This window comes from Lytechinus variegatus, chromosome 13 (genome assembly GCF_018143015.1).
Source record: "Lytechinus variegatus isolate NC3 chromosome 13, Lvar_3.0, whole genome shotgun sequence".
Lineage (NCBI taxonomy): Eukaryota > Metazoa > Echinodermata > Echinoidea > Temnopleuroida > Toxopneustidae > Lytechinus > Lytechinus variegatus.
The window spans coordinates 10,160,804-10,304,982 of record NC_054752.1 but is presented as its reverse complement, the minus strand read 5'-3'; the positions used below and the strand labels follow the sequence as shown (position 1 = coordinate 10,304,982).

The following is a 144,179-nucleotide window of genomic DNA, read 5'->3' as shown; positions in this document are numbered from 1 at the left end:
TTCGTGCAGAAAGTAATTCCAATATTAATCATGATGTTAAATATGAAGAGTTTAAGAAATTACTGAAAATATTTATTTGTAAAAAGTAATAATGAAAATTATAATGTCGATTACAGAGATGGTGATTGAAAATAATGAGGAAAATTATGGTTATGAAGATAGTAATGGCAATAGTAAAAATAATAATACTGATAAACAGCAATCATTGTTATTTCTATTTTTTATTATTATGATAACTATAATGATAATGTTAAAGCCATTAATGTACTGTCTTTTAATGTCTTTAATGAAGAGAAAAAATATATTATTAAAATTGATATTATTATCATCATCATTATTATTATCCAATCAAACAATCAGCATTTTAAATGAAGTAAAAGGTGATAACATTCGGAACACTTTCTATACCATGTATACAGGAATGTATATCAGATTACGGGAATGAAATGAATGATGCAAAGATGTGTGTGGAAGGTCTTTCTTTTTTTTCGTTTTTTCAGTATTCTTTCTCCCATTTTCAATCACACCATAAAACAAAAATAATCAATATAAGTACATTTACAAATTAAAGCAAAAAGAAAAAAATCAGTAAAAAAATAGCAGGTGCATATACCTGCTTTAAAAACCATTCAAACCCTAACATAAGTGGCTCCAACCTGAGATCACTTCAGTTAACGCAAACAACCTTATCTATTTTCAACCATGTTCAACCAAGGCCCCCGTCTTACAAAGAGTAATGATTGATCCAATCAATCTCAACTATGGAAGGCCAGCAATGTCAACATCTATTATGCCTGTTTCTTCAAAATATTTTCTAACATATCGTGTACATCCATACGTTAGTTGTTTTCTTGAAAATTCAATGTGCTTCGATTTCTTTTACAAAGGACATTGTACAAATTTCTTATCGAAAATATTATGGCAATGATGGATTTCCATAGATTTGAGGTTGAACGGATCAGTCGTAACTCTTTGTAAGAAGGGACCTTGATGAATAAACGTACAGCGTGAGGACTTGCTCAAAGGCCACTGCACATTGGACTTAAACTTCACCCTTCATGTTTGCTCGACTTGATAAAACAGGAAACACCCTCCATGTTTTTATTCACTGTCTGGAAATCTGACTAGTTTTCTTCTGCACGTACATCGTGTTAATATTCAAACAGGCTAAGTGTAAGTCTGCCGCTGTGTAACTTCTTCTCTTTCCATCGCCATGGATCAGGATAACTATGTTGGTTTGAACGTTGGAGGAAAGATCTACCAGGCATCTCGCTCAACTCTCTTGCATTTTCCTAACAGTTTCTTTGCTTCATTATTGACCGTCAAAGTACCCTCTGCTACAGATGATCATGGGAATTACCGCATCGACCAAGACGGCGAGGTATTCCGTCACGTTCTCAATTACCTAAGGTATGGAAAACTAACTTTGCCAGATGATTTCAAAGATTTTGATCTACTGAAATGCCAAGCAGATTTCTTCGGGCTTGAATCACTGAAGTCGTCTATTGTTAGACCAGTTCCAGTCGTTGCAGCAGTGGGACTGAGGTTTGATGATGGAAAGGTGTTCCACACGACAAGAGAAACCCTGCTGAAAGTCAAAAACTCGTTCTTTACCAAAATGCTAAATGGAGAAATTACCGTCGCAAGAGATTTTGAGGGAAACTACGTCATGGATAGAGATGGTGGACAGTTCCACTACATCCTTAAATTTCTTCGACAAGATCCCATCGATTACAATAATGTCAAAGACATGAGGTCTCTCTTCGAAGATGCTAAATATTTCGAACTTAAACAAATGGAAAACACTGTTTATTCATATATTCGCTAATCGGGCTGTATGGTATTGACGGGGATGATTAATTTTCTTCTAATTCTGTTATTCTATGATTCATATAAGCTTTCGGTTAAATGCCTCAATGCAATGTCCACATTAGCTACTATCTAATGAGACATCGCAATCATCAAGTCTATTTCTGTTGTGTCTGGAATGGTGAATGTGGATGTGATAAACTTGCAAGAGAAATACACTGAAAAACCTACCTTCAAATTGCTGGTAATACTCTTGAGATTGCAATGGATCATCGAGTCAAAACGTCGAAAGACTATAAACCCGTTTTTTCTTTCACCTAAACATTTTCAGATTAAGCTGAAACAGCCTTCCACCGACTCATAAACCCGGCGACCCAGGTCGAACCAGGTCAAAGCGCCATTGCATTTGTGAGGCATTCCTCTTCATTTCCAAGCCCCACATACAGGACTGTAAAACAGTCGGCCCTCATTTCGTAGGCCTGCTAACAAACCTTCATGCCATATCTAACATCTGATTCTTAACCTCATTGAATGACTCGTATATGAGTGTACTTCAACGAACGGATTGATTATTGTACTATATTATTCAAGGGACTCGATGTGCACTTCAAAAAACTTTTATGCTTTTTGTTCCTACTTTGTTCCCTTTTTATGCAAATTTATAACTCTGTTTCTTATCAATCATGTCAATTTTAATTTTACTTAGTAATATCTTATATCTTGTACATTGAATTAAAAAAATCAAACTCGATAGTCATTCGTCAACAAACAACGCTCATATTATCTGATGAAAGACTGTGTCACGTGTTTGTAGGAATCTGTATCTTGACCCTCTGCCGCGGCTCGCTGTTGAAGCAAGACTGATCAAGGACACATTCGTACAACCCTGCAGGGGGCAAGCATGTTTGGCATAATATCATACTATCTCTATTCGTGTATGGTATACAATAATGTCTGTCTGTGTGAAATGGATGAATCTGATGTAATAACAATAACCCTATTTTTTCGGGATAAAATTAAAATACAAGTTTAAAAAAATCATGATATCTACCATTGAATCTCTATGTAAACAAATTTTTTTCTGTTATGCTTGCTTGTTACATAACCGGTTCTAAAATATCAGTAAATATTCATTTCATTTTGTTACATTGTATCATAACTGCCTGCTGTACTGTTTTATCATGTTTAATATACATCTTGTATCATGTGAAGTAATTCATGCATGTTCTTCTACTCGCTCGCCTCTCTATAGCTCTTTTCTTCTCTCTTCCATTCCTTTCCTTTCTCTCGGCCTTTTATTTTGTTAATTGTTTTTAGTCATACAGTTTTTACAGGCGTATTCCGACACAAGCACCTGCTTTCTGTGTTATCACGCCTTATTCCATATATATAAAATTTACATATTGTATATACATTCATTGTTTTATTACCATATTATTGTTTTTAATATTTCATGTAAAATTGCCAATCGGAAGAAAATTGATGTTTAATTGAATGATATGGATTTGTACAGCACATCTACACGCCACACATACTGTCCAAATCTGCGCGTGATGGTAGTTCCGCATCAATTTCATTGTAAAAAAATATGTATATATACATGTATGTATATATAAGCATACTAACATAGATTTCTAGAAATTAACAGAACTATTATAGTAAGCATTAAGCAAATTCAGTTTATATGAATTGTTATTTTCTTAGCAGTCCTTCACCTGCGTAAAGATATGGTTTGCTTGGTGGCCATGGACCTTCCCCTTCCCCACCACCAAAAAAAAATTCACAACAAAAAAAAAGTGAGAAAAGAAATGAAAGGAAATTAGAAAGGGTAAAATGTGTTATTTTCTAAATATTTTTTTCAAATTCTGTCACAATATTCGATTTTTTTTTATTTCAAAGGTAAACGTTTTAGTTCTTTCAAAAGAAATGTTGCCCCATATGACATTTCTGCCCCCCCCCCCCCCTTGAAAAAAAATGTTGAATCATAACGTTACTAGTTCATATTATACAGTTTTATTTGGTTTTATTTGACATTTACCTTATAAAATCAAAACAATTTACGAGTATTTTAATTACAGATGGATTGCTATATTTTGATGAATATGGTGGCAATTTCTTTTTTTTTCAATTAAATTCAATTGTTTTCATTTTCACACTTTTAATATGTCATATTTACATTTATTATACAGTTATAAGTAGCATATCATCTCAGTTAAAGTATACATACAAGATAAACATAATATTACAATAGACAGTTTTTAAAACAAAATATGGATTGAAAGGACGGGTCAACTCAAAAGCAGAGCTTGTATAATGTCACCTCTGAAATTGTATTTATACAGTATCTGAATTGTTGTTTTATATATAAAAAAAAAGTTTACAGTTATGGAATGACGTAGGCCTACATCGTAGTACAAATCATTGGCATGAAAAATACTATGCAAAAGTCATAGTGTGTACAAATAAGTAAGCTTTCCCAATTAGCACAGCAATTTATAATTGACCAATTAAAAGATCTAGTAATCATTCAGAAGAAATGCTTTAAGTCTTCTTATTATGAAGATGTGTATAAGAATTCCTTTGTTCTTAAATGACGTCTGGAGGGAGAGCGAGAGAAGCAGAGAGAAACGTGCGGAGAACCGGAGATACATTTGAAAAAGAAACGAAGTTGGTTCAACAGAGAGACAGACAGACAGGCCCGTATTCTGAACTCGGGTTTAATCAAACCCTGGTTTAAAGTTGTGGTTTAACTATGGAGAGCCAATTGGGGTACAAATCTCTAACAGTACACATCCAATATATTAACCCATATGACGCCAAAATTGTCTGGGAATGATAACTGAAGTATTTTGAAGTAATTTTCTTTATTGTGAAAGCAAAAAGAAACAGAATAAAGAAATATATTTAAAAAATATACAATATAAGCAGAAATTTCGTGTTTTTGGCCCCCCATAATTTTAGACCAGACTTAGACCCTGGTTTAAATTTAACCCGACTTCAGAAGACGGGCTACAGAGTTCATTTTATTGGGCGAATACTTCTTTCATATCTACCCAAGATGTGGATTACACAATTTAGTGACGTATCCGCTCGAGGGGGTGTTTCAGGAAGGATCCCTTCATTGATTTTCACAGATTATTGTTATAACCTACTGAAATCCCTGATTGGCTAAGAGGTCACATGAGTGGTCCATGGGGGTCCATGTAACCCTGCAATGGCTGGAGAGCTCGTCCTAGCATCAAACTTATTAGTAAAACAATTAGAAATTCTACTCTTTAAATTCAAAGTAGCTAATCTGGTGCCCGTATCGTAGAACATTTTCTACGATTGATTCCATTGACTACAATGTACAATCAATCGTGAAAATCGAGTGTACGATCAATCGCCAACCTTTGTGGTACGGGACCCTGGTCTCTAATTACACTCCTCCCATAGTTAAATGAGGGACCAGTCCTGATAGAATGAGATTTCTATCTTTCAAGAGTGAATTTTTACCCTTTTTGGAGTGAAAGTGGTTTTTTTACACTTTCACTCCAAAAAGCTTTACAAATCACTCTTGAAATATTAAAATCTCGTTCCATCAGGACTGGTCCCTCATATCACTCTGAGAGGAGTGTGATTAGGAATCAAATTAGCTAATTTGCATTTAGAGAGTGGTGTGAGGTTGTCAATGCAACCTAATTTATTACAAACAGTAATATTTGAAAACTTTTTTTTCTTGAAATATAATAATAATGATGATAATAGTAAGTTCTTGCATAGCGCATAACACATTATAAATAACGTCTCTATGCGCTTCCAAAGGACTTGGATATTATTACCCTGGCTGTAGCTCGAGCAGCTTTTACGCGCTCGGCATTTGAAGGTATAAATTCCTGATATCCATATTCCCTTCACCTGGGTTGAGTGCAGCACAACGTGGATTAATTTCTTGCTGAAGGAAACTACACCATGGCTGGGATTTGAACCCACGACCGGTCGCGACCCTCTCTTTCAAAATCCGGAGAGTAATCCACTGGGCCACAACGCTCCACCTGCATACGATCTAAATGCTGATGTTTGAAGTTTTGCATGGCGGTGTGGATAATAAAGCAAGTGGTTTATATTACGCTACACTATGTGGTAAGTCCGGAAAGGACTAAAAACAGTGGACAGAGGAAGGAGTAAAGTGGAGAGGTGAGAAAGTGGAAGGTTGGAAGGAGGATTATTCTTTCTGAAATGAGTGTATATAGTACTTAAAAGGACTGCGAACCAGAAAATTCGAGAGGCTTGAGTAGTGAGTGGATGAGAGAAAGCTAAAGCTTAATTGAGTCGGCGTGTGGAGTTGCAGAACAGGGGAGCGTGTCATGAAAGGACTTGTCAGACGCTGTATCCGACAGTTGCCATAGTAACAGTGCTTCTCAGCCAATCAAAAGCAAGGAAAGTTGTCAGATCTGGTAACTGTTGGACACAAATTTTGATGAAACACTTCCCAGGAGAGAAGACTCGGCGTTTGACTGTCCGTCTTTAGGATATCTGAATATTGTAATCTGCATTATGGTTGTGTTGTGTATCATCAGCATACAATTTGGAAGATAATTATTAGACCACTGCGCTACTACAAGCCCCAATATAGTATGGTCTTACAATTATTGCCCAAATTGTACGTCATTGTTGCATTCTGGGCAAGGAATGTGAGACAGTTTGTGCAGATCAGCACAGAAGGTGGCGCTGTTCACGCAGACTGTTTTATACTGCCCCTAATGCATTAAATAAATAATCGCATCAAGGGGGCCGGGACAGGAGTCAATTTAAAAAAAAATTCTCATCAGCAATATAGGTTCACCATACATGGATATAGAATTGGATCGCATTTTTCTCATCGAGAATTTGACTAGTATGAAAACCTGTTCAAAGAGTAATGACATTTTGCTTTTGCCCGGATGGGGCGGGGGGGGGGGTCGCCTAAGCCCTGTGATAGCTCTTCACAAGAATCATGTGGAGGTTCCGTGGTCTAAGGCGCCTTACTATACATGGAACGTCCAGGGTTCGATCCCTAGCCACAGTACCTATGCCCGTGAGCAAGGCATTCAATCGCGCTCTTTTATCCTGCATTCAAATAAATGAAAATGCTATAGGCATTCTTGGTAACTAGGTGTGCACTCTTTTTTTTAAAAAAAAAGAAATTAATGTTATAAAGGATATATTGTTTCATATAATTATGTGGCACAGGCAGTCGTCATATATAAAGGCCTTATGGACTAGTAATATCATTATCCTGGAAGGTGAATAATTGCATGGAAGCAAAATGGAACTCGTCAATGAAACCATTGAATTAATTATTATTTTTTATCCGTTATTCATTATTATTTTATACTGCGGGATTGACCTGTTCATGCATGAAGCCGTCTTCATCTCATATCTAGAGAAATGATGCCTTTGAGGCGTTTAGCCAATCAGCGTGTGGGATTATTGGCGTGGTTTTTTTTTCATTACTGTTTGTATTGATCAGACAAAGGGGCCGCGGAAGCGGGGAGGCTGGGGGGCTTCAGCTCCCCCTTTTCCAAAACCGTGTACAAAAACGTAAAAATGACCATATGATTGTGTTTTTTGCACGGTCAGCCCCCTCCTCCCCCTTTGAAAACTGTTCCGCGGCCCCTGACATACATTCAACAATTGACTTTTCAATCTCATCAACTGATATTGGTAAGGACAGTTTAACCCTAAAAGGACTGGGGGCCATGATCCCCCCCTTCGACGCTTCGCCCAATATTTCCGAAATGCAAAAAGATAGCGCCACAAAATTTCATGACTTTTTTTTTTAAGTCTCGCGCAACTTTTGAGACCAAATTCGCGACATACGGGGATTCCATCGCGATGTCACATGACTTTTTTGGAGGCAATGTCATGCCGAAAATGGCCCATTTTTATACTTTGTGTACAAAGTCTATGGGAGATGAAATTTATAAAAGGGTGATTATTTTTCGTTCTAATTGGTCTACTAAATTAACTTAGTGTTTAATTTAGTTGTTAAATGGTCTGTAATAATTTCCATTAAAAAAAAACAATGAAAAACAAAAGATGAAAAAACAGAGAAATATACACAACAAAAAAAGTAAGTGCCCCCCCTTAACAAACATCAATAATTTCCGAACCAATGCGAGTTTTTTATATATTTTTACATGAGCGTGTAGGGAATTTTATAAGCTACCCTCTGAGTAAATGTTGTGGACGTATCTTACGTCATGCTTCAGTAAGCACCAAAAAAGGCGAAAATGTCACTTTTCAAAAGTCACAAGCAAAATATCATGACTTTGATTCCATTTTATTGGAACTAATTCCACATTCTCATCATGAAAAATAGTCAGAAGGCTTGTAAAAGGTACTTTCTAAAAGACGATACAATTGTTTTAGCTAAATTTCACGGTTGAATAAACTCAAGTCCAAATTTGCTATAATTGGATTTTTACACATTTCTATCAATAAAAATGCTAGAATATGATTACAGTTATTTTGGGGAAGACTATCTTTAACAATATTCATTGTTTCACGGTTCAATGAACATTTATTGGAAACAAAAAATGCGATTTTCAAATATCGTAGGCAAGTATTGCTTCATTTTGGTTACTGAAAATGATCTTTTCTCAACTTTTTCGTTATGTTCATGACCAATTAACATGCTCCAATCATTCAAAGGCGTTTAATTAAACATTCACGCTTGAATGAACATGTGGAATGTGATTAGCTCTTTTTTACGTTATCGGAAAAGATGCAATTTGTAACTATGGATATCTTTCACAAAACTCCTTGCACAGTTCATTTGATTTGATTTTTATGAAAATCCCGATGTTTAATGCATCAGTGAGCACACAATATTCGAAAATTATGCAAATGAGAAGAAAAGTTCAAGGCCTTGGCTCCACTCTGTACCGTATCGAATGGTTATTTTGGTGTGCGCGCCTTTTGGATAGTGTTACTCTGAAGCCATGTGCAAAGTTTAATAAAATAACTGTTGGCAGAAGTAACAAAAACCGTCCATGAAACAAACGCTCATTTCATATTTGTTAAAATTTTGACTTCCTCTCTCATAGACTTGTGTACATTATGGGTGCATATGTTTAAGCATACGTAACCCCTTATTCAATATGGTGGAACTTTTTTTCAAGGCTGTCTTTAGCAATGTCGTTTGGCAGTAATGTTTATCAACCTATGGGCAGAATTCTGTGCAAAAGTGAAATCGATTTGTTTATTTATGGATGATTGAGCACGCATCAAAGTGGGAAAATTGGTATTTTCAATGTCACAGACTCATTTTAAAGGGTAATAAAGTGAATATTGGGGGCAAATTTGGTTTCCAAATGTGTCTTTAATTGCTGTTGTTTTATCATCCATCATTTCTCTCACCAAACACTTTCCAAACTTTAACCATTTTCATGGTTGAGCGAGCACATTCGAAAACTTAGGAATGAATACTCTTTATACTGCATAAATGTATTCTTTTCCTAACAGATCAGTGGTGGATCCAGCATTTTAACTTGGGGAGGGGCCTATAATTGGGGGAGCCATCAACATTTTCAAATTTTAACATGATCTAACAAGTTGTAGAAGATACTACCAAAAAACCCTATGATGATACGTCACAATACAGGGGCCGCAGAGCAGTTTTCAAAGTGGGGGGGGCTGACCATGCCAAAAATCACAATCGTATTACATTTTTGTACTTGCTTATGGAAAAAGTGGGGGCTGAAGCCCCCAGCCCCCCCCCCCCCCCCCCCGCTTCCGCGGCCCCTGCAATCCATCGTGCTCACTCAACCATGAACATACGATATCAAAATTTGGTCTGAAGTGGTTAAATGATTGATAGTAAAACCGCACAACACCATAAAATTCACCTAAAACAATTTTTGCCCAACTTTGTATTTGCACAGTCTGTAAAACAACTCTTGTGACTTTCAAGAATGGTCATTTTTAATTCAGTCTTTAATTACTCATGCATGACCCAACCGATCAATCTCATTTTTCCCCAGGAGTTGCTTAATGAGTATAGAAAACCACCCATGAAATATCATATCTCAAAATAATTCGGTTCAAAAGTTACAGCAATTTGATTTAGGGGGGACTTACTTTTTTGTTGTGTATACATAAGACATTCTAAAAACAAAGAAATACATGAGGAAGAAATTGGCTTTTGAAATTTCTCTTTGTGGAAACCTTTAAATTATTTAAGTAATTCCAATATTAATCATGATGTTAAATATGAAGAGTTTAAGAATTTACTGAAAATATTTATTTGTAAAAAGTAATAATGAAAATTATAATGTCGATTACAGAGATGGTGATTGAAAATAATGAGGAAAATTATGGTTATGAAGATAGTAATGGCAATGGTAAAAATAATAATACTGATAAACAGCAATCATTGTTATTTCTATTTTTTATTATTATGATAACTATAATGATAATGTTAAAGCCATTAATGTACTGTCTTTAATGAAGAGAAAAAATATATTATTAAAATTTATATTATTATCATCATCATTATTATTATCCAATCAAACAATCAGCATTTTAAATGAAGTAAAAGGTGATAACATTCGGAACACTTTCTATACCATGTATACAGGAATGTATATCTGGTTACGGGAATGAAATGAATGATGCAAAGATGTGTGTGGAAGGTCTTTCTTTTTTTTCGTTTTTTCAGTATTCTTTCTCCCATTTTCAATCACACCATAAAACAAAAATAATCATTATAAGTACATTCACAAATTAAAGCAAAAAGAAAAAAAAATCAGTAAAAAAATAGCAGGTGCATATACCTGCTTTAAAAACCATTCAAACCCTAACATAAGTGGCTCCAACCTGAGATCACTTCAGTTAACGCAAACTACCTTATCTATTTTCAACCATGTTCAACCAAGGCCCCCGTCTTACAAAGAGTTATGATTGATCCAATCAATCTCAACTATGGAAAGCCAGCAATGTCAACATCTATTATGCCTGTTTCTTCAAAATATTTTCTAACATATCGTGTACATCCATACGTTAGTTGTTTTCTTAAAAATTCAACGTGCTTCGATTTCTTTTACAAAGGACACTGTTCAAATTTCTTAGCGAAAATGTTATGGCAATAATGGATTTCCATAGATTTGAGGTTGAACGGATCAGTCGTTACTCTTTGTAAGAAGGGACCTTGATGAATAAACGTACAGCGTGAGGACTTGCTCAAAGGCCACTGCACATTGGACTTAAACTTCACCCTTCATGTTTGCTCGACTTGATAAAACAGGAAACACCCTCCATGTTTTTATTCACTGTCTGGAAATCTGACTAGTTTTCTTCTGCACTTAGACCTAAAAGCAGGACACGCTATTCATATCTTTTTTCTTAATCATTAATAGGATATAGTTAATTGGGTACCATTATTAATGCGATCGTGAAGCATGAGCAGACAATTATTGATATTCTGATGTGAAACTTGATAATTTAAGTACATTTTGAATAAACAACATGCAGGCTATCGCGCATGTTTTAGATTTAGACCTAGAATCTGGGCATTCTGAATACAATGGAACATTATGGAATACACGTAGACAATATGAACTTGGCAAATCAAACAATGTGACAACGCAGCGTGAGCTTAAAATGCTGATATATAGACCATAAAACGGACATTTTACAGAGCACTTAAATTTGTAAATGAAAAAAATAATGAAAGCTCGATATCCGAGCTAAAATATGGTTTGTATATTGACTTCAAAACTTGCTCCATATCAGCTTATTGAGCAAGATATGAATCTCATCGAACAGGCAATTCTGGAGCGAAGCGCAAGCAAAAATTTTATATAGTAACATGAAAGATTTTTTTTTGCAAGTCTTCCCCTCACATTATTTCATTCACTCGTCTTCCTCCTCTTATTTTTCTCTTCATTTTTTTCTTTCTTGTTCTTTTCCTTTTTTTCTTCTTTCTCCCTTTTTTTTTTGGGGGGGCACACCAAATCTCGGCCCCCCCCCCCGTAGCTACGCCACTGGGTGTGACTGTGAGTTGGACTTGGATATAAATGAATTCAATATCTAATTTCTACTCCATCTATTCCAGTACAATACCCTGTACTCAGCCATGTACATGTAATAAAGGCCCACATACCCTAACTTTTCTTGAAGTTCTTTGAAAACGCAGATCTCCATGAAAATTTCATTTTTCTATGGGGGAGTCTAAATTCGGTGAGAATGCATTCATTAAGAACTTAAATATACATGACAATGAAGAAATCATCAAATTTTAGTTGCAGTTTTGAATAACATTCCTGAAATGTAAACTCTGTCTGAAACAGAAAATCACCATCATTGAGGCCTTTACTGAGTGAATTGTCCCCCAGAGCTCTGGCAGAGAGACAGAGCTCCAACTGGCTAGCTAGAAAAAGCGCCAATGCGTGAGCCTGCCGCCGGCCTTGTAAAATAGATGGAGCTTTATTTAATGATTTATTGTCTGATATAATACCTCATCCCCTAGAAAAAGAAAACAAATGATTTCTTAGTTGTAATTGATATAAAAGACAACTTATTTGGAATTTAATAAGCCGTTTTGAAAAAGCAAAGCCGAATGACAACTCACCAATGCTAGGTTACTAGACTCTGGGATTTATTTCCTGTGTAATTAAAATTATTTTATCACAGAATTGTGATATCTGTAGGGGAAACATGTGCATTCGAAATTGCACATGGTGGTAGTCATAATGGACCCCTATACATGCAACTGTTTCCCGGCCTTTGCGTTGATTTTTTTTTTCATACCTGGTACCATTGTGTATGGACATACGTGGTACAGAAAAAATAACGCAACTTCGGAATTTGAAACTCGCTATTTTTACGGCTTATTCATGATTTTGAGTGCTTATTTTGGATGATTTTTAAATGGTAAGCGGAGCTCGAGCATATGGCGCTAGTGGGCCGTTGAGTTGTTATCACTCGGCAATAATTTCAGGGACGACATTTAGATTTTATGTCGCTCCCGAATTAAAGCATGATTCTGGGTGATTTCGAGGGCGACTTTAGGCATTTCCACGCAGGTCAGCGATCGCGAGGCGCGCTATTAATCGTGCTACCTAAAATGGATTAAGGCGCGCATGTAGCGAACGATCGCTCTCGCGCGCCTTAAAATCGAGTCCCTGCTTAAACCTCACCCTTCATGTTTGCTCGACTTGATAAAACAGGAAACACCCTCCATGTTTTTATTCACTGTCTGGAAATCTGACTAGTTTTCTTCTGCACGTACATCGTGTTAATATTCAAACAGGCAAAGTGTAAGTCTGCCGCTGTGTAACTTCTTCTCTTTCCATCGTCATGGATCAGGATTATTTTGTTGGTTTGAACGTTGGAGGAAAGATCTACCAGACATTTTCCGCAACTCTCACAAAGTATCCTGAAAGTTTCTTGGCTCGTTTACTAGACAGCCCCATGCCATTTGCTGAAAGTGATGGAAATTTCCTCATCGACCAAGACGGTGAGGTATTCCGTCACGTTCTCAATTTCCTGAGGTATGGAAAACTTATGCTACCAGATGATTTCAAAGATTTTGATCTGCTGAAATGCCAAGCAGATTTCTTCGGGCTTGAATCACTGAAGTCGTCTATTGTTAGACCAGTTCCAGTCCTTGCAGCAGTGGGACTGAGGTTTGATGATGGAAAGGTGTTCTACACGACAAGGGAAACCTTGATGAAACGGAAGAATCCGTTTTTTACCAAAATGCTAAATGGAGAAATTACCGTCGCAAGAGATTTTGAGGGAAACTACGTCATGGATAGAGATGGTGGACAGTTCCACTACATCCTTAAATTTCTTCGAAAAGATGCCATCGATTACAATAATGTAAAAGACATGAGGTCTCTCCTCGAAGATGCTAAATATTTCGAACTTGAACAATTGGTACAAAAGCTTCAGCCGCGACTCGGGCTGTAGGGTATTGACGGGGATGATCAATTTTCTTCTAATTCTATTATTCTATCGATTCCAAGGCATGCGTCGGCTTCTTAGCAGCATTCGGTCAAATGCCTCAATGTCCACATTAGCTACTATCCAATGAGGCATCAAGAATTTCTTTTTCTGTTGTTTCTGGAATGGTGAATGTGGATTTGATAAACTTGCAAGAGAAATAAACTGGAAGACCTATCTTCAGATTGCTGATTGTTATGGATCATCGAGCCAAAATGTCAAAAGATTATAAACCCGTTTTTCTTCCTCCTAAACATTTTCAGATTAAGCTGAAACTGCCTTCCACCGACTCATAATCCCGGCCACCCAGGTAGAACCAAATCAATTCGCCATTTCATTTGTGAGGCAATCCTCTTCATTTCAAAGTCCCTCATACAGGACTGTAAAACAGTCGGCCCTGTGGTTTCGTAGGCCTGCTAACAAACCTTCATGCCATCTCTAACATCTGATTCTTAACCTCATCGAATGACTCGTATATGAGTGTACTTGAACGAACGGATTGATTATTGTACTATATCATTCAAGGGACTCGATCTGCACTTCAAATAAACTTTTATGCTTTTTATTCCTACTTTAACGGTTCCCTTTTTATGCAAATTTATAACTCTGTTTCTTATCAAACATGTCAATTTTAATTTTACTTAGTAATATCTTATATCCTGTACATTGAATTAAAAATAAAACAATCAAACTCGATAGTCATTCGTCAACAAACAACGCTCATATTATCTGATGAAAGACTGTGTTACGTGTATGTAAGAATCTGTATCTTGACCCTCTGCCGCGGCTCGCTGTTGAAGCAAGACTGATCAAGGACACATTCGTACAACCCTGCAGGGGGCAAGCATATTTGGCATAATATCATACTATCTCTATTCGTGTATGGTATACAATAATGTCTGTCTGTGTGAAATGGATAAATCTGATATAAACGTAAAAACAATAACCTTATTTTTCGGGAGATATTATATGATTAAGATACAAGCTTTAAAAAAATCATGATATCTACCTACAATTGAATCTCTATGTAAACAAATGTTTTTATTTTATTCTTGCAAGATACATAACCAGTTCTATTATATAATAAGTAACTCTGCATTTGATGTTAATTGCTATTTTATATCATAAATGTCTGCTGTAGTATTTTATCATATGTATTATACATCTTGTATCATGTGAATTTCTTTCCCTTGTCTCTGCCCTTTCTTTGTTAATTGGTGTTTAGTCATAATGCAGGCGTATTCCGACACTAGCCCCTGCTTTCTGTGTTTTTACGCCTTATTCCATATACATATATATAAAATTTACATATTGTATATACATTCATTGTTTATTACCATATTATTGTTTTTAATATTTTAGGTAAAATTGCCAATAGGAAGAAAATTGATGTTCAATTGAATGATATGGATTTGCACAGCACATCTACACGCCACACATACTGTCCAAATCTGCGCATGGTGGTAGTTCCGCATCAATTTCATTGTAAATATATATGTAAGAATACACAAATAGATTTCTAGAAATTAAGAGAAATATCATAGTAAGCATAAAATTCAGTTTGTATGAAAAGTGTTATTTCCTTGGCAGTCCTTGTTGCACCCACAAATGTAATAACGCCCACAAATGTAATAACGCCCACAAATGTAATAACACTTTACCCACAAATGTAATAACGCCCACAAATGTAATAACACTTTACCCACAAATGTAATAATTTCACCCACAAATGTAATAATGCACTTTACCCACAAATGTAATGATTTTTGATCGCCCACAAATGTAATAATGACTTTACCCACAAATGTAATAAATTTGAAGGGATTTTTGGCAAATCCGTTCTCAACTAAAATCGTATAGTAATGCGTTCATATAGCACAAAAGTGCAAAGTCTCTTTTCCTGACCCGGTAATTAACAAATTATAATATAAATCCAAAGTCTTTATTCCAGACCCGGTTGTTTCAAAAATAATAATATGAGCCCAAAGTCTTTATTCCAGACCCGGTTGTTTCAAAAATTATAATATAAGTCCAAAGTCTTTATTCCAGACCCGGTTGTTTCAAAAATTATAATATAAATCCAAAGTCTTTATTCCAGACCCGGTTGTTTCAAAAAAAATAATATGAGCCCAAAGTCTTTATTCCAGACCCGGTTGTTTCAAAAATTATAATATAAGTACAAAGTCTTTATTCCAGACCCGGTTGTTTAAAAAATAATCATATGAGCCTAAAGTCTTTATTCCAGACCCGATTGTTTCAAAAATTATAATATAAATCCAAAGTTTTTATTCCAGACCCGGTTGTTTCAAAAATAATAATATGAGCCCAAAGTCTTTATTCCAGACCCGATTGTTTCAAAAATGATAATATAAGTCCAAAGTCTTTTCTCCAGACCCGGTTGTTTCAAAAATTATAATATAAATCCAAAGTCTTTTTCCAGACCCGGTTGTTTCAAAAATTATAATATAAATCCAAAGTTTTTATTCCAGACCCGGTTGTTTCAAAAATAATAATATGAGCTCAAAGTCTTTATTCCAGACCCGGTTGTTTCAAAAATTATAATATAAGTACAAAGTCTTTATTCCAGACCCAGTTGTTTAAAAAATAATCATATGAGCCTAAAGTCTTTATTCCAGACCCGATTGTTTCAAAAATGATAATATAAGTCCAAAGTCTTTTCACCAGACCCGGTTGTTTCAAAAATTATAATATAAATCCAAAGTCTTTTTCCAGACTCTGTTGTTTCAAAAATTATAATATAAATCCAAAGTCTTTATTCCAGACCCGGTTGTTTAAAAAAATAATATAAGTACAAAGTCTTTATTCCAGACCCGGTTGTTTAAAAAATAATCATATGAGCCTAAAGTCTTTATTCCAGACCCGATTGTTTCAAAAATGATAATATAAGTCCAAAGTCTTTTCACCAGACCCGGTTGTTTCAAAAATTATAATATAAATCCAAAGTCTTTATTCCAGACCCGGTTGTTTAAAAAATAATCATATGAGCCTAAAGTCTTTATTCCAGACCCGATTGTTTCAAAAATGATAATATAAGTCCAAAGTCTTTTCTCCAGACCCGGTTGTTTCAAAAATTATAATTTAAATCCAAAGTCTTTTTCCAGACCCGGTTGTTTCAAAAATTATAATATAAATCCAAAGTCTTTATTCCAGACCCGATTGTTTCAAAAATTATGATATAAGTCCAAAGTCTTTATTCCAGACCCGATTGTTTCAAAAATGATAATATAAGTCCAAAGTCTTTTCTCCAGACCCGGTTGTTTCAAAAATTATAATTTAAATCCAAAGTCTTTTTCCAGACCCGGTTGTTTCAAAAATTATAATATAAATCCAAAGTCTTTATTCCAAACCCGGTTGTTTCAAAAATAATATGAGCCCAAAGTCTTTATTCCAGACCCGATTGTTTCAAATATTATGATATAAGTCCAAACTAAGATACGATAATGATGTTCCGGTGGAATAAAAATGATAATTGAGCCTAGTCTTCTCTCCAGACCCAGTTAATTAAAACTGGTGGAATCAAAGTCTTTGTTGTTGTTTTAAATTATACTGAACGTATTGTGAATATACGCGCTATGAGTAAATTGAGAATCAAGCATAGTCTTTTCTCCAGACCCGGTTATTTAAAACTAAAAACTAAAACCCTATAGTAATGCCTTCATATAGCACAAAAGTCCAGTCTTTTTCCAGACGCAGTAGTTTCAAAAATTATAATGTAAGTCCAAAGTCTTTTTTCCAGACCAAGTTATTTCAAAAATTATAATATAAGTCCAAACTAAGATACCATAATGATATTCCAGTGGAAAAAAAGAAAATCGAGCTTAGCCTTTTCTCCAAACCCTGTTATTCAAAAATTGTAAATAACAATACAACAACAACAAAAACCGTATAAAGACCCCATAATCTTATTAATGCTGGATAACGTTGTTGTTGTTGTTTTAGCTTATACGGCGCGTGTCATTCAGTAGTGAATATTTGCGCCGTGGACATGGACATATAGCGTAGTCTTTCAGCCAGACCCAGTCATTTATTTTTTTCAAAATAAGGCTAAGAGTAAAAATATAAATAACTCCAAATCTAATACCAAGCAATCCTTGAACCTAAGAACATGTTTTTAAAAAGAGGTTTAGAATGTTTTCTTTATTCCAGACCTAATTATTACAAAAATTACGAAAAAAAAATCTTCTAACATAAGACCCTATCATATTCTCTTGGAATAACATGAGTTGTAAATGTACTCTTTCCTCCAGACCAGGTTATCTAAGAAATGAATTAAAAAAGAAAAACAAATCTAAAGCCAGTTTTCAAAAGTTACACCCAGTAAAAAATATGTCTGTACCCCACACCCAGATTCTTTTGTATAATAATACTAAGACCCCTACAAAACATTGTAATTATGCATTTGCAAAGAAAACGTCCATTTTCCAGACTTGGTTATTATTTAAAAATAAAATTGTCTAAAACAAATACCCAATAATCTAACTACTGTGGAATAACATGGAGATCGATTGTAGACTTTCCTCCAGACACAATTATTTCAAGAATAACAAAACAATAAAACGCAACCCCCAACAACGAATCTAAGAACCAACAATCCTCCAAATTAAGACCAAGTACAAAAGCACATGTTTAGAGCGTTGTCTCTATTCCAGACCCAGTCATTTAGAAATTAATTCAAACAATCTTAAAAACATAAGAATTTGTCATATTCTTATTCCTGTTGAATAACATTATTATTATGCTTAGACATTCGTCTAGACCCAGCTATTTATAAGATAAACAAATATTGAAAAAAATCAAAGCTAAGACCAATCTTTAAAATCAAACCCAGTTAAAATGCTTGGGTTTAGAGAGTTGTCTTTACCCCACATCCAGTTCTCTTAAAATACAAATTAAGCAAAAGATTAATCTAAAAACTTAGACACCAGCATCTCCCAAAATATAAAACCCTGTGATAAGGCATACCACAAAAACGTCAAATTAATAAAAGGCGTAAATATTCAGATCTGAATGGTACGCGCCTTAAAAACCCAAAATAACAACAACAACAACAACGTTATTCTACATCAATGATATTGTGGCGTCTTTGTTAATATTGTTTGTCTGTTTTTATCGTTTCTAATAATTTCCTATTTTGAAATAACTGCATGGGTCTTGAGCAAAGACTACACCATATTTAAAGACTGGGCGTTGTGGCGTGCGCCTGTAATCCAAGCTATGTGGGGGAAGTTACAAATTGATGCAGAGGTTCGAGGTTCGAGCCCTGGTCACGTCTTTCGGATGGTGACGTTAAAGGTCGGTCCCAGACGTAAATAATCATATCTGATTGAGACACGTCTGACAAAACTCAAACACACACACACATACACGTTTGCCCCCTGGAAAGATTAAACCTCAAGATGTTGATGGACCTGAATCCACCGACGGGACAGCCTAACTCCGTAACTCTGGTACGGGTGTGGGAGGCTCTTCTTTCTTTGCCTGTCTCTCTTTCAGTCATTTCAAAAGATCACTTCTTGATCACATAAATCCTTTCTCTCTCTCTCTCTCTTTACTTAACGGGTCAATATAACCCTAGAGAATATATCTTAGGCCACTGAGATTATTGGAATTGTAACTAATAAAAAAAATGCTGAATATATTACAAATGGTGCTTGGTACACAGAAAATTTAAAGTACCGAAGAACTTGTTAAAACGTTCTCCCCTCTTGTTAGAATGATTGATTTTCTTTTATATAATATCTCATAGATCGTCGATCAACAACCTTATCGTTTTTGGGAAGTAATCCCCCTATTGTTTGCTGATATCTTATTTCTCAGAGTTTTTTTAATATGTATTTTAATGTTTTGTTATTTAGGTTTTTTCATAGAAAAAAGGAAGGAATGTACAAGAAATTATTTTTTTTAAAGGACAAGTCCACCGCAACAAAAACTTGATTTGAATAAAAAGAGAAAAATTTAACAAGCATAACACTGAAAATTTCATCAAAATCGGATGTAAAATAAGAAATCTGATTGAGACACGTCTGACAAAACTCAAACACACACACACATACACGTTTGCCCCCTGGAAAGATTAAACCTCAAGATGTTGATGGACCTGAATCCACCGACGGGACAGCCTAACTCCGTAACTCTGGTACGGGTGTGGGAGGCTCTTCTTTCTTTGCCTCTCTTTCAGTCATTTCAAATCAGTTTTTTTCCCTATCTTATCACTTCTTGATCACATAAATCCTCTCTCTCTCTCTCTCTTTACTTAACGGGTCAATATAACCCTAGAGAATATATCTTAGGCCACTGAGATTATTGGAATTGTAACTAATAAAAAAAATGCTGACTATATTACAAATGGTGCTTGGTACACAGAAAATTTAAAGCTTGTGTATAGTTTTGGTAAATCCACCAAAATGCACCTATCACTATTCCAATTCATTGCTAGCTAATATGAATGGTTATGCCCTATAACAGTTATGATGTGGAGGATATGAAATGAAAATGTGTTTTACAGGATAAATTTTGCGATTTTACATGGAAATTTAACTTGATCGGGTCACCCGATCAAATTAAACTATCTGTGTGTTTTTGTCTTTCGATTGAATCCTATTCCAAATCATGGAATGGGCTGAAACTTTCAAGATATGTTCTTTGTCTGTAACTTTTGGATATCTAATCACTAAATTTATAAGATAATTGCTTGAATGCCCATTTTTTAAATTTAAAACAAGCATCGCCGAGAGAGGGCGCTATATATCCAAGATTTGAATATTTGAAATTTTCTCAGAGAAGTGCAGTTGGAAAAATATCTAACGGTCTCTACGCTTCAGTATAAGACTGTCATATTAGATGATATTCGATTATCAATCACATTATTGACCCTTTACCAAAGCTATACACAGGCTTTAAAGTACCGAAGAACTTGTTAAAACGTTCTCCCCTCTTGTTAGAATGATTTTCTTTTATATAATATCTCATAGATCGTCGATCAACAACCTTATCGTTTACGGGAAGTAATCCCCATATTGTGTGCTGATATCTTACTCCTCAGTTTTTTGTTTTATATGTATTAAAAGGTTTTGTGTTTTTTTTCATAAAAAAAGAATGAATATACAAGAAATAATAATAATAAACAAGTGGAATGCCTCTGACCGTCTCACCTGCATCACGCGATTCAACATAGCAGCAGTGCTGACTTTGAAAACTACTATAACTCGCACAAGATGTTCAGTGATACTTGGTTACTCTTATTTCCACGTTTTATGAACTAGACCAATACACTTACAGAGATAGGATGGTAATTCAACAAATACCCCCAATGTGGCCAAAGTTCATTGACCTAAATGACCTTTGACCTTGATCATGTGACCTGAAACTTGCACAGGATGTTCAGTGATACTTGATTACTATTATGTCCAAGTTTCATAAATCAGATCCAAAAACTTTTAAAGTTTTGATTGTAATTCAACAGATACCCCCAAATCGGCCAAAGTTCATTGACCCTAAGTGACCTTTGACCTTGGTCATGTGACGTGAAACTCATGCAGGATGTTTGGTGATACTTGATTAACCTTATGTCCAAGTTTGATGAACTAGGTCCATATATTTTCTAAGTTATGATGACATTTCAAAAACTTAACCTCAGGTTAAGATTTTGATGTTGATTCCCCCAACATGGTCTAAGTTCATTGACCCTAAATGACCTTTGACCTTGGTCATGTGACATGAAACTCTAATAGGATGTTGAGTGATACTTGATTAACCTAATGGCCAAGTTTCATGAACTAGGTTCCTATACTTTCTAAGTTATGATGTCATTTCAAAAACTTAACCTTAGGTTAAGATTTGATGTTGACGCCGCCGCCGCCGTCGGAAAAGCGGCGCCTATAGTCTCACTCTGCAATGCAGGTGAGACAAAAAGAAGTAATAAAAATAATACTAAATAAAATTGTTACCCTACTTCTCATACAGTGGGTGGCAAAAATAGTCAATCATGACTTATTGCCAAATAAAAACATGGAATGGAATGGTTATCCCCTCTTGTTAGAATGTTTTTCTTTTATATAATATATCATAGATCGTCAATCAACAACTTTATCGTTTTCGGGAAGTAATCCCCCTATTGTTTACTGATATCTTATTTCTCAGGGTTTTTTTCATATGTATTTTAATGTTTTGTTATTTAGGTTTTTTCATAGAAAAAAGGAAGGAATGTACAAGAAATTATTTTTTTTAAAGGACAAGTCCACCGCAACAAAAACTTGATTTGAATAAAAAGAGAAAAATTCAACAAGCATAACACTGAAAATTTCATCAAAATCGGATGTAAAATAAGAAATGTTTCGCTTCATTCCACAAAACAGTTATATGCACATCTCGGTCGGTATGCAAATGAGGAACTGATGACATCACTCACTCACTATTTTTTTTTTGTATTTTCTTAAATGAAATATGAAATATTTTTATTTTCTCGTCATTGTCATGTGAAATGAAGTTTCATTCCTGCCTGCAACACGTGGAAATTTATTATTTTAACATTTTGTGCTTTAGGCAAGGAGGTCCTAATCGTCAAATTCGTAAAAATTGAAATAATGTATAATTCAAACAATGAAAACCAAAAGAAATAGTGAGTGAGTGACATCATCGACTCTCTCATTTGGATGTAGCTGGCTCGTTCATATAACTATTTTGTTAAAAATAAGCAAAACTTTGAAATGTCATAACTTTCTTATTTTACATCCGATTTTGATGAAAATTTTCAGCATTGTGCTTGTCTGATTTTTCTTTATTGATTCAAATCAAAAATTTTCTGAAGAGGACTTGACATTTAATGGTTGCAGGGTCCTTGTTTTGTTGTTGTTGTTGTGTTTTTAATGACTTTTATAACTGGGTCTGACAGAAAGACTACGCTACATTTCCATGTTATTCAACATAAATAGGATCGTGGGTCTTGAAAAAAGACTTTGGACTTATATTATCATCTTTGAAACAATCGGGTCTGGAATAAAGACTTTTGGCTCATATGATTATTTTTTCAAACAACGGGTCTGGAATAAAGACTTTTGATTTATATTATAATTTTTGAAACAACCGGGTCTGGAAAAAGACTTTGGATTTATATTATAATTTTTGAAACAACCGGGTCTGGAGAAAAGACTCTGGACTTATATTATCATTTTTGAAAAATCGGGTCTGGAATAAAGACTTTTGGATCATATGAATATTTTTTAAACAACCGGGTCTGGATTAAAGACTTTGGACTTATATTATTATTTTCTAAACAACCGGGTCTGGAATAAAGACTTTTGATTTATATTATAATTTTTTAAACAACCGGGTCTGGAATAAAGACTTTGGGCTCATATTATTATTTTCGAAACAACCGGGTCTGGAATAAAGACTTTGGGCTCATATTATTATTTTCGAAACAACCGGGTCTGGAATAAAGACTTTGGATTTATGTTATAATTTTTTAAACAACCGGGTTTGGAATAAAGACTTTGGACTTATATTATAATTTGTTAATTAACCGGGTCAGGAAATGAGACTTTGCACTTTTGTGCTAAATGAACGCATTACTATACGATTTCAGCTTAGGACGGATTTGCCAAAAATCCCTTCAAATTTATTACATTTGTGGGTAAAGTCATTATTACATTTGTGGGCGATCAAAAATTATTACATTTGTGGGTAAAGTGCATTATTACATTTGTGGGTGAAATTATTACATTTGTGGGTAAAGTGTTATTACATTTGTGGGCGTTATTACATTTGTGGGTAAAGTGTTATTACATTTGTGGGCGTTATTACATTTGTGGGCGATTATTACATTTGTGGGTGTAACAGTCCTTCACCTGCGTAAAGATTCGTGACCAGGGACACCACCTCCCCCCCCGGAAAAAAATTAATCGCGACAAAATAATGTGAGCAAAAGACATCAAAGGAAATGAGAATGCGTAAAATATAATGTTATTTTCTGAATATTTTGTCACATTCTGTCACAATATTCGATACTTTTATTTAAAAGGTGAACGTTTTTAGTTGTTTTAAAAGAAATGTTTACCAATACGAGACTTCTTCCTCCCCCCCCCAAAAAAAAATTGTTGAATCATAACTATACTAGTTCATAGTACATACTTTTATTTGACATTTACCTTATAAAACTGAAGCAATGTAAGAATATTGGAATTACAGATGGATTGCTATATTTTGATGAATATGGTGGCAATTTATTTGTTTCAAATCAACTGTTTTCATTTTCCCACTTCTATTTTGTCATATTTACATTTATTATACAGTTGACATAAGTAGCATATCATTTCATTTGAAGTATACATAAAAGATAAACATAATATTATAATAGACAGTTTTTTAACAAAATATTGATTGAAAGGGAGGGGGACCAACTTAAAAGCAGAGCTTGTATAATATCGGCCCCTGAAATTGTAATTGCAGTATCGGAATTGTTTTATACACAAAAAAAAGTTTACAGTCATGGAATGATGTAGGTACATCTTAATGAAAACTCATTGGCATGAAAAGTATTATGAAAAAAATCATAGTGTATACAAATAAGTAAGCTTTCCCAATTAGCACAGAAATTTATAATTGACCAATTAAATGATATAGTAATCATTCAGAAGAAATGCTTTAAGTCTTATTATGAAGATGTGTATAAGAATTCCTTAGTTCTTAAATGACGTCTGGAGGGAGAACGAGAGAAGCAGAGAGAAACGGGCGGAGAATCGATGATACATTTGAAAAAGAAACGAAGTTGGTTCAACAGAGAGACAGACAGACAGGCCCGTATTCTGAACTCGGGTTTAATCAAACCCCGGTTTAAAGTTGTGGTTTAACTATGGAGAGCCAATTGGGGTACGAATCTCTAACAGTATACATCCAATCTATTAACCCATATGACGCCAAAATTGTCTGGGAATGATAACTAAAGTATTTTGAAGTATTTTTTTTTTCATTGTGAAAGCAAAAGGAAACAGAATAAAAAAGATATTTAAAAAATATACAATATAAGCAGAATTTTCGAGTTTTTGGCCCCCCATAATTTTAGACCAGACTTAGACCATGGTATAAGTTAAACCCGACTTCAGAATACTGGCTACAGAGTTCATTTTATTCGGCGAATACCTTTTTCATATCTTCCCAAGATGTGGATTACACAATTTAGTGACGTATCCCCTCGAGGGGGTGTTTCAGGAAGGATCCCTTCATTGATTTTCACAGAATATTGTTATAACCTACTGAAATCCCTGATTGGCTAAGAGGTCACATGAGTGGTCCATGGGGGTCCATGTAACCCTGCACTGGCTGGAGAGCTCGTCCTAGCATCAAACTTATTGGTAAAACAATTAGAAATTCTACTCTTTAAATTCAAAGTAGCTAATCTGGGGCCCGTAACACGAAACTTAGCAATGATCGTAGAACATTTTCTACGATTGATTCCATTGACTACAATGTACAATCAATCGTGAAAATCGAGCGTACGATCAATCGCCAACCTTTGTGGTACGGGACCCTGGTCTCTAATTACACTCCTCCCATAGTTAAATGAGGGACCAGTCCTGATAGAATGAGATTTCTATCTTTCAAGAGTGAATTTTTACCCTTTTTGGAGTGAAAGTGGTTTTTTTACACTTTCACTTCAAAAAGCTTTACAAATCACTCTTGAAATATTAAAATCTCGTTCCATCAGGACTGGTCCCTCATATCACTCTGAGAGGAGTGTGATTAGGAATCAAATTAGCTAATTTGCATTTAGATAGTGGTGTGAGGTTGTCAATGCAACCTAATTTATTACAAACAGTAATATTTGAAAACTTTTTTTTCTTGAAATATAATAATAATGATGATAATAGTAAGTTCTTGCATAGCGCATAACACATTATAAATAACGTCTCTATGCACTTCCAAAGGACTTGGATATTATTACCCTGGCTGTAGCTCGAGCAGCTTTTACGCGCTCGGCATTTGAAGGTATAAATTCCTGATATCCATATTCCCTTCACCTGGGTTGAGTGCAGCACAACGTGGATTAATTTCTTGCTGAAGGAAACTACACCATGGCTGGGATTTGAACCCGCGACCCTCTCTTTCAAAATCCGGAGAGTAATCCACTGGGCCACAACGCTCCACCTGCATTCGATCTAAATGCTGATGTTTAAAGTTTTGCATGGCGGTGTGGATAATAAAGCAAGTGGTTTACGGTACACTATGTGGTAAGTCCCGGAAAGGACTAAGAACAGTGGATAGAGGAAGGAGTAAAGTGGCGAGGTGAGAAAGTGGAAGGTTGGAAGGAGGATTATTCTTTCTGAAATGAGTGTATATAGTACTTAAAAGGAGTGTGAACCAGAAAATTCGAGAGGCTTGAGTAGTGAGTGGATGAGAGAAAGCTAAAGCTTAATTGAGTCGGCGTGTGGAGTTGCAGAACAGGGGAGCGTGTCATGAAAGGACTTGTCAGACGCTGTATCCGACAGTTGCCATAGTAACAGTGCTTCTCAGCCAATCAAAAGCAAGGAAAGTTGTCAGATCTGGTAACTGTTGGACACAAATTTTGATGAAACACTTCCCAGGAGAGAAGACTCGGCGTTTGACTGTCCGTCTTTAGGATATCTGAATATTGTAATCTGCATTATGGTTGTGTTGTGTATCATCAGCATACAATTTGGAAGATAATTATTAGACCACTGCGCTACTACAAGCCCCAATATAGTATGGTCTTACAATTATTGCCCAAATTGTACGTCATTGTTGCATTCTGGGCAAGGAATGTGAGACAGTTTGTGCAGATCAGCACAGAAGGTGGCGCTGTTCACGCAGACTGTTTTATACTGCCCCTAATGCATTAAATAAATAATCGCATCAAGGGGGCCGGGACAGGAGTCAATTATTTTTAAAAAAATCTCATCAGCAATATAGGTTCACCATACATGGATATAGAATTGGGTCGCATTTTTCTCATCGAGAATTTGACTAGTATGAAAACCTGTTCAAAAAGTAATGACATTTTGCTTTTGCCCGGATGGGGCGGGGGGGGGGTCGCCTAAGCCCTGTGATAGCTCTTCACAAGAATCATGTGGAGGTTCCGTGGTCTAAGGCGCCTTACTATACATGGAACGTCCAGGGTTCGATCCCTAGCCACAGTACCTATGCCCGTGAGCAAGGCATTCAATCGCGCTCTTTTATCCTGCATTCAAATAAATGAAAATGCTATAGGCATTCTTGGTAACTAGGTGTGCACTCTTTTTTTAAAAAAAAAGAAATTAATGTTATAAAGGATATATTGTTTCATATAATTATGTGGCACAGGCAGTCGTCATATATAAAGGCCTTATGGACTAGTAATATCATTATCCTGGAAGGTGAATAATTGCATGGAAGCAAAATGGAACTCGTCAATGAAACCACTGAATTAATTATTATTTTTTTATCCGTTATTCATTATTATTTTATACTGCGGGATTGACCTGTTCAGTTTTGAAGAAAAAACTGCTATACAAAGGCGCCCTGCAGTTAAAAAACAGCATTCAACATGAGAAAAAAATCATAAAGTACAAACAAATATAACATCATAAACTTTTTCTTTTAAAAGGCATAAATTACTAACAACGTGAAAGAACAAAACATCGAGAGTAAGTAGATCTAGAAAGAATATAAACGTGGATAGCAAATACTGAGTCAATATGAATCATTGTGAAAGGCTTATATAGTTTTTAATCAAAAATCATAAAAATCGAATCAATATGCATGGTATTTTACAAATTGCGTTAGTGATTCTGAATTGATTCCTGTTGAAGAATGTTACTCTATCTTAATTATTCATCATCAATCTATTATAATGTTATTGAAGCAAGACGTTATTTTCTTAGATCAGATATATTAGTCCATGCATGCATGAAGCCGTCTTCATCTCATATCGAGAGAAATGATGCCTTTGAGGCGTTTAGCCAATCAGCGTGTGGGATTATTGGCGTGGTTTTTTTTTCATTACTGTTTGTATTGATCAGACAAAGGGGCCGCGGAAGCGGGGAGGCTGGGGGGCTTCAGCTCCCCCTTTTCCAAAACCGTGTACAAAAACGTAAAAATGACCATATGATTGTGTTTTTTGCATGGTCAGCCCCCTCCTCCCCCTTTGAAAACTGTTCCGCGGCCCCTGACATACATTCAACAATTGACTTTTCAATCTCATCAACTGATATTGGTAAGGACAGTTTAACCCTAAAAGGACTGGGGGCCATGATCCCCCCCTTCGACGCTTCGCCCAATATTTCCGAAATGCAAAAAGATAGCGCCACAAAATTTCATGACTTTTTTTTTTAAGTCTCGCGCAACTTTTGAGACCAAATTCGCGACATACGGGGATTCCATCGCGATGTCACATGACTTTTTTGGAGGCAATGTCATGCCGAAAATGGCCCATTTTTATACTTTGTGTACAAAGTCTATGGGAGATGAAATTTATAAAAGGGTGATTATTTTTCGTTCTAATTGGTCTACTAAATTAACTTAGTGTTTAATTTAGTTGTTAAATGGTCTGTAATAATTTCCATTAAAAAAAAAACAATGAAAAACAAAAGATGAAAAAACAGAGAAATATACACAACAAAAAAAGTAAGTGCGCCCCCCCTAAACAAACATCAATAATTTCCGAACCAATGCGAGTTTTTTATATATTTTTACATGAGCGTGTAGGGAATTTTATAAGCTACCCTCTGAGTAAATGTTGTGGACGTATCTTACGTCATGTTTCAGTAAGCACCAAAAAAAGGCGATAATGTCACTTTTCAAAAGTCACAAGCAAAATATCATGACTTTGATTCCATTTTATTGGAACTAATTCCACATTCTCATCATGAAAAATAGTCAGAAGGCTTGTAAAAGGTACTTTCTAAAAGACGATACAATTGTTTTAGCTAAATTTCACGGTTGAATAAACTCAAGTCCAAATTTGCTATAATTGGATTTTTACACATTTCTATCAATAAAAATGCTAGAATATGATTACAGTTATTTTGGGGAAGACTATCTTTAACAATATTCATTGTTTCACGGTTCAATGAACATTTATTGGAAACAAAAAATGCGATTTTCAAATATCGTAGGCAAGTATTGCTTCATTTTGGTTACTGAAAATGATATTTTCTCAACTTTTTCGTTATGTTCATGACCAATTAACATGCTCCAATCATTCAAAGGCGTTTAATTAAACATTCACGCTTGAATGAACATGTGGAATGTGATTAGCTCTTTTTTACGTTATTGGAAAAGATGCAATTTGTAACTATGGATATCTGTCACAAAACTCCTTGCACAGTTCATTTGATTTGATTTTTATGAAAATCCCGATGTTTAATGCATCAGTGAGCACACAATATTCGAAAATTATGCAAATGAGAAGAAAAGTTCAAGGCCTTGGCCCCACTCTGTACCGTATCGAATGGTTATTTTGGTGTGCGCGCCTTTTGGATAGTGTTACTCTGAATCCATGTGCAAAGTTTCATAAAATAACTGTTGGCAGAAGTAACAAAAACCGTCCATGAAACAAACGCTCATTTCATATTTGTTAAAATTTTGACTTCCTCTCTCATAGACTTGTGTACATTATGGGTGCATATGTTTAAGCATACGTAACCCCTTATTCAATATGGTGGAACTTTTTTTCAAGGCTGTCTTTAGCAATGTCGTTTGGCAGTAATATTTATCAACCTATGGGCAGAATTCTGTGCAAAAATGAAATCGATTTGTTTATTTATGGATGAGTGAGCACGCATCAAAGTGGGAAAATTGGTATTTTCAATGTCACAGACTCATTTTAAAGGGTGATAAAGTGAATATTGGGGGCAAATTTGGTTTCCAAATGTGTCTTTAATTGCTGTTGTTTTATCATCCATCATTTCTCTCACCAAACACTTTCCAAACTTTAACCATTTTCATGGTTGAGCGAGCACATTCGAAAACTTAGGAATGAATACTCTTTATACTGCATAAATGTATTCTTTTCCTAACAGATCAGTGGTGGATCCAGCATTTTAACTTGGGGAGGGGCCTATAATTGGGGGAGCCATCAACATTTTCAAATTTTAACATGATCTAACAAGTTGTAGAAGATACTACCAAAAAACCCTATGATGATACGTCACAATACAGGGGCCGCAGAGCAGTTTTCAAAGTGGGGGGGGGGGCTGACCATGCCAAAAATCACAATCGTATTACATTTTTGTACTTGGTTATGGAAAAGTGGGTGCTGAAGCCCCCCGCCCCCCCCCCCCCCCCGCTTCCGCGGCCCCTGCAATCCATCGTGCTCACTCAACCATGAACATACGATATCAAAATTTGGTCTGAAGTGGTTAAATGATTGATAGTAAAACCGCACAACACCATAAAATTCACCTAAAACAATTTTTGCCCAACTTTGTATTTGCACAGTCTGTAAAACAACTCTTGTGACTTTCAAGAATGGTCATTTTTAATTCAGTCTTTAATTACTCATGCATGACCCAACCGATCAATCTCATTTTTCCCCAGGAGGTTCTTAATGAGTATAGAAAACCACCCATGAAATATCATATCTCAAAATAATTCGGTTCAAAAGTTACAGCAATTTGATTTAGGGGGGACTTACTTTTTTTGTTGTGTATACATAAGACATTCTAAAAACAAAGAAATACATGAGGAAGAAATTGGCTTTTGAAATTTCTCTTTGTGGAAACCTTTAAATTATTTAAGTAATTCCAATATTAATCATGATGTTAAATATGAAGAGTTTAAGAATTTACTGAAAATATTTATTTGTAAAAAGTAATAATGAAAATTATAATGTCGATTACAGAGATGGTGATTGAAAATAATGAGGAAAATTATGGTTATGAAGATAGTAATGGCAATGGTAAAAATAATAATACTGATAAACAGCAATCATTGTTATTTCTATTTTTTATTATTATGATAACTATAATGATAATGTTAAAGCCATTAATGTACTGTCTTTAATGAAGAGAAAAAATATATTATTAAAATTTATATTATTATCATCATCATTATTATTATCCAATCAAACAATCAGCATTTTAAATGAAGTAAAAGGTGATAACATTCGGAACACTTTCTATACCATGTATACAGGAATGTATATCTGGTTACGGGAATGAAATGAATGATGCAAAGATGTGTGTGGAAGGTCTTTCTTTTTTTTCGTTTTTTCAGTATTCTTTCTCCCATTGTCAATCACACCCTAAAACAAAAATAATCATTATAAGTACATTCACAAATTAAAGCAAAAAGAAAAAAATTTTTAAAAAAAGCAGTTGCATATACCTGCTTTAAAAACCATTCAAACCCTAACATAAGTGGCTCCAACCTGAGATCACTTCAGTTAACGCACACTGCCTTATCTATTTTCAACCATGTTCAACCAAGGCCCCCGTCTTACAAAGAGTTATGATTGATCCAATCAATCTCAACTATGGAAAGCCAGCAATGTCAACATCTATTATGCCCGTTTCTTCAAAATATTTTCTAACATATCGTGTACATCCATACGTTAGTTGTTTTCTTAAAAATTCAACGTGCTTCGATTTCTTTTACAAAGGACACTGTTCAAATTTCTTAGCGAAAATGTTATGGCAATAATGGATTTCCATAGATTTGAGGTTGAACGGATCAGTCGTTACTCTTTGTAAGAAGGGACCTTGATGAATAAACGTACAGCGTGAGGACTTGCTCAAAGGCCAGTGCACATTGGACTTAAACTTCACCCTTCATGTTTGCTCGACTTGATAAAACAGGAAACACCCTCCATGTTTTTATTCACTGTCTGGAAATCTGACTAGTTTTCTTCTGCACTTAGACCTAAAAGCAGGACACGCTATTCATATCTTTTTTCTTAATCATTAATAGGATATAGTTAATTGGGTACCATTATTAATGCGATCGTGAAGCATGAGCAGACAATTATTGATATTCTGATGTGAAACTTGATAATTTAAGTACATTTTGAATAAACAACATGCAGGCTATCGCGCATGTTTTAGATTTAGACCTAGAATCTGGGCATTCTGAATACAATGGAACATTATGGAATACACGTAGACAATATGAACTTGGCAAATCAAACAATGTGACAACGCAGCGTGAGCTTAAAATGCTGATATGTAGACCATAAAACGGACATTTTACAGAGCACTTAAATTTGTAAATGAAAAAAATAATGAAAGCTCGATATCCGAGCTAAAATATGGTTTGTATATTGACTTCAAAACTTGCTCCATATCAGCTTATTGAGCAAGATATGAATCTCATCGAACAGGCAATTCTGGAGCGAAGCCCAAGCAAAAATTTTATATAGTAACATGAAAGATTTTTTTTTTGCAAGTCTTCCCCTCACATAATTTCATTCACTCGTCTTCCTCCTCTTATTTTGCTCTTAATTTTTTTTTTCTTTCTTGTTCTTTTCCTTTTTTCTTTTCTTCTTTCTCCCTTTTTTCTGGGGGGGGGGGGGCACAACAAATCTCGGCCCCCCTCCGTAGCTACGCCACTGGGTGTGACTGTGAGTTGGACTTGGATATAAATGAATTCAATATCTAATTTCTACTCCATCTATTCCAGTACAATACCCTGTACTCAGCCATGTACATGTAATAAAGGCCCACATACCCTAACTTTTCCTGAAGTTCTTTGAAAACGCAGATCTCCATGAAAATTTCATTTTTCTATGGGGGAGTCTAAATTCGGTGAGAATGCATTCATTAAGAACTTAAATATACATGACAATGAAGAAATCATCAAATTTTAGTTGCAGTTTTGAATAACATTCCTGAAATGTAAACTCTGTCTGAAACAGAAAATCACCATCATTGAGGCCTTTACTGAGTGAATTGTCCCCCAGAGCTCTGGCAGAGAGACAGAGCTCCAACTGGCTAGCTAGAAAAAGCGCCAATGCGTGAGCCTGCCGCCGGCCTTGTAAAATAGATGGAGCTTTATTTAATGATTTATTGTCTGATATAATACCTCATCCCCTAGAAAAAGAAAACAAATGATTTCTTAGTTATAATTGATATAAAAGACAACTTATTTGGAATTTAATAAGCCGTTTTGAAAAAGCAAAGCCGAATGACAACTCACCAATGCTAGGTTACTAGACTCTGGGATTTATTTCCTGTGTAATTAAAATTATTTTATCACAGAATTGTGATATCTGTAGGGGAAACATGTGCATTCGAAATTGCACATGGTGGTTGGTGGTAGTCATAATGGACCCCTATACATGCAACTGTTTCCCGGCCTTTGCGTTGATTTTTTTTTCATACCTGGTACCATTGTGTATGGACATACGTGGTACAGAAAAAATAACGCAACTTCGGAATTTGAAACTCGCTATTTTTACGGCTTATTCATGATTTTGAGTGCTTATTTTGGATGATTTTTAAATGGTAAGCGGAGCTCGAGCATATGGCGCTAGTGGGCCGTTGAGTTGTTATCACTCGGCAATAATTTCAGGGACGACATTTAGATTTTATGTCGCTCCCGAATCAAAGCATGATTCTGGGTGATTTTGAGGGCGACTTTAGGCATTTCCACGCAGGTCAGCGATCGCGAGGCGCGCTATTAATCGTGCTACCTAAAATGGATTAAGGCGCGCATGTAGCGAACGATCGCTCTCGCGCGCCTTAAAATCGAGTCCCTGCTTAAACCTCACCCTTCATGTTTGCTCGACTTGATAAAACAGGAAACACCCTCCATGTTTTTATTCACTGTCTGGAAATCTGACTAGTTTTCTTCTGCACGTACATCGTGTTAATATTCAAACAGGCAAAGTGTAAGTCTGCCGCTGTGTAACTTCTTCTCTTTCCATCGTCATGGATCAGGATTACTTTGTTGGTTTGAACGTTGGAGGAAAGATCTACCAGACATATTCCGCAACTCTCACAAAGTATCCTGAAAGTTTCTTGGCTCGTTTACTAGACAGCCCCATGCCATTTGCTGAAAGTGATGGAAATTTCCTCATCGACCAAGACGGTGAGGTATTCCGTCACGTTCTCAATTTCCTGAGGTATGGAAAACTTATGCTACCAGATGATTTCAAAGATTTTGATCTGCTGAAATGCCAAGCAGATTTCTTCGGGCTTGAATCACTGAAGTCGTCTATTGTTAGACCAGTTCCAGTCGTTGCAGCAGTGGGACTGAGGTTTGATGATGGAAAGGTGTTCCACACGACAAGAGAAACCCTGCTGAAAGTCACATGTGTGGCTGAAGAGCTCGTTCTTTACCGAAATGCTAAATGGAGAAATTACAGTCGCAAGAGATTTTGAGGGAAACTACGTCATGAATAGAGATGGTAGACAGTTCCAATACATCCTTAAATATCTTCGACAAGACGTCTTCGATTACCATACTGTAGATGACTTGAGGTCTCTCTACAAAGATGCTACATATTTCAAACTTGAACAAATGGCACAAGTGGTTCAGTCATATATTCGCTAATCGGGCTGTATAGGGTATTGACGGGGATGATTAATTTTCTTCTAATTCTGTTATTCTATGATTCATATCAGCTTTCCGTTAAATGAGGCATCGAAATAATCAAGTCTATTTCTGTTGTGTCTGGAATGGTGAATGTGGATGTGATAAACTTGCAAGAGAAATACACTGAAAAACCTACCTTCAAATTGCTGGTAATACTCTTGAGATTGCAATGGATCATCGAGTCAAAACGTCGAAAGACTATAAACCCGTTTTTTCTTTCACCTAAACATTTTCAGATTAAGCTGAAACAGCCTTCCACCGACTCATAATCCCGGCGACCCAGGTCGAACCAGGTCAAAGCGCCATTTCATTTGTGAGGCAATCCTCTTCATTTCAAAGTCCCTCATACAGGACTGTAAAACAGTCGGCCCTGTGGTTTCGTAGGCCTGCTAACAAACCTTCATGCCATCTCTAACATCTGATTCTTAACCTCATCGAATGACTCGTATATGAGTGTACTTGAACGAACGGATTGATTATTGTACTATATCATTCAAGGGACTCGATCTGCACTTCAAATAAACTTTTATGCTTTTTATTCCTACTTTAACGGTTCCCTTTTTATGCAAATTTATAACTCTGTTTCTTATCAAACATGTCAATTTTAATTTTACTTAGTAATATCTTATATCCTGTACATTGAATTAAGAATAAAACAATCAAACTCGATAGTCATTCGTCAACAAACAACGCTCATTATTATCTGATGACTGTGTCACGTGTATGTAAGAATCTGTATCTTGACCCTCTGCCGCGGCTCGCTGTTGAAGACTAATCAAGGACACATTCACACAACCCTGCAGGGGGCAAGCATGTTAGGCGTAATATTATACTCTCTCTATCCGTGTATGCTGGTATACAATAATGTCTGTGTGAAATGGATGAATCTGATAACAATAACCTTATTTTTTCGGGATAGAATTAAAATACAAGTTAAAAAACATGATATCTACCATTGAATCTCTAGGTAAACAAATGTTTTTATATTATACTTGCATGTTACATAACCAGTTCTATTATATAATAAGTAACTCTGCATTTGATGTTACTACTTTGTATCATAAATTCGTGCTGTATTATTTTACCATGTTTCTTGTATCATGCGAAGCAATTCACGCCTGTTCTTCTACTTGCCTCTCTGTAGCTCTTTTCTTCTCACTTTTATTCCTTTCCCTTCTCCCGGCCCTTTCTTTTGTTAATTGTTGTTTATTCATATAGTTTTACAGGCGTATCCTAACACAAGCACATGCTTTCTGTGTTTTTACGCCTTCTTCCATATACGTAATTGACATATTGTATATACATTCATTGTTTTATAATTAATTTGGATATGTAATATAAAATTGCCAATCGGAAGAAAATTTATGTTTAATGGAAATGATCTGGATTTCTAGAGCACATCTACCATGTCTACACGACACACATACTGTCCAAATCTACGCGTGGTGGAGGTTCCGCATCAATTTCATTGTAAAAAAAATATGTATATATATAAGCATACTAACATAGATTTCTAGAAATTAACAGAACTATTATAGTAAACATACAGCAGATTCGGTTTATATGAATTGTGTTGTTTCGTTGGCATAATTCTTTCACCGGCGTAGAGATAGGAGTTGCTTGGTGACCATGGACCCCCCCCCCCCCCTCCAGAAAAAAAATCACGACAAACAAAATGTGAGAAAAAGACATCAAAGGAAATGAGAATGCGTAAAACATAATTTTATTTTCTGAATATTTTGTCACATTCTGTCACAATATTCGATTTTTTTTATTTAAAAGGTGAACGTTTTTAGTTCTTTTAAAAGAAATGTTGGCACATGCGACATTTCTTCCCCCCCCCAAAAAAAAAAATGTTGAATCATAACGTTACTAGTTCATATTACATATCTTTATTCGGTTTTATTTGACATTTACCTTATAAAACCGAAGCAATGTAAGAATATTGGAATTACAGATGGATCGCTATATTTTAATGAATATGGTGGCAATTTATTTGTTTCAAATCAACTGTTTTCATTTTCCCACTTCTATTTTGTCATATTTACATTTATTATACAGTTGACATAAGTAGCATATCATTTCATTTGAAGTATACATAAAAGATAAACATAATATTATAATAGACAGTTTTTAAAACAAAATATGGATTGAAAGGGAAGGGGACCAACTTAAAAGCAGAGCTTGTATAATATCGGCCCCTGAAATTGTAATTACAGTATCTGAATTGTTTTATACAAAAAAAAAGTTTACAGTCATGGAATGATGTAGGTACATCTTAATGAAAACTCATTGGCATGAAAAGTATTATGAAAAAAATCATAGTGTATACAAATAAGTAAGCTTTCCCAATTAGCACAGAAATTTATAATTGACCAATTAAATGATATAGTAATCATTCAGAAGAAATGCTTTAAGTCTTCTTATTATGAAGATGTGTATAAGAATTCCTTAGTTCTTAAATGACGTCTGGAGGGAGAACGAGAGAAGCAGAGAGAAACGGGCGGAGAATCGATGATACATTTGAAAAAGAAACGAAGTTAGTTCAACAGAGAGACAGACAGACAGACAGGCCCGTATTCTGAACTCGGGTTTAATCAAACCCCGTTTTAAAGTTGTGGTTTAACTATGGAGAGCTAGGCATGTCCGTGAAAGCGTCACGACGTTGAATCGGATATCTCCCGGAATTTTGAGCTAACTTTGTGGATTTAATCGGAATTTGGATATTTTAACTGAGTTTTGTCGTTTTGAGATACTTTTGGATATAGCATAACAACTCGCAGCTAAAGGATATTTCGATTTTCTAGCGAGAAACAATGTATTCTGACATGGCAACTCCCAACTCTGCCACGTTTACATCACCACAGGGACCTAAACCCGTATTTATACAGGCACGGGACGTACCAAGGACAGATACACACATTACAGGTGAGGAGTTGTATCTAGCATTGTCTCGTTCAATTGATCATCATGTTATAACGGGGGTACAACGCATTGGTAACCTGTGGAGAATTTATGTAAACAGTCATGAAGCGAGAGTGAGCCTCATATCAAGTGGATTAGTGATAAGAAACACCACAATCCCAGTATATGATACAAACCCTTATACTAAGGCCAAGAATGAGAACTTGACTCGTGTACTTATAAAGGACATTCCTCTATCAGTAGGAGATGAACTTATCAAATCAACACTACAAAACATGAAATGTCAAATAAGAGGTGAAATAATTCGTCAGAAACTAAGAGTGAATGGTAAACTGATTGACTGTCTGAACGGGGATCGAGTGTGTTTCATAGACCCACCCTCCCAACACCTCCCAGATCTATCGTGGTTGTTAACCTATTTCGAGCCAGAGTCTTTCATATTGGACAACCTGAGAGAGTGTCAATTTGCTCAAGATGCCTCGAAAACGGACACCATTCGTCACAATGCACCAACAGCGTGAAATGTAGAAACTGTAAACAGACCGGCCACGTAAGCAGCACTTGCACAGCAAACGTAAACACAGCCACACCCAGCGAGTTACGTAACACCACAGCCGATCGTGAACCCCGTGAGAACGCCATGAAATCTGGACCCACATCACGTGATCACGCCGCAACCGCCAATGGGGCTCGCCCGAAGGAGAGAATGCATACACCACAGAGGCATACACAACAAGCTGACGCATCGTCACCTTCTCGCAAACAACGTCGACCACACATCACAGGATTTCTTCGTACACACACACCGTCACAGTCTGATGAGCAATACAACACAACAGACGTAGCAAATGAATGCGACTCAGGAGACGAGACATCGAGCGAGGCAGACCAGTTTCAATCGCCTTTCTCACCTGAAACACCAACACCGAAAAAATCCAACAAAAAACCTCCGAAGCGGAAAAGAAAAGAAAGATCAAACACAGGAAGATAAATTGATGGAAACGAACGATGGAAACGAATGAAAAACACTGGAATACTCAACCCTAATAACATAGCTATTAACTCAAAAGTTCTACATTTGATTTCGGTCAATGTGAGAGGAATACGAAATAAAAAGAAACGGGATAAAATATTCAAATGGTTAGGTTTTCAAAAATACGATATTGTTTTGATGCAAGAAACTTTTATAACCAAGGACCTTGAACCAATATTAAATACAGAAAGAAAATGTTCAATATTTTTTAACAACGGTACCAACCATTCAAAGGGTGTTTTAATTGGAATAAAGGATGGTTTACCTATAGACCAATTTCATGGCCGGTTTATGTATTTGGCCCTCTATCGGCGACGCCATTGCTGCGGTGGGCAAGTGCGCTGACCGCGATTGGCTCTGTGTACAAATTCAATGAAAGATTACAGATAAGCTCTGATATTGTGTCATTAACTTCATCATAAATCAATAAAATAAAGCATGGACACCTGGGTAGACGATGTAAGACAATGGCCATATCTGACCGATGAAGGTATGATGAATTTTTGCACTTTGGCTACTTTTCCCCCTTAGTTTTGTCAGTAAAAGTGAGTTGATGATGACCAAGAATCGCTGTTGGTTTTCATCAGGGAGCTCACTTCTTGTTGCTAGTAAATTGTGTTAGAGTAGCGGGAGAGTGAACGAGACATAGAGAGAGAGAGAGAGAGAGGATGAGAGAGGGGAAAGGGGGGAGAGAGTATGTGTGAGAGGAGGGGGATAGTGAGAGGGGAGAGGGGAATAGTGAGAAAGGGGGGGTAGTGAGAGAGAGAGAGAGGGGGGGGGGCTAGCGAGAGAGTGTGTGAGAGAGGAAGAGAGAGGGATAGTGTAATACAGAGAAGGGGATAGTGAGAGAGAGGGATAGTGTGAGATAGAGAGGGAGAGAGAGAGGGGGACTGATATTTCCATCTAAGCATGATCAAATAAATCCCCCTCCCTCCCCCCCCACAAAAAAACCCACCACCACCACATTTTATGCAGGCCTATAAGTATCCAAAAGGAGGGGGCAAGGCAAGAGAATAAAACAGAGAGGAAGGAGAAAGGAGGAAGGGGAAGAGAGATCCACTGGCGACGCATTCCTTCATCACGGCCTGGAAACCTATGCAGGGAGTACGGCTTCACACAAAAACAGGCTTCATGAGTCCAAGGCGAGTGAATTTCACATTCACTTTGCTTCCAATCCTGAAGCTTTCTCCAATTGTTGTGGCAATTGAACACAGCACAGCTGCGACCTGAACTTCTCCGATTAATGCTCATTGTGAATCTTACAAGAAATCTGCTCGATTGGTCCAAAATAAAAAAAAAAATCGAACGAATGTACCAAATACCCTATTGACTTGTGTACTATAAAAGTTGATTCGCCCACCGCAGCATGGCGACCAGTCTGCTGCCCTCTCACGTTGTGAAATTGGTCTATAGATATCATAGAATGTATTAGACAACCCGGTGGTCGTGTGATCGGTATGCGATTATCTTACAGCAATAAGTTTTATTTTATTGTAAATGTTTATGCTCCGACAAAATCATCGGAAAAGTCTATTTTTTTAGAGGTTTACTTTCATGGCTTAAAGCACACATACATAAAGAAGATTTGTTATTATTGGGTGGAGACTGGAATTCAGTTCAAAGTTCATGTATGGACACCCAAGGAATTAGTTATGCATATAAACCTAATGACCTGTTGCAAAATATATGTAAAAAGTTGAACTTAGTAGACATCTGGAGAAAATGTCACCCTTCACTCAAACAATTTACTTGGCGGCAATACTTACTTGGTTATTATTCCCGATTAGACTATTGGTTAATTTCATATGATTTATGTTCATTTGTACATTCCGCAGATATAAGACCCATTCTGAAATGTGATCACAATGCTGTGTCCTTAAAACTTACAATTTCATCTTTAGTCAAGGGTAAGGGTGTATGGAAATTTAACAACTCACTTCTTAGAGACGACATATTTAAACAAACAATCAGAAATATCATAAAGAAAGTAAAACTAGAATATAAAAACTATAATAGAACCGCAGACGCCATCGAATGTTATGGGATTTATGCAAGATTAAGATCAAAGAATATTCAATAAAATATTCAAAGACAATACAGAAGGAAAGAAACCAAATATATCATATTTTGCAAAGTAAACTTGAAATCCTTTCGAAAGCAAATGATGCTCACCCGAGTGACAGTAATCTTACTGAACTTAACGATGTTACTAAGCAGATTGATAAATTAATTGAAGATAAATGTAAAGGTGCCTTTGTGAGATCCCGTGAAAAATGGATGGAAGAAGGCGAAAAATCATCAAAATATTTTCTCAACTTGGAAAAAAGGAATGGTATAAAGAAACATCTAGACTTTTTGAAACGGGAAAAAGATGTCATTTTTGATGAAGAAGCCATTTTAAAAGAAATCTATGAATACTACCAAAATCTATATTCAAATAAAAATAATGTTCTTGCAACAGAAATATATGATTATCTCAATGATGTTGAGTTTACTACCCTGTCGGAAGAAGAAGCTGACCTTTGCGAAGGTTTACTTACGGAATCCGAATGTTACAAAGCATTGAAGTCAATGAAAGGTAATAAAACTCCAGGTAGTGACGGACTATCAGCAGAGTTTTATCAATGTTTTTGGCAAGATATAAAATATATGGTTATCAATAGTTTGAATGAAGGCTATATAAAGAATAAGTTGTCAGAATCGCAAAAGCAAGGTATTTTAATATTGCTACATAAAAAAGGGGATAGAGGTTTACTTGACAATTGGCGTCCTATATCACTTCTAAACATCGATTACAAAATTGCAGCCAAAGTCATTTGTTCACGTCTTCAGCGTGTTATCGATAAAATAATTTCTATGGATCAAACTGGTTATCTCAAATTGCGTTCAGCTTCAGAAAATGTTCGTTTAGTTGAAGATGTAATTGATCTTTGTTCGCACCTAAATCTTCCAGGTTATTTCATTTTTTTAGATTTCAAAAAAGCTTTTGATAATGTTAACCATCAATTTTTATTTCAGTTATTACACAAATTAAAATTCAAGGATTCATTTATTAATTGGATTAAAGTTTTGTATAATGATGCTTCCGGAAGAGTGATTAATAACGGTTGGATGTCACAAAATTTCAAAATACAACAGGGTGTAAGACAAGGCTGTCCACTCTCAGCCTTACTGTTTTTAATAATTGCTGATGTTATGGCAAGGAAAATAAAACAAAACAATAATATTGAAGGAATAATTATTCCAGGAGAAAATGGAACCCAGTGTTCAGAAAAAGAAATAAAAATATCACACAGTTAGCTGATGATGCAGCAATTTTTGTGAGTTCTGTTAATTCTGGTAATATTGCGATAGAAGATATAAAGCAATTTGGAGAAATTGCAGGCCCTAAACTTAATTTAACAAAAACTCATGCAATGTCCATCTTCCCTCAAGATGAAACCTTAAGAGATATACAATGGACAAATGATCCAGTGAAATACCTTGGAATTTTTGTAGGTACAGATAAACGTAAAAAAGAAAGAATGAATTGGGATACAAAGTTAGTTAAAATTCAATCTATAATGAACATCTGGAAAATGAGAAATTTAACTATATATGGCAAAATAGTAATACTTAAATCTTTGATAATATCACAAATTGTTTACCCTGCAACTGTAATACACGTACCAAATAACCTGGTACGTGAATTAGAGAAAATGATGTATACGTTTATTTGGGGCTCGAAAAAAGAAAAGATAAAACGAAATGTTTGTATTAATTCATTTCATAAAGGAGGATTAGATATGATAGACTTAAATTCAAAATTATCTTCATTAAAACTTTCGTGGATTTCAAAATATTTAAAATACGATGATCAACCATGGATGTACTTGTTTAAATTTTGGATAGCAAAGATAGGACCGATGCCCTTGTGTCTTCGTTTCAATTGTTCAAAAAAAGATATGTTAATTGTATGTATGAAAAAGCAAATTCCATCCTTTCATACAGATCTATTATGTTCATGGTATGACATACGTTTTACTGACTATCATAATATTAATAGTATAAAACACGAAATTTTATGGTATAACAGTCATATAAAATTTGAAAGAAACCTTTTATATTTCAAAAGGTGGATCGACCACAATATATTTTATGTTCACCAATTATTACGTAATCATGCCTGGAAACCTTCCGAAGAAATTTTTGAAACAGTAGCATGTAAATCTCTTTTAGTTGAATTTGAATATTCAAAGCTAAAAAGAGCTGTCCCAGCTGAATGGACTGACAAATGTGACACCTTATCTCCAAAGCTTCCAGAAGATCTTTTTGAAATTAGGGGAGGAGATATTGTAAATTTAAAGAATATGAAATCAAAAGATTTTTATGATTTACTCATAACCCCAAAAAGTCCGATCCACATATTATACAATACTGGCAATCCAAATTAGGATTACCAGTAAACTTTGATTGGCAAAATGTTTTTAATTTCAAACTTAAGTATTTAAAGTATAACAAGATTCGACAATACAACTTGAAAATGCTTCATAATTTATTACCCTTTAAATTCAATTTATGTCGCTGGAAATTAGCTAATGACACATCTTGTATGTTCTGTGAAGCAGACGAAACTTTTGTTCATATTATGTTAGAATGTAACCCTGTTGCTGATTTTTGGAAAAAGATAAAGAACTCTCTGCAATTTATGTTTAAAATCACAATTCCTATTGACGAAATGACGTTGTTCATTGGATACAAAATTCACGATCGTAAGTTTACTTTAGTTAATTTGTTTATGATATTTGCACAGTATGCAATATACAAATCATATGTCTTGTATAAAATGCAAGGAAGAGCTTTTAATATATATTCAATTTGGTATGAGTTCAAGAAAGAGATACTTTCTTATGTAAAATGGAGATTTAAATCCAATGTTCATTTAATTGAAATGTTCGAAGAGCTTTAACCTTACAAATTTCATTTCTATTACAAGTTAGCTTATTTAAACAGTTGATGTCTATTACATGTACATGTTTATATGCAACTTGTTATGTAACTCTATACGCTCTGTGTTACGAAAGAAATTGTTAAAATGAGAAAGGAATATGAAGAATAAAGTACCTCTGAAAGAGGAAAAGAAAAAAAAAACTATGGAGAGCCAATTGGGGTACGAATCTCTACTCTTTAAATTCAAAGTAGCTAATCTGGGGCCCGTAACACGAAACTTAGCAATGATCGTAGAACATTTTCTACGATTGATTCCATTGACTACAATGTACAATCAATCGTGAAAATCGAGCGTACGATCAATCGCCAACCTTTGTGGTATACGGGACCCTGGTCTCTAATTACACTCCTCCCATAGTTAAATGAGGGACCAGTCCTGATAGAATGAGATTTCTATCTTTCAAGAGTGAATTTTTACCCTTTTTTGAGTGAAAGTGGTTATTTTACACTTTCACTCCAAAAAGCTTTACAAATCACTCTTGAAATATTAAAATCTCACGCGGTTCCATCAGGACTGGTCCCTCATATCACTCTGAGAGGAGTGTGATTAGGAATCAGATTAGCTAATTTGCATTAATAGAGAGTGGTGTGAGGTTGTCATTGCAGCCTAATCTATTACAAAACAATAATGTTTGAAAACTTTTTTTTCTTGGAATATAATAATAATGATAATAGTAATTTCTTGTATAGCGCATAACACATTATGAATAACGTCTCTATGCGCTTCAAAAGGACTTGGATATTATTGGCTGTAGCTCAAGCAGCTTTTACGCGCTCGGCATTTCAAGGTGTAAATCCCTGGTACCCATACTTCACTTGGGTTGAGTGCAGCACAAGGTGGATTAATTTCTTGCCGAAGGAAACTACGCCATGGCTGGGGTTTGAACCCACGAAAATAACAACATGCAACATCAAAACATCGAGAGTGGGTACACAGCAAAAACTGTGGTGTTAACCGGTGTACATAGAGGACCACACCAGTTATTCTACACCGGTGTTAAATTGGTGGTGTTAGTTTTACACCTATAGGTGTTATTACAACACCTTTGGTTGTTACATTTACACTCTTTGGTGTTATGTTCAATCGTTAGGATGTAATTTTAATACCTCAGGGTGTGGTCCTCTATTAACACCGATTGGTGTCAGTTTTAACACCACAGTTTTTACAGTGTAGATTTAGATACTATATAAACGTGGATAGCAAATACTGAGTCAATATGAGTTATTGCGAAAGGTTTAGTTTGCATAGCTATTAATTAAAAATAATAAAATCCAATCAACATGCATGGTATTTTTCTTAGATCAGATATTTTAGCCCATGCATGCCCGAAGCCGTCTCCATCTCATATCTACATATCTACAAATGATGCATTTGAGGCGTTTAGCCAATCAGCGTCCAGGATAATTCGCGTGTTTGTTCATATCTGTGTGTAGTGATGATGAGACATACATTCAACTATTGACATTTCAATCTCATCAGCCAATTTTTAGAGTTTAAAGGGAGGACTATTGCTAGGAAATTAAATGTAAAAAAAATATATATCATTTTCTGTATGTTTTGTCAAATTCTAGTGCAAAATATCATTGTGTGTCGAAAAGAATTTATGTGTAACTTAAACACTTTAACTTTGGGTAATGTATGTTGGTTAATATATATATATATATATATATATATATATATATATATACTGGGCAATTATTATCAAAATGAGCAAATCTATTACCCAATTATTAATTGTTATTACACAATTTGGGCAAGTTTTAACCAATAGTTGTGTGGATAGTATGTTGCCCAGGTTTGGTTAAAAGTTGGGAATTTTTAGCCCAACTATTTTGAGAGTGTATAAGTGCCATAAATTAGATTTTTGGGTCTACAATCATTATCGAAGATCATTTTCAGAAAATAAGATAGAAGAAATTAAATCTGGAATTCCTACATTAAAACATTTTTGCCATTATTCTGGAAACATTTTAATCAACAATTAAATCTTATGTTCGTTAGTGATTAGGAAAGGGCTACAGTGGGGCATAATTAGCATTAACTCCGCCGTACAGAATCACGGTGGGCCCTTGGGTACTGAACCCCCCCCCCAAAAAAAAAATATATATATATATATATATATAAAATAAATGAATAAAAATGAAATAACATTAATAACAAAATCAGTAAATAAAGAAAATAATGATAATAATAGAAATGAAAAATATATATATATATTATCTGCAAGAAACAAAAAAAAACGAGAAATGAAATTGAAAAAAGGTGGAAATAATATATCATTTCATGAATATTGTGTCGAAATCTATTACGAAATGATATTTTCTTTTTAATTTTGATATGATTTTTGTCTCTACTTTTCCCGCATGTGCAGATCGTTTTAACCGTCACCCAATGTGGAATCCGAGTGAGTGAGCTGATAGCTGTCTACGCCTTGATGAGTACCACGTTAAACGGTCTTTTCAACCCGTTCATCTACTGCGTCCTAAGCCGACAGTACCGCGACGGGTATGCCAGATGCCTCCGTTACATCGTTTCAGCATGCGGCCTTCAAAGTTGCTTTAAAGGTGAAGAATAATGAATAATGATGATAATAGGGTACAGCTCGCAAACAAGGTTCCATGGCATTTACTCTGGTGATAATTTGATCTGCATTAAGTTCCACATACTAATCGAATGACCAACTTCAACCCTGAGTTTAACACTATACATGTACGCTATCCTAAATACAACCCTTAAAGGTATTGTTTAACTTTGTGAGCAGCTGATTCTCAAACCAAGATGAAACATGTGTACAAGTGCATGTATTAGAACTAATAAACCCTGAAAACAACCATTCTTGAGAATGAAAAGCTAAAACTACCAGGCAAACCCCGATTTTGTAAAAAGGCGACTTATAGACACCTAAATAGTACACATAAGTGTATGGGATGAAATTAAGATGGTGTTTCCGCTCACTTTATATTTCAATTTTTGAAGCACTAAATAATCGTTTTTTTTCTGGGCTTCATTTTTGGAACATATCACAGACACAAGTCACAAGTGTGACCTTCTAGCTCAGATTTTTTTAAAGTCAAACAAATGTTAACCAATCACTTTAACCTATAAACCCTATTGCAACCGGGTTTCTAAAAGGATATTTTTTTTGGTTGCCAAAAAAAGGGGGGGCCGGCTCGGCCCTTTCTTGGATCCGCGCCTGAACCCTAACCCTACATTTTAGACGAAAGTACAATGTTGATTCAAGATTCACGTGTGAAAATAAGGCCCTAATCATCACACGGTAAATTGAGTGCGATACATTTTATATATGTAAATAGTAAGATGCTGATCAGTTTATTCTTACGGATAGTACATAATAGGGGATTTTCGTACCGTGACGCAGAACGCTTTAAAGAACATAGAAAGTGTAATGTCAAATGCCCTTCTTGACAAAGTGCAACAAATAAATTTTGTCCAAAATTGATGAATCAAAACAATAGTTTTGTCCTGGACTCTGGACAAAGGATGTATTTGTAATTTTTTTCTGCTCCGATTGGCCAATTTTCGACAAAGGGCTCCCAGCTGTACATTGTCATTTGACGAACATTTTCAATATATTTACTGTTTTTTTTTTTAATTCGTTCTTCGTCACGTTGCGAAAACTTATGGTGAACGGTCCGTTACGATTTCAGACAAGATTGCCCATAGGCAGATAGGTGGCGCACGACTCGAAACCAAATAAACGACTTTGGCTTCGGGTATCACAGGCCTAATTCATTCCCCATAGACTCATGTGTTAAATTGGCACTTTAAAAAATTCATAAAAAATAAGGATGAAATTCGGGGGTCGAATGTTTACTACCAGTGGATAGGATATATATCTGGCAATCCATATCTGATCAGAAAAGGGTCCCTCGACCGGCTCATTTTAAAAATAAATTGGCGTGTTTGAAGACACCTTCGGGGGGAGCAGATTTATCACCTCAAACAGCAAAATAGCCCTAATCCTTCCGCCAGTGAAAATATAGTCCAAAATTGGTGATATTTCTTCCCAATTTGGGAAAAGGAAGTTCAGTAATTACCAAAAATAGAATCAGTGTTAGATGGACAATCATATGCATACACTTTGTCAATCAGCCATATCAAAATAAAAAAAATAGCAATGGGTTGGCTCGAATGAATATCTATGGCCTGCCACTAGTGATTAGGCCCGTGTAGCCTTCGACTCTTTTAAGCCGATCAACCCTAAATAATTATGGGAGATAGATTTCTATTCTGTTTTGTTAAGCTTGTAAATATTTTAACATATCAAACATCGTTAACAGGCGATGAAGTTGATTTTGATAAATAATTGGTTTAAAGGTTGGCGTGACCGTCAAAATTTCCATTCAATCTCACATAAATTTATTTGAATAAAGATTTAACAAGCATAACACTGAAAATTTCATCAAAATTGGATGTGAAATAACAAAGTTATGACATTTCAAAGTTTCGCTTATTTTTAACAAAATAGTTATATGAACGAGCCAGTTACATCCAAATGAGAGAGTCGATGACATCACTCACTCACTATTTCTTTTGTATTTTATTATATGATATATTTGTATTTTATTGTCATGTGAAATGAAGTTTCATTCCTCCCTGAACGTGTGGAATTCCATTATTTTAACATTTTGTGCTTCAGGCAAGGAGGTCCTAATCGTCAAATTCGTAAAAATTGAAATATTGTATAATTCAAACAATAAAAAACAAAAGAAAAAGTGAGTGAGTGACGTCATCGACTCTCTCATTTGGGTGTAACTGGCTCGTTCGTATAACACTTTTGTTTAAAATAAACGAAACTTTGAAATTTCATATCTTTCTTATTTTACATCCGATTTTGATGAAATTTTCAGCATTGTGCTTGTCTGATTTTCTCTATTGATTTTTATATTATTATAATTCAATTTTCTTCATATAAATACATGAAACACATGTGTTATGTATTCTCATACTTTAATGTAAATTATACCACTTTTTTATTCCTATTACATATCAACGTACAACTTGTGAATATGTTTTATTAGCCTGAGATTTACCGATTTTTATATAGTTCTATAATCATTAATTCATACATTTCGTCCATGAATCGTGTACTTTTTTGGTTGTTTAATACTTATATTTAATTACATTTACTTTATTTTTTGTATAACATATTGTAAATGCTCTTATATTGCATTGTATCATTTAAACACAATCTTTTAGATATTACTCTGATTTTTATCTCATCTATAATATATTATTGATTTACATGTATTTATGTTTTTAATGTCAGGACCATGATGAAAAACAGTTTTAACTGATCTTGTCATCCTGAATAAATATATTTGAATAAATAAATAAAAATAAATCAGCATTTTTCTGAGGTTGACTTAAACTTTAATGATAAAAACACTGTATGTGGGTTTAAGAAGAGGGTGACATATCAAGACATATCACGTTCGGAACCTTCAGAAATATAACCAAACACCCTCATCCAAAGCCGATACGGATGTACTTGCAGAAGTGTAGTACACTCTTAAAACAAATCAGTCAAATTGACTAGACTAGTTGTCAGCTGGGTGCAACTGACATGGCAATCACTGATATTCGAATTTCTGACATATATTCTAGTCAGAAATAACTCCGTTCTAGTAAAATATGACTAGAAAATAGTCAAATATGACTAGAATAACAGTTGCTCTCAGCTGACCCCATTAACTAGTCATTTTTGACTGATTTGTTTTTAGAGTGTACCATTGATATATAATTGTGTTATATGTTTAGAAAGAACTCCCCCCCCCCCTTCTTCACGGATTCGGGCGGGGGAGAAGGAACGCGCAGCCTCTCTATAATTTTGAAATCAATTATTGAAGAAATAGCTCTTTGCGCGCCTTACATGATCGAATCATGGATACGCCACTTATGACATTAACTGGTGAAATTATTGAAATTATTCTTCCTTCAGTTTTATCATCATCAGTATCATCATCTTCAACATTGTCAGAATCATCATCCAAACGATCTCCATCTTCTTGTGTCTCATGTGTCTCTCTGTCCCCGCCCGCATGTCTTAACTTGAAAGAAGGAAGATGTAAAACCAAGATTTAGCTACAGCTTTAATTATATCACTTTCAGAATGAAGAAAATAAATAATGTTTAATACATAATATATATTCACAACGTTTATACCATAAAAACTTTAAGAATATGATCAATCAATAAATGCTCAATAGCTTTGCCGGCAAAGTCATCTATTTTAATTCATGTATACATTCCATGTATTTTATAACTCAGTACAATCACGATGATTATGTTCATGTTCATGTTATTATGTTACTGGTATGTTCGTTGTTATGTTTTTCTGTGAATTTTATGTTTGTTGCAAGAATTGTCAAGTTATACAATTATCCGTTTAGCGGACAAATACATGAAATGAAATGAAATGACTAATATTATGTTTTTTTTTTCATTTAAACACTATTACACCCATTTTGCTTTAATTTAATTACTTTTAATCTCGGTTCCTTTTTTTTCAAGCAATCTACTTCGATGACAATCATTTTCCTATTACTTGTGAATGTTATAACAATTTGGGAGTAGATCATTTTGTTGGGAATTATAAAGTCAGTACACTTCATCTGTGATTCAGGCCAAAAAGGTAATATTATGTTTTTTAGATAAAAAAGTTAAGAAATATGTATTCTATGAATGATATGAATGCAGATGAAAACAATGAATCAAATCAAACTGGTGTCTTTTTTCCGTCTGTGTGCAGGTTATTCCCGCTGGCGGGAGGGTACCAGAATACCGATGTCCCTGGGTGAGACTCACCTGGAGCTGAGGGGCAACACCAACAGTAACATCGGTCAAGAAGTCGCCATGAAAGTCACTGTTCTCTGACACTGGCTTTCTCCATACAGGAATGATTGAATTCTCAAAGACTGCATCAACCACCGCGAGTCCACGGTTTCAAAAGACAATTCAAGTCAGGCAAAGATTTGTGCATTAACTCAATTAACCCATTACCTACTGGAATCGGATGGTCGCTATATACAAAGCCACTGCGAATCACAGAATTAAGTAGTCAACAGGTTAACCCATTGTCCTCTGGAATCATGTGATCCCTGTACAAAGCCCATGAGAATCACAGAATTCAGTATGAAACAGGTTACCCCATTGCCCTCTGGAATCGGAATGTCCCCGTACAAAGCCTTTGGGAATCATAGGATTCATTAGTCAACAGGTTAACCCATTGCTTTCTGAAATCGGAATGTCCCCGTACAAAGTCTCTGGGAGCTGGAGGATTCTGAAGTGAACAGGTTAACCCATTGTCCTCTGGAATCATGTGATCCCTGTACAAACCCCATGAGAATCACAGAATTCAGTATGAAACAGGTTACCCCATTGCTTTCTGAAATCGGAATGTCCCCGTACAAAGTCTCTGGGAGCTGGAGGATTCTGAAGTGAACAGGTAATCCCTAAGCCTACTGGAATCAGATTGTCCCTTTTCAAATCCTATGAGATTCACAGAATCCATTAGTCAACAGATACCCGTTGCCTCTGGAGTCGGATGGGCCATGTACAAAGCCTATGGGAATCACAGGATTAAGTAGTCAGGAGATCAACCAATTGCCCTCTGGAATCGGATTGTCCGTGTTCAAACCCTATGGGAATCACAGGATTCAGTAGTCAGGAGATCAACCAATTGCCCTCTGGAATCGGATTGTCCATGTTCAAACCCTATGGGAATCACAGGATTCAGTAGTCAGGAGATCAACCAATTGCCCTCTGGAATCGGATTGTCCGTGTTCAAACCCTATGGGAATCACAGGATTAAGTAGTCAGGAGATCAACCAATTGCCCTCTGGAATCGGATTGTCCATGTTCAAACCCTATGGGAATCACAGGATTAAGTAGTCAGGAGATCAACCAATTGCCCTCTGGAATCGGATTGTCCGTGTTCAAACCCTATGGGAATCACAGGATTCAGTAGTCAGGAGATTAACCACTTGCCCTCTGGAATCGGATTGTCCATGTTCAAACCCTATGGGAATCACAGGATTAAGTAGTCAGGAGATCAACCAATTGCCCTCTGGAATCGGATTGTCCGTGTTCAAACCCTATGGGAATCACAGGATTCAGTAGTCAGGAGATCAACCAATTGCCCTCTGGAATCGGATTGTCCACGTTCAAACCCTATGGGAATCACAGGATTAAGTAGTCAGGAGATCAACCAATTGCCCTCTGGAATCGGATTGTCCGTGTTCAAACCCTATGGGAATTACAGGATTAAGTAGTCAGGAGATCAACCAATTGCCCTCTGGAATCGGATTGTCCATGTTCAAACCCTATGGGAGTCACAGGATTAAGTAGTCAGGAGATCAACCAATTGCCCTCTGGAATCGGATTGTCCATGTTCAAACCCTATGGGAATCACAGGATTAAGTAGTCAGGAGATCAACCAATTGCCCTCTGGAATCGGATTGTCCATGTTCAAACCCTATTGTATTAACCGGATTCAGTAGTAAACATCAACTGGTTAACATATTATCTTCTGGAACATGTGATCCCTGTGCAAAGCTTTGAGGGGAAACAGAATTCAGTAGTCAGCAGACTAACCAAATGCCTACTAGTAGCGGATTTTCTCTGACTCCCCGTACAAAGCATATGGGAATGACAGACTTCACTAGTCAGTGGATTAAATATTCAAGGGTGTTCATTTATCGACATGAAAAAAAGGCATCATTATCTGGGATACATAAGGGTGGGCGATGGTTAGCGGACCAATAGAGAAGGGCTTTCGACATATTGGTAAATCATTGATAATATTGATGAAAATATAAAACATAACCCTATCTTTGTTGCCATCAATTTAATTTCTTGGTGACCCGGCTTGACTTGACCTGGTTTAATTTGACAATTATTTGTTGTTTAACTGACTGCAATACATCAGAACTGACCCACTGCCACATGTTATTGTGAACCATGTAACTGTGAAAAAAATAAAGAACCATTGCAAGAATGGATACGTGTCAACCCGCAACTTCACGTACAACCTTGAGATACATCAATCACTTCATACATCTTGTGGGTGTTTCATAAAGGTTTTCGTAAGTTAAGAGCGACTTTAAGAACGACTGGTGATCCTTTCTTACGCTCTAAACCATTGCCAATGAATCTACTGTTTACCACAAGAAAGGATCACCAGTCGTTCTTAAAGTCGCTCTTAAGTTATGAACAGCTTTATGAAACACCGGGGAAGGGGTGGCGGAAGGTGGGGATGCACCCGTAAGATTTGAAAACATGATACACCTTATTGAATGCCTTCATTGCGCACCCTCTAAAATGGGCGATGACATTTTCTTCTTTTCTTTGCCATTTTTTTTCAAAAGAATTCGCACTACGTAAAAGTCCGACCAACTGGATCCGCGCCGGTATATAGATGACTTATTACGAGGAAAGACGTATACCCCACGATGTGTATAGTCTGTTAATGTTTATTTATTATAAAACATTTATGAATGAAATTGATTAAAACATTCTGATCTGCATCTGAATTCAAATCAACGGACATGACTCCATGGCGAGTGCCAATAGTTTCTTGAACTTTCGATGGGAACTTGACCAACTTTGAATTTTACTTCCAGTGCATTTCAGAGTGGTTGATATCAATTAAAGAGAGGGTGATGAATCATAAAAGGACTGCTGACATCATACAATAATACATAACCTATAATTACGAACCTAACAATCAACAGCCTAACCAAACAACTGATAATCTGATAAATGACCACACAACTTGAAAGTCATAACAGTCGTTCACCTGACATTCTGAAAACGCTACATCTGACACCCTAGTAACCGACTTCACAACATCCTTTACGACAGACAGCCTGATAATGACCGAATAACTTGACAACCTTACGTCTTCCTGATAAATATTAACCATGCAACAACCATACAACCTAATAATCGAACGCACATCAACTTTTAACAAACAACCTGATAACCTTTATAACGAACAATATCAACCCTACATCTGACAATCAAGTAATTGACCCGCAACCGTACAAGAGACAACCTGATAACCTACCGAACAACTTGACTACCCTAAATCTAACAACCTGGTAACTAACCCCACTGGATCCTACAACAGAAAACTTGATACCCTACCTTAAAAGTTGACAACCCTACATCTAAAAACCTAGTAACTGACCCCCACATCAACCCGTTCAAAGGACAACCTGATAACCTACCGAACAACTTGACGACCCTACATCTGACAACCTAGCAATTGACCCAAAACAACCATACAACAGACAACCTGATAATCGAAAAAAGAACTTGACGACCTGACATCTGATAACGTGATAATCGACCGCACAACAACCTACAACAGACAACCTGATAACTATCGAACAACTTTACAACCCTACATCTGACAACCTAGTAATTGTCCCCACAACAACTGTACAAAAGACAACTTGATAACCTACCTAACAACTTGACAACCCTACATCTGATAACCTAGTAACTGATCCCCACAACAACCTTACAACAGACAACCTGATAATCGACCGAAGAACTTGATAATTCTACATCTGACAACCTGATAATCAACCGGACAACTTGACAACCCTACATCTGACAACTTTATAATCAACAGCACAATAACCGGAAAACAGACTACTCGATAATCGACCGAACATCAAAAGCAAATCTGACAGCCTGATGATCGACCGAAGAACTTGACAACCCGACATCTGATAATCGGATGATTGACAACCATAATACTGGCAAATTTACGATCTACCGCTCAACACCCGCACGACACAGAACCTGATAATCGACCGCACAACATCCATAGATCTTGCAACCCGACAATCGACACATCACAGAGGTACATTTGTCAACCTGATAATCGTCGACCCAACAACTTTACAAATAAGACAAATAAAGACCACTGATAATCGACCCACAACTGACAACTGTACATCTACCGACTGCACAACTTCGAAACCGAAGAACTTACATTTTGATCATTGACCCATGCACAATCTTTCAACCATGAGCCAACCCGATGATCGACTAAACAAACTTTACTTGGGACAATCTGATGATCGACCCAACAACTCGCTAACCGACGAACAAACTGGCCACCTGATAATTGGCCCTGCAACTCGATAACAGAAATACTGACAACCTGAGACTCGATCACACAACTTGACAACATAAATCTGTACCGCATAACTGACCCCGGAAACCACAATGTTGAAAACTTAGTTGAAAACCCGACAACTTGGAAACTGAAATACTGTCCACCTGATAATTAAACGCACAATTTCACAGCCGAAGAACTGCAAGCAGATAAGTACAACTTGTCAAACGCGTACATGTACATGACGGAACCCAATAATCAACTACACAACCTTCTATTCAACCTTATATAAGACCTGATAGACTACCGTACAACTTGACAATTTGATGATTAACTGAACAATTTGACACCCGTATGAATCCAACCATAAAGCAGCGCATCGACCACTGAACAACTGACAACTTGATAATTGACCCCACGACTCGACTGCTCTACATCTGACAATTCATTGATTTGCCGTACAACTTACCAACCAAGGATAACAACATGATGATTGACTCCATGCATTCACAACTTGCCTCGACTACACTTGTTGACAACCATAATATATATGACAACATCGACCGAACAACAACCGTACATCACACATCCTGAAAGTGACGGAAAAGATTGACAACCATACATCAGACAACCTTATAATCGACCACACAAAACCTGATTTTCGAGAGCACTGCAACCGTACGAAAAACAACCTAATAATCAACCACACAACAACGGCCTTATAATTGCCGGCACAACAATTACCGCACACCCCCCCCCCCCCCGATCTTACCATCTGACAATCGACCTCATGCACAACTTCACAATGACACTTCTGGCAACCTGTTGACATCACAACTTTACAAACATACAACTACAGCAACCTGATAATCGACCCCACAACAACCATACAACAGACGACCTTGTTATGACCGAATAGATAAAGGTTGATAACCGTACATAAGACAACCTGTACTGACCGCACAGAAACGTTGTGAGCGCTAACGGTGCACTAACAGAGGCCCTGTTACATCCGGTAATGTGCCTAATGTTACATCAATTCATTGCTTAACATTGAAATAAACGTTTTACTTAACAATCCGAAAAATGTGAGTGAGATTAATGTTAACGCTCTGTTGAGCTAACAGCGTTTCTGTGCGGTCGGCACTGATAATTGACCACATAACTTCACGTATCGTGTCAATCGAACACAGACAAAATATTGAACTATATACAAAATAAGTTGAAGTAACAACCTGACGTGCAACTTTATTATGGAAACAAACAACATATCTGACATTCATTACCTGTGCAAGTATCGGCCTTTCAGGTACCTCACACTGGAGATTATTGTAATCATGATTGCAAAATATGACTACCTACAGGAACAATATGAATAGTAATTCGACTACTGACAACGTGGGAACTGATGGCGCACTTGATAGAAAATATGCCTTGTGAAAGAAAATAGGGAGTTTACGTTTCCGCGACGGATTCAAGAACATAGAAAACTTATTGACAAATGCCCTTCATGACAATGAACAACCAAGATGTCTTTGTTGAGAATTGGTGAATGAAAACAGCAGTTTCGTCCTGGACTCTGGACAAATGACAATTTTTTCGTCAGCTCCGAAATTTTCGACAAAGTTTCCCAGATGGTAATTGTCTCATTTTAAGGGCTTTATCAATATATTTACTGTGTTCTTTATTCCGTTCTGTGTTGCAATTGCGAAAACTACATATTTACAATCGTATACAGACCTATGGCAAGCAAATAATATACTTAAATCAATGATCTGTCAACGTATCTTATTGCAGAAAGCGGGCAACAGAAATTCAATAATGATAAAAAAAATACAGGGCCTTCTATTTTTCACAGATAAGTAAAGGTAAAATAAGATGTCTAGGGAAATGTGATACTTCTTTTTATTTCCGATGCTTAAACCAATTGAATTCGGAAATTAAAAAAAAAAATTTCAAGTGTCATGCGGAATGCTGAATATAATTAAAGAAATCAAATAAACATTGCCCATTGAGTGTTCCGATTGTCTGAACAATGGAGATGTGATAGAATTAATGATTATTTGAGGGGCTTTTTTTTAAGTTTTGTGTATGATGTGGACCAAAATGTTGTGGATCAAGAGATACATCGATGTCACATAATAAAATATAAGAAGTGACTTTTTGTCTTAAAATTTTGTACATTCTTTCTGGCATTGATGTGGTGTCATAGTGGGAAGTATGCCAATGAACGTATTTTTTACAGAAATCTGGAACAAATCATAAATGAAGGTCTGTGAATGCTGTACGAATTTGAAATGCATTGGATATGATTTGATTGATTTTTCAATTGATTGATTGATTGATTGATTGATTGATTGATTGATTGATTGATTGATTGATTGATTGGTTGGTTGGTTGGTTGGTTGGTTGGTTGGTTGGCTGGTTGGTTGGTTGGTTGGTTGGTTGGTTGGTTGGTTGGCTGGCTGGCTGATTGATTGATTGATTGATTGATTGATTGATTGATTGGTTGATTGATTGATTGATTGATCGATCGATCGATCGATCGATTGTTTGATGGTGTTCTCTTTTTTTGGCAAGCCTAGAACGGGACAGATATATCAGGATACAGTATTTGCTTTTGAAAGAAAAGTGTTCAAACTACATTTATACAAAAATATCAAGAGAGGGTGGCAAATATGACTAATAGCATATTTCAATTTTTATATAGAATAAATTATCGAAAAAATATATTCAATGTTGCAAACTTATTATATTTTTTACGGCGTGATAATCCAATATAATTCAAGTAGTAAAAAATTAGGCCGAAGTCGGACCTTAAGGCCTGGTCACACCGCCCGAGCATTGGTAGAGCGGGAGGGAGAGAGGGTCGAATTTTTTGGGGGGAAATCGAAAACGAAAAGTGAAAAAAAAACCAATCGAAATCGAAAATAGTGAACGGTAGAGAGCGGTGATGATTTTTTTTCTCTCCGCTCCACGACCGCTCCAACAACGCTCGGGCGGTGTGACCAGGCCTTTGCTTCATAATTTCACATGATGAATATTAATTATCATTTAAAGTGTAGCTTCCATTGAATAATAAAGTGCAATTTACAGTGCATAGTTTTAAAATTTATTATTCTTGTCCATCAGCGATATTCTGAACACAAAATAAATTGATTTTCATTCTTATAGAACGAAAAATAAGTGTTGGACGGAAAAACAAAACAAAAGCGCGGTGGAAGATGAAAACACCATCTGTTATACTCTCGTAGTGAATGAAAATGGCGCCTCTTTTTTATATATAAATCGATACTAGTACTAGCAACAGATGAAAATTATTTTATCACTATTAAGAACTGCTACAAATCGCATTTTGTGGATACACGTATAGTTCCTCTTGTCTACTACATTACTGATTATTATTCCTTCATTCGGATATTTCTGTCTTGTTATGGCTTTCGACGTATCGGAAACTCATTGGACAGTTCGTTTGGACATACTTTGAACATGGTGACGGTTGTCTTCAATTACGATCAATTATCCGAGTAGAACTGACATATGTGATGTTGTATTCCGTTTTATTTTATTTTCATCACTGAATTCATTCGACATGACTTAAAGCGTTCTTCCCATTTCTTTATTATACATGCGATTAATGATAAGTGGAGAATGGTTCGAGAAGGCTTAAATGTCCACGAAAGCATTCTTTCTTTGTGATTGGTCAAATCATTCTGAATTTTTGCATTCAAACGGCTCAGATCTGGATACATGTTGTTGTTTTGGGGAGACATTTCAGAGACTATTTTATTTAACTAATTTAACTAAATTATTCCCCAAGTGTGTCATACCGTGCTATTTTGGATAATTAAGATGATATTGATTGATTGCTCTCATAAATTTTGGTTATGATGAAGTTTGACTTTCGTTACAAGGACGTTTAAATGTCTTTCTATGGATGTTTGTCAATGTCCATATTTCCAGTTTGGGAATATTGCAAATGCCATGTATTCCTTTATAAACAGGACTTTTAGTACAAATGGATTATTTAAAAAAATCTACTGATATGAATGGATGAAGCTAAATGTATCAGAGGTATTATTCTGAGAGCAATTGGACTGTTCGTGTGCATTTTTTTAATTATACTGCTTTTAAGGGGAAGAAATTCGGTCAATCGCTATACGCGACAACAAAACTCTTATAGAGCAAGATTATGGTCAACCTGTATGGAGCGGTTTTCATGAAAGTTTTGTTTTTAAATTATGCAATGAATTTAACTTCAAGGACTTTAATACTAGTTATACTTAGTTTATATTTGATCTCGTCGTCGTCCCCCAACATGGTGCTAGCTTGCTGTCGTTCGTGTACCCCGTGCTCTCGGCACGACAGCTGCCCGTCGTGCCGCTCAAACGACCCAAGATTACCGGGGCTAACCCAAGAACAGAGGGAGCGCATTGCCAGCTCATCAGTTCAGCACTACATTAATAGGTACGTTCCTTTTTCTTAGTAAGGCAACAAAAATATTTCAGGCCAATCTGGCATTGACATTCGACATTCTTGTCTTACTTTCGGATCTGACGATATAACAGCCGGCTTATTTTTAATGAAGAAATGATATTGTAACAATTCGTTGAGGTTATTAAACATGTTTTGTGATGTGACTGATGGGGTAAAGATGTCATTATGCCTATATTTACTTATTGCATCTGATCTCTTAACAACGTCAAATTCAAACAATATCATATTTTAATGTTAACTTTAGAACATAGCTTTTACAAATTTGACGTGTATGGATATTCATCTATAAGCTTAGGTCATGCATGATCAGAGTGCAGAATATCAGTTTTATGAAAGCTAATTGCTAGTTTGCTATGGTAACAGTAATTTTCCTTCAAATTTCTTGCCCATCTTTTTGCTCTTTCCTCATCAGAATCAAAAGCAATCCTCAGCTTCTGACAAAAATGAAATACCAAAAGCAGCTATTTGACATAACCACCGAACAGACCCGAATACTCGCCGAACGTTTCCGAGGCATGTTTCGCAAGCATCTTGATCTTTCCAACGTGTCCAGTGATGCGATGTCGGCTGTCTTTCTGGATCTGACGACAGAATCCGAATTCTGCCGAGGACGGATCATGTACTCGGCACCTCGACTCGGTCTTGATCGGAATTCCGATGTTATTCAGATATTCCAGGTTAGTTTATAATACATTTTCACCCCCGAAAAGCCCGGAAAATAGTAAAAATTACTATGATATCGACATGGCCTACTCAACTGTGCCATATTTGCAAAAGGAAAGATTTTGCTCTCAAAAACGACACCTTGATTTTTTTTTTTGTTTAAATCAAAGTACATATTCACGTTATCACACCAAAAAAGACAATTAGTCGATTTGACATTTTCCGAACCTAGAAATGTTCTTTCCGATGAAGTTTTTTTTCTTGATTCGTGTTCCTATGGGGTCCTAGAACAAATTCAGCTTGGTTGCCAAAAGTTGCCGTTTGGGCAATTTTGCTAATTTGCATAAATCCAAAATGGCCGCCAGATGCCATCTTGAAAACCTAACTTTTGAACCCCTGTCCACAAAATGATGAGTAATGACTCGTTTTAGGGGTTTAGAGATGTGTAGAACTGATTTCTGTAATCATTTTTGCAATATAAGGTCATCTTTAGGTCAAATCCAAGATGGCCGCCAACCGCCATCTTGAAAAATTACTGTCTGAGGCTTATACGTGTTAGAACTAATGTAAAGGGATTTCAGTAAGAATACTCATTTCTTTTATTAATTCTCAAGTTCATTTCAACATTAATTGCTCAACTTAGAATGAATCCTCTTTAGGTTTGGGCTATCCATTTCGAGTGTATTTTTTTAAGGTCCATTCATACCTTTGTACTGAAGAGGCTTTTAGGGTCTTATTTCAATTTGAAAGTGTTTTATCAATATTATTTTTTTAAATCAATGTGTCCAATGATTGGTAGGCATCAGTTCGCCTTAAAAGACGATGGTGTAGCGCTAGGCCTTACATTTTCGAGAGTGACTATAGAGCACCACTCTAGAGTGGCAGTCTCTAGAGCAAATTTTACAGATGAAGGAGGATGGCGCTGAGACACGTTTATATAGAGATGCTGCCCTAGCCTTCCTCCTAGGCCTTTGGTCTGCCAATTTAGCATTCCGATTATTTTCTGACGTCTTGACCCCTGTACTTAGTAGCTCTCCGTAGAATGGATGGCGACTATCATCTACACCTTCATAAGTGTTAGTGTCTATGCCGGCAAGTTTTATGTCATATTTGCATGTGTCTTTAAAACGGAGGTGTGATCTATCGATGGGGTGAGACCAATCACACAGCTTACCTTACCTTGGCGAATCCAAGAAGGGATTCGCCAAGGTTTCATGGGGCAAACATGCCACCACCTGAGGTGCCTTTGACTAAGGAGCGAGAATAAGCTTTTGATGCCAGCACGTACGCTGAAGGGCCTCTGTATTTTTCACTTTGTCCTGCCATTTAACGTGCATGATACGTCCGAGGCAGCTGACATGGAAGGTGTTTAGCCACTTTTCTTGGTCGGCGTACGTTTTCCAGGACTTACTTCCGTGCAGGAGCTTGGCGATGACTGTGACAGATTTTACAATCCTGATGCTTATATGCTTGTCCTGTGAAAGGGGACAAGAGACATATAGTCGGTCCAAGGTAGGTGAGGAGTCCACCATAACCAGACGAGTGTGTGCTGTTGATATACATATCTGGAGGACAGTCGGTGTCTTGAGTCTATCAGGATTTCTGACTGTCTCAAAGTCTGATGGATGGTCCAAACCCCTTACATGCACAAGACAGGCAGCTGTTATGTATGACTAGGTCTTGTACTCCCACTTCTTGAGAGGCAGGGGCGACATCGTTTCCGTAAAACATTTCACGAATGAGAACAATCCTGACCGTGGAACAGTCTTGGGGAGCCTATCTTCTGCAGGAGGCTAAAGAGTGCACTCCTGCTGACCAAGTCAATGGCTCTTGTCAGGAGGAAAAGTCCAATAATAATTATAAAGGAAGTTAATAATTAAATCAATTTTTTGGAAAAAAAATACGGAGAAATCACTTTTTAATTCAAATAATACTTTAAAGTCATTTCACTGGAAAAGTATGGTTGCACAGAAATAAAAAAGGGATCGAAACTCCCGAAATCATAGTCCAAACCTTGAATGGTTTAATTCTAAAGTAAGCGGTTAATGACGAAATCTATCAACCATCTGACCATCTTAGACATGACTTGACCTCAAACTAAAAATGGAGTGATTAAAAGAAATGAATCATTCTCACTGAAATCCCCTTACATGAGCTCCAATACATAACAACAACCTTATTAGGGACAGCACTTCTTCAAGGTTCAATAGTCTCGGAAGTAGTTTTTTTTTTCTTAATATGGCGTTTAGTGGTCATGTTGGATTATTTTGACCTGGAGATGATCCTACATTGCAAAATTATGAACAGAAATTGAATAAACATACCAAATAACTCACGAAAAGAGGGATATTATTCATGATTCTGGGACAAAAACTTGAGAATTAATAAAAGAAATGAGTATCTTACTGAAATCCCTTTACATTAGTTCTAACACGTATAAGCCTCAGACAGTAATTTTTCAAGATGGCGGTTGGCGGCCATCTTGGATTTTATCTGAAGATTATCCTTTGTGCAAAATAACTGCATGAATTGAATCAACATACCTAATGACTCATGAATAGAGTTATTATGCATGATTCTGGGGCAAAGGGTTCAAAAATTGATATTTCACGATGGTGTCATTTGGCGGCCATCTTGGATTTGACCTGAAGATGACATTTTATTGCAAAATAGAAAGCAGAAATGGATTCTGCACACCCCAAAACCCCTAAGTAGAGGTATTACTCGTCATTCTTGGGCAAGGGGAACAAAAGTAAATTTTTCAAGATTGCATATGGCGGCCATCTTGGATTTGACCTGAAGATGACCTTATATTGCAAAAATGATTACAGAAATCAGTTCTACACATCTCTAAACCCCTAAAACGAGTCATTACTCATCATTTTGTGGACAGGGGTTCAAAAGTTAGGTTTTCAAGATGACATCTGGCGGCCATTTTGGATTTTATGCAAATTAGCAAAATTGCTCAAACGGCAACTTTTGGCAACCAAGCTGAATTTGTTCTAGGACCCCTTAGGAACACGAATCAAGAAAAAAACTTCATCGGAAAGAACATTTCTAGGTTGGTGTATTGAGCCTATGAGACTGTCAAATCGACTAAATATACGAATAAAGAAAATATTTTATATATTGTATAAATTTCTTTATATGTTAATGATCATTTAATGTATCTATAAATATATGTTGGAATTAATATCGAATTTGAATTTAATTGCTAGTTTTTGCTCTTTCCTCGTCAGAATCAAAAGCAATCCTCAGCTTCTGACAAAAATGAAATACCAAAAGCGGCTATTTGACATAACCACCGAACAAACCCGAATACTCGCCGAACGTTTCCGAAACATGTTTCGCAAGCATCTTGTTCTTTCCAACGTGTCAAGTGATGCGATGTCGGCTGTCTTTCTGGATCTGACATAACCACCGAACAAACCCGATAAAGATAAAGTTTATTTCTAAAGTATAAATTATTTTCTCTGACTTAACTATTGCATGATTACTGCTTCTTAGCCATTGGCGGCGGAAGCCAAAAATTTTAGGGGGGACCACCAAATTTTTTGACAAGTAAAAAAAAAAGTTTATCGACAATGAATTTAGGGGGGATCCCCCACCTCAAATTTAGGGGAGACACGTCCCCCCCCCCCCGACGCTTCCGCCGTCTATGTTCTTAGCAAAAAATTGTGACGCAGATCTATTCTAACAATATCTTATCTTGTATTGCAAATCCATTTCAGTTTGACAAGGACCGCATGCAATGGATTATGGGGGAATACTGTGACGAAAGTGCTTCCGGTTCATCCATGTGTGAGAACGTGTTACACCCGGAGTTCACACCAGTAGCAGGAATTAATATCGATCGGCAAGCTGTCGGAATCTGGTGGATATGGACGCATCGATGCATGAGCAAATACTCGTGAAATTGGCCGGGGGAGATATCAGGAAATATTTGAAAACGAGAATGGTGGAAAGTATCGATACAGGGGAATATACCTGACATAGCAGAAATGGTAGAGGTGGGGGTGATGGAGATGACGTAATCGGATGGTATACGGCGCATGAGTTTAAACAAGAAACATGTGAAATTGCGGGGTTCGATGATCCCGGACAGCATTTTATCACGCTTATTACTCTTGAGCATACGGGTATTTCAAAAGATATTAAATAATGGAAATGTTTAAGACATTTTTATGACACCGTGTTCAGTTATTTAAGACATGGTTTGCAAGACGAAGACGACATATAATTTGCCAAGTGTAAAGCCATTTCAACTTTTTGTTGATCGCTTTCCAGCAATCCATGATTGTGTTACCGCCCTTTCTTCATTCTAGTACATGCCCGTACGCAGAATTTTTCCGGTGGGGGGTAAGACACGAAGGATTTTTCAAAGAAACTTGAAAACGAGAGTGTCGCAACCGAGCTTGTCATCGGGGTGCTGGTACACTGTGGCCCGTATTCTGCTGAAGTCTGGTTTAATTTAAACTCTGGTCTAAAGTTGTGGTTTAACTATGGAAAGCAAATTGTGACAAAGATCTCTAACAGTTCATTTGATTCTCACATCATTACTGTCTGGGAAGGATAAATCTAAATAAGATAATTGTCTTTACCATTGAAGAAAAGAGCACATTAAACATGAGAAAAACTGGACCTCTAGGAAAAACAGAGCCATTATATCCATGGCTCTGAATAGAGTGATCCATCCGTATATTTTTATGTGCATGTTTATATATTTATATTTAATATCATATCTTGTGCAATGTATTTTATTGTGATTTTTATACGGTAAATAAAACCAAACCAAACCAAAGAAACATACCATGTGAACAAATTTTGAAAATTTTAGGACAGAGTTTGACCACGATCTTTAAATTAAACCCAAGTTCAGAATATGGGCCTCGGTGTTTGGCGATAAGACCCCTGAGGCAGACCGCCTATTTCCAAAAGTATTTCGTATGAATCTGGCGGGATTCGAATCCATTAATAAGGAGTGCAATCTTACATTAAGAACCATTCCTAATATTGATGTTATTTGTCATGAATGTGCATTTTATTTCTGCACAATAAAATGAGCACAGCTTAATAATGAGTATAACACAAAGGAAACATATTAATGTATAAACCAATTTGTATTTCTTATTCATATCCAAAGGAACACAACTTTGCTTTCCAGTGTTTTCTATACAGACAAGAATTTGGTTAGGGATCGTTAAAGCCAGGATTACACCAAAAACGAATTCTCCCGAATACATTCGGACAGATTCTAGCCAAATCCGGCCTAATTCGGATGGATTCGGTGGATTCGAATGTTCCCGAATCCTTCCTGAATTGCCTCGCTTTTGCGGACAGAGAAAAGAACATTCCCTAAACCACCCAAATACGTGTATTCACAGCTGATTCGGCTCCGGTGTAAACCCGGCCTGAAGGGGAAGTTCATCTTGGTGGCTGTTTCGTAAAGCTGTTCGTAAGTTAAGAGCGACTTTAAGAACGACTCGTGATCTTTTCTTGTGACAAACGGTATATTCATAATCGATGGTTTAGCCGCGTAAGAAAGGTTCACCACTCGTTCTTAAAGACGCTCTTAACTTTCGAACAGTTTTATGGAACGGTCCCCTGGTGTCAATTCGGACGATTAAAGCAAAAAGGGGGAATTATGCTCTCTAATGACAAAAGGCGGAAAATGTAGATAGGGCTGATCCAGGGTCCCATCTAAAAATATTTGCGATTGATCCAATCAACCCCAATTCCATAGAAATCAATCAATGTCATATTTCTTTCTACAAGAATTTAACACAATGTCCTTTGAATTGTAAGCAAAAAGAAGCACACTGAATTTTCAAGAAAACAATGAATGTATGAATATACAACATAGTTAAATATTTTGAACAAACATGTATAATAGGTGATGACGTTGCTGGCTTGCCATAGTTGTGGTTGATTGGATCAATCGTAACTCTTTATGGGATGGGGCCCAGGAGTGACGTTTTCCACCATTTTTAAATGATGATGTGACTCCTCAGCCCTACACTCTAAAAACAAATCGGTAAAACATGACTAGTTATAATAGCGCATACATTCGTAGTTCCGAAGCTTCGTTATTCCGAAGGTTCGGATATTCCGAAGGTTCGTATTTCCGAAGGTTCGTAAGTCCGAAAACGAAATGAGGTTCGTAATTCCGAAGATTCGTTAGTCCGAAAACTAAATGATTAACGAACCTTATTTCGTTTTCGGACTTACGAACCTTCGGAACAAGGAACCTTATTTCGTTTTCGGATTAACGAACCTTCGGAACAAGGAACCGTATTTCGTTTTCGGATTATCGAACCTTCAGAATAACGCCACAAATGTTCGGATTAACGAACCCTTTTACGTTTTCGGATTAACGAACATCGAGGTATAGGAAATTTACGTGTTTCGGAATTACGAACCTTCGGAATAGTAATACAAAGTGTAACCATTTGGAAGTGTGACTAGACATATCAGTTGCACCCAGCTGACTACTGGTCTAGTCAATTTGACTAAGTTCTTTTAAGAGTGTATTGGAATGATTTACCCCTCTAGATCTTTGCCCTTTCATTTTACAGTGCATATAAAATTAATGACGCGGTTTAGCGAAAAATCATCAAAGAATATCGTAATTATGTTCACTGTATTCTGGACTACGATCGCGAGCAGCTCATCTCCTTCTAGACATGTGATATGAGTTCAATAAACTGCATCTCAGAAATAGAAAACGATGTTTAACGTGTATTCAAGAACAAAACTGATCGAGCACATTCTTAAATTCTATACACGTTTTAATGATAAATACAAAACTTAAAGGGGAATGAAACCTTTGGAACAAATAGGCTTGTGTAGAAACAGAAAAATCAAAGAATAAGAATAAAGAAAGTTTGAGAAAAATCGGACAAATAATGAGAAAGTTATGAGCATTTGAATATTGCAATCACTAATGCTATGGAGATCCTCCCATTGGCAATGCGACAAGGATGTGTGATGCCACTGATGAACAACTTTCCCTTTGGTGGACTATAAAATACCCTCAAAATGTCTCTTTTTGCTTTTTCTTATAATGATACAAACTCTTTATCCATGATGTATTCTTAAAAATATGTATTACATGCCCTCATGTAGAAAGAACATATGATCTATGGATAGACTTTTGTGATAAAAGAGGCAATGCAAGTGAAATATATACTAAAGTAATGGGAGAGTTGTTCACAAGTGACATCACACATCTTTGTCGCATTGCCAATTTGCTATCTCCATAGCATTAGTGATCGCAATATTCAAATGCTCATAACTTTCTCATTATTTGTCCGATTTTTCTCAAACTTTTGTTGATCTGTTTCTTTGATTTTTCTGTTTTCACACAAGCTATCTTGTTCCAATGGTTTCATTCTCCTTTAATAAAGTCTTAAACCGTTAAAAACTGCAAGTTTTATAGTTTGTATCATAGCATGGCATTTTTTTAAGCTGTTCTTATGAGACAATACATAATTTTAGTTTACAAAAAATTTCAACATTTTTTTTTACTTTTTTCTAACCTTCATCGGTGTTTCTCTCATTTGTCTGAGTTTATTGAATATAACTAGACATCGACGAATGAGAGAGAGGGGTAGAGGAAGAGAGAGGGGGATAGAGACAGAGAAAAGGGGTTTGGAGAGGGTTGGAGGTTGAGCAAGATGAGACTTAATCTACAAAAGATGTATATATCCCAACACAAATATTATTTAAAACCAGTGAATCACCTAACTATTGAAAATAAATATTAGGATATATTGATATATTCAAAAAAACAAAAAAGATACTAGATTCTGCGGATGATTTTCATTTATTATTCTTTTTTAATAACCATGGCTAGCCTCCTTTTATCATTTCACAATAATACATTCGCAATTATACATTTGCCCTGCCTTCGTTTCTGGAAGGAAATGCACGGTTTTCTGGATGTTGCCTTTCTTCTATCTTTCTTCCATTCTAACGATAACTCAACAGGTTTTTCAAACTATGAATCAGTCTGTGGTAGTTATTTTCCTTTTATATTTTGGGGACATTAAGATTCTTTCCCATGCAGCAAAACTTCTTATTCATTGTAGATAAAGATCCCATAGATGGTGTCACTGTTAATTCTAGGTGGGACGAGCTGGATAAACGATAAATAAATAGTCACGAACAAAAATCAATTGTGACCTTACCGTGGGGGTCGACACTCGTCCATTCGCCATGCCCAGCTTTTTGGGAGGAGAGCAATGAGAGAGCGATAAAAAGATTTGTACGACTTCAGGACAATGGAAGAATAAAGAAGAATGGGATCCCCGGCGGTGCTTATTGACCCCAAAAATAAACCAATGCTGAGGCCATTCGTGACTACTGACTAGATGTCATCTATTCACGATGTATTCACTGACAGCTCCCCCGTTGCAGCACACGCTCGCATGGCAACGAGAGACGCGACTGCTTCCAAATTAATATTTGCTTCATTGTTGTTGAATAATAATGCGAGTCATCGTAACATTGGTTTCATACGGGGTTTTTTTTAGTATTCTACAAGTTCGTATTCTCTCTGTGATGAATCCGTAGAGTAGGCATATCGAGCTTATTAAAGGTGGACGTTTTATATTTCATTATTTGTTCGTTATTCCCAACGGACCTATTTTTCCTGCCGGCCTTGAAATATTGGGATGTAGAAAATTTATGCCTACATTTTCCGGACGCAATTGGCATGCTGTACCTTCATTAAGACCACCATTGTGTTAAACGCAATCTGTATATATGTTTGATGTTTCGTTGACATTGGATCACATGTGATTTTTACTTCATGGAGACATTAATACAAGGCACTCTATAAGTGGAATGGATATCATCCTACATGGATCTGTGATTAGAAGTCCTGCTAGAAATGTAGAATCCCGTATAGATCAATTATGATGTCACGTCATTTAAATGAAAAATAACCAATCATGGGTTCTAAATCGTCGAAAATTTCCGATGCCGGTCCGACAAAATCCGATACTGCTATTGCGGTAGCCAAAGACCACCAGGTGGTCAAACGTGACAGGCAAAGCAAGGTACCATCTTCGAAAAGGAGATCGAAGCCGCAAGGCAAATCAAAGAAGGCAGGTTTCGTCGTGATCAATGAGCACGGCCGACGGGTGTCGACCTCGAGATCGCAGAAACGGAGGAGGACGTTGGAGCCGCTTAGCTACAGCGGACAGGTGGCTCTGAAAGACCTGCGCAACAAAGTCGAACAGAAGTCAAAGTCAAAAGATAAGAAATCACTGAGAAAGAGAAAGAACGAGGACGATGATGATGACGACGATGACAATAAATCCGGGTCCGAACATCGGTGCCATGACGGCGATGAAGACTCGATTAATCTTATACAGTACGACCACTTTGAGTACCCTTTTGAGAATATTGTCTTCGAAGGAGGGGGTAATAAGGGTTTGGCATACGCTGGAGCAATAAGGGTAAGTCTTTTTTTTTCAGAAAACAACTGGCATTAATAAAGTTTAAATATTGAATTATTCAAAAAAAATGACAAATTAGTTTCCTAGTCGGCAGGTCACTTAAATTTATGTTGGATGAACCTACTAGAATATTCCTCTCTCTATCCATTCAGGTATGACATAATTGCAGACTCATTATTGATCAGCATAATGAACCTACTTTGTCTAACGTTGGCTAAAACAAAAAAGTGTTTATGAAATTAATATTTTAACCGAGAGACGTAGATTCATTATCTTAGCTTTAACCTTATATTTTCAGAATCATTGGTATTCTGTTCGCCCCAGGCACGAACCTTTAGAATATTCATGTAACGCTTGAACTTTTAGAGTGGTGGCAATAACGTTTGCATAGATGGTGTCACAGAAGTGATCAAATATCGCTCGATGGGCTGTAATCTAGTCGGCGATATTATCGACCGTTACTTTCAAATGCCCTAAATCAATACATGAACAATAGGCAATTTGGAAGTGGGAGGTTGTATCTGTGTGTGGAACGACTGAAAACAAATGAAACACAAAATGCCCACGAAGCGTTGCATAGGTTTTACAGGACCTTAAAATCGATAACGTCCCGTTTGATTTTGTTGCATTTAGATCTATTCTTTTATTTTTTTAATATAAATTATCATGTTGAGAAAATCGTGCTTTTGTTTGTTGTAGCAACGTGGCGCGATTAAATATTGGATATTTGCATTGTATTTAATACTTTATCTTAAGAGCATACAATGTAATGCTGCATTAATGGTTAAGTCTCTATGCTGGCGTCACTTCTATGTTTTCACCTTCCTAACACTTAGGCAGCTAAGCTGGTTCGTATAAAGAACGCTTTCTTCTTTCTTTTAACATCATGGGTCAAAATAAACATTCTCTGCTGCCTTGTGTAGCATCGATGAATATGTTGGCGTATTTTAGGGAACGGGATTTATGTATTCACGGCTTAATGCTGGAGGATATCCAAAATACTTCACCCCCTTCTCCCCAACCACCCCCCCCCCAAAAAAAAAAAATATCCATCACGAAAATTTTTAAACTCCTCAAATATCCCACAAATTTACAACTGTGTCATAATTTTCCCCATCGATTCGGAGTTTAAATACATAATTGTATCATTAAGCTGATGCGATTTGAATCAAAATTTCGTTAACTTGCAGAACATTTTGGGGGACTAAAAGCTTATTTATGTATATTAAAGAAGGGTAATCAAAGTAAAATTTTCAATTCATCACCATCTACATGTAGGCCTATAGATTGATAATAATTCTATATGCCTATATAGCTTTCTGGTTAGCAATTAAATTGAGAAAAAAAATTCTAAACTTGACATTTACAATGACATGCATTGGCGTACAGATGGCGGGTGGCAATGAACCCCCAAGATTTTCACGACCCAAAAAAGCGAAAAAACCAAAGATAAGGAAAGAAAGAATGGTAAAATATATTATATTATTTTCCGAATATTATGTCGAAATCTATCACAAATTTTGCCGGATACGCCATTATCTGGCCCCTCAATTTTTTTTTTTGGGGGGGGGCTCGTTACACCGCTGATGGCATGGTCCATCATTAATAATGTAAGGTAATCAGATATTTTCAGTGAGTATCCTTTATTACGAAACAGACAAATGATTGTCATCTACGGAGTTGGCTCAAATGAAATCCACGTAAATGACAATCCATTAATTATTCTCCTCGTTGCATAAATACATAGGAATTGGAACGGATAGGGGTATGGAAGAACATTCGTCGCTTTGCCGGAGCAAGTGCTGGTGCCATGTGGGCAGCACTCCTGGCTGTCGGTTACAACTCAACAGAGGTTCAAGAATTCCTCAGTATGAACCTTAAAGAATACTTTCTTGGTAAGTCTGACATGGACCATAACCCACTCCCCCCGTCCTTGTATCAATAGGGAGTTTCCGCGACATTATGCACACGCTTTCTCGAACGTAGATAATCTATTGTCGAAAGTCCTTAATGACAAAAAGTCTTTGTCGAAAATCGGTGAATCAAAACAGTCGTGTCGTCCGTGACTCAGGAAAAAATGACATATTTGCAATTTCTTATCATCTCCGAATTTACAGGACGATCTGCTGTCCCGGGTCACCAATTTTCGACAAAGACATCTCAGCTGTTATTGTGATTGCGAGCATTTTCAATAGCTTGACTGTGTTGTAGAATCCATCCTCGCTGCAATGAGCCAGTTCGTAATTCCTTTCTGCGCATGATCAAAATATTCTACGCATGATCAGAGGAAGGTCATTTGTACTAAAGTGACATGGTGGTTTAAAATCTAATGAAATAAGCACCAAGTTTGATTTCTTAATTATTCATATATTCTTTTGAATAGTGGTTTTCATTTACATCCACAAAAAACAACAATGCGTCCACGAACGACTGGTATTCAGTTTTTTGCCAAGTACATTGTGCAACATGCTATGATATGCATTCAAAATAGGAATGCACCAAATACCTTCATAAAGTGTTCATTGGTGTGCTATTCTAGTCACCTGGTCTATTCAATTTCTTCATCCTGCTATGTAAGGCAAGCTTACGTAATATCTTGCTTTGAAATCTGCCTATCATAATGAAAGAAATACCAAAATTGTCCATAAAGTAACTACGAACTGGTCTATTGAGAAAACTCTAGGCTTCGGACGCTGCACAACACCCGCGTTTAGTGTTGCAGGAATGGTGCTAGGATCAATGACCCTCCTGGAATTAATATACAGGGAGGGGACAAGTGCTCCTTAATATATTTTTTTTAATGAAAGTAAAATGAAAAGCAATGAATAAATCAAGTTATAACATCGGATCTTGTTTCGTGTGTAAATGGGGGGACCGATGATGTCACACGCTCATTTTTTTCTTTCGTATTTAAATATATTAACAAACATGATTATAAATATGGGTGCAGATATCATCACGTTTATTTGGAAAGTTCATTGTGATTAATTTCCTTGCTCCGTCTATACCAATCGATATGATTTCTCTACCTCTCTAGACGCAACATGTGGTTCGTGTAGCCTGATCCCCAACCTCCTGCGCCATTTTGGATGGCATCCTGCACGCCGTCTGTTCGAGTGGTTCGGCGACCGCCTCGCAGACATGACCGGTGATGCCGATATCACGTTTAGGCAGCTGTACACGCGAACGGGAAAGGAACTCTGCATCGTGGTCACCAATCTTAGTCAGATGAGCGCAGAGTATTGCCACGTCAAGACCACGCCCAATTTGCCCATCAGGACGGCACTGCGCATGTCCATTGCCATTCCAGGTTAGGTGACGTCATTGATGATGATGATGATGATGATGATGATGGTGATGATGGCGACAACGATGATGGTGATGATGGTGGTGGTGGTGATGATGATGATGATGATGATGATGATGATGATAATGATGATAATTATGATGACGAAAGTGATGGTGATAATAGGATGGTGATGATGATGATGATGGTGGTGGTGATGATGATGATGATTGTGATGGTGATGATGATGATGATGAGGATGATGATGATGACGATTATGATGATTATGATGATGATGATGGTGGTGATGATGATGATGACGATTATGATGATGATGATGATGATGATGGTGGTGATGATGATGATGATGAAAGGGATGGTGATGATAGGATGGTGATGATGATGATGACGATTATGATGTTGAACGACGACAATAATGATGATGATGAAGTAAAACAATTACATTGTTCTGCCCCAGGTTTATTTGGAGCCGTTCACAGCAAAAGGCATAACAGTTATGACGTATACGTTGATGGAGGCGTCTTGTGCAATTTTCCTGTTCATTGTTTTGATGGTGAGTAATGCATGTAATAATAGTAATGATTCCCGAAATTTATAAAGCACATAATAATCGGTAAAGACTTTCAATGCGCTTCACAAATGACTATGACAAATTATATGTTATATTATATCTAAATACATATTTTACCTACAATATATGTGAATTATCTCTCTTTGGTCATGACTTCATTTTCAGCGAGCACATATAAATATGAATATGCTTATGGAGAAGACAAATTCTGTGACAATGCTGGTGCTTTACCATAAAACTGTTATTAGTGGTGTTTATATAGTCAAGGGGCAGCACTTATTTAGAAGGTATATTTCACAAGAAAACGTTCGCAATTCCGATCTAGGGTATCTTTGACCGTGAACCTACAATCGGAGGTCCATACTTTGACCAATAATGGAATAACGTGTTTAGGGATCAAGTTTTTGACCCTTGGTAAAGCATGAATATGTATAAGACGAATACCCTTGTCCTGGGATCTTGGTGCCTTTGCATAAAAGTTACTTTTATATTAACTCTGCCATTCGATTGGTTACCTTCATGAAATCCCTTATTTTAATTGGCTGGTGAGCACTGTTGTCATGGTAATTACCATTGGTTAACAAAGTTACCATACTCGGGACCTCAAAGGCCGTTTCATAAAGCTGTTCTTAAGTTAAGAGCGACTTTAAGAACGACTGGTGATCCTTTCTTACGCGCTAAAACATTGCCAATGAAAATACCATTTACCACAAGAAAGGATCACCAGTCGTTCTTGAAGTCGCTTTTAACTTACGAACAGCTTTATGAAACGACCCCTGTGCTAGATAAAGATGCAGAGAAAAGAGGCGGGATAAACATTCAACTTCGAGTATTGCATAGATGAACTTAATTATTGGTATAAACATCGCGATTCTATTCTTCCCATTTGTTTTCCATGTTAGGGTGGTGGTTATCGCTGAATCCGGAAGACAGCATGCTTCGACGTCTTCAGCCATTGGAAGACATCGGAAGACTATGGGACAGGAAGGAGAGGTTTGGATCCACCAATCCTCGCACGATTGGTATGTTATTGGTAAGTTTAAAAAAAAGGAAAAGTCTATTTTCATTTCATTTTGGCTACAGAATACTCGTACACTGTTTAAACACCCTGATTTTACAGAAGAAATAAAGAAGACTTTTCAGAAAGCAATAACAGAATCATTCTGTAAATTCATAAAACAGGAATATTTCTGCAATTTAACAGAACAGGTCTGTTTAAAAAGGGGAAAGGGTGTTTTATTTAAGGAAATTGTAAGGTTCCATACACCAAATACCAATTTCCTGTAAGATTACGCAGTCTGGTAAGATTGCAGGGGCCTGTTGCATAAAATTTTTACCGGAGAAATCTCTGGTAAAAACTTAAAACTAAGGTTAGTCTGATTTCTGCCATTGACTTTAACACAGGGCAAAAACTTCAGTAAAAACATCCTGAGTTTTCTCTGGTAAAAAGTTTTATGCAATGGGCAGCATGTGTTCTCGAGACTCTGCTGCAGGAACTTCTTTTTAATGATAAATTTTCTAACAGTGTACACTCTAAAAAAAACGGAGAGCTGCGAAGAGCTAATTCAGATCTATAAACGATAGTGACTGCACTTCGGAGTGCTGATTTTTCTAGTTCAAATTTTAACAAGTTCAAATTTTAACAAGACAAATCAGCACTCCGAAGTCCAGTCACTATACACGCTCTTTAAGAGCTAAATTAGCTCTTTGTTTTTTAGAGTGTATTACATCATTGACAATTTATTCATTTTCATATCATCTAGATTTTATTTCAACAAATCAGTGACATTACAAAACTTTAATTAATAATAGCTGAACAACAATGTAAAACATAATATACAGAGCAAGCATTTTCAACTTCATAGAATACAGAAATCAGAAGCAGTGTCTGTATATTAAGGTTACCCTGTTTTAAAACATACTTTTCCTTAGGAAAAACGGTAATTGTAGTATTAAAAAATATTATTTATCCCTTTCTAATTTATGAATATCAGCTCTGTTTCCATATTACATATACTTACTAAGGCTTGGTATTAACGCATTGAAGAGTTGGAACAAATTATTTTCAGAAAGAAGAAAATGATATTTCTAAACTATATAGCAGACAAACGCATCAACATTATCAGTCCACGGGGATAGAAAATGGATCCCAAACAGACTTGGCATAAAATCTGTAATTGGAATATGTAGAATGGATTCTAATATCATGACGTTTTTATTTTTTATATTGTACAAAGTAATTTCTATTTCTTTTACCAAGATTTCAAAATTTTGTATCTCCGGTGTGTCTGCAGTATTCTAGCGACGAACAAGACGTGATGGTCGATAAACTAGCCAAACGAGAAACGACGATGCCACCACAACCACTCCCTCCAACAAAACTGGCGAGGTAAATGGTTTCATTCGACTGTAGGTTTACAAAACAGTCCTCCGTCCGACCTCCGTCTGAAAAGAATAGAGAGTTTTCGCTTCTGTCACGTACGACGGGGTCAAGAACATAGAAAATCTATTGTCGAATGCCCTTCATGACAATGATTAGCCAAGAAGTCTTTGTCGAAAACTGCTTGGTGAATCAAAACAGCAGTTTCGTCCTGCTGGGCTCCGTAACACAAAGATTAGCGATCAATCGCTAAATGAACTGACCAATCAATATCAATGTTACACGCACATTTGGTTTAAAATACTGACCAGGGACCAATCAGTGCGGTTCTTTCATATTTGCGATTCATCGCAAACCTTTGTGTTACGGAGCCCGGGACTCTGGACAGACGGCGTATTTGCAATCTTTTCGTCAGCACCAAAACTTTTATCAATACATTCGACAAAGACCTACCAGCTGTTCATTGTCATTTGACGGGCATTTTCAATGCATTTTAAGCCGACTGTGTCCTTGAGTCTATCGTGCTTCGTGGAAACGAAAAATCCCTAATGTGGTTTCTCTTCGGACGATGTATAAGCTTCTACATCGCCGTTGGATGTTAACGTGTTTCCGTCATGCTTATTAGTCGTTTCGATTTCAGGGCAGGATGTGCTAACGAAGACGTAACCATAAGACATGACCAAAATTATGATGTCGTTTTTAGCACAGCAGTTGCGACGCGGAAGGAATCCTACAACGCACCAAATGTATTGAAAATGCAAGTCAAATCACAACGAAGTCTTTGTCGAGGGGTGGTGGATAGGAACAGCAGTTTCGTCCGACGTTTGAGAGCTGACGAATAATCACAAATATGTCGTATGTCCCGAGTCACGGACTCATGTAGACCACTGGGGAATCCAGGGGGGCACAGCCGGCACGTGCCCCCCCCCTTGAGAAGGAAAATTAAAATGTGTAATGTGAAAATGCCATTAAAGCAGAGGTGTACACCCTCTTTTGAAATCGAAGACACAACAGAGTTGAGGCATGCGCAGATGGTTCAATCCCAATATTCAATGTCATCGGCGTAGCTGAAGCATCCGTCTTGCAGAATGAAAGCTCCATTAATCAGCAGATACCACTCACATATGAGGGTTAATTCCTATGCAAATAATACTGAAAAGATGTGTATATTTTGCCTGAAATGTTTATATATTGCATTGCAGTAAATACCAAGTTCTTGTCGATGATTTGATCATTAATTTCAGATTGCGGAAGAAGATAAAAAAGAAACGTGAAGAGCAGACGAGAGAGCATGCCCGAGTAACTACTGCTATGTCGGGATTCATGAAACTGCTTAGTGAGAGCGACATCAATGAGAATAGTGTGATCAGTAGGAGTGAACTCAAAGATGCTTTCTTTATGGTATGTATGTAGAATATTTCGTCTTCTAAATGACCATTTCAAGATTAAGAATCGATTCAGCACCTATATAACATGTATAAGGGGACCAGCTAAGACTTTCTTTCTCATCCCACGGCCGAACATATTTCATGCCTTTTCTATATATATTATCTTTGTCGATCAATAAACATTATCCACCAGACATATACATTTCGCCTACAATTTGTATGTTTGTTTTAAATTCAGCACAGCCACATTTTCTTCTTCTTTTATATGACAATGACGATGAAAACGGCGACGATGATGGTGATGATGATGATGAGATGATGATGATAATGATGATGGTGATGGTGGTGATGGTGGTGATGGTGGTGGTAATGATGATAACGATGGGAATACTGACGCCGATATATAACCCATCGAGGCGATGATCGTTATAACGGAGGCTTGTAAAATATCATAAGGCCTGCTCTCGAAATAGATCTACTATAATTATTTTGAAACCTCTTTCAACCTTAAGTTTGAGATGAAGTCAATTTTCTCATTACCCTCTCTCTTTCTCTCTCTCTCTCCCTCTCTTTATTAAAATCCTGCAGAACCCACCATACTTTAATGCAAAGCATCGTGAAGATCTATTTGGTGACGATCTAACGGTAGATGAGATATTCAACCGAATGGACCATAACAATGATGATGAGGTGACTTTAATTTGAATATCTTGATTGAAAAGAAAATTATGACTTTGATCATTTTCGGGATAAGAATGGTAACTGGTCATGTTAATTTCGCCTCCTTTTTCCGTTAGACATGTTAGATCATTTTGCTCTCTCACGCGTTTCAGTAATCAAAAACCCCCTTTATTAAGAGCAATATTCAATGGTATTTACATGTTTCAGTCCGAGATCTTCAACACGGCTAACTGATTGCTGGCGGCAAAAGTTGACTTTTGATTTGTGAATGGATGACGAACTTAAGAAAATATGACCAGTTCAAACCTTTGACAGTTAATTTTCTTCAACCTGGCAGGATTAAGAATAACCAAAATGACCTCAATGTAGATGCAAGGGTGGCATAACGGTGGGTGGGAGCAACTTTTCCTGTTCTTTTTCGAGTTGCGAAAGGGGGGGTCGGAAGAAAAGAGAGGGAAAAAAAGAAATGGAAGAGACAGTACTTTCTGAGTCGTGTGTTTCTCCCTTATAACACTTTCTTTTCAGTTGAGGAGAAATGTAACGTCTCCTTTAAGTCGTCGACGGCGTCGGCGCCCCTGTTTCGCAATCAGTACGTAGACGCTTTACACAACGCAGAGAATCTATTTGTCAAATGACATTCCATGACAAACAAGCCTTTGTCAAACATCAGTGAATCAAAGCAGCAGTGTCCGCCTGGATTATGGACAAACGACATTATTTGCAATTTTTCGTCTGGTCCGAATCTTCGGACGATCCACCAATTACTTTTGACAAAAAACCCGGCAAAAACCTCTTAGCTATTCATGCTGATGTGATTTGTACCCTGCAAAAACTCCGGTGTTGATTTAACACCAGCCTGGAATTAATATATCGTCGGCCTTATGCCAAAAGGGCCTTAACTGCTTTTGGCCATTCCGAGATAATGGCGTTTATAAAGGTTTTGGCCTCTCTAATAATCAAAAGTTTATGGTCGTTTTTTTGCTTTTGAAGCCAATTTCGATAAACGTGTTAAGTTATTAAGTTTTACATGAAATGTGTTAAATTTATTATAAAATATTCAGAACCCCTAAAATCGGGTTAAGGCCCTTTTGGCATAAGGCCGACGATATGTCCACACTAGAGAATTGAAACAACACCGGTTTGGAATCAAACCGATGCTGTTTTAATATACTAATTGGTGTTGTAAAAATACCTATCTGGTGTTAGACCAAAACGAAACTGGTGTTTTAAAACACTTCTCTGGTGTGGACATAATAGATTCCGGACTGGTGTTAAATCAACACCAGATATTTTGCAGTGTATAGTCAAAGGAATTGATGCGTTGTAAAAAGCGTCTTCGTAGTGATTGCGAAAATGCGCTATATTGAACCACCTTCCTACAAAAATGTTTCTACATCTTTACAATTTTAGCTGTAATGGTTGCAGGATTGAATGGGAGTTGTAAATTTTTTAGACCAGTTAATTGAAGACCCGCGTCAAGCCATACACATAGTAGCATAAATGTGAATTAGTTTATTGATATCAGTCTATCTTCTTCCATCTAGATTACGTTTGATGAACTACAGGCATTCGCCGAGGAGCGAGGGGTGGGCATACAAGCTAGCTTCCAGGGGTATGCTCGCAAGGATATCACCGGTTTTTCCGACTTCCTTGGGACGCTTCAAGAGACATTGCTGGTCAATGTGAAGAGGATATTTGTTACGGTAAGGATGAGACTGTTCTGCGATTGCGTTGCGTTTTAGATATTTATTAGATAATAGTGGTTACAGATATAACGGTATTTCCGACTTCTTTGGGACGCTTGAAGAGACATTACTCATTTGTTACAGTGTTAATTAGACAGTGCTGCGCGATAACGTTGCGTTTTCAAAGTTGTAGTAGATTATTGTGGTTAAAAATATCAAGATTCTTTCCGACTTCTTTTGGACGCTCTAAAACATTACTCGTCATTGTGAAAAAAAAATGTTCACGGTGAGAATTAGACAGTACTGCGATGCGTTGCGTGATCAGTTATCAAAGAGATATTACTCGTCGATGGAAATATGACATTTTTACAAAAATAAGTTTCGGTGTATTGATGGAATTGTTGATAAATGTGATGATGATGATGATGATGACGACGATGATGATGATGATGATGATGGTAATGGTGGTTGTGATCGAGATGATGACGGTGATGATGATGATGACAATGATGATGATGATGGTGATGATGGTGATGATGATGATGATCATGATAATGATGATGATGATGATGGTGTAATGATGGTGATAACGATGATGATGATGATGGTGATGACGGTGGTGATGATGATGATAATGGCGGTGATGATGATGAAGATAATATAATAGATCACCGGAATATAAAGTATTGATTGCATAATTAACTGTTTTTGCCTCCGTAAGACAAAATAATAAAAAATCAATCTAAACAAATTCGTTGCTGATTTTATGGGATTTTTTTTATCATTTCCCGATTACAGGAAGAGGATGTCAACCGCACGTTAGGTATCGATACTGTGTATGTCGATACTACAGACTTCGAACTCGAGCCCAAAGATAGGGACTTTCTCGTCCAGGTAAACTATTACATATAATTATAAAATGGTAAACAATTAGATAGGCATAGTAATATATGTAATATAACGATGATATAATGGTAATAACATATAGCTAATAACAATACATTCAATATAATGATGCGAGAATAATGGTATAGGCGTATAGCTTAGATCAAACCTTCCCATAGCTATCCACCCTTTTTGAAAATTTGGTGAGGCAGAAAAAATGTCTCTGCCGGGAATCGAACCTTGCTTAGAACGCTGATACCTTAACCTCTAGACCACAGGTACCTGCGTTCTAAGCTTGGGGCCCGGATTCAATTGCTGCCTTACCAAATTTTACAAAATTTTCAAAAAAGGGAGGATAGTTTTTTTTTTATTTCAGCTACACTTAAAGCATCTTTCTCAATTACCTCTATTTTTCTTTTACCTTCAAGGGTTATACATACTTTAGTTTTGAATATTTTTGTTATTGTTGAGTGATCGTACAAGAAATCAAACCTCTCGTTTAAATTTCATGTGAATTGTTTTTACTCTTCTCACGCAGCAAGGAGTACGTGGCGTCCAAGCGTTTTTACGGGACTACGTCAGGCGGAACGATCCTCCTCTTAGGCCCAGCTTACAAGGACCCAACGACACACAGAGTACAGTCATGTTCGATGATCTTCATAGATAATGCTTTTAATGATTGGTGTAACCGGGTCCAAACTATTTTTAATCAGGTGTTTCTGCATTTATTGATAATTCAAAAATAATCACTGTAAGCATACAAAATAATCCAAATTAAAAAAAAGTGACATGACATTAATAAAACAATAGATAACAGACATAATTCATACAGATATAACTGTACAAATAATCAAATTGCAGGGCTAGCTATCATAAGCAGAAAAGCTTGAAAGAAAACTGCCCAAATTTGGCAAAAGGAAGCAAGTAACACATCAGTAAAATTAGAGTTATTGTTGTTTCTGAAACACCCTTTGTATGTTTTACGTTCAGGCAAAATTTTGGGAAGAAAATATGCTGTTAAATTGCATTGACGCCTATGTAAATGACGAACACACATTACTCATTTACAATAAATGATACTTTTGTAAACTTGATTCCTTTTGATAAAGAACCGCAGGATAGCAGACAACGGAACGGGGCTACATGAAAACTAATGCGGGTCTATATAATGACAGTGATGTCACTAATATTTCTTTGAAATAAAGAGAAATTGGGAAAAGGGGATGTGAAGTGAATGCGCGTGAAGCTGCGAGTTTTACAAATACTTTGAGAAAAGTTACCTCTTTGAGGAAACGTTGATAGGCAGGCATGAACAAATCGTTAGGGGGCACTTGTTCAAAAATATGTAATGAATGTAATGACTTCCGGGAGCAATGTTGGAGGAAAGTGCATTGGAACGATTCGCATTTTGCAATCGTCTTCAGATTTGGGGGATCTCATGATTTACTACCTTTTTATTTTGAATTATTTCAACGTCTGACTTTTAAGAAAAGTTAAATGTAATGCTAGTTAGAATATATTTCTATATTTGAATTAACTTATTGTTGGGGTATGTTGGACATTTAAGAAATATTTCAAGTAAAATGTTATTTTTAAAAGTCATCATTGTTTGATTTATATGTTTCAATGAATAATGTACCGTACATACATGTATGATCTATGAATGTTATCATTACAATCATAATCAATTTCATTTTCCTAACTATGACAATTTTTGTGCCAATATATATTTTTGTGATATCACGTTTTATTATTTCATATTATTGCTGAATGCTTTGAAATAATTGTATGTATGATGAACATTAATTGTTTGCATGAATTAAGACATGTAAAATGTAAACATATTATCTATCGAGAGAGAGGGGGGGGGATCTCGATATTTGGAAGGTATGTTTCGCCTTATAATAACAGTGTATTATATGTTTGTATAATTGTTATTATTCTGATTAAATCAGCTTTTTCTTGAACCGAATTTAGTGAAAGGAGTATGCTTATTTACGGAGAGTGAAGAAATGAAAGAGAGGTGAGCCGGACTGACAAGACAAGAAGGAAGAAACGAACCGTCAAACAATACAAAAGAGTACAAAGGATGGAAGGAAGGAAGGGAGGAAGTGAGGAAGGAAGGAAGGAAGGAAGGAAGGAAGGAAGGGTGAGGGAGGGAGAGAGAGAGGAATAGAGAAAACTTAAAAAACAAGAAAGAAAGATCAATAAGATTATTAATAAAAAAAAAGAATGAAAGAAAGAAAGAAAAGGATGGCGAAAGAAGAAAAAACAAATGAAAGAAAGAAAGAAAGAATAGGAAAGTGAAAAAAGGAAAGAAAGAGAAAAAAGCGAAAGAAAGTAATAAAAAAGGAAGGCGATCGAAAGAAGGAAGGAAAAAGGGAGAAAGAAGGAAAGAAAGAAAACAAAGGAAAGAAGGAAGAAAGAAAGAAAAAAGATGGAGAGAAAGAAAGAAAGAAAGAGAGAGAGAAAGAAAGGAAAGAAGACAGAAAGGAAAAAATGAAAGAAAACAAAGGAAAGAAAAAATTAGTAAGAGGGAATGAAAAGAAATGAGGGGATAATGCAACAAACGAATTGGTAAGGCATGAGGATAGAGAGAGCGAGTGGTTTTATGTTGAGATATACCACTTGTTGCTTACAATTTCCCCCATTGTTTTAGAAAAGGGGGTTCATATGCAGAGAGAGGGGCAGATTCTAATAGATTTGAATTCATTCTTTCAATTTACAACTTATTAGGTTATTATCAGGAAAGTTTTATATCCCCCCTATCTCTCTCCCTCTCTCCCTCTCTCTCCCTCTCTCTCTCTCCCTCTTCTTCTTCTGTGTAGTCTGCTTCCTTCAATCCTGAAGATTCTTGCAGAACTTTGTGTCACAAGGATAAAGTGCATGTGCCAAATATATACATGGTGCAAGTAAAAACAGGTATTGATCTAGCTGTTGTTGCCTTTCGTCAGTTGCAGACGAAAGGCTTCGGTTGATGGTATTGTCACAACATTTACTGGGAGAGTGTTCCACATCTTGATGGTTCTGGGGAAGAAGGAGCCGGGGAAGGAGCATTGATGTTGTTGGGTCCTTGATTGAGGAATCAGATATCCTTGAGTGTGAACAGCTCTTGTTGATCTGGTACATTTATGGTGATAATAACATGCAAACACATTGTTATTATTTATCTCTCCCGACCTATCGCGTCTCCATTTTCTACTTTCAATTTCAACCTTGGTTGTCGCAATTGTTCATGTAACATCTTATCTTTTTTATTACTACCAAAAAATTATAGAAAGTAGGAAAACTATGTCTTTTCAGATTAGATAAGCCTATGTTTTGCATATGAGGGGAAATAAAAATGAGACATTAAGGAGATTTATATTTATTTGTTTTGATCATATTGAATGGACCCTTCTTGATTCCATTTATTCAAATAAACTCGAGCTCATGTGTGATAAGAGAAGAACACAAATTTTGTACAGCTTCAGGACATCTTCCATCAAACTGTAAAGCAATCGGAAGTAAAGCAATATAATTTAGGTCCTACGATCGGCGTTATTGGTCGCTTTGTTGATACATACATATGCTCTATGCATGCAACATTCATGAACCTTTATTGGTCGCTTTATTCATGAGCGGCCGGCTGCCATCGCACGAATATCCACACAGGCGAAGGATTTCTGTAGGGCCTATTTAAAAGTGTAAGTTTTGGAGGTAAGAAAAACTCATTATTTGTTTCATTGTTTTTAAGATTAAAAGGAGTCCGATTTCCATTCATTTGGTATGACAATTGTACCAAACTATTTGTTTCTTATGTCATTTTGTAGCTCAAAATATGAAACTGATTAAAAATTGGCAAAATACGGTCCCACACCTTATAAATGGTGTCGTGTCAGAATCACCCAAAATTCCACTCATTCAATGAACAAGGTTATGATATGATATGCAAAATTCAATGCAAATGCAGGGTAAGAGTTCCATATGTAACCCCCCCCCCCACTAAAACGAAAAATAAAAATATGGAGAAGGTTCAGAGTAATATATCTAGAACCTATACGGTATGGAACATATATGATTATGAATATGATGATGGGGGAGTGGAAATACATACCAAAATATGGTTTGATTCCGTCAAATTTCAAGCAGGATCTACTGCGTGTAATTGTCCATAGACAATTACACACACGGTTTATTTAGTCTGAAAGGGTCTGTGAGTCAAGACTAGTCGAACTGTCGGCTGATATGTTAAAATACCCCTTCGAGTATCAGCGCTTCTCGCTAGCATAGCGGGAAAGGTCTTGACTGCAGATAAAATGAGGTTAGTTCGAGTCCCAAGTAAGGTAAGCAACAGTCCAAAAAATCTAGAAAAATCTGAAGTAAACGAACTGGAAATCTCAACAATCTTTTGTTATTTTTGGTGGGGGGTGCTATGGAACTTTTTCCCAAATGCAATAATATGCAAAATCCAATGGCATGCAGGGAGCACGGAGCTGCAGCTGCACAAAGCAGAGTTTAGTCTACTTTCTTTGGTATGTTAATATCATTATATCCAATCATCATAAAAAAAAATGTGGCCAAATCGTGAATGGTTTACCCAATGATATCACAATAAAAGTGCTCAAATTACCTGGCAGGCAAAAGGCAATTTGCCTCGATGTCCCTTTAAATTATGGGTGAGATTTATTTTGTCAGTGATGATTTTGATAAAATGAATCAGCTCTGCCATTAATACAATCTATGACTTCCTTGATAAACTTACCTTGTAGATAAAAGTAGGCTGGCTATTTTTATCAATCATAAACCACATCCCAAACCATCAACTCAAGGAGACAGTCATTTGCCCCAACATCTCACAATTACATGTACAATCCTTCTCGTGTCATTCTCTAGTACACTTTGACAGTAATGCCGAGTTGCAATCCTCTGTCTTAAACTTTGGATACCGAGATGACGAGCAAGTGGACACAGGATGTCCAGTGGTCCCCAGTGCATCCCGAGACGTTCTTCTCTCTTTCAGTTGGAACTAACCAAGTCGAGTTCAATCAGTTCGCCGTAGAGCCACTCTCCAACTATGGTAAGACAATTTCCATTATAAGGCAGTAGATCTCTGATTTTCCTGAAATGATTTCATATTCTAGGGTTTGTGAAATAAACTCCTACTTGTATTGGGAGGTTTGATTGTCCACATGAAGAAATGATAATCTGTCTTTCCTGAAATGATAAGTCTCTTTATTCTAGTTCATATTGCAGGGTTTGTGAAATGAACTCCTACTTGTATTGGGAGGTTTGATTGTCCACGTGAAGAAACGATAATCTGACTTTACAGAAATGATAAGTCTCTTTATTCTATTTCATATTGTAGGGTTTGTATAATAAACAGCTACTTGTATTGGGAGGTTTGATTGTCGATGTGAAGAAATGATAATCTGCCTTTCCTGAAATGATGTCTCCTTATTCTAGTTCATATTGTAGGGTTTGTGAAATAAACACCTACTTGTATCGGGAGTTTTGATGTCGATGGGAAGAAATGATAATCTGTCTTTCCTGAAATGATTAGTCTCTTTATTCTAGTTCATATTGTAGGGTTTGTGAAATAAACTCCTACTTGTATTGGGAGTTTTGATGTCGATGGGAAGAAATGATAATCTGACTTTCCTGAAATGATTAGTCTCTTTATTCTATTTCATATTGTAGGGTTTGTGAAATTAACTCCTACTTGTACTTGTATTATATAAGTTTGATTGTCGATGGGAAGAAATAATATCAGTTCAAATACAACAGCAACTCATCAGCAAATATAACAGGAACATACAAAGACGCTGAATAAAATAAACGATGAGAATGACTGGGTGTATCTGCATCTTTACTAACAAAAATATCTTTCTTCTTATATACAGCTGGCCTTCCTGGCCCTACATCAAGTTGTATTCACAGTACATGTAACATTACGTTGTTTACATTAACCTAAAGCTAACCAATGAAATTAAAGAAAATAGAAGAACTCAACGAAAAATGCAATCCAATTCATAAAAATAAAGGACTGAGATGATGATGGGTAAATGGCCAGGGTGATTATGTAATGAAGAATGTTCAGCAAAAGTACTTGATATGAGGATGGAATGAATGAGCACATCTGAATAGAAAGCACTGAAGATGACCAGAGAAGCAGGAAAGTGACTGATGTGATGAATAAGAACACAAGTATCTATAGAAAGCTAGCTGAAATACATACCAAACTTAACTAAATGAACTGAACAGATGTCAAACAAAAGCAAACCCAAATGTACAATTACCCTTTCTACAATATGAAATGTTCATATTAGAAAGCCCTCGCATTATCATGTCTTGGGCAACTCACAAATTAATGTAAGAATGGAGAAATATGGGCGTCGAACGTACGAGAAGTTTGATTATTTCATAGAAATGCCCATTTTGATATACTCAATACTCGTTGTGTTGTAAAGAAATTGACATCTTTTTTTCAGATTGCTCATTTACAAATAATATTGCCTCCAAAATGTATTGACTACATGTATCCACTTTAGTTACAACTGGGCCCCGTCTTTCAAAGAGTTACCATTGATCCAATCAATCGTAACTCTATGGAAATCCATCCATACCATAATTTTTTCTGCAGGAAATTTGCACTCTCTCCTTAGGAAACAAAGAGAATCACACTGAATCTTCAAGAGAATGATAAATGTATGAATATACATCATATCGAAAAAACATTTTGAACAAATTTGCATTTTAGATCTTGACGTTGTTGGCCGTCCATAGTTGTGGTTGATCGGATCAATTGCAACTCTTTGTAAGACGGGGTCTTGATGATGCACATTATACATGTACTAATTGCAGTAAATAAATGATGCTCAAATCACCCGATACTTCTTCTTTTCTTTTGGCAGGATCATCTAAGCCATCAATTCGGCAGGTCTCTGAGACGGGATTTGCTCGCCTTCAGTTCTCCAAGTCGGATCTCTTTACAAACAACAAAGATGAAGTGCAAAGAATAAAAGTAAGGCTTCATCGATCTGATATTTTTAAAGGACAAGTCCACCCCAACAAAAACTTGATTTGATTAAAAAGAGAAAAATTCAACAAGCATAACACTGAAAATTCATCAAAATCGGATGTAAATAAGAAAGTTATGGCATTTTAAAGTTTCGCTTATTTTCAACAAAATAGTTATATGAACGAGCCAGTTACATCCAAATGAGAGAGTTGATGACATCACCCACTCACTTTTTCTCTTGTATTTTATTATGTGAAATATGAAATATTTTTATTTTCTCGTCATTGTCATGTGAAATGAAGTTTCATTCCTCCCTGAACACGTGGAATTCCATTATTTGAACATTTTGTGCTTCAGGCAAGGAGGTCCTAATTGTCAAATTCGTAAAAATTGAAATATTGTACAATTCAAACAATGGAAAACAAAAGAAAAAGTGAGTGAGTGACATCATCGACTCTCTCATTTGGATGTAACTGGCTCGTTCATATAACTATTTTGTTGAAAATACGCAAAACTTTGAAATGTCATAACTTTCTTATTTTACATCCGATTTTGATGAAATTTTCAGCATTGTGCTTGTCTGATTTTTCTCTATTGATTCAAATCAACATTTTTCTAAGGTGGACTTGACCTTTAAATCACTTCTATTGTAGGTATTTATCTCCAATGCAAACAGAGACATGTCATAGAGTTGTTTTTTTTTTAAAGACACCTCAACCGATTATCGGTTTAGAGGTCAGTTCTAACATTTTGTGGGTCAGTCAAGTTTGTCATGATTGTCAAATCTGTAAAAATTGAAATATTGTATATAATTCAAACATTAAAACACAAAAGAAGTAGTGAGGTACATGTACATCATGGACTCTGTCAATGAGTTGTGCATATATGCGTTTTGCGAAAAATAAGCAAAACTTTTAAATGTTAACTTCCTTATTTTACATCTGATGTGATGAAGTTTTCATTCATAATATTACCCAAAATTCATTATTAGTTTCATATTTATGCACCCTTTCTGTTTATATAATATGTAAAAGATTTTTTTAAAACAGCTTTAGATGTTTTTTATTGGCTCTAATGGTAAGGAGATATTGACAATGTAAACAAAATTTAATGATTATAATTAAGTCCTGACAAAGACAAAGGATGTTGCAAATTTGAGAACAATGAATGCTTTATTAGCAAAAAAAATACATTAACTTTCAGCACTATTTTCTGTTCATTTAATAATTTTTCTTGACCATTTAAATAAAATTATTATATTCTGCTTTTGTGATCCTGCAGTGCTTTGCATGTTACCCGAAGGCCGTCCCCGAGAACCTTCTCGGCCTTGGCCTCTCTACGGGAAAGGTGTTACTCACATCATTCGTATCGGACCCACAGACGGATCCAACTAATCTCATCGGAGCTGAATTTCCTCCCAAACATTCAAGGTTATGCACCAGTCTTGCATGGAATGCAGTAGATTCAAAACTGGTAAGTTATGAAATCTGCTACTAGGTGCACAATGAGTTGAAATGAAATACAAGTTCCAGGAAAAATTACAAAAATTTTGTTAGCTTTTAAATTCTTTTCCTGACCTTTACGAAGAGTAATTTATACCAATTCGGTTATGGTGATCGTTTTTTTTTTTTCAAATAGTTTTTTGAGGCCCCGTTTTATGCACTGAGATAGCAACACACCTGATTCGTTGCACTATCTATGACTCTTGGATATTTATTTCTCCTTACTTTGAACCCCAAACACCCCCCCCCCCCATCATGGCTGATACAAGTTATAGTAAATTGATACCAAAGAGTACCAGCTGCACAGAAACATTGTTAGTGCTATCAACTGATTCCAACTGATAATGTCTCAGCAATGCCTAATGTCACAACACCACATTATTTACACTTTGGATCCACATCAGACACCTCAATCAGAAAGATATGACTGGACCTACTCTTAGTGCTAGCAATGTTTCTGTACGGCCGGTACAGATGTCTATAGCGGAATCTTCCACTGTGAAGGATTGCTCTTTATAAAATGCCCTCATTTATATTATGACATAATGTACATCTGAATTGGTTGACCGACCCTTTTTGTGTAGTCCAACACATTTGTGTCTGCGTGCAGGGCATGTCAGACTCTATAATAGTAATAATGTCATATTCTTCCCAGGGTAGCCATTTCAGAAAACTGTCCTCCCAGTGGGACCTGCTTGATATTTTAATGTTATGATTACCCAGGCTTTAACATAGCTACTGTGATCGGGCAATTAAGCATTTAAGGAATTTTTGTTACCGTGTACCCATTCACCTTACCTGGGTTGAGTGCAGCACAGTGTGGGCAAATTTCTGCTGAAGGAAAACACACCATGGTTAGAAATCAAACCTATGTCCCTCAGATTGAAAGATGAGTAATAATCACTAGACCACGATGCCCCCACCTCCCTGAAGAATTGCTTCCAGTCATCGTCATTTTCAAAGTTGAAACCAGCAACAAAAATGATTAACATCTTGTGATTCCTCAACTTGTTTTTTTTTCAGTTGGCTGTTAGTTTTGATAAATACCGAACGGACTGCAGTCTGTCAATATATGACATCACAGTCAGAGGTGGTAAGTAGTATTCTTATTCTAAACTCCACAAGTCAAAATTACAAGAACATAAATATAGTCATACATCATTTCCATCAAGGAACACTCAGAATGATAAAATTTGATTGAAAGACGAGTCATAATCACTTGACCACGATGCCCCCACACCTCCCTGAAGAATTGTTTCCAGTTGTTATCTTGTGTTTCCTTAACTCTTAATTCTTAGAGATATTTCAAGTCAGTTGACAGAAGAACTGCAACAACTACAAATTTTAATGCCTTCAGATATTGAAGAAGTTCATTTCTGTTAATTCTCTCATAACAGGTGGAGGAGGGCATACTAGACCTCTGTCAGTTGGGAGTGAAAGGGACACGAGAGGGGTTACAGAATTGGGTAAGTTGATCAAACTAGATCCTGTTTACCCTCGCATTCATAGGTCCGTATTCTGAAGTCGGGTTTAACCCTATCTAGGCCGGGGGGGGGGGGGGCCTCGGAGGCCCCCCTCAACAAATTGCGCAATATTTCCGCGCCACTCTCTGACTTTTTACTTTCAAGTCTTGCGCAACTTTTGAGACCAACTTTGCGTCACCCGGGTATGTGGTTCCGAAATTACGCAACATTATGTAAGTGCATGTCAGACCGAAAATTGCTCAAAAACGTGATTTCGTGTACAAAGTCAATGCAAATTGTGTTTTCAACCAAAATTCATAAATGTATGATTATTTTTAGTTTTGCTGGTCTAAATGTATTTATTTTATGCTTTTTATGATCACAGAAGAGTCCCCAACAAATTTCATTGAAAAAACAATGGAAAACAAAAGGTCAAAAAACAAAGAAATACATAAGAAATTGCAAAAAAACAATAAAATACATAAGAAAATTATTTGATATTGCAATTTTTTCATGTACACTTGCTAAGAACACCACAAAGAGTTTCTATACCAAAAATTAGTACATTTGGAGCTTTATTTAGGGAGTTAGAGGAAAAAGTATGATTTCGCATACTAATTACGCATAAATTAGCATAATCACTTAATAGCGATTCGCACGAAAAAAATTACTATACAATCTTTGATATTATGTCCCAGGCAACCAGTATGCCAATTTTCGGCGCGATCGTGCGGTCGACGGCCGAGATCTTAGGGGGGGGCCTGGGAGGCCCCCCCCCCCGGCCATATGAACTCCCAAAATACCCCGGCCTAGATTGGGTTAACTTAAATCATGGTCCAAGTTAGGTCTGAAATTATGGGGAGCCAAAAGCTTAACAATTCTGCTTATATTGTATATTTCATATATTTACTATTTTGATTCCCTGTGCTTTCATAATAAAGAAAATATTTCAGGTATCATTCTAGAAAAGTTCTAAATGATTTTAGTGACAGAAGAGTTAATAAATTGAACATGTATTTATAGAGAGTTGTGCCCTAATTGGCTCTCCATACTAAAACTACAACTTTAAACCAGGGTTTTATTTAAACCCGAGTTCAGAATACCGGGCCATATTGTTTTTCCTACAACCTATGTTCAATGCATGCGATAGAGAGGTACATGTATATTAGCCAAATCATGAACCTCAAGGAAGGCGAACATTTGGGAGACTTAGAAATATATCCATTCAAATATTGTATTCATAGGGATAAAACTCTTTTTGGCATGGTGTGACGGCGATATTTACCCCCTCCCCCATAGTTGGGTCTTGTTGCCTCAGTTATAATATGTATGTTATAGTAAATGCCATTATTTGTAAGATTGCTCCCTCCATCAATTTTGATAAATTTGCACAAAAAAACATTAAAAAAGAATGAATAGTGGTAGTAGTTGTAGTAGTAGTAGTAGTAGTAGTAGTAATAGGAGTAGTAGTGGTAGTTGTGAAAGTAGTGGTGGTAGTAGTGTAAATAATGTTGGTGGTGGTGGTAGTAGTAGTAGAAGTAGTAGCAGCAGCAGTAGTAGTAGTAGTAGTAGCAGCAGCAGTAGCAGCAGCAGCAGTAGTAGCAGCAGCAGTAGTAGCAACAGCAGCAATAGTAGCATTAGTAATTGTAGTTGTAAAAATGGATGATGAAGACGGTGATTAAAAAAGTAAAACTAATCATAAATATAGTAGCAGTGATAAAAGTAATAGAAATTGTAATCATCATAATAATAGTAATAACAATAGTGATGATACAATCTGCACTCACATCCACTCTGCAGAGTACACAAGCTGTTTAAGATGATATCACTATAATTGTCTGTTTGTTTGTTTGTATGTCTGTCGATCTGTCTATGTAGTATACAGTGATGCTCTTCATTCCATGGCCTGGTTACCTCATCAACCCTTCAGCCTCATGGTTGGACAAGGTCAAAAGAACCTTAGGCTCTATGACATCAGAGGTAAGATCAGGGGGGGGTGTTTCACAAAGATTTTAAGAATGACTTAGAGTCAAACTTAAAAGCCAATGCGTACATGATATGCAATGCGCAATCTTATTGATCAATACACAGTAGTGCGTGTCATCCTCTTGGCGTGATCTGACCAATGCGGTCATGCCTTTTATACCGTGCTCAACTAAGGCATTTTAGTGCGACTCTAAGTCATATTTAAATCTTTGTGAAACACCCCCCTGAACTCAGTGGTATATATTTTGAAGTTTAGTTTAAAAAGGAAAATTAAAGTTAATGAATGGATTTTGGCGGGGGCATGATTGTATGAATTATTCATGAGCATGTCGATTCGTTGATCCACACTGTTGATGCTGATGACGTCGTTAGACCAGAACCTTTTCGCTTCTGTGATATGGTGGGGTTCATCTATGCGAGCGATATTAACGATATTCTCGCTGATTTGGCCAGTACCTCTCAGGTAGCAATCGCAAGCCAGAAATAATGGTTAGCAATGGCTCTGTTGTTGAGCCCGGAACCTCCCGGCATTTTGCATTATTCTATTCGTAGTTGGTATCGTTTGATATAAATGTCATTAAAAGGACAGAGCCTTGTCTAAGGGCTAGATTTTTCTTAATTTTTTGTCATTAGAAGCACAGAGCCTTGTCTAAAGGCTAGATTTTTCTTAAATTTTTGTCATTAGAAGCACAGAGCCTTGTCTAAAGGCTAGATTTTTCTTAAATTTTTGTCATTAGGAGCATGGAGCCTTGTCTAAAGGCTAGATTTTTCTTAAATTTTTGTCATTAGGAGCATGGAGCCTTGTCTAAAGGCTAGATTTTTCTTTAATTTTTGATTGTTGCTCATTGTTTGTCAGGTTGACTACAGAACCAGGATTCCTTATACATTTTTTGTTAAAAATGAAATGGGTTCCCAGCAAAAATTAAATCAAAGGAACACAATTATCATTGCCTTGTTTGCTGTGTTGCCATGTCTTCCCTGAAAATAAATCATCCATCAAGGCTTTTTAATTGTAATTCTCTTTCTCTCTCTTCTTTTTTTGTTTGTCTTCTGTAGATCCCTCTAAACACAAAAGCAGTGCTATCACGAAGTCGGTGTATGGAATCTCTGCAGATCCGCTTTATGAGCATCGTCTAGCTTCATTCTTTGAAGATCAGATGAATATCTGGGATCTACGCCATTTTGAAAAACCAGTATCCTTCCATGAGAATGGTCTTTTTTCACGATGATGATGATGATTGATGATGACGATGACAATGATGATGATGATGATGATGGTGATGGTGGTGATGATGATGATGATGATGATGATGATGATGATGGTGATGATGATGATGATGATGATGATGATTGATGATGACGATGACACTGACGATGATGATGATGATGATGGTGGCGGTGATGGTGATGGTGATGATGATAATGATGATGATTGATGGTGACGACAATGGCGATGAAGATGATGATGATGATGATGATGACAGTGATGATGATGATGGTTACAGTGATGATGATGATGACGATAATGATGATGATGTTGATGATGATGACGATAATTTATTCGAATAGTAAAGTTCATAGTTATTGCTCCTTTACATGTGACTGCCATATTAGGTACTAAGATTCCGAGAATGGTCTTTTTTCACGATGATGATGATTGTGATGATGATGATGATTGATGATGACTGTGACAATGACGATGATGATGACAATGACGATGATGGTGATGACAGTGATGATGACGATGATAAAAACATGATAATTTATGCGAATAGTAAAGTTCATAGTTATTGCTCCTTTACATGTGACTGCCATATAGGTACTAAGCTTCCGAGAATCTCGAGGCGTGATCAAGCTTGGATGGAGTCCCACTCGATATGGCACATTAGCCTGCCTGACAAAGCAGAGCAATGTTATCAAACTATACAACATTCAGCATGTTGGTAAGACAATTGCTTATCTTCCGTTTTTTTCCTTTGGGGCCTATAACTGGACCCTGTCTTATAAAGAGTTGCGATTGATCGGATCAACCTCAACTATGGAAAGCCAGCAACACCCAGTCAATCGGCAAGCCCCTGTGTTAATGAGCAAATGGGCAAGATTTATCCAAGTCCTCTCGTGGCTGAAATCATGTCCCTGCAAAATCTCGTGAATTGTGAGACTTTCTTTCTCAAAGAATTTAACCACTTTCTCCTGGAGTAAAATTGATTATTTTTGTACCAATGGGAAGAGTAAATGTTACTCTTTCCTATTGGTTATTTGTTTTGAATAAAATATTTTGATAAATAAGTGATTTTTTTACGAGAAAAGATGCATCAAACAAAATTTTCTTCCTCTGTTTTCACTTGCAAATTTTGCAACATTTTGTGTTTTAGGCACCAACATTATTTATATCATCAGAAAGCTCAAACTCTATACTTTCTTACAATGTCACTCTTGATATGTGGCATCTTTTAGATGGGTCAGCAGCCAGCTTTTTCCATCAAGATGCAAGACGAGATTTCTAAAATTTCTGAGTAACATAAAATCCAGAGTTCTGATTGGTTGAATAATGTTTGCACAACAGGCGCGGGTTATTTGAAGAGATTACCACATGGTGAGTGTGACCTTGCAGAGGCCCAGTGTGGGGAACATTGGAATTTGCGTGGGTGTGTGGTCTCTGTGACCAATCAGAGTGCAGTATTCTTGTTTTTGAGCTGCTAAATGTACTTGGCATATAAAAAGCTGGCTGCTGACCCATCTAAGATACATCTTCTTATACAAATTATATCATATTAAAGCGTACATCTTCAGCTTTATTATGATCTAAAAATCATTTGTGCTCAAACAGAAATCAAGTGTGAAATCAACAACATTTGTTGCATGAAAAAAAATAATTTTGTGTCATGTTTTATTTCAAAAGTTTTCCCTATATCACAACATTTTAAAAAAATTCCAAACACATGACCTGAAAGAATGATTCTTCTTCTTTACAAAGATACCAAAAACATGAAATTTGGTTAATATTTAGAGCAGCAATGGCAGAATAAAAAGAGGTGTTTTGGTTCGCACCAAGCTCATTAACTATGCAAAAACCTTCTAGTCATGAATATCACTTGGATAAAAGAAGCTACTTTTTCAGGGCTTGCCGACTGACTGCACCCACGTCTAAAATGCATGTTCAAAATGTTTTCTAGATATGATGTATACCAGTATTCATACATTCATCATTGTCTTGAAGATTCAGTGTGATTCTCTTTGTTTACTAAGGAGATTGTGTCAATTTCCTGCAGAAAAGAATTATGGAATGAATGGATTTCCATACAGATGAGATTGGAACAATTATAACTCTTTGTAAGATTGGGCCCTGATGTGTTGGCTTAGTTGGTAGAGCATCCATCTCACAACCAGGAGGTCTTGGCCCCGTCTTACAAAGAGTTACGCTTGATCCAATCAATCGTATCTCTATGGAAATCCATCAGTGTCATAATTTTTTCTATGGGAAATTTGAAAAATGTCCTTTGTAAACAAAGAGAAGCACAGTGAATTTTCAAGAAAACAATGAATGCATGAATATACATCATAGTCAGAAAATGTTTTGAACAAACATGAATAGTACATGTTGACGTTGCTGGGCGTCACTAGTTGCGATTAATCAGATCAATCGTAACTCTATGTAAGATGGGGCCATGGAGTTGTTCAGACCCTGACCGTGTCAGACCGAAAGACGTAAAAAGATGGGAGTTGCTGCTACCTTGTTCGGCATTCAACATTTAAGGGATGGACCCTCGTCAATCTGGTGCGGCACAGTGGCTGCCGGGCCCACGATCAGTTGGGCAAAATTGATTTTCTGAATTTTTCCTAGTCTCAGATTTCTATTATGAACAATAAAATATGGATCTTCACAAGCTCTTTCTTAAGAACCATTTAATTTATATCATGATAAGTTATAATCATGTCATCACATGTAATATGTTTTTATGTGAATAATGGAAATATACTGAAACTGAAGCAACTGCAACAACTGTTTACTATTTCTTCTATTATGCCGATGGGATGTTAATGTCCCTTGCATTATAGTTTCTGTTTGTTACAATAATTACATTATTTATCTTTGTGATAAATTGTACATGTTCGATCTGACAATCATATTACATATATTTTGAGGTTTTCAGGTGATGCTAGATATGTAATAAGGTATACTATTTCCCCGAAAATCGATAGTGATCGCAGCTTAAAGTCAGTGATTGATATTTGATATCAATCAGCATACTAATAACATCTATTATTTCCCTGTAGAAGGTGTCTTCTGAAAATCAATAAAGTTATTGAAAAGGAAGCCTTATTTTTGTCTCACCCACCTCCCCCCCCCCCCAGGTCAAGAAGTGGAGTACACAGAGAAGCATGTTAAACGTAAGTTAAAAAAATTAAACCATGGACAATCATCTTTTTGCTCATGTTTTCAAAGGTGGAAGAATGTTGGGTTCAAAATTTTTGCTGCGGACTCCCATGCGCACAATGCTTTTGCAATGTCTATGATAATAATAATAATAATAATTAGACTAGCTCCAAATCCACTCTGTAGAGTGCTCAAGGTGCTTTTTTGGAAATTATAAAAGAAATTAAGAGGAATTGAACAGAAATTTTTTGAGGTAATGTTTGAAAGTTTCAGAAGTCGAGCACTGTTTGATGTTTTGAGGGAGGCTATTCCATAGCTTAGAGGATGAGTACACAAATGATCTTTCACCCCAGGTTTTGGAAGCTTTGGGGGTAACAAGAGAATTGGAAAAGGAGGAACGTAAGGATCTTGAAGGGGTATAACTTTTGATCAGTGAAATAAGGTACTGGGGAGATGAGCCATGAACACAATGGAAAGTTAAAATCTTGAACATAATACGCTGTTTTACAGGGAGCCAATGTATGATGCTGCCAAACTTTGTACATTGTTTTGTAACATTTTGAATCTTTGGAATATGTACCCAGTTTTGCTCTCTTTGTTGTTAAAAGGCCCAGTGAAAACCAGTGATTGTGCTGATTGGGCTACCTTACATTCAAATGATTTTCTTTTTGAATGTGACCCTCGTCTTCCATTTTACGAGTCCAAATATACAAAATGATTGTTGGAAAACAATTTTTTACAGTATGGTTCTGCGCATTCCTCATTTTTGTTGAGGATAGATTGGCCATCATTTTTCAAATTGAAATACACAAAATATTTCTTTTCTTGGTAATTTAAAAGGTATTTGTTTTTACACTGTCTTCAGCTTTCTTTCTTTGTCATGCCTATTATTGAAGATTTTTTTTTGTCTTTCGTGTTTTAGCAAATTATCTGAATCAGCATCAAGTAGCCATCTTTGCTTGGCATCCGAACCAGGAGAACAGAATGCTAGCTCTGTCACCTGGGGGCGCTATGCAAGATCTGACAATCTACGATGCCATATCACTGGTAAGCTTTTAATATTTTGATACCTATTAAAAAGTCACTTGCTCATCATTTCAAAGTTTAATAGCAAAGTTGTTACAAACATAGCAGTTTTTTTTTGTGCTAACAAATTATGTCACATTTAAAATCATGTCCTAGCCACTACATGCAAAATTAGAACAGTTGTCAGGGGGTGGGGGAAACAAATACTTCTCATACCTCTTTCTCTTTCTCAATTTTTTTTGTTGTTGTAATTCTTTATCTTCAAACTGAATCGCGTAATGCAGGCAAGACTGCTAGAGGCGTTCCACTCGTTAAATTTGAAAGTCATTTGGTTGGAGGATGCAACTCCTTTCACCCTGGGCCTAAAATCCTTTCATATTCTTTGGAGGTGAAAGAAAGTAGTTGCAGCAAACAATTATTTCGTGAGAAATTCTTTAAAATCAAATTCTAGTTCTGGTACATTGAAATAAACTTATCTCAATGAAATCATGAAATCTCAGCTGAAACCCGATGATTCTGATGATCACTAACACAAAAGGGCATATGTGGGACAGTGTGTGTATTAATATTGTTTAGAAAAATACCAGACATTTTATGGAATTCCATGCTTTTTTTGCTCATTTCTCAGCAATTACACTTTTTTTTCCAGATTCATTTGACACATACTTTTCTATTTATGCATACATGTTCAAATACTTGGGTGGTAAATTCACTGAATTCTATTCAAACTCATTTTGGGATGTTACCACTACTGGTATTTATCTTTAACCTACGGGCAATTTCAAATAATTATCAACCTTTTTGTACGTCCGACCCGCATTTTTCTCCAGTCTTACTTTACTTTATAAACTGACAAATTCTTGGTCCTTTAAGAATATTACAGTCTGCCATAAAGAACAAGAAATCAGAGACAGAAAATTTCATGAAGGTCCCACATATAGGGGGTCGAACGTACATATTGTGTGGAATTGCCCCTATGTATATGTGGCTACTTCATTCTAATATCTCCAATGTACTCCATCTATAGGACTGATCCGTTATCACTTTTTAATTCCTAAAGGCTTGGTCACACCGCCCGAGCGTTGTTGGAGCGGTCGTGTAGCGGTAGGGAGAGAGGGTCGAATTTTGCTCACAAAATTGGGGGAAAAAGCCTAAAACAAAAAAAAAATCGAAAATGGTGAATGGTAGCGAGCGGTGATGATTTTTTCTCTCCGCTCCACGACTCACGACTGTGACCAGGCCTTTAACCTATATGTACATGCGCTATAAAATGTTCAATCCTAATCCATTCTTTATTTCAATGTGCTCCCTGTATAGGACTGGTCGCCTCATTCCACCTGTTCAGTGGCTTCAGGAAGGCATCTGTTCTACTGCCTCCCGTCGTCAGACAGGCCTACCAGTGACGAGGATATATCAACGACCATGAAGAGAAGGGCTTGTAATGGCTATGGTATGAAGGTGAGTGGGATGTCTGATCTTTGGGTGGAAGATAAATCTTTCATTATTATTATGATCATTATTATCACCATCATTATCATCGTTAGTTATATTAAAAAAAATGTGATCATCATCATAATCACATTTCTTCATCATTGGCACCATCAACATTGAAACCATCACAGTCATTATTATTGTCATCTTCATCATCATCATCATTGTCATCTTCGTCAGCATCATCATCATCTTCAACATCATCATCAACATCCTCGCCACCATCATAATCTTCTTCGTCAACATCAGCGTCATCACCGTCATGATATGAATGATGATGAATGTTTGAATGTTATGAATGTTTTTGACAGAAATATTGCGCAATATCAATGCTGTGGATCATCATCAACTTAATCGTTATCATCGTCATCATCATCATAATCTCTATCAACATTGTCACCATCATCATCATAACCATATTATCACCATTATTATTTTCTTCATCAACATTATCCTCTTTATCATCACCATCATCATCACCATCATCACCATCATTATCACCGTCATCATCATATCCATCATCATCACCATCATCATCATCACATCATCATCATTATTACCATCATTGTCATTATCCTCTTCATCAACATCATCATCACCACTGTCATAATTTTCTTCAACAACACCACCATCATAATTTTCTTCATCATCATCATTATTACCATCATCATCATCATCACCACCACCTCCACCAACATCTACAACAACAAAAGCATTATCATCATCTTCATCAGAGTGCCTTCATCATCAGTGGAGCGTTGTGGCCCAGTGGATTAGTCTTCGGACTTTGAAACAGAGGGTCGTGGGTTCGAATCCCAGCCATGGCGTAATTTCCTTCAGCAAGAAATTCATCCATATTGTGCTGCACTCGACCCAGGTGAGGTAAATGTGTACCTGGCAGGAATTTATTCCTTGAAATGCCATCGCGCTGTAAAAAGATGCGAGGCTAAAGCCAGGGTAATAATATCCAATTAAGCGCATAGGGACGCATTTGGCAGTGATATGCGCTATATAAGCTATATAGCTATATAAGCATGTTGGTATTATCATTATTAATATCATCATGGGTTCATCTTCTATTACCATTGTTAAATTAGAATATCTATCATATATCTTTTATTTCTTTGTAATTTTCTCCTTCAGACTGAGCCACTAAGCCAGAATGCAGCATTAGCAGGCAATGATGCTCAGGTCAAGAAACTGTGGCATTGGTTGCAAAATATCCTTTATGTTCCTAGCTGATTTTTTTTTATCTATTGTTTGTTAATGACATGTTTTATCATAATATATTGATAATTCATAGTAATAAATTTTATCAAATTTTCATTCAGTATAAATCAGTTTGTGGAGTAATTTTACCACCTTTCATTTTGATGAACTGAATTTACTAATATTCCTACCCATTGAAGATGTTTATTTCTTTTTAATTTGTCTACTGACATTGCTGAGCTATTGAGAATCAGGAGAATGATAATAATAGACACTTTTCCTAGAGTGCAATATCAGCATGTCTCGTATTCTAAAGTCGGATTTGATATGAATTATGGTCTAAAGTTGGCTATAGATAGCCAATGGTAACATAAATCTCCAACAGTAGGTTCATAGTATCAGCTCGTTTGACTCTCAAATCCTTCTTTAACTGTCTGGGAAGATTAAATAAGACAAATTGGAAAGAGCACATTAGATATGAGAAGCATACCAGAACACAGTCGTAGTTAAACCCGAGTTCAGAATACGGGCCCATGTCTCTGAGAGTTTTGGAGTAAAAAGAAAGGAAATAGATCTACTGTTGAGTTCGCTTTGTTTAATCAAGTTAGATTTTTTAATGAGTGAATTTCAATAGTAGTGTATACCAAATATATACCAGTTTTATATTCCCTTTTTATATGCGCATTAAGAATAGTAATACAGATTGATTTCCTAAGCGCATAACAGAAAAGGCTCTCTCTATATGCTTTACAGTGTAAGACATAAATATTAAGATAGTATAAAACAAAGTAATTGTAAGAATGCAAACTAGCTAAAGGATAGAAATTACTGATTAATAGAAATATTAATTAAATGCGCTATGTAAATGTAGCTTGTATTGTATTTCCTTGACCGCCATGTTTACGAATAAAATCCCTGAGAACCGTCAGCCGGTCGGCATCGTCCTTGAAATCCTCCGCGCCATCGTCGCCGGGAACGATGGAGTTTTGTGGGGTGAAGCAGCTGATGTGCAGGGAAGGGTCCGAGAACCCCCAGACAGGAGGAGGGTTGAGAAGCAAGGTGGAACCCATGTCCTGGGATGGATTGGACGGGATACTGGAAGCCAATGTCTTTAGGAGTAAAGAAAGGTTTGTAGACATATGTCAGTGGCAGATATAGCTTTTTGCTAAGTAAGAAGGGGGGTGGTTGACAAGTTGGTTTAATCCAATAATGATGAGGTGCGACGTAATGCATCCTACCACCCTCCCCTGTAGATCTGCCACTGTTCTGCTTTCGCGACTCTCATAAATAGTAAAGTGGTTTTGGAGTTTGATCCCACACTCCTTATTAAATAAGGGAGCCCTACCCCCCCCCCTTGATCTGCCATTTAAAAAGTAATAAAAAATGTTTTTTTAAGTTTTTTTTGTGACTTATCATTTATGGCTCCTAGGAATGTATTCTATACCAATTTCCTCTCTGTTTCAAGTAAATTTCGAATGCAAGAATTAGTTGAAAACACTGCTGTCACCATGATTTCAGTACCTTAAAACAATAGATAATGACATATTATTGATACCAAGCTTTAAAATAGTGCCTTAGTAATATCCATATTTATGCTTCACCATTAAATTCTCTATCTTCATTGTCTAGATATTATATTATATCATATCAAAGTGTATTACAAGAGAAAAAAAATTGAGATCATTCATGTAGGAAAGATGTTTCCATTGAATATATACATTGTACAAGTGATATTGTTCTTCTGGCATAATGCCAATGACTTCCTCTCCAGAAGATGCAAAGGCCTGACAGCATAGTGCGTTTAGTATCTAAAAATATATTTCTCCTTTTCTCAGCTAAGTGCGAGTTCTGGTATATGACTATAATATAATTTCAAAAGGAAATGGTTGAAAGCAATCCCGGAGTGATAATCATACACCATAATGTTTATTTAGGACAACAAGGTTTAATCAAAATTATTCATGCTTGCCTGAAAAATATGTTCATTTATTATCACATGCTTTAACATGTTGGACCACACTATAAATGGACAGCATTTTTCAGTAGGCCTACTTCTTTCTGATCTTATTTGCTCATTACTCTTTAATCCTGAAACATTGATTGGCAGATATCATTTTTTTTTTTAGAATTCCATGTGTAAAGAAATGTTCAATTCTGTGAGTATTTTGTTTTCCACTTGTTCCAGTACCAGAGTTTATCTTTAAAGGGGAATGAAACCTTTGGAACAAGTCGGCTTGTGTGAAAACAGAAAAATAAAGAATAAGAACAAAGAAAGTTTGAGAAAAATCAGACAAATAGTAAGAAAGTTATGAGCATTTGAATATTGCAATCACTAATGCCATGGAGATCCTCCCATTGGCAATGCGACAACGATGTGTGATGTCTCTTGTGAAAAATTTCCCTTTGATGGACTGTAAAATACCCCCAATATGTCTCTTTTTGCCTTTTCTTATGGTGTTACAAACTCTTTATCCATGATGCATTCTTTAAAAATCTGTATTACATGCCCTCCTATAAAAAGAACACATGATCTACTGATAGGTGTGATAAAAGAGGCAGTTTAAGTGAAATATATACTAAAGTAATGGGGAGGGATGTTCACAAGTGACATCACACATCTTTGTCGCATTGCCAATGTGAAGATCTCCATAGCATAAGTGATCGCAATATTTGTCTGATTTACTTCAATAACTCCATACATCTACTTGATTTGCTAGTTCAGCCTTCTGGACTGCCATACCCGAAAAGAACTCCCAAGGATTTAAAAAGCGCGCGCGCGCCCTCTCCCGTTCAGGCTTACTACCCATGAACACCGCGCAATTAGCGTCCATCTTCCTCTTTTGCTTTCGGCAAGCCATCTGTCAAGACGTGCTCAGATAAGTCTCCCGAAGTTCAAATCTTTTTTTGATCTTTGGTATATTCTTTTTGCTTATCAATTGTGCATTCTCCCTTTTAAATTCAATCTTTCCGTTTGTGTGTTAGATTGTGTTCAGGATTTACACCCGGCGCGACTTTTTAGCGTGTTTTTGGTGACACTTAAATTGTTTTCCTAACGTTTGGGTTCTTCACGCTGAAACACGTTCCTCGGCGGTGGGTCCTTCGAACCCCCCCCCCCTCGTCGCGCCGCTTCGCTAGCGCGTTCGCGAGGCACCGGGTTTAGTCTGCCTACGTGGCAGCAAGCCTCCTCCTGCCACGGTTATTGTTCTTCACGTTCAAAGTGTGGTGGTTTTAGTGCCGTTTTCTTGAATTATATTCTAGACAACCTTTACACTTGTTGTTGTGGGTGTTCTTGTTATTTCTTTTTGCAGGTTGGGATCTACAACTCTGTTTTTTTCCTTACTTCCGGAATTGATTATTAAGATTTTCGATTGATTATTGATTGATTAATTCTTCAATTCCTTTTTCCTTCTGTTCTGAATAAATTTCTTGATTGATACTTTATTCACAGGCGGATCTTAAAGCTCAATTCCTTTTCCTTTCTGTTCTGAATAAATTTCTTGATTGATATTTTATTCACAGGCGGATCCTTAAGCTCAATTCCTGTTCCTTTCTGCTCTGAATAAATTTTCTTGATTAAGATTTTATTCACAGACGGAACCTAAAACCCCCTTTTTTCTCTACAGGGATTGCTTAATTCGACTTAAGCAATTTTATCTTGGTTGATTGGTTATTCAACCCCCCCCCAAAAAAAAAAAAAAAAATTTTTTTGCAGGTGGGGTCTTCTTCTTGTTAGAAATTTTTTTTCTGACCTTTCCCGGAATTGTTTCTTCATTCAATTCCCTCTCCCCTCCTAGTCTTATATTTTTTACTTCGACAGGCGGGCTCTACGATTCTTCTTTGAGGTTTTTCTGTGTCTTCTTCCTCTTGGAATCGTTACTAGAGACGTTCCTCCTTCCTCCTGTTCTGAATTTCTTTACCTTTCCACAGGAGGTTACGTTTTTTCTCTTGGAAATTATCGTAAAAATTCTCAATCCCTTTTCTTAGGTTCTTCTTCCTCCCTACCCTTCCCCTTTTGAATTGTTCTGTTTGCTCAAACAAATTTCTTATAGGAGGAGAGAAAGACCACTCCGGTCTCCCAAGCGAGATCTTGGTATAAAAAAAAAAAAAAAAAAAAAAATTCTTGTTTTTTTCTTTTTTCAGGGTAGAGAGAGGCACCGATGAGTGGGACTAACACAGCCCCAGAGGACCTGGTGTCCCCCACGGGGACCGTCCCGATTGCAAGTGTTCAGAAATCGGCCGCTTCCTCCGGCGGCGGTGAGTATGAGGGTGCGTCGATCAGCATTCCGAATTTGCGGTCGGATGCTAAGAGTAGGAAGGCCGAGACTGTGGTGCCACGGTCTCGGACAAAGAAAAAAGTGGTAGCCAAGGCTTCCAAGCCTAAACTAGGTCCTGCCGCCGCAGCACCCATAGGGCTATGCGACCCACCGGCTACCGGGTCACCAGAAGTCCGGAGGGAGAGTGCGGTTCTCTCCCCCCGGCACAGGTCAGGATCTCTGCCGTATAAGTCGTCCTCCGTTGACAGCATCGGGAGAGATCGCCCAGCCCCTGACCGCGAGAGGCGTCACACATCAGACTGTGACCACAATCTGACCCCGTCAGATTCGGGTGATGTTTCGTTGTTGGCGGCCGCCCTGCCAGGGGCGGCAAATCGTAAGAGATCACCCGCGCCTCTTGTGCCTTCTTCTGCTCCGGCCACGCCGGCGGAGCCCGCAAAAAAGAAGAAGAAGAAGAGGTCGAAGGAGAGGTTGGCCAGCCCTGCTGCCAGGGGCATTCCTCCTTCAGACCCTTGTGTCGGTGGTCAGATGTCACAGCTATTCATGCTGCTACATTCTGCTTTCGAGCGGTGCGGGTTCGTCCCACCCTCGACCTCTACTCACCCCGCTGGTGCCCCCGAGCATCAAGCGAGACAAGTGAGAGATAACCACCAGACACCCGGGGAATCCTCGAGCGATTCGGTTGAATCTCTCGAATCCACCCCGGCGCATACTGGACTCCCTTGCCTCCCCGAGAGCCGGCCGAGAGGCCGTACGGCTCCCGCGGCTCTCGGAGCTCCTCCAGGGGAGGAAACTTGTCATGGTGACATCCTCCCGGATCAGAGCGAGCGAGACTCCCCTTACGAGGAGTCTCTCGAAGGCGAGGATAACCCTCCCACGGTCGACTCTTCAGTAAGCGCCCAGGCGCTGCTTGAGAAGTATCTACCTCACATCTACCCTCCGAGCGGGGGTATTGATGAAGAAGGGGAGTCCTTATTTTTCGCCCCGCCGCTTCAGGCGTCGAAAGGCATTAGACTGACCAAGGACTTCAAGTCGGCCTTTGAGAATGCTGCCGCTCTAGCCAGCTCCCCACTGGTTAAGAACAAAGGACAGAAGTCTTATGGAAGAGAGTTTACTTTTGTCCAGGAGGACCAAGAGGCATTTTTTATGCCTAAATCGTTTTCCCCAGAACTCGATCGTATCGGGGCGAGGTTGGGGACTCGATCGTATCGGGGCGAGGTTGGGGACCCGTTTTTCCGCCAACCAGCACTCCTCGTCGGAAAGACAGGAGGTAGCATATGAGCGTCAAACCCGCTCGGCCCTTCGCCTGACGGCTTACCTCGGGGCCCTAATGGCTCTCAGAGCTCAATCGGCTGATTTGGGGGTGTCGGAGGGTGACGGGGTCGCCTTAGACGAAGCGTTACTTTCTCTGATTGGCGACTTATGGATGCAATTATCCTTCTCTGCGTCCCTCGTAACCAATGCCCGGCGGGAGAGGGCGCTTGGCAAACTCGGCATCCCGCCCAAGGAAATCGCTAACTTCCTCCCAGGCATTCCCCAAAGCAATAAGTTCCTCTTCGGGGGCGTAGCGGCCTCCCTCCTCAAGGAGGAGGTCGACGGTCGCAAGCAGGCGTCAGAGCTTATTAAGGAGCTCAGACCCAAGCGCCCGGCGGCTCCCACGACGAGGAAGCCTCCAGCTCCGAGGGTGCAAACCCACCCCCGCTCTGCTGCTGCCCGGAGACGCCGGGCTCCAGCACCGCCGCCTCGAAACTTTCAAGTCTCTCGAGACCAGCGAGAAGTCAGAGGCAGAGGCAGGGGAAGAGGGGGGCGACCCAATTCGAGGGCGCCGCCCAAACCGAAGCAGTCGGTTTGACATGCTGCCCCGAGCGCTGGGCAAGGTAGGCGGGCGTCTCCGTCATTTTCTCCCGGCTTGGGAGGAAATCACGGAAGACGCATACATCTTATCCGTCGTGCGAGACGGCTTCTTTATAGAAATAGAAGCCTTCCCGCACGGCGCGATTCGCATCGCCTCACCGCCTTCCTCCACCCTCCACCATCAGTACATTGCGGCCGAAATCGCCGCACTGGTGGAGAAGGACGCGATAGAGAGGGTGACAGACAACCCCAATATTTGTCTATCCCCGATCTTCGTCATTCCCAAGCGCTCGGGCAAATTGAGAATGATTCTCAACATGAAGAGAATCAATACGTTCATTCCGACCGAACATTTCCGGATGGAAACGTTAGCCACGATCCTCCCCTCACTGGAGGCGGCGGACCTGGCAGTGTCTCTGGATTTACGCGACGCGTACTTCCACATTCCTATCCACCCAGCTTCACGAGATCTGCTGGGTTTTCAATTCGACGGTGTGACTTACCGATTCCGGGCCCTCCCGTTCGGGCTGCGACCGGCGCCCCGAGTGTTTACTCGCATAGTCACCACCGTGGCAGCCTATTTGAGAAACCAAGGCCTGCGACTCTTCGTCTATCTAGACGACTGGCTTCTTGTCGCAGACTCAGAGGCAAAGTTACAAGCTCACCTCTCCTTGCTACTACGGGTGACTCAGAACCTCGGGTTCATGATCAACTGGGAGAAATCGGAGCTCACTCCTTCCCGCGTTCCCACGTATTTGGGCGCGAGGATAGATATACCGAACCAGCTCGCGCGGCCCAGCCCAGACAGGGTGCGGTCGATCACGTCTCTCGCCCGCTCCCTAAGGGGGCGCAGTCACGTGAAAGCCCGCGTCTGGCTTCAGTTACTAGGTTATATGGCCAGTCTAGTAGACATAATGCAAGATTGTCGTCTCTACATGAGGCCCTTCCAAAGACATCTTCTCCGCTACTACAGCCCCGGGGTAGACTCACTGCATTCTCGGATTCCCCTGCCACTGGCTATCCGTCGCAGTTTAGCGCCCTGGACTCGCCCAGCATTCGTGGCTCAGGGCAAGCCACTACAGACTCCCCTCCCGTCAGCCTCAGTGACCACCGACGCCTCGCTCTCCGGTTGGGGTGGCCACTGCGAGGGGGAGATGGTGTCCGGAGATTGGGCATATCCAGGCGCTCTCCCTCACATCAATGTGTTGGAGATGCAAGCGGTGTCCAACGCACTTCGCCACTTTCAGCACAAGCTAATCGGGCGGACAGTGCTGGTCCGTACGGACAACAGGTCTGTGGCAGCATACATAAACAGGCAAGGGGGCACACGGTCGGATTCTCTCGACGCGTTGGCTGCGGGTCTCTGGAAGTGGTGTCGTGCAGCAGAGATTGTCCCGATTGCCTCGTACATACCGGGCAGGGACAACCTCATAGCCGACTTCCTCTCTCGGGGGCGCTGCCTCCCCTCCGAGTGGGCACTAAACCCAGAGATCTTCAGGTCGATTCTCCACCGCTGGGGGGCCGCTGGACATCGACCTATTCGCAACAGCGCTGAACCGGAAGCTCCCAGTCTTCTGCTCTCGAGTAAACGAGATGGAAGCGTCACATCTCGATGCTTTCTCAATGAACTGGGGACATCAGAGGTGCTATGCCTTCCCGCCTTTCTCCCTGATCCCGCAAGTCCTCCGGAAGGTGAAGGCGGACAGGGCGTGGGTACTTCTCATAGCACCCAACTGGCCGGGAAGGGCGTGGTTCCCTCAACTACTGGAATTATTAGTGGGGGATCCTCTCACTCTACCTCCGACAAGTCAGTTAGTTTCTCAGCCCCTCTCGGGAATCAGGCATCCGCGGCCGGAGTCACTACACTTGACTGCGTGGCCGCTCTCGGGGAGGATGCCCGGGCCCTAGGTCTGTCGGATCGGGCAGCCAAGTTTGTCTCGGAAAGCAGGCGTGCTTCCACGTTGGGCTTATACAACTCCAGACTTGGCATCTTTTCAGAGTGGTGCAATCAACGCTCACTCGATCCTCGCTCTGCTTCGATTGCATCGATCGCAGATTTTCTGGTTGACCTTTTTGATAAAGGCAAAGCGATCGCAACTATCAGGGGCTATCGGTCCGCGATTGCAGCGACGCACCGCGGTTTCGCGGATGGCTCTTCTGTATCTAACTCGTCAGTCATTACGGATTTATTAAAATCCTTTTTCGTGAAGCGTCCACCAGTCAAATCCTTAGCCCCGTCGTGGAGTTTGTCTGCAGTTCTTAAGGCCCTTGCAAAACCGCCCTTTGAGCCCCTAGCGGAGGCTTCTCTCCATAACTTAGCTATCAAAACAGCGTTTTTAATGGCTATCGCTTCGGGCCAAAGGCGAAGTTCTCTCCACGCCCTGTGTGTTTCCCCGGGACACATTCGCTGGGAGAGACGGGGTGTTAGGTTAATTCCGACCCCCTCGTTCATCGCAAAGAATCAAACCATGTCCTCTGGTTCAGTTGAAGTCTTTCTGGCCCCTCTGTCTAGTTTTTCGTCTATTTCAGAGGATAGATTGTGGTGTCCCGTGAGGGCGTTAAAGTGGTACTTGGATCGCACCAAATCGTCTAGGAGTTCAGATCAATTATTTGTAATTTCACGTGAACCCTTTTCAGCAGCATCCCGCGACACCATCTCTAGATGGATTGTTGAGGCCATCAACTCAGCGGGCGCGGGTGCGTTGTTGTCTGATACAACCAGACCTAAGGCCCATGACACTAGGGGCATTAGTTCGTCATGGGCCCTTTTTCAGGGCATTCCTCTCGAGGACATTTTGAGGGCCGCCTTTTGGCGCTCATCTAACTCCTTCACTTCTTTCTACTTGAAGGACATTCCGTCCAGTGAGGCGAGATTTGCTGCTTCGGCGCTTAAAGCAGCTGCGGCTTTTTCCCCCTCTCCCTAATTTTCGTGGTTTTGGGGTTTTTTAAATTTTTTAGGCTTACATTTGAAAACATGCCTCCCTACGGTTTGAGTCCGTGTTGGTCTAGCAAATCAAGTAGATGTATGGAGTTATTGAAGTAAATTATGAAAATACTTACCTGATTTTCTTATTTACGAGATAACTCATACATCTACTTGATACCCTCCCACCGACCCTCCGCCTTGCGTAGCAACATGTTTCAACGTATGGGCTTGCAAAAGTTGAGGAAGATGGACGCTAATTGCGCGGTGTTCATGGGTAGTAAGCCTGAACGGGAGAGGGCGCGCGCGCGCTTTTTAAATCCTTGGGAGTTCTTTTCGGGTATGGCAGTCCAGAAGGCTGAACTAGCAAATCAAGTAGATGTATGAGTTATCTCGTAAATAAGAAAAAGTATTTTCATAATTTTCCTTAAACTTTTGTGAACTGTTTCGTTGATCTTTCTGTTTTCACACAAGCTATCTTGTTCCAAAGGTTTCATTCTCCTTTAATGCTCTTTTTATAAAAGAATATTTGTTCGTGTTTGACAGGTCACATGCTCTGAGGTTGTGTGGATGGGACTTTGACGGAGATCACAACGCCTTCAGGGATTTCACACAGAGGTAAACCATGATTTTATTTTATTAGATTTGATTCAAAGGACAAGTCCACCTCAACAAAAAGTTGATTTGAATAAAAAGAGAAAAATCCAACAAGCGTAACGCTGAAAATTTCATCAAAATGGGATGTAAAATAAGAAAGTTATGACATTTTAAAGTTTCGCTTATAGGTATGCAAATGAGGAGACTATGACGTCATCCACTCACTATTTCTTTTGTATTTTATTTTATAAGATATTTAGTATTCTAATTTTCTCCTCATTTGTCAAGTGATACAACGATTAATTCCTCCCTGAACATGTGAAATTAGCATTGTTTAACACTATATACATATAGTTCAGTCAAGTTGGTCCTTATTGTCAAATCTATAAAAATGAAATATTGTATAATTCAAACAATAAAAAAACAAAAGAAATAGTGAGTGATGGACATCATCGACTGACTCACCTAGTTGTGCATATCACTGTTTTTTGAAAAATAAGTGAAATTTAAAATGTCATAACTTTTTTATTTTACATCCGTTTTTGATTAAATTTTCAGCATTATGATAGTTTTATTTTTCTCTATTTATTAAAGTCAGCATTTTCCTGGGGTGGACTTGACATTGTAGTAGATTCCACTTCACCCAATATTTTCCAACATTGCAAAGAAGAAAAATGTATGAGATTTTGAAAATAATGGTAAGTGCGCGACATTCTGTTCTTGATATGTTTATAGGTTAGAGACTGAAGGGCGGTATGAGAGAGCAGCAGCTATATGTGTGTTCCATCTGAAGATGAGACAAGCTATTGAAATACTCAACAGAGGAGCTGAAGCCGCTAAAGGTATGATCTGACTCTGACCAAAAAAATGGCAGATTCCACGAAATAATCTGCGTCTTTTACATGTACCACCCTTTTTTTTTCACATTCTCAATTTCATTGCATGAACTATTGATAGATGTTGAAATTTGATAAAATTATAAAACTTTCATAAGAACTGGAAACCAAAGACAAATAATTTTAGGAAGGTCCCACATATGTATACGTAGGTCGTGTAAATTTGTTTCATATCCCATTAAAGCAAGAAATGCGGGGGGGTCCATACCAAATGCATGATACCAAACAAGTATAGACCTTTTCATTTCTCTGTTCAAAAATATATTTCACATTGGGAGGGGGAGGATGGGGGTGGAGCATTGTGGCCCAGTGGATTAGTCTTCTGACTTCGAAACAGAGGGCCATGGGTTCGAATATCCCAGCCATGGCGTTATTTCCTTCAGCAAGAAATTTATCCACAGTGTGCTGCACTCAACCCAGGTGAGGTGAATGGGTACTCAGCAGGATTAATTCCTTGAATGCTTGAGCACTGAAAGGCAGCTTAAGCTAAAGCCGGGTTAATACATGTAATAATACTAAAACGCGCCTCGGAATAGAATATTTATAGATAGATGGCGCTATATAAATGTCTATTATTATTATTTATGTGAGGAAAATCCGGCCATCTCTATAATAGTCAGAGACTAAATCAGATTTAGAACCTGGATTACTATTAGTAATACTGTAATCATGTGCTTACTTTTTGCAGTGTTCTTTGTTATTTCTCTCCTTGTTTCTATCTTTACGTCAAGATGGCAGTCATGACCTGCATCCCGTTGCCATGGCGCTGTCTGGATTCACACCAGACAAGGACACCCTCTGGTGTTCGATGTGCAGCGCCCTCTGTCGTCAGCTTCGGAACCCGTACCTTAGAGCCATGTTCGGCTTCCTTACAACCAACGATGATAAATACGAGGCTGTCGTTGTAAGTTTGCATATTCCATTCCTTAATTCATTAAAGAGGAAGTTCACCCTGAAGAAAACTTTGTTGTAAAAACAGCAGAAAAATTAGTAAAAAATATTGGTGAAGGTTTCAGGAAAATCCGTTAAAAAGTAAGAAAGTTATTAGAGTTCAAAGTTTTGGATTTGTGACGTCATAGACGAGCAGCTGCCCCATGTGTTATGTAATATAAAATGCATGAATTTCAAATTTTGTATGGTTCCTGATGACTTAATTTTGTCTTCTATTCATGATCGGGTGTGAAATGATTAGTCTATTGATATACAAAGGGTTCAGTGAAAACCATTTTCATATTTTCTGAGAAAATGACATTTATTTGATTTTTTACCATTCGCTATGTATGAATGCTGCTCGCATATGACGTCACAAATCAAATAATTGAAATTCTAATAACTTTTTAATTATTTGATGAATTTTTCTCAAACCTTCGGCAATATTTTTTATTATTTTTTCTGCTATTTTTACAATAAACTTTTTGTCAGGGTGAACTTCCCCTTTAATGTAGAGGTGTTGTGGCTCAGTGGATAGGTCTCCTGGCTTTGAATCACAAGGTCTGGGGTTCAAATACCGCTATGGCACCGACATCCTTTGGTAAGGCAATTATCTACATTTGCTACTGAATAACGTCATACTATGGATCAATCCAATCCAATCCAAAAGTCATTTGATATAGCGCCTTTTCCTTTCGGTTACAAAGCGCTGCACACACACTACTCCATATTTGTTTTTGGCCACTAAAACAACTGTTCTACACCTCGGAATGATCAGTTTAGTCCTTGCAATTAATTGTCCACTTAGCAGTCTACTGCCACTGGATCCGTTGGAACAAACATGGTGTAGATCTGAATGTCATCTGCATACATGTGGAAGGAAACATCATGAGATCGAAGGATATCTCCAATTGGACGAACATAGAGTGTAAACAACAGTGGCCCAAGGACGGAACCTTGCGGAATGCCGTAGTGCAATGTATGTGGTCTGGAAAACTGATCAGGATGTCCAAAGCTCAATTGCAGCTTTTGTTTCAGTTATTCAGGGTTCCCACAGTCATGGAAAATCATAGAAAAATTTGTGGTCAAGGAAAAGTCGGGGAAAAGTCGGGGAATAATTTTGGAAAATGTGTGATATTATTTGTTTGCTTTGTTTGCTTGAAATTTATTTCTGCGTTCAACATAATACAACATAATCAATTATTACATACATTTTACAATTACATGTACCTATATACATTTTAGACACACGTATCATTTACGATCTCTTTCTGAATATAAAAAAAAGTGTATGAAGAATATTATTTAACTCAATTTCAGAACGCAGGAGACCGTCGTCATGAGCGACCTGCTTGATGTTGACGACGGCCTCATATTATTTTGATGACAGCTCAGAATGAGCTTGATTTTAGAGTTATAACATGGGTAGCAGCCTTCTTTTGCCTTGAAAAAGTTCTTCTCAGTTATCAGTAGACTGTTTTAGGCAAAATGAGACTGCCACCATTGCTTTATTTTAAAAATAGGCCTTTTCTAAGCTGCCCTTAAAATTTTGAATTTTGAGATACAAGGTTTTATCAGTCCAGCCACGTAATGTTCATGCTAACTTTCCGTAACATATTGCAGAGAGAGTTGGAGATCAGCATCGAGGATCGCGTTGCCTTTGCCTGTATCTTCCTGAATGATGTCCAGCTGGTGACCTTTGTGCAGGATCTGACCTTACAGGTCGTAACCGATGGCAACCTTGCCGGTGTCCTCCTTACTGGACTCACTAAAGATGGTGTGGAGCTATTGCAATCGTATGTCGATAGGGTAAGTCGGTTATCAATTGGCGTTTGAAAAGATCTTGCAAGTTATCTGTAATATTTATTAGTATACACATGAATATTTGCCAGCAGCAGAGCCGGAAGGGCCAATTTACAATTTCATTACAGAGTAAAATCATAGAATTATCTGTAAATATATAGACATCTCGTACAATTGCACAGTTAAGTCTGCCAATGTCATCTAATCTTTTTAAAATCTTGTTTAGACGCATAAAAGTGCCTCATTTTTGTTGATAACTGTATGTTACACACTAAACATCTGTTAAAAAGAAATGACCAAGGGTGCACAGACAAGCACATTACATCATTATTACTTTATTTTGGGGGTGTAGTCGAAGCTTGTACTTCTGAGTCATAGGGACGCTGGAGGAAACCATCTCCCATAAATAAATTAATTTGGCTCTAGTTAATTGGTTCACATTATATATTCTGCATAAACAATTTTTCATACCTCATACAAAAAAAGAATGATACTGAACTTTGCTATGTGTGAGCAAGATTTAAGTCGATGATGAAGTCCTTAGTTATTTTCTTCTAATATAAACCATATATAAATAAAATCTCCTCTCTGCCAAAGCTATTTCTGTGTTCCCTCTGAGATTGTGTTTACTTAAATATATTAATGACCTTATAATTTGTAATCCTCTAGACTGCAGATGTCCAGACGGCCAGCCTTGTAGCAGTCCAAGCCCTGCCACCAGACCTGTACAGGGAAGAATCAGTACAGCATTGGATTGAGAGCTATAGGCAACTCCTAGATACATGGAGACTTTGGCATGAAAGGTCAGTTCTTCAGTACTCCTCTAAAGGCCACAACAAACTTAAGATTGATCTGCGACCCAATTTTGGAATAAAACTTTTAATTTCATTTCTGGTTTTATTGCGAGAAATGATTGAATGACAAAATTCTGAAGACTCTTATTATCATATTTACAAAGCAAAATCATCTACATGTATGTCACTGTGACTAATGTTTTAAACACATTACAATGTTTAAAAATGGCAGTGCTATACTGCTAATCTAGAAAAAAAAATTCGGCCATATTATACACATTATGATTCTGGCAAGTTCCAAAGATTGCAATGACATCACAGCGATTGTATGATAGGCCATGATTTCAAAAATAAAATTCCTTTACTCCAAAATAAAGGATTGTGCTTATCCAAAATATTAGTCACACTTAAATCTTTGCAAAACTCCCCCAGGGGCCGTTTCACAAAGCTGTTCGTAAGTTAGGAGTGACTTTAAGAACAACTGGTGAAAATTTCTTACGTGTTAAATAGTCACCAAAGAACATTAATGGTGAATATCATTTACCAGAAGAAAAGATCACCAGTCGTTATTAAAGTCACCCCTTACGAACAGCTTTATGAAACACCCACCAGGTCCATTGTTTCATACCAAATAGATGGCAAGTAAGAATACTCACATAGGTTACCGAATAAAAGAATTAAAACTTGTAGTATCACAGAACATCAAAATAAGCCATAGACATCTAAATTTTGATTACCTTTATTTCAGTATGCACTGTGTAAGCAAGCATATTTATTTTTATTTGTGCTGTAGAGTAGTTATCGAAATTGATTATTTGTTTCTGTTTTGCAGGGCAAAGTTTGATTTGTTGTACCAAGCTCATGCCAAAGAGAAGGTCTCCAAGCAGATCTATGTCAGCTGTCACTTCTGTCAGAGTCCCATCTCACCCAGTGAGCTAGCCAAGGGAGGCAAGTCAGGCTACATGGGAGGCTATGCAAGGGCGTTCCAACAGAGAAGGGTAAGTAGTGTCCTGGAATTATAACATGATGCCTATGTGCCTTGCCAAAGTTGGGGGTTGGGGGCTCTGGAACTGAATCTTGGTCTGAAAATGGGGGTCTCTGGAAAGGCTCTTGATCAACGATTGCTAAAAATTCAATGCTCTGGAACTGACCACATCAAAAAATGGGGTTTCTAGAACTCATTAGATCGTAGGCATTAGCGTATAGCGGCTATGTAAAAAAACGGGCATGCGTCCTGCTGGATTCATATCATGCTAGTGCCCCAGGAGGGGGAAGGGGCACTGAAATTATTTTTTGATGGGGGTGTGCCTCACGAAACTCTGAAATGGGGGTCTAAGATACTGACTAAAAGGGTAAAGTATGGGGTCTTGGGAACTAAATATATACAGCGCTGTGTGAAAAACACTGTCTACAGAATGGGATCATGACACTGTAGGTCGAGCGCTGTGCATGCACTCGCCATGCATGGAGTGGCTACTAGTTAAATGTAGGGAGTTGCAAAGCCGTACGTACATCTTTCACATGCATTGCTCGTGCTCGACAATTTTGGCAGGGCCGGGGGACTGAGATGTCTCGTAAAGGGGGGGGGTCTTGCGAGCGGGGCTGGGCAGCTTCTGAACTGAAAATTTGTCATTCGGAGTATCTAGAGAACTGAAAATTAGGTCTAAAAAAAAGGGGTCCATCGAAGTGGTGTCCCCGTACAAGCAATATATGTGAGCTGAAACTTGGATGTATTCTCATATTTACAGTTACAGTAACTTGCAGTTACCTATTGATTTTAGATTAGAGTTAGACTAGTCCTTGACATTCTTCTTTCAAATGCCAAAAGAAATACATTAACACCACATTCAACTGTTTACTTTCAGGCGAATACTTGTTACAAGTGTCGGAAGGCATTGCCGAGGTGTGCTTTGTGTTTGATGCACATGGGAACGAGGTCCGGAGAATCCAAACTGAGCCCGAATCAGAGAAGCTACAAATCCTCGGGCAAGCAGACAGGTCGGTAATGGAATTGCTAAACGCCCATTCATGTAGCCCCTAATGGGCCATTCTTGTTCATGTGTTTGACCGAAATTATGACAAGCCTTGATTTTAATTAGTCATAAATCTAAAATTTTTTAGATTTATGACTAATTATGATGATTCTGAAAGTCTCATTTCATTTTGAAATTTACAGGAATTTCAAAATGAAATGAAACTTTCAATACCATGCTTCTGTGTGAAGTCACACACATGACACTTCTTTTGACCTCTGACCTTGAACCTGCATGTTGGAGACATCAAAAATATTTCCAAATGATAGCTGATTATACATGTTTATGTTATATAACCTTTTAATTACTAAATCTCTAAAATTTTAAGATTTATATAACTAATTAAAGTCAAGGTTTGTGAATTTCGGTCACACACTTGACCAAAAATGGCCCAAAAGCATCTCTTTATTGTAAAACACACAGCTACCAGGGGATTTTTCATGAAGCTGTTAAAGAGAAATTCCAGTAGTTGCAGTAATCACTGATTTCATGAGAAAGTCTGTAAAACAAGGCTTAATTGTCAGTATATCATCGAGGATCTAGATCTGGTACAGTTACATAAACTGAACTTTGTGAAATCTTGAAATCTACGCTGAGAAATGTTCACACTGAAGATCACCAACACAGATAGGCACACGTGGGACAGTGTATTATTATTGCTGGAATAAAGACCTGACGGAAGTGACCGAATCCGCGCTTATTTTGCTTATTTCTCAGCAATTACACAATTTCTCCCAGAACCCTTTGCCACATAATTTTTATTCATACAAACAGACACGTGTGTGGTCATTATATTAGATTCTGTAAAAAGTCATTTTGAGATTGTTACCAATACTGGAATTTATCTTTAAGAGTGACTCTAAGCACGACTGGTGATCCTTTCTTTTGGTAAATGATATTCACCTTTAAATGTTCAATGTGATTATTTAGCACGTAAGAAACGTTCACCAGTCATTCTATTAGGTGCTCTTATTTACGAACAGCTTTATAAAACAACCACCAGCTACTACATGTACCATAGTAATCAATTTACTATATATGATCCTTCTTCTCATTCATGTAAATATGTATAGAGTACTGAAGTGTGACGTCATCGGTTTTCCTCTTTTTTTTACCTTTTTTGATACCATGTTTCACTTGATCATGATGAAATACCTCTGCAACACATATTTGGTGGGAAACAATCCAGTGTGTTTCTATGGAATTTTTCACTGTCTACGATATCCCTGCCACCCCTCCATGCCAACATAAGTAGCGCATCTAATTTTGTCTGAAGGAGAGCAGCATTAGACATTTCTACTTTGATCGATGAACAGGCTTCGTCCTACATCGTTGCAGTAAACTAAACTAACTATCTAAACTAGATATGACCTCATAAATACTTAACTAGCCCCGTTGAAATCATTGGCCTGGTTCCTAATATTTAGAACCAGACCAATTATACATTGACTTCAGTAGGGCTAATTATGTTTTCTTGAGGTCATATCTAAGGCCCCCATGGACTGATTCCCACCAAATTCTGGTAGTGGGTGTTTTTCATTGTGCCCTGCTGAGGTATGGTATCACAAAACGCTGAAATGCAAAAGAAAAAAGTGGGTTTTTTTATGTCATTATTTCGGAATTGTATTTTGTTCTGCTGGTGAATAAATCAAATCAATCAAAGAGATATCAATATAATTTTTAATAATAATATAATAGGTGGTTCATGTTTACTGCTGTCTCATGACATAGAGAAGCAACTCTGATTTCTTTTCTTTTTTTTCAAAATTGACATTTTCTTAATTTGTGTTATTTTCTGTATACATGCTCTTTTCTGTTTACATAATGCTTAAGGAATTTGAGTGACACGGCCTTTAGAAAAAAAAAATCTGAGTTGTCTCCTTTTGTCATGGGATGGCAGAACTCCTCAATCAGTTTGAAGAAAGTTGATAGCTTCAGGATTTGTCATCTTAAAGCTTTCAGCTGTTCTCTCATGCTGGTAGTGCTGGATATGCTGGGAGATATCAAGTCTCTTGTGATACAACACAAAATGAATCACTATTTTGATATTGAATAAGTGTCTGGAAGTGCAAATTCGTAGAAAAAAGCATAAAAAATGGCCACACTGATGGTTTTTTTTACATGAAAAGGCCCAATGTATGATAGAATTGTAAAAGACTGGATGCTAGATGATGAGCTGTGATTGTCCTTTGAAATTGATTTTTGAAAACTGTCACCCATTTGAAGTTATCACTTGTTTGCAATCTTATCATCAGTGAATTCCATGACGAAGCAGACAGACTTTGGAGAATGGTTTTCATGGTGTCAGAGCTGTCGACACGGAGGTCATGCCGATCATCTGACAGAGTGGTTCAGGTTAGTTCTCTTTATTTCTAACTACTACAAATGAATAATTTTTATGTATCCTAAAAGTTCATCTTTGTTGGTTGAAAATAAGGAAAAGTTGAAATTTTGTTCTCAACACACAAACAAAACTTAAAGAATTACCTCAAATTTCCAGCTACTAACTGCAGCCTTCCTCAGTGATACGACCCACTTTGACCTTAGCGACGTAGTGATCGATAATCAGGTCTTAGACATTCGGAAGCTTGTTTCGCCCTCTGTTCCTGTTGAGAGAAGGCTTGAATGCCCGGATGTAGATTGCTTCTTTTACTCAAAGTGCCATGGCGTCCTGTCCAGCACTTTTACCTTGACAAGATATCCATGTGATGTCCAGGTGATTGGATGTGAATGTGCTGCAGTACTTCATAAGAAGTGGAGCTTAGGGCGTCGCTGTTCAAGGAATCTGGTCCTAATCGATCACTACGTTACCAAGGTCAAATCGGGTCACATCGCTGAGGAAGGCTGCAGTTAGTAGTAAAAAATTTTAGGTTATTCAAGTTTTCTTTATATGTTGAGAACAAAACTTCAACTTTTCCTTACAATTTTGATTGTATACACCAAAATATGACTGATAAAATTATTGTATTTAGGCAGTGAAATAATCAAGACTTGTTTAGATAGTCTTTAGGAACTTGATTACAACTGGCAAACACTGCTTTTAATTGTTGTGTCACTTACAGTAATCAAATTTTATGCCTTTATCATTTTTGAGTTAGAGGAAAGATTTATTTGTTTATATAAAATCACTCTTACCAATGTAAATCTGTATTCTGTTCTTTTATTCAGGACCCACAGCGAATGTCCAGTAACGTCATGTGTGTGCCGATGCATGATTCTAGACTCAGTAGCATCTGTTTCACCATCAACAGAACTCTCGGTCATGTGACACATCACATGACTTCATCATCTTACATAAGCCTTCTCCCATTATTACATCAGGAGGTCACTTGACTCGGTAGGGGCGGTATCACCATCAAGAGAACTTTCGGTCATGTGACACAAAGTATTTCATTGTCTTCCTTGAGCCAACTCCTACCAAGACATCAGCTGGTCATGTGACTTGGTAGCAGCAGTTTCACCATCAAGAGATCTGTCAGTCATGTGACACATTACATGACTTCATCATCTTACTTTAGCCATCTCCCACCAAGACATTAGCTGGTCATGTGACCCAGGAGCAGCTGTTTCACCATGATTTCATCATCTTCCTTGTGATATGTCACATCAGGTGGTCATGTAACATATCACATGATTTCATCACCTGACCTGTGTTGCCTTCCATCAAGACATCAGCTGGTCACGACACATCATATGACTTCATCATCTGACATGAACCACCTCCTTCCATCACATCTATTGATCATGTGACATACTAATATGATATCATTCAAGTTGTACACCTCGTACAACACTGTTAATTGTGTGATATATTGCTCTCTGTTATTTAATTTTACTTTGTTCATTCTTTAGCTCGTTATTTCAAAACATTGTTGTTGCTGCCAATGCCTAGGTAACAAACTGCAACATCTTTTGGACTAAATAAAATAGGCCTTCTCTCAACCACATCAGATCAAGGCTTTCATTCTGAACAAGAAGAAATTGACTACCCAAACTTTTTTCTTCAACAGGCTGCAACAGAAGAAATGGTTGAAAAGTACCTCTATACATCCTTAACTTTGTGTCATATGCTTATTATGCTGGAATTCAACTCAAATCTTGAGTGGAAAAAATAATGAGGAAAGCAAACTACCTCAGTACTGTGAAGGGATACGGGTGCATTTCATGAAATTTGTTATCACTGACAAGGTGTCATCTGACACTTCCTGTTATAAAAGTCAGTCATCGGCTTCTTAGCCAATCAAAACCATGGATAGTTATCAGATCTCGCACCAGTAACACAAAGTTGAGCAATCAATCCTAGAACATTCTTTAAAGGTCAAGTCCACCTCAGAAAAATGTTGATTTGAATGAATAGAGAAAAATCAGACAAGCACAATGCTGAAAATTTCATCAAAATCGGATGTAAAATAAGAAAGTTATGACATTTCAAAGTTTTGCTTATTTTCAACAAAATAGTAAGATGAACGAGCCAGTTACATCCACATGAGAGAGTCAATGATGTCACTCACTATTTCTTTTTTTTTTATTGTTTGAATTATACAATATTTCAATTTTTACGAATTTGACGATTAGGATCTCCTTGCCTGAAGCACAAAATGATAAAATAGTGGAATTCCACATGTTCAGGGAAGAATGAAACTTCATTTCACATGACAATGACGAGAAAATAAAAATATTTCATATTTCAAACAATAAAAAACAAAAGAAATAGTGAGTGAATGACATCATCGACTCTCTCATTTGGATGTAGCTGGCTCGTTCATATAACTGTTTTTGTGAAATGAAGCAAAATTTTGAAATGTCATAAGTTTCTTATTTTACATCCGATTTTGATGAAATTTTCAGTGTTATGCTTGTTGAATTTTTCTCTTTTTATTCAAATCAAGTTTTTGTTGGGGTGGACTTGTCCTTTAACGATTGATTGCATTGACTTCAGTTTACAATTAATCGTAAAAATCAAGTGGAGGATTAATCGCTCACCTTTGTGTTACGGGACCCCAGGGTCCGTTCATAAAACTTGTTATAGTAACACATTTACCGTAGCCGTTAAAAGCTACTGAAATCCTTCATTCTGATTGGCTGATGTTATTGCATTTGTTATTACAACAATTCTTTATGAGACGGAACCCAGGCACGTCAAACAACAAAATTTGGATGAAATGCTCACCACAGCTCTGTATATTGTAGTAGGTCTCAGAGCTGGTATGCTCTAATAGCTTCACTTAGAGGAGATACATGGTGATACCCATCTACTTCCCATGCAGGCCATGTCTTTGACAGGCCCGTATTCTGAAGTCGGGTTTAACTTAAACTCAGGTTTAAGGTTGTGGTTTAAGTATGGGAAGCCAAAAGTATCAAAATTTTTATTAAGTTGTAAGTTTTTAAGTATAATGTGCTCTGTCCTGATTCGATGGTGAAGACAATCATCTTTATACTTCCTAGACAATTATGAATGATTTGAGAGCCAAATGAGCTGAAGTATGATATCTCTACTGTTAGTGATTTATGTAACAATTTGCTTGCCATACTTAAACCACAACTTTAAACCCGAGTTTAAATTAAACCCGACTTCGGAATATGGGCCGTAGAGTTTAAAGACTTAAAATAGTACTATATCAATTTATCAGTGAATTTCAGTGTCATATTTAGGGTATTGAGCCCATTTCATTTCATTTTAAATATGCACAGTAAGTAAGCAAATTTATACAGGAAATCTGCGTAAACCATGGGTTCAACCAATGGTTTTTAAATTTTTGTAAATTCAAGGCAGTTAAGTTTTAGAGATCAGTTGTAAAGGCGCCTACACACTGAATATGGTCCAGACCAATCCGGAAGCATGCTTCATTATAAAATGGAAAGAATTGTTTGTGTGAATTAATCCAAAGAGACTGTTCACATTAAGCATTAATTACATGCAAGTCTGGAAAGCAAAGCTGCGAGAACAAGTATTATATAATAGTTCTGCATGAAATGGTTGGGACATACATGGAGGACTGTATTTGATGTGCAAGCACTTAAGTGATATGGGTTAACATGTCATATATGTCATAAAACTTGTCATCAAAAACATTGTTTTTGGTACTACTTTATGTTAAGTGCTTCCACACGGTTCTGCTATGTAAAAACCCCAGTCACATTTGCTCTCCGGCGGCCAAACGGCAAGTTTGAAACGGCTGTTTTATTAACTTTCATTCATACTACCTATATTTCGCTGGTACAAAATATATTCGAACGGCTGTTTTCGACTCGCGGACGATCGTCGTAGAGCAAATGTTACTGAGGTATCACTCTCATGTCAACATGTGTTCATTCTGTAACAATTTCCAAAGATATGCTTTGACATGAATAGTGGTAATGATAATATTCCACTATATGTAGAGCTTATCACATCAAAAGGATTTCTCTAAGTGCTTTGCAGATGTATATCTTTACCCTAGTTGTTGATTCTTGCTTGCCCCGTGTATGGTGCTGCCTAGTCTGCTGTGCAGACCCTTCGCTCCAGTTAAGGGGTCTGATAGCAAAGCCTTTACTGACTTGTGTGCTGAATGAAACTGCAAGTTTCATGTGTGCTAGTCTTTAAGTGAAGACCCTCTCATTGATAAAAGATTCAATCAGGGTCTGTACCTGCAGACTACCGGTAGTTATTGCCTGTTCTAAATGATAATGGAACAGTTCATAGTGGCATCACATATCAAAATATACAAATATGTCAGAATTTCTCCTTATTATTATCGTTAGGGGGCAAGAGTTGTGAAGTAGCTTCCGCTTCAGGATATGAAGGCAAGAATATAGGTTGGTGTCATATTTTTGTATTAGGTCTGTGTTTGGCTCATGTAAAGATTCTCCATGGCAGAAAAGGTCAATGGAGCAAGAGTATTGGAACCCGAGTTTCTTTAATGTACTGAAATTGAATATTTGACTAAAACATGTTTATATAGAGATACTTATCTGAACTTTTAGTTTGAAGTCTTTATAGATGTAAATAACTATGAAGTGAAGTGAAACATATTTTCTTTTCTGGATGTTTCCTTCAGAATCAATGCAAGCAATACATGCATTTTATTCCATGAATGTGGCAAATTATATATTATATCTTCAGGTTGATCAGTATCGGAAAATATTAGAGATTTTTTTTTCCATGTAATGAAAGGGTGTATAGCTTGTTTATTCCTGTTCATTTTTATAAGATGTGGTGAAAGGAGTAATTAATACACTATGCATGTTATTGAGAATGATGCTGTATTGGGGAAAAATTGATGAACATTTAAGCCAAATATTTGATATCCGTTTCCTTATACCAAATGGGAATCTATTTAAAAAGTTGGGTTACAACTGAAAGATCTGTATTCACATGTTAATGGTAAGGTCTCCCAAGTCTGCACAGTCCCCCTTGTCTGCACACCTGCGTATCTGCGCGATTCTAGTAAAAGAAGATATACCACGACCACAAACTTTACACATGCAATAGAAAGATATTCATTGAAATATCTTGACTCAAAATGGTGGAAAAATATTGAATTTACGAAATTTCATGCGACAGCCTCAAGATGCAGCCTTTCACGTCAAAATCCCCGAATCGTGTGTAAAGTGAATGGGTGCGCAGACATGGACCTTTTTTTGGTTCAATCTGAAAATGACAGGTTTTTCCAAAGAAAATCATTATTTCTCCCAGATTTTTATGAGATTTTCAGCACACTTATTAGAATATAACAAACTCCTGGAAATTTCTGTGGAACAACAAGAAATTTAGGTTTATTATCAAGTTAAATTATTAGGTGCGCAGACATGGCCCCATCATACTGCTTCCTAATCCCATAAATTGTTCAGGAACCAATCAGAGAGTCTTTCGTATATTGCAAACCTTTGTGTTACAGGGCACAGAACAAGGAAAACGAGAGTTTCTTCCACATTTCTATCATCTAGATTTTCTCCTGTTCTACTCCATTTCCTCTGTGCTTTGTTACAACTCTAACCAGAATCTCTCCAACAATCAACATCTCTATGGTCTCACTTCTCTCCTTCCCTTCTTCGCTTCCTCTATTTCTTGTTACAACTCTCACCAGACTTTCTCCCACATTCATCATCTGTACAACCTTACTTTTCTCCTTCTTCACTTCTCTGTCTTGTTACAACTCCACACAGAATTTCTCTCACATTAAATATTTCTATGATCTCACTTTTCTCCTTCACTTCTGGGCATGGTTCATAAATGTTAGCTCAATAATAAATACCACATCGAACTCATGTTTGAATTTCTTTCCTTTTACTTTGAAGATCATAAAAAAACCACAGGACTATTGCACTTTCAAATCATGCGGCCAGGGGCCTGATGCAGAAAGAGTTGCACTTAAACAAAAGTAAAGAAATCAAGCGCATGTTCCTAATATGCGTGTTTCAATGGTTGAAAATCAAATTGCGTTTGATATTTAGAATTGCATATAATAGCATCTCTGCGACAAGCCCCTGGAAGAACGGTCTCTGGTTTATAAGCCACAGGGAAAGATGTTTGAATCATGTGATGGTGCCAATTCCCTGTGACGAGAACTGCAGTTTCCATTTTCAACATCTTGAAGCCTACAATGCATTATAGCTACTACAGCTAGGCTCAAGCAGCAAGAGGAAAGTCCTTCGGAAGCGCTTACAACATTCCATGTGATATCTGAGCCTAGTTCATGAGAAGCACATGGACATATGTGGTGGCAGTATTCAAGAATAGCCTATCATCATCTGAGCCAAGTTCTGTAGAAGCACATTGACATACAATGTACATGAATCATGTGATGGCACTCTTCAAGAATAGCATGAGAATCATCATCACACATTTGGAAGCCCAAGGTGCCACTTAAGATCATCGGTCGAATTTGTTCTTCTGTTTTGCGTCATGTTCCGGATGCCTTCTTCTTTTGTTCTTTGTTGGATGGATGAGATGGAAAGGAGAAGCGTACAAAGTCCACTTCTATGTCTACCGAAGAGTGTTTGTGGAACTTGTAGGAAGAGGGGAGATCAAACCGTAACTCTGGGAGAATAAAGGGGTATAATAACAATAACAACAACAATAATCATAATAATGATAATAAGATGATGATAAAAATTGTACAGCTCAGCTATACTCTACTGTGGTTTGGTACTCCTATTGCTTCGTTGCCCAGTTTTGGTCCAATCCTCACATGTCTTGGCACACATTGATCTTCGAGTGAAGACATGCAAGATTTATTTTTAATTTCATCTGCTATTACGTTGCTATGGTAATGACAGTAAATCAAGGAAATGCTATCATTATTCATGTGTTCTTCGAACAAGGCCATCATGGTAGGACTTGGTTCTTGATCACCTTCACTAACATTTCTAGTTGTTAGCATTGTTATTAAATCTGAGATCAAAATATGATACTTTTAGCTGACCAACTCACCTGCAATGACCTCACAATTGACACCCCACTGTACTGCTTTCTTCTCTATATGCTGCCAAACAACCAAAAACATACATGTATAAACATATCAGGTAATTAAATTAAAACTATTGTTGCAAATTTAGACCCAAATTTAATGCTAATCTCACCATCATTTTACCATATTTGACCACCAATCAATCAAACAATAAGAAAACCAATATTTTTTGTAGGAGATAGATTTGTTTCCAACATTCATTTATTCACCATTGTAGTGGATGGTTCATTTGGAGTTTACTGAATCCGCTTCAACTGGTAGCATCAATAGTGCAGAACTGTATGGAAATCCATCCATACCATAATTATTTTCTACAGGAAATTTGCTCAATCTTCTTAGCAAGCAAAGATAATCACACTGAATCTCCAAGAGAATGATGAGTGTATGAATAGGGGAAGGCAGGGTAAGTTGAGCATAGGGGCAAGTTGAGCCACCAGCCCCAGGCCAATAATGAATGAGTCAGACATTGTGGTGGTGTCATGTATTGATGACCCATAGCATAACCCCTAACCCCACCACAATGTTTCCAACTTTGAAACAAAAAGTAGTTTTTTAGAGGGAAAAATATGAATTTCAGCCAAAAAAGTAAAAAAGAGTGTGAAATAGATAAGTGCTTTATAAACACACATCTTTAAATATAATAAAGACATGATAACAACATTATAAGTCCAGGTATGGATCTTCATTCTTGTCATAGTCTTTTATATGATGGATGCATAATAAATGTGTGGATACAAAATTATCGCACTAAGTTCGGACTGGGGTAAGTTGAGCCAAACAGCATGGGGCATGTTGAGCCATGGTAATTCCTATGGTAATGTATCTTAAAAAACAAACCATAAAAATCAATTGAAATGCAGGCTGAAAGGAGCAAATTTACATGACTGCTCTTTTCCTTCTAAAGGATGTTAGTATTTATAGAGAATTAGCAAGTGAAAAGACTTTAAACAAAAAATTGACATGCTGGTTCTCCCCCCATACATTTTGTACATAGTTTTTGTGGCTCACCTTACCCCAGAAGGTGGCTCAAACTTACCCCATATATGGGGCAAGTTGAGCCATTTGACATCGTTTTTTTCAAAGGTCACGATGACTTTTAGTGTGGGGATAGAAGTTATATATAGGTGGAAAATATTTCAGAAGAATTAAATTTCAAGGCAAGGTACTTATTTCGACAAGATTATTAATCATATCAATTCTAACATGCAAAAAGCAAAAACTGTCACAACTTACCTCGCCTTCCCCTATGCATCATCATATCTAGAAAATATTTTAAACAAATATGCATTTTAAATGTTAACGTTACTGGCCATCCATAATTGTGATTGATCGGATCAACCACAACTCTTTGTAAGATGAGGCCCTGATATGGTTAGTGTGGAGACCAACTTTTTGACACATCTTAAGAATGATTTGTTTCTAAATGGGCAACAAATGAAGATCAAATATGTGGGTGACATTGAGTCTCTTAAAGGGGTGGTCCAGGCTGAAAATATTCATATCTTAATACACAGAGTAGAATTCACTGAGCAAAATGCTGAAAATTTCATCAAAATCGGACAACAAATAATAAAGTTGTTGAAGTTTGAAGTTTAGCAATATTTTGTGAAAACAGTAGTCATGAATATTCATTAGGCGAGCTGATGTCACAAGCCCACCTAATGAATATTCATGACGACTGTTTTTACAAAATATAACTAAACTTTAAAATTCAATAACTTTGCTATTTGTTGTCCGATTTTGACGAAATCTTTGGCATTTTGCTCAGTGAATTCTACTCTATTCATTAAGCTATAAATACTTTCAGCCTGGACCGCCCCTTTAAGCAAGAGGCTGTTATGAGCCTAACCGCTGTATTCTCGTCATTCTAGATTCTCTAAACATGAATCAATTTATTTTGAAACAGACCATACCATAAAAGAAGAACATTACAATTTTACAAATATCATCTTGCATTGTCTCACCTCCCTTGTTGATGATTTATGTAATGAATACACAGAATTCGTTGCCATCTCGAGACCCAGTTGTACAAACTGCATATCAATCCCTGGTGAGAAAAAATGCATGAGCGTGAACAAAATTTTGGAATCCTGAACATTAATAATTTGGTTGCTAAGGCACACTTTCAAATTTAGCGCTTGACCTTTACCAAACGTAAGCCATGCACCACAAGGTGATTGTATGTCATGGACACATACAGATAATACAGAAATATGTTTAATGATGAGTTCAACTGGTATACCACTAAAGTAAAATAAGGTTGTACTACCTTCCAAACTACAAGTGACCAAAATTTTCTTAAAACCAGTGCTGCATTTCAAGACAGGCTTTATCTTTGTACATAATCTCTAAACTCAAAGATGGTACATTAAATTCTCTTTTTACCAATGGTCTCATAAACCTTTGCCATACAAAGGGGAAACTATGAAAATGTTGCTTTAAATTTGTTTACAATTACAAGTACATTGAGCCACAGTTTATGGCTTTGACACTAACAGTACATGTAAAATTGATTAGAAGAATCCTTCACAATCGATTAAATGTAGTGAAGCGGTTCTGAATCTTGCTTTGTAATCAGAGGGTCATGTGTTCGAGTCCCATGGTGGCTTAGCGTCCTTTGTAAAGGCATCAATCCACACTCTCCCACTCTGTGGAATAAACACTGGTCGGTTTTCTGGGCTCAAACATTATCATTTCATTTTCCATTTAATGGGAGGATGAGATTTTGCAAGGAATGCTGATCAGAAATTTATAGAGGTGGAAGGTTACAACTCAGCGAGACCACTGAGCTGACAACCCTAATACTGAGATTATCAAAATAAAAAATTCCTCCAACCTGTAAGTGGTCTTGAGACTAACCTTTGTTGTGTTTTGTTCCAAAGGGAGGGTTCATGATGACGGTATCAAACTTCTTACTCCAAGAACCTGCTTCCATCTTGGTAAGGTCACACTGGACAGTATCTACCCCAACAAGCTCAAACTCTTCACAGTTCCTCTGGCAGATCTCCAGGGCATCGTCATCAATGTCAAACCCTATGCATAGACTGGAAACGGGGATAATTATAATGGACTCAACATTATCAAACTTCTTATTCCACGGACCTGCTTCCATCTTGGTAAGGTCGCATTGGACAGTATCTACTTCATGGCGACATCCCCAGGGGTAAATGACAAGATGCTAAACATTGTAATGATTAATGATTCATTATTTGATAAATCAATCAAGACACTAGAGTGCACTTAACTAGTCTAACTTTAAAGGAAAAACAAATACTACCTGCATATTAAATATGGGGTGTGTTTCACAAAGATTTAAGTATGACTTAGGTCGCACTTAAAAACAGACGCGAACAAGATATGCAACACGCAATCTTATTGATCAATACGCAGTAGTGCGCGTCCTCTTCACATGATCTGATCAATGCAGCCATGCCTTTTATACCGCACGCAACAAGGCATTTCAGTGCAACTCTAAGTCATACTTGAATCTTTGTGAAGCACCCCCCCCCCCCCAGTTCAATCTGAATACTTCAAAATATATTGGTAGGAAGAATAAGTGCAGTGCTTACCCTGCTTCCAGCATTGCTGCTCCAATACTCAACATCCCACAGCCACATCCTAGATCAGCTATCAGGCGACCGTTGATGTCTCCATAGCTCGCATCAATGGTATGAAACATCCGAGCTGTAAAGATTAACCAAAGACAGATACAATTGTAACTTGGATGCAATTCATAGCAAGATTCCATTTTACAAAAAATAGTGGTTGTTGCAATCAAGCACATCTATAAAATCCATCCATGTCATAATTGTTCCTATAAGAAATTTGCACAATGTCCTTTAAAAACAAAGCGGAACACACTGAATTGTCAAGAAAACAATGAAGGTCTAAGTATACCTCATGAATACATATCTTGAAAACATTTTTAACAAACAGGTACTTTAGATGCTGGTTTTGCTGGCTTTCCATAGTTGTGGTTGATCTGATCAATTGCAACTCTTTGTAAGACGGGTCCAGAATTCCACACTTTGATATCTTTTTTTTTCTTTTTGCTGCTACCTCACTTGCAGTCACATATCCACCTTCTTACGAGCTCAAGACGCTCCTACTAGGGCTGTTATCGATAACATCTTATCGTTAGTCTTGTCGGGAATCGCTTGCTTTTTGCCACTTAGCGTTGTCGATAAAAACCTGCTATTATGTAGGGACACAGTGATTTTCCGCGATTTCACAGAATTCACGGAAATGGCCATTTGAAATTGGATTTTCAAACGGAAAATCATGCAAAACATATTTTTCCTCAAACTGCACAGAACAGCAACAGAAATTACTCCAAAATCTCAATAAAATACGAATACTCACTAGCCACAAAACACGATCTCACCCCCCATTTTGCTAAAATCACGACAATCCAAACATCATGACTGCACTCAACTTCATCTGATCGAATCGAAAACATCACAGCGCAAGCACATGCAATTGGCAGCACAGAGCCGTGTGTGGCTGCCCTGTGTGTTCGAGGAGGGAAAACAAAAAAAAGCTTTTAAAAAATTAAAACGCCTCCAAACAGATTCATTTTGGTTGTTTACCCCACCTAAGCTACCCATTCAGGAGCTCACACCTTCATGATGAACTGGTTGTTGTGCAGCAAGATGTGGACAAATATCTTGCTGCGCGAGTACTGGCTCACAGTGCTTGCTCAGATTCAAACCCAAGATTATCTGACTGCAAGGAGACAGTGAGAACTCAATGCAACCATGCATTCCGGGGGGGGGGGGCCACTTCCATTCACAAGTGGATACCATACGCGACCATGGGGTCTCGAAAAGCACCTTAAACACGTAATTTCCATATTCTGAAAATGCACCCCTTAATAAGTATTGGCGTGTGAAACCCTACCCTTAACAAGTATTGGAAACAAAACAATACTCCGGGACGATACTCTTGGCAAATATTCCCTGAAATGAACCCCTAAACAAGTACAGGAATGTTTTATTATTACGGGTCCTTCGGTTGTCAGCTTTACCTTATTTGATTTAGTACGACCCAACCTTCTACACCTCTCGCAAATGGGACTCTAAACACGAAGTGATGGGGCAAAATGGACATCCTTTATAAAACATTTTAATTTTGTTTAATCATCCCCGCAAATTCGACCCTAAACACATAATTTTCCTAGCGAAATAGATACCCTTTTTTCATTATTTTTGTGTTTTTTACACCCTTATTATGTTACGTACATAACGTGCCCTCTCGTGAAAAGGACATCCTTTTTACGTGTGTTTTTGGTCGCGCATGGTATCCACTCGTCAATGTTAAGTGCCCCCCCCGGGCCATGCATGCATGCTTCCAAATAGATTTTCAATAAAATTCATTTTAATTTCAAATGAGCCAGTAGGAAGCTTATTTCATACAACTTCTAAGAATGTTCTGTAATCTGATTGGTCCAAATCGGATCACATGATATTCAGCGAATTGCACTATGGCATCAAATATACACTATCCTGCACTCTGACATCATACCAAATGCATTATCCTGCTCTGATGTCAGGATAGAGGAGGTCTGGAATTATCTACAATTTAGATCAATTATAGCATTCGGGTAACTCAATAACATGGGGGGAAAGAGGAGTTGTATAAAACAAACAATGCATGCACTCTTGTGCATAGAGGACCTAAATTATTAACTCTGTGCTCGACTGGCCAAGTGGATATACCACACTCGTAATTGGCTCTACCCTCACATTGTTCATTCTTTGGCCCTGCATGCACTCCCTTAAATGTATTATTTGTATATTCTGTGGTATGTGTAATAAAAAGGGAAAAGGCTCAATTTTACAAATCTAGATAATTGGATGCAATCTCTATTCCTCATTTTCATTCACTGAACAGATGCCTTTACAGACATCTTACATTGTCATCTGGTCATATGTTAATTATCACTTTAAGTCTTTATTCAGCTAAATAAGTAAAATATGAAATGGGAAAAAAGAAGATTCTAAGACTAAGTCATGCATGTAACTGTATAAAGTGGTACAAAATTTCGTTGTTTAATTCAATAATTTTCAAAATCAAAAAATGTTGTTGCAATGAATAAGATTGAAATACTTGGGTTGTAAAATTGTTATTTAACCAGATGGAACTAGGCCTACACAGTGACATATTAGTCTATTCAGTCAGTCTTCCTCACTGAAATTGAATGATGAATCCCCCCAAAAAAAAAAATTAAAATTAAAAAAAATCTGGTCAAATAAATTCAGGACTTCACTTTTATCATGTTCATCATCAAGAAGACAGATCACACTGATTTGTATTCATTATTGCATTGAAATTGGTGGAGCTTTAACTTATAAATACATGCAATATAATGTATATCCAAGGCTCCACATTAACTTTTTTTGGTGGTGGCCCGTTCGGGCCACCAAAACCTTCAAATAATTTTTTTTGGTGGCCCACTAATAAGGTTTGGTGGCCCGAAAAATATAAAGAAAAACATTAATTAAAAATGAATAAAACAAACTGAAATATTCTGCAATCACTAACACGTACCACTATTCTTTGTACATCTTGTATGTAAATCGTGCTTGCTGTTATTTTACTTTGCTTAATTTGTTGTAATATATATTGTTCCCAGGTTGTGTAGATTTTTAATCTCCGTATAGACACATACTCATAATGGTAAAGTAAATAGTGCATATATCAAACTCAGATAGATTTACAAAACAATGATTTTTCTTTTCTTCCTTTGATTGTAAAACCTAGATTATGCAGGCCCCAAATCCAGTTTATTTTCTCTTTTCCAGCATATTATAGCAGGAGAAAATCACATGCTGCAGAATTAGAACAATGTGTAAAAGGGGGAAATAAACAAAAATAATTTTTAGAATAGTATATTGAAAAAAGAAAACAAAAATTGTAAAAATGAATACGGTAAGTGAAATAAAACAAAAGAAAAAATGAAGAAAGAAAAAACAAAGAACAGGTCATAAAAAAAAAAAAATTGAGAAAAAACAAAAGAAAATTTAAGAAAAATAAATAAAACAAAATTATCAAAAAATGGGGAAAATTATTATTATTCAGTAGAAACATGATCTTTAATCAGGCATTTTCAATGGGAAGGGGTATAAATGGTTTAATCACTGAAAAAAATGAAAGAAAAAAATAAAATGGCAAAAGTTATCTGGAAAAAACAGTGAGAAAATTCCTTCCCTATATTTGACAAAATGATGGAAAAAAATCGCATGTCATATCAATGAAATGCCTTCCCAATATATTTACTTCCTTAAGAGTGGTTTAAGAAGTCATTTGTAAACAAGAAAGAAAGAGCGGCCTATTTATTTTTGGCTCAAAGAGACACAGCTTCGAAATAAACCAAATATCAACATACATACAAATGCACATATGGGACTGTGATGTACTCACCTATGTGTTTTATGTGTATTAATGCATTTGGAAATCGGTCTTTTTGAGTCAAAAGAGAGGTCATAATTCCTCCTTTTAATGCTGCAATTAATCAGGTTTCAGTAACATGGACTGTAGAAGGGCATTTCATTGGTGTAAAATGTGAATTTGACGTAGATTTCCAAAGTTCTGAGGAAGATTTCTAAGCAGTAACATTTCGTATCGTAGCTCCCTAGGTCTGAATAGTCTGCTCGTGCACAGCTAGCTAGCTGCATTGGTTTCATGCATGCAAAGCTCAGCCAGACAGCCCGCACGGCCGGCTATACTGTATGCTAGCTGTAGGCCTACATACTGTCATGACTATGCAATCTTTGTGTGTGTGTATTTGGTGTAGATTAACAAAAAAGGCGCATGACGAATTGGCTTGCAATTTTAACTGTAGAAGGTTGATAAATGCATGCAAAATCGGGAGAAAAATTGCGCTACTTTGAAAATTATTGGTTGCCCGATTCGGGCCACCAAAACTTAAAGCTCGTGGATAGTTTTGGTGAAGGATCATAAAATCCAGTTGTATGGGTCGTGGCTATTGAATAACAAGAATTGATCATAATGCAATATGAGAGTGGCAAAATGTCTACTTGAAAATGTCTAAATTTTAAATAAACTCAGAAAATGAAGTCATTATCCTCGGCTGAATTTCACCGACATCTTACTCAATCTACCTATTCGCAATGTTCAAAAAGGTCACTTTTCACAGCGCCCACTTTCGTCCATGACTGAGCATTTGTTTTTCACGTGACCGATATCTACTTTACTGGAAAACAAAATTCTTCCGCGCATCGTCTGCTATCGCTAGGCTACACGGAGTGCATGCAATGCTTTACAAAGTTTAGTATCCAAATTTCACCGCGAGTGAGCGTGGGAGCATGGCCGGGGAAACCCCCAGCAGCCACTGTCGTAAAGTTGGTTTGTATTGAGCCAGAGGAATTGGAGGGATATCTGTTGTAGACTTACCTTCGCTATGCTAATGCCATCACTCAGACTTATATATATGTATTTATATATATATAGTGTACCTTGATATCCATAAAATAGTATTGTTGAAGTTCCTGAGAATATTTTGTAGAGATTATAAGACGACTACCATTTTTGCAATAGTTGGTCAAAGAACCAAAACACAGGACACCGGATGCGATGCACAAATCGCAGCATCGCCTGACGATGTGTACGGGGGGCCGGCCGCTGACATTCACATCACTCTCATTCACGCGAACACTTCTGACCGCATGTAATACGTGCCGCAGAAATCTGCATTCTCTAGATCTTTCTTACACACAGCCGCCTCTCGACCAAATTACTTTTTCTAGACTCTGTAAGCAGCTCTGCCATCACACATTTTTCTTCAAAGAAAAATTTACATGAACGGCGTCGGCATGTGATTGTAATCGCAATAAAATTCAACAAATTTCTCCTTTCTATTATCTTATTGCTGACAGTTCCCCCTAAATTTGAGGTGGGGGAGGGGATGGTGCTCCCTAAAATTTTTGTTGATAACCTTTTTTTTGCTTGTCAATTTTCTTTCCTGCGTCCCTCCTAAATTCACGTGGACCCCCCTGAAACGTTTTGTGTCCCCCCTAAAATTTAGGTTGATGACCTTTTTTTTTTGCTTGTTAAATTTTTTTGGTGATCCACTCCTAAAACTTAGGTTGACAACCATTTTTTTTTTTTTTGGGGGGGGGGCTGTCAAATTTTTTACCTGTGCCCATCCCAAAATTTCAGCTGGACCTCTTCTAAATTGTTTGGCTTCCACCGCCAAGGTGTTGCCCCCTCCTCTGTATTTCCATCTAAATATGTAAAGCATTTTCAAGAAAAAACATTTCAACTAATGTAAAGAAAAAATGCACATTTTCGAAATGGCAATTATTGGGTCCTTGATCCGTAAACAACAAGAGACATCCGATTATCTTAAAAAGTGCTTTGGAGATTTTCGCCTGTATTTTTTGCTGATAAATCTATATGATCTTGGCTCAGGGCCGGCGCTAAGACTGAAACGTAATATTTTCACCTGCAGCCTACCCCCCCCCCCCGACCAGCAAATCGATACTTTTCTTTTGGAAGGGGGGTGCAAAGTTCCAATGCATATCTAACTGTATGTATCACAATCCTGATCGCAAAGAATTCCATTACGAAAATATGTAAAGGTCACGATGGAGAAATAGGCTTTATGTATTACATATACTACATCTCTTCTATTTTAGCATCTGACGTGGCGTACCTAGGATTTTCCAAGGAGGGGGGGGGGGCAATTTGACAAGTAAAAAAAAAACGTCTTCAACTGATATTAAAGGATTTCGTACAAGAAGAAAATTTGACAAGCAAAAAAAAGAAAAAAAAAGGTCTTCAATTTCAAAGGCACGGGCCACATGTGGCTCATCACGGATCAGTTGTGACTCGTCGGGGGGGGGGGGGACATGGGTTGTGACTCGTCAGGGGTTGGGCAGTCTGTCCCTCTGTAGGTACGCTATAATGTCCGCTATAATGTCTCCAAGGTCTCCCCCCCCAAAAAAAAAAATGATAATAACATTACACTCGAAATTACCAGGAACTGATCGCTTCTATCACCGACATGCTGTATAAATAGCACTGACCAAGTTTCCCCATCTATCTCTTACCCCCTTTTTTTCTCTCTTTTTTGGGGGGACATGATATTGTGGTACTAAATCAGGTGCACAATACGTTCGGCATGGCTGGGGGGGGCACGATATAAAACAAGTCGGAGTCAGTTGATATTGATCGCGCTTCTTGCGCTAAATAGCCATATAAAATGACCTGAACATGGAAATGGAAATTTATTTGACGACCGTTTATACAAGCTATAGGAATTCACGAAGAGCTAGCGTATCGCTGCTAGCACGAAGCGCGAGCTGATATTGTTTGTATTCACCGGTTGTATTCAAACCTGACAATAGTACATTGGAGGAGGCCTACATACTAGCTTGTTTTGCAATCATGCCGTGGAATCTATATATTTAACAATTATAATAAGTAAACAATGCGAGAGCGAAGCGCGAGCTGTGTTTTTTTTAAATAACTATTTATATTGACCCCCAAATCGAACGTTTGACATGTAGGTTTGTGATGAAAAGGATATAAAATCCAAGTACAAGTGCGAGCTCTAAGCGCGAGCTTGTTTTTTTTCAGACTGGGGTGGCGGAATTACCGGGAGAGTGGAGCACTTGCCACCCTTTCCACTAAAAAAAAACATATATTTTTTTTCAAATTGAAATGTGCCTTACAAAATTAATGCCCCGTTTGAAGTAAAACAAAATACATTTTAGGCTAGAAAATGACAAATTCTGGGCTAGCGCTTCGTGCTCGCACCGATTTTTGTTCGTGCAAGAATCATCCTGTTCATGGTTATACATTTCGTGATAATTATTGATATTCTGATGTGAAACTGGATAATTTAAGTGCAGGCTATCGCGCATGTTTAAGATTTAGACCTAGAATTTGAACATTCTGAATACATTTGTTTAATGGAACATTATGGAATACAAGTATACAATATGAACTTGGCAAATCAAAGAATGTGACCACGCAGTGTTAGCTTAAAATGCTGATATGTATAGACCATAAAATTGATATTTTACAGAGCACTTAAATTTGTAAATGAAAAAAAAATGAAAGCTCGTTGTCCGAGCTAAAATATGTTTTGTATATTGACTTCAAAACTTGCTCCATATCAGCCTATTGAGCAAGATATTAATCTATTCGAACAGGCAATTCTTGCGCCAAGCGCAAGCAAAACTTTTATATGGTAACATGAAAGATTTGCAAGTCTTCCCCTCACATTATTACATTCACTCGTCTTCCTCCTCTTATTTTCCTCTTCTGTCTTTCTTCTTTTCCCTTTTTCTTTTTCTTTCTCCCTTTTTTTTTGCTCTGTCAATTTTTTTTCAGGGGGGGGGGCACGTGCCCCCAGGCCCCCTCCCCGTAGCTACACCACTTCGGGTCAGCGGTCACTTCGCCCCTGGATTCGCCAATGCCCAATTTTGAATGATCCTGCATGTCTTCATTATAGAACATTTTCAGTTTATTTAATCCCATTCAATATCAAATCTATCAATAATTGTCAATATACATGAACCTCTATGAAGGGGCTAGTTTTTGCTTGTATTTCCGCTCAGAGTTTTAGAAAGATGCAAATTGGTCGCATCCCCTGCCATTATTTTGGACAGCGTAGGTGAACCCCTTTTCTTATCAATCATGGCAATGATTCTGGTGAAGTTACCAAAGAACGATCGGTCAGAATAATTTATGTAATTAATGTTCAGTGATATCGAAGTTGAATGGCCATTTTCAAATTAATGAGCTTGCCTAACAGTTAGGCAAGCTCGTTAATTCAAAATGGCCATTCGTATAGGTTTTTTAGCTTATAGAATAGGAAGGAGAAACAATATCATTTTGGATATTGAAACAAGGGGTAGAAATAAGTTTTTTTTACAAAAGAGGGGATGCAGGTGGCAATTTTCGTAGATTTAGCTATATCGTGCAGGACTCTCTGGAGAAGCATGTATACTCAAGAAACTAGCCTTGGTAAAAAAAAACCCGGGAATAGATAGATAAACAAATAAATAAATAAATGTAAGCCTATGTCTTCTATGAGCAACTGTAAAAATATACGGGGTGCGTCTCTGCCTGGATCCGCCAAAGATGATATGCCATATGAGTATCGATCGGGGGGATGGAGATGGGGATATAGTACCCCAAAAGAATTCAGGTGGGGATGGCTTGTAAAATCGCACCCCCCCCCATTATATTGAGGGCATCGAATAAACAGTATATCTCCAGAAAAAAAATCGATCTTATAAAAATACATGAAATCAATAAAAAAATGTCAACACAGAAATACACAAAAGAAAGAAAAACAAAATTTGTTTTCCAATGCAGTTATACTTTTTTTTGAAGTTGACAAGTCTGTTTTGAAACAGTTACACATTTATCTGTAACGATAAGTGAACTTGCCGTTATCTTAGGGTAATTTCATGAGCCATGAATAAATGCAAATGTTTAGGCCCTCTCTCCATTCGATGGTGCAAAAGTAAAATTGTATTAACAACAAAAGCATTTTATATATGTTATCTGAATTCATAGGCGAATCTATAGGGGGTGAGGGGAACGATTCCCCCGCTCCTATTTGCGGAGCAAAAGAAGAAAACGGGGAAAAGTTAAAGAGAGGAGAAAAGAAAAGGAAAATAAGAGGAAGACGAGTGAATAGATAAGACGATGGGAAGACTTAGCAAAAAAAAATCTTTCATGCCACTATTTTCGATCGCGCGAAGCGCTCGTATTGCTTGTTCGATGACCCATATCTTGCTCAATAGGATGATATAGAACTAAAAATATCAAGTATTGAAGTCAATATACAGAACATATCTCAGCTCGGACATCGAGCTTGAGCTTTCAATATTGCTATATAGTGCTTGAAATAGTGCTTAAATTACCCCTTGTTCAGACCGGAAGAAGAACAAATATTTTCAGCTCACGTTTCGCACTAATGATTGAGATCGGTTAAATATTAAAATTTTTCTGCCCGCGGTTCGCGCTGGCATTATATATGTAGGAAGAAACCAAATTGCCCAGATTTCATGACTTACAAAGCATGAATTGAGAGTTCTATTTTTAAGTCAGAATTTCATCTTTTTTCTGCTCGCGCTTCGCGCTCGCATTTATCGTTTAGCTTTATATCCTGTCCTTTTCATGATTACAACAAGTTGTTAGAATTCCATTGTGTCAAAACGTCAACAAATTTCAGATATATACCTATCCTGTTCATGATGAAAAAAAAATCAAACGCTCAGTGCTCTTTCTCACTTCATAAAAGATGACGTATTGAATATATAGGCGAGTATAAAGTCAGAGATCATATCATTATGAGCTACGTTTCGTTGACAAACCAAAATTACACTTTTATGTCGGTAATTTATTTTGATTACTTTTTCCTCGCTCTTTGCTTGGTCCGTATAAGAGGTTGAGGAGTAGCGATTTTGTAAGTCGTGTAGTTGAACAAAGTAATATTCAAAAAGAAAGTGTTTTTATAATGACCTATAGTAAAAAGTATTATTTTAACATTATTTAAAATTTTGTTGCAATTTATCGATTGCATCACAACTTTTTGCTATTCTCTCATGAAAGCAGTCAGATGGACAATTCTGATAATATATTTCTCCCTTTTATAATGAGAGGTTGAAATTGTTCTTTATTATGTGAATGGATTGTTCGATTGTTACTGGAATTTATACTGCAATGAAGTCTTGAAGTCATCCTTGTTGACAACGCGATCCAGTTATTCCCTTTCCTTCAGTTCTTTCTTTCTTTATCTATTTATCTATTAATCTCTATTTTCTTTCATTGTATTCTTTCTTCCTTTCTATCTCAATTTTCCCTCTTGCAGTTGTGACTTGAGCGGTCTTCCCTGCTTTGTACAAGGCCCATTCCGTTTTTTTTTTCAATTTACTCGCTCGCGGATTCGCCGCGGCTGCATGTGCTGGTCTATTTTCAGTTGGTATAATGCCAATTCGTCTAATTATGAACTGGTCTACTGGGGTCTACCATCATCAGTTCGTCCACTCACTGTTTTGTCTAATAACCAGTCAGGTCAAATACCCATCTAAAGTCCATATACCCCCGTATTTAGTCTAATTGGACTAAAGTGTGAAATTGGTAGAAATGAATGAATAAAATGGGTATTAGACCAAGTGGTTATGAAATGAATGAAAATAAAATGGGTATGACGATAAACCAAATTGTTATGAGACGATTTGGTCACTGTGATAGACGAAGATGAAATGACGATCGAAGTGGATTTGGCAACACGAATTGGCACTTTACCGCTGTGCTTTACGGTGGGTATAAAAACAATGATTAAAAGAGGCGAGCGTGACCCCCCCCCCGAAAAAAGCCCCGCACAAATGAAATAAAAGAGGAAAACCCAAAACACGAGGCCTATATTCGGGTCGCTCTTTGTAGAGAATGTAAATTCCTAAACATCATCCCTCACATTTGGAGATCATGCATATAAAAGATAACACTTTTGCGATCCAAAATAAAGTCGTGTCATTTTTCTATCGCCAGTTATGAAACATGTCTATGTCTAATAATTGCATATCGTCATACATCGAATCCCCGGGACCCACAAAGTTTTTACTCATATAGTTAGTAGCTTATGTTAATTCTAGGACGTATGTGAAAATCATCCATCAAAATATGGAAAATATACTAAACTCGAATGACACTATATACAGAACTTTATCAAGTTACTTTCCATTTCCACATTTGAAGCTTGGTATAATTATTTCTGCAGAGGACACGTACACATGCATGTAGTGTAGGAACATAACCGTGCATATAACGCATACATAAACCCATATACATGTGTATATATATGGCCTTTCCAGTAGACCGATGCATAATGCATGCATTGAACTCTGCATGACCTCGTCTGGACTAGCAGTATATGACCTTATTACGTAAAGTTCATCTGCTCTCGAATCAACACAATTCCCATGCATAGTACACCCATAGAGCTGTTACATGTAGTTTATGATTTCAGACACAATCCACCCAGTGATGGTTTGTTTCTAATTTTTTTAGCGAGTAAACACTCCCGTAAACACTGCATATCCAAATATAAATTGCCCCCGTCTTTTGGCAATTAGAGATCAGTTATTCAAATACACTCATTGTAGCATATCGTGGTTCCACTTTTTTTAAATGGGATGATGAGGGTTTGTTTATCGTCGGGGTTTAGTCGTCGATTGGCAATGAATCTAACTTCCAAGGAATAGGAAATCAAGGTGCATTAGCTATAAGACTAAGTTCAGTGAGGTACGTATCGTTCAAGTATTTTCTTTTGTTCTTCTCTGCCGTTTGTTGTCACGTTATGCATCGGAATTATCATCGAATAAATAGTGCGTATACAGAACGGGCTTAGCAAACCTGAGTGACTATAGACTGGACAACTCCTCTTTTCAGCGGACTACATTTTGTTCCGCGTACGTAGCTCAAGCGGTGGTGCGTGTATAATGCAGAGAGCTAGCTGGAGGCCGAGGCAGTGCATGCAAAAATGCATGGATTTCGGTGATAGAGGGAGGCAGTTCGCAACCTGCCTCGCGCATCAGCTCGATAATTCTGGGATACCCGACAGGGTTAAATTACAAGGGAAATTGCAAAATTAATTATGTAAAACACCATTTCATTTCATGTCATCCACATCATGACTGTTTTAGGGCATAAGCATTCATATCATATAGAAATTAATTAGAATGGTGACAAGCAGATTTTGAGGAATTTACCAAAACTATCCACCCTCTTTAATATTTTTTCAATAATGGTTGCCCGAGATGAATTTTTGGTGGCCCCGGGCCACCGCTAATGTCGAGCCTTGGTATATCATTAATTTGCGCTCGTAATCCTTCACTGTCGAGCTGTCTCATTAAAATGTACTTAATGCCGATGCCGCCATGCTCAACACAATGGACACCATTACTATACCGTCGCATGCAATCTTTACGCACACAATACCAATTATTATATCCCAATACTGTGATTTGGTCGTTCAAATACCACAAGAGCTAAATCCCCAGATGCAGCACATGAGTGTGCGAAAATAGTTTATCAAATATAGATTCAAACATGAAACAGATCTATACTATACCAGCAATATGTGGGCTTGTTGGATATTGTTCTAGAAGAATCTTGGGTTCTTCGAATATATCAACTTGCTGGAGATAACTTTCGAATTCCTTTAATTTCATGATTTATTTAGCCTCAGTTTCTGTCGAAAACGACGTAAGTTCTTGCGACCGACGATCAAAATCCAATGGTGTCGCCGAGACATCCGATCGAAGAAAGAAAAACATATCAGAAATAATATGCCAAGCGTAAATTAGTAGACCTATGAAATAGAATCCTAAAATCAAAATGAGTAGAGGCTAAATACAAAAATCTAACAGGGCCCTTGGAAAGATTTTTTTTACTAGGGATGCTAAAATAAAAATAGATGAAACAGGTTTTCACTACAAAATGGAGGACAAATTGGTCCAGAAATTTAAAGGGTTTCACTCAGGGGTTTCACTACAAAATGAAGTCATTTAGGTTGCAATTTTACGCATCTTCCAGAATACCTGGGGGTGGGGTGGTGCCTAGCTTTGGAGTTATGATAAACGCAGCACCTCCGAGGAAATTTCGGCACCGTCTCTGCTTCCCCCAGCATCTCCGCTTCCCAGGGCCATGAAATATCATACTGTTTCTGAAAATCATGTCAAAATCTGTTTAAAAAATTGTATTAAAAACTTGTGCTTGCTTCAGTCGATCACAGATCTTTAGACGGTTTCACCCCATACGCCATGTATGCGTCCCTCTCCAATTTTTTTTTTTTTTACTCCCTATCCCACTTGGAGTGAATTTGGTTTGATCGCCAGTTAATTGAACATTCTAATAATTCATGCAGCGTTGGATCCCAAACAAGACAACCCTGTAGCCAGGATTTCATTTTGGAGGGGGCGGTAAATGCAGGCGCGGATCCAGGAGGGGGCCGAGCCGGCCCCGGCCCCCTCTATTTTTTGACAACCTGCAGAAAAAGTGTACTCTTTACCTTGATAGAAACTACAAAAAACAGAAAGAAAAGTAAGAAAGAGGTATTTTACCCATGATGTATAATTTACAGCCTCGTAACGACCGGCCCGACCCCGAAAGGATACAAAAAAAGGTGAGGGGATGAATTGGAAAATAGACTTTATATAATTTTTTCGCTCGCGCTTCGCGCTCGCATTGCCTGTGTAATGAATCCCATTCAAGAGGGTTACATGACACTAATATACAGTGCGTATCAAAAAAAAGTTTACACTTTGAAAAAGCCCTGGGAATTAAAAAATATACAACATGTGGGTAATTTTTTCACATATAATTATGGGTTTGAGTCTCATCTATCCAATGAAAGTGAAAGTTTTGACAGAATGTTACACTTGAGTGAACACTGTCCATTTTTGTAAAGCTCGCAGAAATCTGTTTGCGCAGAAATGCTTGTTTTCACGCTGTGTCAAGGGGAAAGGGCGAAATCAAACTAAACCTGCGAAGCATTTCTCATAAATTTCCCTAGCACTTTTAGCCAATTGAAATAAAATGGATACATTCAAGCATTTTGTAACAATTTTGCCGCCCAAATTTGAAATTTCAACACTTAGTAAGCACAACCTTTACCCCTTTTGTGCCAGCTAGATCTGAGGACATAACTGAATCTGAACAAAATTTTATATCAGACATCTCCAGCATTTTTAACTAAATTTTTATAATCTAAAGTTGGTTTACATTTCATTTATCATTTAATACTTGTTTCTCCACACTTTTCCCAAGCTTGGCAATGATTAACAAAATGAAAATCAAGCCTAAGCCATTTCATGTAAATCACAGCTCAGTGTAAAGCAAATATCGTCACGATGGACTCGGTGTGTGGGGGAGTGGGGTGGGGCGCAATGCACTCTTCGAACTGTTTTGGGCAAGGAAACAAGTTTAAAAAGGTAAAATATATCTTCAAATCAATTTTACTAGCTAATTTCCACGTGTTTTTCATGATTAAGGTCTACTTTTATTCGCATAACTATTTCAAAGTTCTGCGCAAATCATTTTTCACCAACTTTTCAAAAGTAAGTGGTGCTCACTCAAGCGGAAATATTTTTCGACAGTTATATCGTCACTTGCTTAAATGGATCTGTACCAATGCTAAAATGTGGAGAAATCGTCAGGATATTACAAATATATAATTTTACAGGATTTTTTCTAAGTGTAAACTTTTTTTTGATACGCACTGTATAACCAATATATATACAATATATCCAGTTCTGATATCAATTTGCACACAATTTTTTTAGCTCGCACATCAAGCTTTCATTATTTTGTTTGATTTACACAAATTGTTAATGTGTATCAAAATGTTCAGCTCGCGCTGCGCGCTCGCATTGTTTGATTTGTGAGAAACCTATGCTCTTTGGAAATTCTTACCAAAATTTGTCAAAATGCTCCTTTATCATGTCAGTATATAAAAAAATTAAGCTCATGCTTCGCGCTCGCATTTAATTGTTTGAGACACACAGCTTGTTTATTTAAATAAAAACGCGCTTAGACTGTTCATTTTTTTCAGGTCGGAATATCAGAAATTTTGAA

At 37.3% G+C, this 144,179-nt stretch overlaps 7 protein-coding genes across 7 annotated transcripts; 6 read left to right on the top strand and 1 right to left on the bottom strand.

Annotated features, from left to right (window-relative positions):
• The first annotated feature begins 1,213 nt into the window (after nucleotides 1–1,213).
• Nucleotides 1,214–1,828, top strand: LOC121426640 (putative potassium channel regulatory protein). Its single transcript, XM_041623008.1, has one exon. It carries the CDS (start codon nucleotides 1,214–1,216, stop codon nucleotides 1,826–1,828), a length of 615 nt encoding a protein of 204 aa, XP_041478942.1.
• An 11,303-nt stretch (nucleotides 1,829–13,131) lies between these two features.
• Nucleotides 13,132–13,746, top strand: LOC121426639 (potassium channel regulatory protein-like). The gene has a single exon (XM_041623007.1). It carries the CDS (start codon nucleotides 13,132–13,134, stop codon nucleotides 13,744–13,746), a length of 615 nt encoding a protein of 204 aa, XP_041478941.1.
• A 19,913-nt stretch (nucleotides 13,747–33,659) lies between these two features.
• LOC121426638 (BTB/POZ domain-containing protein KCTD6-like) lies at nucleotides 33,660–34,112 on the top strand. The gene has a single exon (XM_041623006.1). The coding sequence runs from the start codon at nucleotides 33,660–33,662 to the stop codon at nucleotides 34,110–34,112; it is 453 nt and encodes a 150-aa protein (XP_041478940.1).
• Nucleotides 34,113–59,345: 25,233 nt separating this feature from the next.
• LOC121425949 lies at nucleotides 59,346–63,542 on the top strand. Its single transcript, XM_041622074.1, has 2 exons — nucleotides 59,346–59,603; nucleotides 63,321–63,542. The coding sequence occupies exons 1-2, from the start codon at nucleotides 59,370–59,372 to the stop codon at nucleotides 63,501–63,503; spliced, it is 417 nt and encodes a 138-aa protein (XP_041478008.1). The 5' UTR covers nucleotides 59,346–59,369; the 3' UTR covers nucleotides 63,504–63,542.
• Nucleotides 63,543–67,971: 4,429 nt separating this feature from the next.
• On the top strand, nucleotides 67,972–81,916 carry LOC121426745. The gene is made up of 11 exons (XM_041623128.1): nucleotides 67,972–69,053; nucleotides 70,801–70,948; nucleotides 72,091–72,363; nucleotides 72,818–72,913; nucleotides 73,834–73,964; nucleotides 75,226–75,320; nucleotides 76,556–76,712; nucleotides 77,288–77,389; nucleotides 78,925–79,083; nucleotides 79,864–79,959; nucleotides 80,489–81,916. The coding sequence occupies exons 1-11, from the start codon at nucleotides 68,544–68,546 to the stop codon at nucleotides 80,615–80,617; spliced, it is 1,896 nt and encodes a 631-aa protein (XP_041479062.1). The 5' UTR covers nucleotides 67,972–68,543; the 3' UTR covers nucleotides 80,618–81,916.
• A 1,709-nt stretch (nucleotides 81,917–83,625) lies between these two features.
• LOC121426260 (GATOR complex protein MIOS-like) lies at nucleotides 83,626–119,415 on the top strand. Its single transcript, XM_041622496.1, has 23 exons — nucleotides 83,626–83,649; nucleotides 84,826–85,009; nucleotides 86,844–86,953; nucleotides 88,232–88,423; nucleotides 89,476–89,545; nucleotides 89,850–89,918; nucleotides 91,794–91,895; nucleotides 92,958–93,094; nucleotides 93,721–93,844; nucleotides 96,258–96,293; nucleotides 97,202–97,326; nucleotides 98,623–98,763; nucleotides 99,940–100,015; nucleotides 100,910–101,132; nucleotides 109,603–109,674; nucleotides 110,389–110,495; nucleotides 111,281–111,453; nucleotides 113,103–113,288; nucleotides 113,952–114,085; nucleotides 114,909–115,074; nucleotides 115,942–116,074; nucleotides 118,365–118,464; nucleotides 119,278–119,415. The coding sequence occupies exons 2-23, from the start codon at nucleotides 84,883–84,885 to the stop codon at nucleotides 119,375–119,377; spliced, it is 2,703 nt and encodes a 900-aa protein (XP_041478430.1). The 5' UTR covers nucleotides 83,626–83,649; nucleotides 84,826–84,882; the 3' UTR covers nucleotides 119,378–119,415.
• Nucleotides 119,416–124,358: 4,943 nt separating this feature from the next.
• On the bottom strand, nucleotides 124,359–141,845 carry LOC121426167 (rRNA N6-adenosine-methyltransferase METTL5-like). The gene is made up of 6 exons (XM_041622361.1): nucleotides 141,676–141,845; nucleotides 129,128–129,242; nucleotides 128,418–128,602; nucleotides 127,523–127,605; nucleotides 125,522–125,573; nucleotides 124,359–125,128 (listed from the first exon to the last, which is right to left on the bottom strand). Exons 1-6 carry the CDS (start codon nucleotides 141,773–141,775, stop codon nucleotides 124,992–124,994), a joined length of 672 nt encoding a protein of 223 aa, XP_041478295.1. The 5' UTR covers nucleotides 141,776–141,845; the 3' UTR covers nucleotides 124,359–124,991.
• Nucleotides 141,846–144,179: the final 2,334 nt, after the last annotated feature.

Excerpts from the sequence above, each read along its gene's own strand:
- LOC121426260 (XM_041622496.1), top strand. The coding sequence starts at position 84,883 with ATGACGAGCAAGTGGACACAGGATGTCCAGTGGTCCCCAGTGCATCCC. Across the intron at positions 97,327-98,622 it reads TCTACGATGCCATATCACTG|GACTGGTCGCCTCATTCCAC; the intron begins GTAAGCTTTTAA and ends CTCCCTGTATAG. Across the intron at positions 113,289-113,951 it reads TGCAATCGTATGTCGATAGG|ACTGCAGATGTCCAGACGGC; the intron begins GTAAGTCGGTTA and ends GTAATCCTCTAG.
- LOC121425949 (XM_041622074.1), top strand. The coding sequence starts at position 59,370 with ATGAAATACCAAAAGCAGCTATTTGACATAACCACCGAACAGACCCGA. Across the intron at positions 59,604-63,320 it reads ATGTTATTCAGATATTCCAG|TTTGACAAGGACCGCATGCA; the intron begins GTTAGTTTATAA and ends AATCCATTTCAG.
- LOC121426640 (XM_041623008.1), top strand. The coding sequence starts at position 1,214 with ATGGATCAGGATAACTATGTTGGTTTGAACGTTGGAGGAAAGATCTAC.
- LOC121426638 (XM_041623006.1), top strand. The coding sequence starts at position 33,660 with ATGGATCAGGATTACTTTGTTGGTTTGAACGTTGGAGGAAAGATCTAC.
- LOC121426639 (XM_041623007.1), top strand. The coding sequence starts at position 13,132 with ATGGATCAGGATTATTTTGTTGGTTTGAACGTTGGAGGAAAGATCTAC.
- LOC121426167 (XM_041622361.1), bottom strand. The coding sequence starts at position 141,775 with ATGAAATTAAAGGAATTCGAAAGTTATCTCCAGCAAGTTGATATATTC. Across the intron at positions 127,606-128,417 it reads TGGAACAAAACACAACAAAG|GGATTGATATGCAGTTTGTA; the intron begins GTTAGTCTCAAG and ends TTTTCTCACCAG. Across the intron at positions 125,129-125,521 it reads CAATTGTGAGGTCATTGCAG|AGTTACGGTTTGATCTCCCC; the intron begins GTGAGTTGGTCA and ends TTATTCTCCCAG.
- LOC121426745 (XM_041623128.1), top strand. The coding sequence starts at position 68,544 with ATGGGTTCTAAATCGTCGAAAATTTCCGATGCCGGTCCGACAAAATCC. Across the intron at positions 70,949-72,090 it reads CCTTAAAGAATACTTTCTTG|ACGCAACATGTGGTTCGTGT; the intron begins GTAAGTCTGACA and ends CTACCTCTCTAG. Across the intron at positions 73,965-75,225 it reads GCACGATTGGTATGTTATTG|TATTCTAGCGACGAACAAGA; the intron begins GTAAGTTTAAAA and ends GTGTGTCTGCAG.